General features: G+C 39.1%; 3 protein-coding genes across 5 annotated transcripts; 2 read left to right on the top strand and 1 right to left on the bottom strand.

The window, feature by feature from the left end:
- The first annotated feature begins 14,734 nt into the window (after positions 1 to 14,734).
- TMEM33 (transmembrane protein 33) lies at positions 14,735 to 25,824 on the top strand. Of its 2 annotated transcripts, none has more exons than XM_059844919.1 (8): positions 14,735 to 14,850; positions 14,936 to 15,000; positions 16,322 to 16,416; positions 16,861 to 17,048; positions 17,973 to 18,040; positions 18,760 to 18,893; positions 20,835 to 20,918; positions 22,282 to 25,824. In XM_059844919.1, the coding sequence occupies exons 2-8, from the start codon at positions 14,944 to 14,946 to the stop codon at positions 22,409 to 22,411; spliced, it is 756 nt and encodes a 251-aa protein (XP_059700902.1). In that variant the 5' UTR covers positions 14,735 to 14,850; positions 14,936 to 14,943; the 3' UTR covers positions 22,412 to 25,824. The 2 variants fall into 2 exon arrangements, with proteins under 2 accessions (XP_059700902.1, XP_059700903.1); XM_059844920.1 differs by having other exon boundaries at positions 14,801 to 14,836.
- A 7,522-nt stretch (positions 25,825 to 33,346) lies between these two features.
- On the top strand, positions 33,347 to 67,096 carry SLC30A9 (solute carrier family 30 member 9). Of its 2 annotated transcripts, none has more exons than XM_059844918.1 (18): positions 33,347 to 33,502; positions 35,287 to 35,463; positions 37,816 to 37,878; positions 40,619 to 40,718; positions 41,511 to 41,603; positions 41,835 to 41,917; positions 42,948 to 43,006; positions 43,690 to 43,757; positions 45,076 to 45,178; positions 46,966 to 47,021; positions 48,393 to 48,528; positions 48,929 to 48,968; positions 49,411 to 49,482; positions 49,909 to 50,016; positions 50,922 to 51,087; positions 56,411 to 56,540; positions 59,274 to 59,387; positions 60,854 to 67,096. In XM_059844918.1, the coding sequence occupies exons 1-18, from the start codon at positions 33,406 to 33,408 to the stop codon at positions 60,896 to 60,898; spliced, it is 1,710 nt and encodes a 569-aa protein (XP_059700901.1). In that variant the 5' UTR covers positions 33,347 to 33,405; the 3' UTR covers positions 60,899 to 67,096. The 2 variants fall into 2 exon arrangements, with proteins under 2 accessions (XP_059700901.1, XP_059700899.1); XM_059844916.1 differs by lacking the exon at positions 33,347 to 33,502 and adding an exon at positions 34,482 to 34,592.
- A 4,961-nt stretch (positions 67,097 to 72,057) lies between these two features.
- On the bottom strand, positions 72,058 to 103,580 carry BEND4 (BEN domain containing 4). Its single transcript, XM_059844915.1, has 5 exons — positions 103,140 to 103,580; positions 93,906 to 94,472; positions 82,577 to 82,668; positions 79,018 to 79,258; positions 72,058 to 75,798 (listed from the first exon to the last, which is right to left on the bottom strand). Exons 1-5 carry the CDS (start codon positions 103,501 to 103,503, stop codon positions 75,581 to 75,583), a joined length of 1,482 nt encoding a protein of 493 aa, XP_059700898.1. The 5' UTR covers positions 103,504 to 103,580; the 3' UTR covers positions 72,058 to 75,580.
- Positions 103,581 to 133,572: the final 29,992 nt, after the last annotated feature.

Raw genomic sequence — 133,572 nt, 5'->3', positions numbered from 1 at the left:
TGAAGGTGCAGTATTTAGAATAAACAAACCATTATTCAATTTAACATTTAAAACACGTTTTAAAGCATTCTATCATCATATTAAATATTCATTAGTTAAGCCTAGTCTAGAGGCACAAGAGTATCTGTTCATTTTTACGGGTTGATTTTCATCTATGAAGGCTTTACTGAGCTGTGTGTAACTTCCTGATGTCACCCTCCAGGCACTCCATTAGTCTGTAGTGTTCAGCGTCTCTGGAACCACGCTTTGTGCTCTTCCTACAGCCTAATTTCTTAGCAGGGAAGCCCCCCCAGTTCCGCTGTTCCGATGCTGCCGGCTGTGCTCAGTGACTCCCGGTTGCAGACACTGTAAGGAGACACCCAGGTTATCTGTGAATGATCACATTTCACTCCTGCTAATTTACTCTTCTCAGAGAGCTTTATAACTTCTCATTCAAATTACTTTTTTTAGAGGTGTCTTTAATGACACCGGACTGAGCTGTGTAGTCAGACACTCCCTTAGGCAGGAGGGCAATCCTCAAGACCCTTCCGTGATCCATGAGCACCATGTTTCAGAGGAAGAGAGAGAAACACTATCACCTTCCCCTCTGTGACCCAGAACATGTGTTGCCCTCCACAAAATCTGCCGAAGTACCTAAAGTATACAGATAACTGCATTTTCTCTGCTGGTAGATAAATCTGTTTACCAGCATTTCAGGACTTCCTCTCTGTTTATGTGCACCTCCCAGGTAACCACTGCTGACACTCACAAACTAACTATCTCCCCACCCTGATTTCCCAAGAAGCAGGGTCTGGTGGTGGAGCACAGAATATGCTGGATCTGCACCTCCACCACATTCCTCTAATTTCACCTCAGGCTCTTTTCAGGGGCTCCACCAGATGCAGTTAAAGTTGATAATCTAGTCATTGGTCTTCTGTAGCAGCTTTCTCTGCAGAGACGGATGGTACTTAATAAACTGCATATACTCCCTTATTTCCAGACTAATATTCACTTAAACATCCAGGAGACAAACAAACTCTTTTGTATTCAATCATTTTCAATATACCAAAAATAAATGGAAAAGGCGAACCATGCATATTTTTTATTAAAATATGTGTTTCTCCTACCTTCCCCGTCCACACATTTGTCTCAGCCACTTTCAGCAATATGTTATAGACAGATATTTTGGCTGTAACTATGCAAATATTTGGAATATACAACTGAAATAACCTAAATTTCTTTTCAAATTTGCCATATGACATTAAGTCTGCTGCTGCTGGAACAGACTACAAATCTATCAAGCTTAATAACATTCTCTTTGGACCCTAAATCTTGGTATACAATGCAGAAAGTTTTTTATTGAAAACAAGCAACTGAAATGGCCCATTAGAACAGTTAGCCCAGAACGCTGCCTTGCCAGGTTCATTGCTTACAGTCAGGAGCAGAGGTATAATGCAATTATGTGGCTGTGTATTCTGCAGCATCTCAGGAAAATATATCTGATCATAAGCCTGTTTTTCTCTGGTAAAAAGAGCTTGTGGACAGCTTGATGGCAGAATATGGCTGGTCTTTGTGTGTGGCGATAGCCAGACTGATTGCAAGAATTAAAGACAAAACACTGCAATTGCCTGTGATTTTATTTAGTTTTGAGTAACATTTGGAGTAATTTTTATATCTAAGGGGGGGCTGTATATTTATCCAGACCTATTCAATTTTTACAGTGCTCATTGGCAGCTTTTTGGCCCATTCCAAGGGATGGATGTTATTTTGGGGGAAAATATGTACCTGGGACTGCTCCTAATAAGTAGTCCTGGCAGAGTATATAGGCAGGGTTTGTATATTTTATCTGTATGCCCAGAAAAAAGACCCAGGCAATTTTATTTACGTATGTTGACAGCTATTTTCTCATAGTATCTTTTATAAATAGCTGAAAAATGAAGTAATTTCTTCTTGTCTGATTGTTTAATTTTGAGGGGATCTTTAGGTAAAGGTGTTGGACCAAATAATTTCCTGCCGTGCAGTTAAACATTCAGGAGGAACTAATTCCATTCGGACAGAATCAGAGTTTAGAGTATGATAAGTTTTCATTTATGTATAGCTTTTGTAAAAAAATCTTGCAGCAGAAATGCCCTTAATTAGTACAGCAATTATTAGCTTATTAAGAGCAATTTTGATATTGAACAACAATTTCCTTTGTGCTGGGAAATTTCTTTTGAAACTTTCAGGAACTGCATAGAATTGATAGCGCTGATTTTCCCAGTTAAAATGTTCCATCAATAAAGCCACTCTGAGCCTCATGCATGGTATGGACATGGAAAAAAAAAGGATCAGAATACAGCATCTCTGTTATCTCTACAGCTCCTTAGTGTTAGTAATGGGCAAGAGTCCTGTTTGCTCAGGGTAAGTCAGAAGGTGCCTGAGTACCAGCGTCTCTCAAAACTCTCACGGGATAGACAATCTGTACTGCTAAATTTAAAAGGACTAGGCAGTATGACTGACTCCAAATGACCAAACAACCTTTGTCCACATTGGTTTTTGTCTCCTTTACAGATTGTCTTTGAAGAAAATTTACGGAAGTAATCTAAAGCAGAGCAAGGACTGAAAGAGGAACTGGTAGTGTGGTCAGTCTATCACAACTTCTCAAATTCACTTTATGAATCTTTTTTATTAAACAGCTTAAATGCCCCCTGCATCATCCTGACTATCCTGGATTTCCTGGATGCAATGAGAAATGATGCTGTGGATTCAGCACATGAATCTTTTTTATACTTTCTATGCTGGTCCAATCCAACTTCATCTAGGGACTGCCAGATGGCTCCATGGGATGGATTGCAGAGAGAGGCCAGGAGTCCAAACTTCTGAAATAGATAGGAAAAGTATGTTTGGAGATAGGCCTTTGAATTAAGACTGCCATGACATTTTGTAAGGATATCTTTCAGCAGCCTCATAACTCTTAGTAGACTAAGGCACGGGGTTTCTGTCTTTCTCACCTAATTATTTACAACTGAACCTCCTCACTCATGGGTTCTTGTGGTAGTTTAAACCATCACCCAAATTCTATCTAATCTAGAAAAATATTTGTCTTTTCTAGTTGCTTTTACTTTTAGATTGATAAACACACTGAATTGTGTGGAGACTTGATACCTGGACAAAAATCTACAAGGAACAAGTAGGAAACCACTAAGTTGATTTTCACTCCTGGCTTCAAAACCAGTAGATAGTCTAATCAAAGATTAAACCCAAGTAAACTGTTTGGTATTAGCCTTAGGAATCTTATTCTTCATAAAATAAAGCTCTACTTTGATACCAGGTGTTAATTCCTTTACTAAAATTGATCTCAGCTGATAGCATTACTGAAAAAGCTTTCAGCAACTGATAGAAATTGAAACACTGTCTCTATTCATGTATAACTAATACATATGGTAGACATAATTTAAAGTATTTCTCAAACTAGTTGGCTTGATATTCAGTATTCAAATAGGAAAGAAAAACTATTCACACTGATCTCCAGAGCAGAGCAAAATCAGATGACTAGTGACTGAACAAGCTAGGTTCATGAAAACAATCTTTTAATATTATGGGCTGAATATAAAGAATGCACAGAACAGATCAAATCCAGAATGCAATACTGTATTTCTATTCACTGGATATCAATGTGCCCCTTTTATTGGTCTTGCAGAATCTGAGGAAGTCATGATTAGATGGCATGAGTGTTCCATTTTCAAAAGAATAGATAAATAGCATGAAAGTTCTCTTATGACTTTAAGAAGAAATTCCCCCCACACTATTTCTGGTTCCTAGTAAACTTTGCTGTTCTTTGAGAAATACCATTCCTACAAGATATCATGCAATTCGACATCTGCAGATGCCAGAAATACTGGGATGCCAACACCACTGAAAAAGTCCTTCAATATATAAAATTCGTCTCCTAACTATCCTTCTTGTAATAAATATTATTCACTATTCATTTCTAGTGACCTTTTTAGCAGTGTTAGATTGTTTTATACTTTAAACAAGAAGAATCTTAGTGTGAGGGTCTCCAGTGAAATTTTATGAGATAATTATACAATAAATGATGAACGTACTATTTGCAGTCATCACTGTTCTGTGTTTTATTGCTTTTGTAAGCACTACCTCTAAGGGCCTCAAATGAGGCTATTGAGACGTTGTTGAATGCTGGACTTGCTCAGAATAAAAGAAATCTTGGTGTTTTCTCTTTTATTCCTGGGCTTTTGCAGTCTGAGGCCCTGACTGAAGTAGGTGGGTTCATATCAGCCAAGGTAAGTGCACCTCTCAGTGCTTACTGGAAAAGTACAAATGTACTGGTCTACTTAGTTTTCAAAACCAATGAGTCGACATAATGCAGTTTCAGGATAATTAGACATCTGGATTATCATAAATGACTTTACTTAAAAGGTGTGGTAGTAGGAGTTTAATTTTTCAGTACACATAGAATACAAACTGTCAGATCATAATGCTTTAAGTCTCCATTAAACTGAACCCTGAGAAAACTGCAGAAACAAGAAATTCACCCATGTTCATCACCCATTTACTGTGTAAGAGTTCTTATTAACTCCAGAATAACAAAATGTATTTCAAAACCAAGGTCACCACTGATTTGCTGTGTTACTCAAGTTTAGTGAGAGGAAGACTTGAATTGTCTGATAAGATGTCGTTATCACAACAGAATCAACTGTGAGGTATTCCAGCACTGACAGGGACATAATGAAAACAGATCTGTCTTCTGGCCCTGCTATCTCTTGCTGAGCAAGATGTGGTATCTTCAGAGGAGTTGTGAAATCCCAGCTTATTCCTTTGGCATAAAATAATATATTTGACCACTAATCATGCCTTTCCCTTTATCTGCTATTTGGTCCTCCATTCTTATTTTTATTAGTTTTGCAGCGTCTCATCTCTTCTCTAGGCCATGCACTAGTACACAGGATAGCACCCTGACAGGAGGACATAAAAGACATTTGTGTCCTCATGATAGCCATGTATTTGACCAAGTAAAGAGGACAATTTTACTTTCTATTTATTTTCTTAGGCTGATTTTTTTCATGTATCACAAGGATATTTTAAATTATATTCTAATTAAAGGTAAAACCCCTTTAGGAATAGAAATGTACTAACCTGATTATTCACTCATAATTTTAACATTAATCAAAAGTCATAATTAGATCTCCAAACTCTTAATTATATTCTTTTTTGACTCATCGATGTTTTACCTTTGAATTATTTTTTTCCAGTTCTATTGCTATATGATAAACCCTCTGATAAGCATGTGTAAAGCCAAGACAAATAAATATTTGACACAAGTTTTATTTTGTTGCATGAGGTGATGCTCACAGCTGAAAAGAGTTAAATTTTATGGTTTATGCCTGAGGCACCTCTGGTCTAAAACTGTTCTAAAATACAGATCATGTTTAAGAGTTGGAAGTGTATACACTGCCGCTATTGCATAGTAAGGTCATTAGACTAGCAAATGTTATCAATATTCATATTTTTTTCTGGAACAACATCTTTAGTTGTTTCTTTTGAGCCAAGGTCTTCATAAAAACAGACACACTAGAAAACATTCTTGAGGAAGCAGGTTCTGTGAGCAGTCAAGACCTTTTATAGTTACCATGTTTTGAAATCTAGAATTCTGACAGCATCCTTATCTGAGTCATGGGCAACTCCACCATGTTAACTGAATGAATGTTTGCTGTCCTGGCCAAAAGTGTCACAGCTTTGTTGTGAATTTCAAGAGGACAAGCTCTGTGACCTGCTCTCAGTCCATATTTCAGGCTGCTAGCTCATCAGTGCCTTAGATCCAAAGCATCCATGTGCTACTGAGGAGAAGCTGATCTGGGGATTATAGCTGAGGAATGAGGGGCTGACTTTCTTGGTGCCCAAAAGAGATCCAAAAGGAAGCCAATGACTGGAAACTCAGTGAAGTTTGAGAGACTGATGTTTGGAAATTCAGACAAAAATCAAGATTTTACCTTGTGCTTGGAGACAGACTGTTCTCATGACTTGTGACTTGTTTTTTAGACACTTCTAAGAGGATTCTGTCCCCAGCTTGAAAGCAGGGAGCAATTTTTTAGGGATATTTTAATTGTTTGCCTACGGAATCCACTATGCCATCTCATTTTAGTCACAGAACCTCAGAGATTCTTTTTTACAGACATCTTGCAAAATTGTTTTCTCTCAGAAATTGAAGAACTGCAACATTTCTGAGATTATTAAAATAAAATCACAAAAGAACAAATATGCATTATGGAGAAACACTTTTGCTATAAATGTTAGTAATTATTTAGAGTTTGGTGTGGCAGCACTAGCAGCAGCAGTTCTCAAAGGATGCACTAACCACTGAAATCCTCTTCATTATGTCAGTTTGTTCACAGTGTCCTTTAAAACAAAAGAGTAAAATCAATCATGTCTGATGCTGCTTCAAGCCTCCCAATGAATGGGTGAAAATAATTCCAACCCTCTATGGATGATTCAGAGACTTTCTTCTTAGCATCCCAGAAGGAATCATCTGGGTTTTCAAGCTCTATAAATTTACTAAACTGCATTTTAAGAGTATTTAGGTGTTTAAATTCCACTGTTTTCACTGTAAGGATCTTACAGATTCTTCCTGTTTCTACTCTAAATACATGATTAGCAATTTATACTCCTCTATTTTTATATCAACTTCAACCTAATTAATTGCATGCCTGTCCTGCTGTTACCTAATACACAGCAATTCTCTTCTAATGTCCTCTCATAAAATCTGCTATGCCTCTGAAGAATACAAATCTTTATAAGCTGTTTCAGTTCCCTATTTTTTAAAGTATGTCACCAGCCTACACTCCCTAATATTGAGATTTTTTTTTCCCTCCTGGCCATTTTTAGAGACTGGGGAAGGGATTACAGACATTCTGCTGCAGCATATATAATTTTTTCTGATTTTACTTTTAATTGAATTTCTCTGAATGGATGACATCACTGGTAATTTACTTAATTTATTGATGGATATTCTTGTAAAATATAAAAAGCTTACAGAAATATCTTTTGTTTATTCAATTTATTTTGGACCATGTCAACTTGAAATTGTTTAGTCCAGTGTTATTTTCAACAAATAGTTATAATAGAAAATTTTTTATTTCCAAACCCAAGATTGGTGCAGCAGCTCAGCTTTTTGATGCAGTATTGATGAGGAAGTTTGTGAGCTGTAGCATTTCAGAATAGCTGCACTGTATGAATACAAATAACTGTATTCTTGTGCCTGTATTTTAGAAATCAACACTTCTCATAATGATGGAATTCATTAAAACACTTATTCCATTATCAACTTTCACTGTTACTCATCACTTTAATTCCCACGAATCCTTAAGACTCCTTATCCTTCAGTACTTCTTAATAACATGTCTGCTATTCCATGAGGTATTTGCTATCCTGACAATGGTGGGTGTCACACCCATCACTAGTTGTTCCAGTTTCTTCCTTTTGGCTGCTTAAGAATCTCACTTTGCACAAAACCAAACAAATATTGATTGGAAGGGATCCCAAGGACTAGGTGGTCCCACTCCCCCCTTGAAGCAGGACTATAGCTGAATCTTGAAAATCTTCAAGGATACAGATTCATACCCTGCTGCATGTAAATTATTCTCTCATTTCTTATTGTTCATCTCTCATTTGTCAAGCACATTCCTGTCACTAAGCTTGCTACAGCTTTCTTCTTACAACTCAACCTTCTCCAGACTGACATTTCTTTAGCTATTTTAATACCTCTATTTCTTTGGTTTTGGGGGATTTTTTTTTAAATTGTGCTAAAATTAGTATACAAATTAAACTTTTCCCTTTTCATCTTCTTCTCCCATCTTCTTTTTTTCCCACATTGTTGGTCTTAATCCTAGAATGCTGCCCAAAATCCTTACAATTAATAACTCCTATTGGCCAAACATCTTCCCCTTTTTCCTACCTCCCTCATGAATTTATCTGCTGAGGATATTTTCTCATATTTTCTGCCTCCTCAATGGGCTGACAGAGAATTATACTGAGAACTGTCTGGGTTTCTTCTCCTTTAAGGATCTTTCCTGGGATATTATACATGCAGTCATTGAATTTTGTCACATTGGGTGAACTTCCAGAACTTTTTTTCCAGCTTCTGTCAGAATTATTTTAAATGTTACATCTGCACATTGTTTCTTGCTGCAGATAAAAGACTCTTGATGGGATCATGTGATGAGCTTGCTGGAGTTTTTAGTATTTCAAGGTTTTTGATAAAGACCCTCTTCCTAATGTCATCCATGAAGATTAAAACAAAACAAAGTTGCCACGTGAGAACTATTTGTAGTCATCTTGGACCAACTGCAATGTAAATCAAACTTAAAGAACATTTTTATGAAATCTCTGTTTTCTCTTTCAAATAGGAGAATTTGCTTACTTTTCAGATCTGTGCAGCAGATTGAAATTCCTATCAGGAAGAATAAATAGCATAACTCACCAAAAGTCCCTCAGTGAAGAAGCCAAGAGTGAGTGCACTCAGTTTTCTACAGCCATGCCCTGAATTCCTTGTGTTTCTCTTTCCAAGTTACTGACTGATAATACATTAACTATTCAATTTCAGAAGCTGTCATGCATGTCAATAATCTTGCTCTGTGTTTAACTCTTCATTTGATTTGGGACCCTCTCCAGACTGCTTACAATTTTCCTTGTGTAAATGCCAAATATCTCCCTTGAACTCGAACCTCCCTGTGTTTTACCTTCCCAATGAAGTAATCACTACTGGCTCTATATAAACAAGCAAGGATTGCTAAAGAAGAAGTGTTAGACAGGACATTTCTGCAAAAATCACAGCATGGAACTCAAGAAAAAGTTATGAGCCTCAAAGATTATCCTTCCATTACCAGTCACTCTGGTCAATATATAAATCAGAAGCTTTGTGACTGAGCAAGAAACTTATCCTTGACTTATCAAGTAGACTATCTGACTAATCGGTATCCTTGAGGATTTTTATATCTCAGTAAGAACATTTTCTGGGCTATGGACAGCTTGATTTCACTCAATTTCATGCCACTTCAGCACATGATTAAATCAGATTTAAATGGATGGACTTTACCTATGAGTGTTTGGAAGGACAAATTGAATTAACCTGATCGTCTTTCCATGTATTCTTTATCTTTTCTAAGTTTTAAGCTGTTACTGATTATCAGTGGCTACAAAAACCAGTTGGATAAAATATGCATTTCCCTTTCTTTGGCAATGATAATAAACTTAAATTAATCTAACTAATTTATATAGAATAAAATTAAAAATACAGAGAATAATTTTATAAACTGGAACACTTGCCTGCTATGTCTGGAATTGGACATGATGTGAATGAATAAACACCGATGAATAAAAATATCCCCACCTCTAAAATAAGCAATAAAATATCTGTGGAACATGTCAGCGGACATGTCAGTCAACTGTGCTTTAAATTTAATATCCAATATCTAAGGTTAAAAATACTTCTATATATTCCTATTATGTAATCACCCATCCAGTTCCTGCAACTGAATTTCTGAATGGGATCTATCGAAGAATGCAGAAAGTTACTGATTTCTGAGTTTATCTGTATTGCTAAGTGCCTTTGAAAATTCAGCACTTGGAGTATGTATTAAAAGATCAAGAACAATTTATGCAATATAATAAATGAGATCACTTAAACCTACCCTGGTTAGGAAAACATACCAGATCATGTAAAAAACTGTCCAAAATCTAAAGCTTTTCTCTGAAGCCTCCTCTAATTTTAATAAGGTCTTCTATACATACCTGTATACCTTTATAACAATGGTAAGAGTACAGAGGATGCAGAAAGACATGATCAAAGGTCTGAAGATGCTTGTAAATGAAGCCAGAGGCAGCTTTGTGGGTGCAGACAACAAAAAAGTGCAGCCCATTTGTTATAGATGGGTGAGAAAACTTTTGTATGTGAATGGAACGAGATTCCCGACATACTGGCTGGTACACTTTTGTCAAAAGAAGTCTTTGGCTTTGTCACCTTCAGATAAAAGGAAAAATATTTTTCAGTGGTTCATTTTTACTCAGTTTATACAGCTTGCCACCCTAATCATTTATCAGCAAACTTCTGCTTGCACTGAAGTGCAAGTGGCAGAATGGAATTATAATATCTCTGCTGAAGAAAACAGGACCACAGATTATAGTGTTATTAGTTTTTAGTTATTAGTGCAGAACCATGTAAAGTGTTACATCAATCTTGATGGGGTTTTGCTCAGATCATGTAACAGCCAGTATTTTAAAAAGTTAATTACTTCATTTCACATTTCTCTGCATAAACAGAGCTAACATTCTCTGCATTGTAATGGAACTTCTTGCAAAAGCTCACAGGTTTGGGGTTTTGTCCTTTATCCTCTTTTGATTCCCTCACTGTAGCCTGTGACCAGTATGAGATAAGGAAGCCATTTACCAGCAACCCAGTACTGAGTTCAGCATCGATCAATACACTTTCAGATACCTCTCTGAGCTTGCAAGATGATGCTTATCAATCTCTCCTGCTGTGGTATTTATAATCAAACAGTACAGGTAGTCGAAAGTTTACATCTATAATTCACTATGTTTTCCTCCATTTGTTGATATGGTCTCTTGCTGCAGATTTCTAAAATCCTCCTAATCTTCCTTTAATTAATTCTTAAAAGACCACTTGCCCATCTTTCTTTCCATTCTTAAATTTTCAATATTTTTCATGTCCTTAATGGGCAGGACATTGCAAATAAAATACACTGGCAAGGCTGCTCTCTGATTCAATCACATGACAATTCTTGTGCCATGCCTTGAATCCTATAAAACACATATATAAAGTTATCATATTTCTTTGTACTGTCTCAAGCTTACACTTGAAGCTTCTGTGTCATTTATTTTAATAACATAGGGATATAACAAAATGCTGAGAGTTATGAAAATGCTGTCACAGAAAGCAACTGTAAGGAATTTTGCACATCTATTTCACACATCTTCAAAAACTGTGGTTTCTCTCTTTCACTGCTTTGGCACACACTCAGTAATTAAAAGGGTAATGCTTCCAGGAAGAGTGAGTAAATGGAAACTCCAGCTGCAAAGGAAAAGAAAAAAGAACATATTTGATATTGCTACAGACCATCCAGCAAAAATCACAATGCAATCTGGTAGAGACAGAAGACTTCTGTTTCTTTTTCTGAAAAATGTAACAGGCATTTACCCAATGTCCTTTATTGTTTCTTGAGATTTGGATAGCCAGTTTGAGATAACCTCAAACAAGAACCAAATTGTTCATTAGAACTTTGCATAAAAACTTATTTTATCTTTGTATTATCCACTACAGATACAAATAATGGAGCTAGTTTGGCTACGAGGAACTGTAATCCTATCAATCTTGGAGGAATGTTCTCTCTTTTATTTGAACTAAATGAAAATTGCATACAGATGTTAGCAACAGTACCTTCTTTCAAATCAAGGACAAAAGAGATAAATCAGTATTTGAACCTCAAGTGCCCCTTGCTGCAAGGTGATGAACACCACCTAAACAATGCTATGCCATCATGTGTTAAAATGATTGAGAACTGACGCCACTGGAGATTGCATGCTTGTGATGGTGATGCTATTAAAAAGACAATAAAAATTCAAATTTAAACAACCTTTAATGCAAAATATTGGTTCTCTAAAGTATTTATTATGGCTGTCAAAATGCATTGACAAAAAATTATTGTTTATAAAGTATTTCCATGGTGTCTGTAATGAGGTTCTCAGTAATTAATTTGAAACACCATCAGAGCCTTCTATGGATATTCAAACTGGCTTCAAATTGTCTATGGAGTTTTGCATATGATTTCATCTGAAAACACATAGTGACTAAGAAGAAAACTGGCAATGCTGGCTCTGGAGTTATAAATTCCATTTCTACCCATATGCTACTGCTTGTGTGCCCAGAAGTAAATTACTAACCTTTTTGACCTAAAGTCTTCATTGAACTTCATCTAATTAATGGTGATGTGAGCATTAGTAAACTTGCACTGCCTGTGGGGAGTCTCAGCCTTTCAGTCTCAGCCTTGCTAAACAAATGTAAAGCACTGCATTCATATTTTCTTCCATATAATTCTAAAATGTGTGACTTGTTTTGCAGGCATACTAAGGTGCTTTATTTTTTTCCCAGGAGATATCAAATGGATTAGTGGAAGTAGGTGTATTCATCTGGGCCTAAAAGGTCAAAATACACCCTCTGCATCCATAACTTTTTAAATTAAGAGCATCATTACTGTCAGTAATTCTCTGATAGGTGTATAAATTTTTTTTTGGGAAAATATGGAAGTGCTAGTTACAATTGCAGCTGCGTCTGTGCTGATTGTGTTGGACTGCCACAGTGGAGAAATGGGACTGTACTGCTAATGAGATAGATAAGTCCTCAGCAATTACAAGGATACTCTTCTAAATATCTGAACTATCAATTACCAATGCAAGCAAACAGGTGCCTTGATGGTATGGAAGAATCCTCTTACAACTTGGAAAGAAAATAATTCATAACACACAGATCAATTTCTCTCTTCCTCTCGGCTCAAGCAGTAATGTCATAGCAGAGGAGAACTGGGAAAAGGAGGAGCCAATAGCTGACACTTGATTTCTAAAAATATAACTTAATGTCTTCTTGCAAGTTACTCTAAACAGTAGCATGGTCTGAGGTGCTCAACAGAAGAGACTACATCAAACAAGAAGCAACGACAGGTGCAGAACAAAAGGGGAAAGTCAGAAGAACAAGGATTGGTGTGAAGGAAAAGGGGACTAGTTGCAAAAGGCAAAGAGGGTTTCGTTTCGCATTAAATCTTCCAAAGTATGACATTTTTTAATCCATGAACTTTCAGAAATAAGTAATGGCTTAACATTCTATTTAAATGAAATTAAGGCAAATTTATGAAAGAAAACTTTTGCTGTCATGATCAAGAGACCAAACCAGAATATAAAAATTAATGCTTTGCATAAAGGTGCATTAAGCACTTCCTAAATTAAAAGTGCTAAGAAATGAAAAAGCACTCTTGCTGAAGACATGGAGTTGTCATCCTAGGCTCACTTAAGAAATACAAGTAATCTTGAACACTGGCCAGGTTTTTTTCCCCTTGTGACATTTCAGTTAAACATTCAGAGGTTTTCATGTTTCAGTTGCATCTAAACAAATCTCCTGGATATATAAATATTTCATTTTGAAATACAGTAATCGGGTAATGGTTCAACTTCAATTTACTGGGCTATATTTGTACTCTGATTTTTGGTTTAGCATAAACGTTTGTCAGTCTTTTTATTACACACCTGAGAATGCCCAGCAGACACACTGAGAGTCGTAATTCTCTACTGCTGTTTAGTAGAGTCTCCTCCACCTGCCGAAAAATCATCTCAAAGTAGAAGATAGCTCTTGTGTCTACTTCTAAGTCACCTAAATAAGAGATTAATGGTTGGGAGAGGAGTGGGAAATCAGGTTCTGCATCTTCAATTAAAAAGCGTTAACTAGCCTAAGATTGCTTAGATTATTTGTAGTTGTTATCGTACTAGAATCCCTATCAGCTGACTCTTTTGCTCCTTTCTTCTCAACCTACTTCATTACACATTCTTCCTAAGCGTCTTCAATCAATTTTCAGGTTTAATCACCATAAGTCAGAAATGAGGCTGATTGCAGATGTTGATTCCCAACATCCTTGGTGACAGGAATGTGTCTTTCTTGCTGTGAATGAGTAATTGAACTGAAAGCCTCTGGGAACGATTAGAAGAACCTGGAGCAGACGCTTGCTGTCCTGTAACCCGTGCTGCCAGGAGGGGGAACCTGCTGCACATCCTTGAGAGAAAGCCAGAAGCACAAATACATGAAACCACAGCAGCCAAAAGTCAAAGGTGTCGGTCACCAGGCCTGCATTTTGTTTTCTTTTGTTTTGATGCCACTTCAGAGGAGTTACAGACTTCCAACTGAGAACAGAAACATGTTCACATAGCTATCCGGCAATAATTATAAAAACCACCAATGTTAAAGGCAAGGGGGAGATTAATGAAGGGAGGATTAAACCTTTCCAAGACCTTGCAAATTAGATAAGCTACATGTTGGAGAGCGAACAGTAGGCTGCATCTGCTCTGTGCCATCCTTCTGTCAGAGGTTGCTGATATACCTGTACCTGAGTAAAGCTCCCTAGCTTTATGATTTGGTGATTATTGACCAAAGATTTCAGAAATTTGTTTTAAAAATCCCACTTTTTAACATAATACCGCTGACAGTCTTTAGGGCCACGTGGCTTTGAAGAGGTGCTTTTTTGGGTTTTTTCTCCCGTCTTTTTACATTATAGGGAACCAACGACTAAAACAGAGGGGCACAACCTTGCACCGTTTTTGTCTGACACCACCGGGCCACCGCGGAGCGCTACGATTCCCATTTATACAGCTGATGCTCAGCACTGAGCCTCGCCAGGCTGCTATGGAAACCCAGAGCCCTGTAAATCCAGCTGGCCCTCAGCGAGCAAATACTCCCCAAACTGGGGCCGAAGCGAGCATTAATACTGTTGCTGTTGCTGTCACCACACACAAGTGCCCCTGAACAGACCCTACAGACGGAGCCGAGCACCTGATGTCCGGGCTGCTGTGGACAGCGGAGCAGGGACCAGCATCCCGCCCGCGGGCTCGCCCCGCAATCGCAGCCCCGCGCCCGCCGCGGTCCCGCCGGGCCATCCCCGCGCTGCCTCCCAGCGCCGGCCCGAGACGCCGCCAGGCGCCGTCGGGAGCATCCCAGTCACCGCCTACATTGCCCGGCAGCCCCGCGGCCCGCGGGAAGTGGCGTCCGGCCGCATCCGGGAGTGCGGATCTGCCGGAGCGTGTTCCCTGCCCGGTGCGGCGCTTGCGGTGGGTCGCGGTCGGGCCGGGAGCTCGGGAGGCGGTGGCTGCGGTCGCCCGTGTCCCACAAACTGAGGCGCTTCTCTCCCCGCAGGTGCGGCCATGGCGGACTCCACGCAGAACGGGCCCATGCCAGGCGGGGCCGGCGGCGGGGCCGTGGTAAGGAGCTCCCGGGCCTGGGGGGCCCGGGCCGGCCGCGGTGCTGCTCCGGCGGCGGGCGGGGGGGTCCTGCTGGGGCGGCAGCGGGACACTGCTCGCCCCGGTGCGGGCAGGGGTGGGTGAGCAGCTTTCGCTTTCCGATTGAAAGCGTGCTGTTGGTGTGCCGCCGCTCTTGAAAATGGCTGAATTGAAAGTAATTCGGTGTGTGCTAGCACATTCAAGTGTGGTAGCATCTGTATTTCACAGAATCATAGAATATGTTGAGTTGAAAGGGACCCGCGAGAATCATCGTGTCCAACTCGTTGGCCCTGCGCAGGACACTTCACACTCTGTGCCTGAGAGCATTGTCCAAAGACTTGTACTCTGTCAGGCTTGGTACAGTGACCGCTTCCCTGGGGAGCCAGTTCCAGTGCCCAAGCACCCTCTGGGTGAAAATCTTTTTCCTGATAATCTAACCTGGCCTTGACACAGCTTCATGCCATTTCTGTACTTACATTGTGCAAGTAACATATAAAATCATATTATGAAGATGCCTGTAGGTTTCTGGTCATTTCCACAGAGATGCACTAGAAATATACAGGAAAAGAGGAATCTTCAAAAGCTGGTCCAAATTTGGAAAAAAATATGAACTCTATCAGAAGGAAGGAAGCTGTTGTTTTGACTCTGATGCACATATAGCCAAAAGCATTCTGTGTTTCATTAGAGCCTTTCTGGCACTTTGGCTATATCAGGACTGAGGAGGGCAGTGGTTAGGGAAGAGAGGTGCAGGATTACTGTGAAAAGTTTTATGCTTTTTCAAGGCCAGGATTATGTAAGCCAAAACAATACCACTTTCTATGTAATGTGGTTATGCTAACTTTACCTGACCCTATATTTTTTCCCCCTCACTAAGAATTGTGGAGATTTAGCCCCAGTTTGTGCACTGAATTCTAAAAGAAACCTTGAAGCAAAAGTCAGTCAGGTCTAGAGACCCTACATGATAACATCTGTGAAGCTGACTGTTTAGTGAGGTGGGTTTGGATAGAAAAACTATTTTTCTAGAAGTTCTTACCACTGTGTTTGATTGTAATGTACAAAGGAACCTCTTGGTTTTGAGGAAGCTGAGCTATTTTTGATCTGGCTAGTAACATCATATGAGCCAAGTATTACAGAACAAAAAAAAAGCTTTCTGCTTCAAGGTATAATTTGCTTATATTTGAGGTTGGAGAAAGACTTGAAATTTAATATGGTTGGGAAGAATGTTCATTGTATGCAAGTATTAAGATTACCAACTTCTGGTGGGGCTGGTCTTTTTTTTTTTTTTTTTTCTTTTCCAATGTAGCAATTTCTGATGGCTAACAAGTTGGATACAGCAATGTGGATTTCCCGCTTGTTCACGGTTTACTGCTCAGCTTTATTTGTCCTGCCTCTTCTAGGGTATGTACTGTAATATAAATATAAATATTATATACTGAAATATAAACATTTACAAACAAACTAGATTATCTTTGCATAGAATTATTTTTTCATGTAAGGTAAATTGCTGTTATTCAGGTTACTTAGATGCTTCTTGTCAGAATAGCTTACAGATTTTAGATTGGTTTAAAACACTTGTAGATGTGTTTGGAAAATGTATTGAAAAAATGTAAAGTAGTGGTAAATGCATGTTTTTGTGTGTAAATGGAGTGTTATATTGAGTTGTCTTAGGCATCTGCAGTAAAGTCAGTGTTAAACAGCTTTTGAGTTATTTTCTGGGAGTAATGCTTATGTACAATAATATAAATAAATACTTAAGGTATCGTTCAGTTGTGATGCAATTCTCGAAGGTAGAAGACTTCTGAGCTTGGTTCACATGGTAACATCTCCTCTGATGATTTGCAGGTTGCATGAAGCAGCAAGCTTTTACCAGCGTGCCTTGCTGGCAAATGCTCTTACCAGTGCCCTCCGACTACACCAAAGGCTACCACACTTCCAGCTGAGCAGGGCATTTCTGGCTCAGGCTTTGCTGGAGGACAGCTGCCATTACCTGTTGTACTCCCTTATCTTTGTGAATTCCTACCCTGTTACAAGTATCCTTTTCTTATGTCATCCTGCTAGTGTTTTTAAATATATTAAAAACATGATTCTTTTCATCACCTTGGCCATGATTTGAAAAGCTAGTTGAACTAGTTTGATATGTTTGCTATTTCTAGAACATACTCTATGTAAAATATGAGAGGCTTATGTTGATTGATCCATATTCAGTTTAATCAGCTCTATAATTAGAGCACTGCATTCTCTGTCTACTTTTTTTGAGGCTTAAGTTTGGTGGATTTTATGACCAGCCTCCAGTGATATTTGGAGAAGATGGTATTTCATTTTTTGCCATTGCAGGGTTTATACATGTCTTCTCACTGTAGTAGACATTCATCATGTAGAGAGATAATTATTCAGTAGTAACTTTCTGCAAAATTTGCTCCTGTGGATTGTCAGAGGTGACATGTCAGAGCTGACCTTTCCTAATGCCACATGATATATGCTTGATGTCCTACTCTTAAAATCCTTCTGGCAGAGAGATGTCTACATTCTTGCTCTGTAAGATCAGAATGGCTGGCAACTACATGTTCTTTGGTAAAGAAATTAATTTTGTAGCATCTTTAAACAGAAGCTATGACTACGTGTATTTCAGAGGTTTTGAGTGGTAAGCTCAGGTGTGCCTTCTGTGCAGAGAGAATGCATTTCAGTAGAAGCACACTGGTGTCTAATGGTGCGTGTTATACTTTTGCGTACTTGCAGACACCCATATTTTGAAGTTAATAAAAGTGCATAGCAAAGAGGTGTAAGAAGCAGAAGGAAGAGCTATAAATATAGGTCATAGACTTAGACATATCTTCATCCAGTATAGGTCATTCCAGCCAAACTTTTGCAAAGATCCATCAAGCTGTCACTGATATAACATCGTGGAGAAATGAAGCACTTGCACAGCCTGTAATTTTCCTTATGGCTTGCTTCAGTGAGTATTTTTCCAGTTCTGCTGTTCTCTTTGCTTCATGCTGCCACATACACAAAGAAGGTTCTTGATGTAAGTATGATATGTATATGTTACAGTGAGTACAGTTAGTATTCTTGGGGTTTATAAACAGGTTTGAGTTGCAGCTCTGGTTTGGTTTTCTTTGGCTGCATTAGAGGAATTAGAGTAATTAGAGAAAACTGTAATATAGAATCTCAGCTAATTATTTTTCTCACTAATTAATTTTCTTCAAATTCATTTCTTTGAAGGAAACAAAATCTGTGGAACAATGAAGTTGAAACTTAAGACATATCTTTTTCAAGCTAAACCATAGCCTCTGAATTTTATAGTTCTATTTCAGTAATAAAGTAACAAACTACAGTGTGAGACTAGCAAGCAAAATACTTGCCATCTGGACTTGCTGCTCAATGCACTGCCTTGTGCATCTTAAAGTAACTGCAGGCTTTGGTGTTCCTAACTGGGCTGTCTTGCTACCATGGGCACTTTCTCCTAGTGGACTAACCAAGGCTAGTGGCTGTCTTTGTGCAGCTGAACCTAAAATTGGTGTGTTGAGGGAATTGCAACATCTGATGCTTTTAATTGAACTCTTTAAATTACGGAGTTCCAAGCCTGCAATAGTTTCCCTTAGGATATTAATCTCAAAACTGATGAAGTCTTAAAATGTTGAAATGGGTGGTAAATAGCAATTGTTTGCATTTTGTTTTCTCTCTACTAATGGAGATAGATGTAACTTTAATGTTTTCTGTAAATAATTTTTTTCTTCTTTAAAGGCACGAAGTTCAAATAGTTTGCCCTTTTTGAGAAATCTCTTAGAGAAACTGAATGCTAATCAACAGAATATTCTAAAATTCATTGCTTGCAATGAAATTTTCCTGATGCCAGCTACAGTTTTTATGCTCTTCAGGTAAGAATAATGATAAATACTTAAATAATTAGAAACTTGCTACATAAGACTGCTTTTTACAGATGAGTTCTCTGTGGCTTATAGTACTCCATTTGTATGGTTCTGGCTGACAAAGGCTTGAACTTCAAATAAAATTTAAGTGATTCTTAGGCTTCTTAGGTTGGTGCATCTTGACATCAAAAGGCATTCACTATGATGTAACTGAGCACCAAAAAAACTTCCCTTTCATAGTGTGGGTGATGAGTCACATGGGAGTTTTTCAGGCTTGACACTTGAATTCGCCTACATTTCTATCAGCACATTGTTCAGTAAGTTTAATTTTGGTTCGTTTAGTAGAATATTAAGATCTTCAGCTTCACTGAAAGTGAACTCTTATTTTTGACAGTTAGATTCCTGAAATTTAAATGGCAAAGTTTCATTATGCAAAAAGTGTGCAAGCAGGAGTAGTTTGCATTCTTTCCTATGCTGCTTCTGAGCAGTGACCCTTCTGGGGTTTTTTATTCCATTTGATTTTTCTTGCTGTGTTACCTCTTGGAGTCATTTTAGGGATCTTGAACATGTTGGAATCCTACTGAAGTTGTACAGGCATAATGACCTGCCAGTCACAGAAGTTTGGGTCATTGCCTTTTAATATTTTGAGAGGGAATGCAGCCTTTGTTCTATGCATGTTAGAGCATAGTAGGAACATTTGTCTTGAGTGGTCTCATAAACAGTAGAAGGGAGGCTTTAATTTCTTGGATAGGATGCATAATTTGTCTTTATTTTTTGATATATCAGCTGAACATTTCAATGCTTCAGCCCTCAAGGATTGCATTCCATCTGAGACCACTTACCAGCTGACAGATACACTCTATCCACTATATGAAACTTTCAAGTGCTTTGAACTTAGTACAGCTTTTTTTTTTTTCCTTCTCCATCTCTGTGGAGAATGTAGTATGTGAAATACTGCTGCTTGATATGTCATCTGGTAGATACTGAAGCTTGTAAAAGGTCATATGCCAAACTTAAAAATAATTGAATTGCTAAACGCAGCTATTGTGAGATTTTGTTCTTTAAATGTTGTAGCATAATAAGTTGTTTGTCAGTACTGTATAGGTTTCAAGATTTCCTCTTTCTTCCCTCCTGTAGCTCACTTTCACTTTATATTTTGCATTTGGGTAAAGATGCTGCTAATACTTGAAGGAGTTCTACTTACTGGAACTTACTTATCATCATTGTTAAATTCAAACAGAATTTTTCAACAATGTGTTATTTAAAGTGGCTTCAGTCACTAAAACTTAGGGCATTTCTGCGCTTCACTGTGTATGGTTTGTGTGCTACGTTTCCACTATTTCACAGCACAGCCATGTCAAACAGCAGTTTTGTGAAATACCAAAGCCTAATTTCACTGTAACTGAAATAACTGGATATTAGCTTGGCATTATAGTCTCATTATACATCTGTAATTGTCTGCAGTGTGTTCTGAGAAGTTTTGCAAAAGATGCTAGAAATATGGTCCAGATATTCAAAGTGCTGCAGTTAGATTGAACAGGGTCACTAACTGGACTGCTTAAGTCAGCCAGTTTCTGAGCTTACCAACAAGTGTTTTCTTGCTATGGAACACGTGTCCACCATCATTCCTGTAATTCTTTGCACACCACCAGAAATGAGGCGTATAAAACCACTTCATAAATATAAAATCAATACAAGAACAGCACTTCTTTAACTGCTTCATTGAGCAGTTTTATTCTCTGTTTCTGCATTTGTAAGTGTATAGTTATGTACTTTTGCTTGTCAGATCTAGATTTTCTGATCCAATGTGACCCAAATCTTAACTTGTTTTTGAGCCCAAGTAGTTTACTTGCTTTTCTTAAAATTTTTTCTTAAAAATTCCTGGATTTGGTATTCTGTTTTGGTTTTTTGTTTGTCACTAGTAAGCTCTACTGAACTATTCTCTTTCAGTGGACAAGGGAGTCTGCTGCAGCCATTCATTTACTATAGGTTTCTTACATTACGCTACTCTTCTCGGCGAAATCCCTACTGTCGGTAAGTGCTAAATTGATTTTGGAAGTTCGTGTTTAACTGCATAGTGCTTAGACATTCATTAGACATTCTAAAATGAATGCAGAACTCATAATACTCTGCCTGTAAATGGCAGTTGTAGAATGTGAAATACACCTGGATGCTAAATAAAACACTGGCTTGTTAAAGGTTAGATTTATTTCATGTAAGTGATCAGAAAAGTACCACCATTCTTGAATGGGATTTTTCAGAACATGCTTGTGTAATTAAAACTACACTTTGGGAATAGAAAGTCTTTCTTATCAGACAGATATCCTTATTTTTAGATTCTAGGTACATCTGAGGCTGAGCCCAAATATGAATAGGCAGTTAAAAGCTTCTGTAATAAGAAGAGATAAAAAATTCTGTGGATGATCTTAAACGTGTTCTTTAGTTAAATTCATAAATAAAGCTAATAGTATTTTAAATAGAACCTTACTGATTTTGGTTGGTCAAGCCAATATTATTGCTTTAGACTTTGAAATCATAAATATTCCTATGAGTGTTTTCTCAGCTGAGTGTTTTTTAGAAGTTTTCTTCTGAGCATTGTATAGCATAAGATTTTGTGAACAGACTTTCCAGTCTACTTGATCAGAAAATGGCTTGCTAGAGTGCCAAGAAAGTGCCTTTGACTGCCACAATATTCAAAGACAGGTGTGAGAATCATAAGCTTAATTGTCTTCTAGTCCCTATTTTTGTAAGAAATCTATTGTTCCATCCTACTACATATATTTATTTTTAACAACACCAACAACATCTGTGAAGTTGCTTTACTGCTTTGGTACCTAAAAATACTTTAAGCTGTACAATACTAAAATTGACATTCAGTAGAACTAGTTTATCCAAAATGTTCTGCTGGCATTTTTGGAGTTTTAAGGGAAATTGGTGATGAGAGTTTTATTTCTCATGTCTGACTTCTAATAGTTTCTTCTACAGTGCAGGGTTCTTGCATATTGCCAAGAAGTAGCACAAACACAATAGCCTCCCAGCTCCTTACCTTGTTTGTGATAAAGCATTATTCCTTTTTCTCTTTTTTATAGTGCTTATGTAGCCTTTATGTTCTTTCTTTTTTTTTTCTTTTGTTTTTTTTGCTTGAGGGTGGAGTTTTTCTGCTGTCTCTAGCTCAGTAACTTCCAGCTGAGGAATAGAGTTAGTTAAAATGTTAATGTTTAAAATAAAGAATTCTGAAGCTCTTGGAAGCACTACTGAGTTGGTGTAAAGAATTTGACTTAAAATGTGTATGTGAGTGTGATATTGAAAAAAGAAGTTAATGAAAAAGATATATGTGGATAATACTTCTGATAAATGCTGTAGGATTTTAAAACTGTCTTTAAATCTGATTTTTCAGGACTCTCTTCACTGAGCTCAGGATTGTTGTTGAACACTTAATAACGAAGCCCTCGTGCCCTGTTTTTGTGAGAAGACTATGCCTCAGTGGCATTTCCTTTATAAGCAGATTGGCACCAACTGTTGCATAGCCAAATTCAGGCACTCGTGTTTTGTGAACATTATGAGCAGCTGGCACTTCTGCTGATGATTGGAAATTCCTGGTTTTACACTGATTTCACTCCAGGCTGTATAAAAATACATAAATGCTTTTCTTGGAGATAGTATGAAATTTAGCATATCAAAAACAAATAATAGAAACTTAAATTAACCGTGCTGTATTGTTAATTGATGAAAAAAGTAGCTTCATCCTACCTAAAACATGCCCTGTCATACAAGTTTGTTGTTTTGTTTTGTTTTTTTAAATCAAGGATTGTTTGAGATTGATTGAAAGTTATTATAAGAGATCTCTGCTCACTAGGTTTATGTTAGTTGGAGCTATAGCTACTTTAGGGTGTCTCCAGTGGATAGCAGTTGATACATATACCTATGCAGTACACTTTGGACAGTATTCTTCTGCTTACTAAATGTATCTGTAGAACTGTTTTGTCCAAATTGCTATACTCAGTGTGGAAATACGGCTCACTCTGAAGTTAACACAAGGGATTAAAATCTATCAAGCTGACAGAGATAACACTCCTTTCTGAAGGAGAGGCTATTTTCATTAATAATACTTTAAAAGAACTCTCCCATGTTTCTACCTTGTGACATAATCTTACGTTCACTGTTGGAAGAAATACCAAGACTGATCACAGAAAACTGTGCGGTTTTCTTGTCATAGCAAGTTGTTTTACCAAGCCAAACTGCTGACCTGTAGGATTTTAAGACTAAGATGCAATGCTTAAACTTTTAACCATGTCTCAAATGAACTAATCAATGTTAATGAAGTAACTTTTGCAGTCATTGCAGATTTGATTTCGTGTCCACAAATGTGAGACTGCAGTAATTCAAGCATGTTAGCTTTTTAGAAAATTAATCTGTAGGTAGCTTTGTATAAATTGTTATTCCAGTTTCTGAGACCCTCATTGTTATGAAAAATTTGCATAAAGAATTATGCACCTGTTTAGGCAGCTTCTGAAACAAATGGGTGTAGGATTTCTTGGCATAAATCCATCTGATGACTGATCTGAAGCCAGTGTCATGACTACAGAAGTGAATATTAAATTAAGTGCATAAATTAATTACACTGGTTATGCATTCACCCAGCAGCTGAAGTGTAGGTCATGGAAAAATAATCCTGTGTGAACACAACTTCTTTCCAGAAATTCAAGGCAAAATATTTGCCGAATTTTCTGTAGTTAGTATTCTAATTGCATAAAGGCTTTCATTGGCCTTTTGTAAAATTCTGTGGCACTCAACTATTCTTCCATGGTCAGAGAAACCTTATGAGAAAACAGTTTCAAAAACAGTCTTGAAGCAAAGTATTTTCCTGTAACTATGGAGTTATCTTGTTTGTGATATGGATATCATTCCGACTTTCCAGTTGTATTAGTTTTTTAGATGAGAGCCATGTATTTAGAAACTTATTTCATTTTTTTTGCTCAACCTCTTGGTACTGATGAACCAGTTGGTAACTGAATATTATAGTCTTTGACTACTTGTCTTGCTCTCTGAACGTGATTAGCTATTTATAGAATACTTGCACACTGCAGAAGCAACTGCATGCAGTTAATGCTCTACAGCTGCTAAAGACTTGCAATGAGATTGATTATGTGTATATCCTGTAATTTGAGGATTTGATAAAAACTAAAATTTCTACTGCAATAAAAGGAGTGTTAAATGTAACTCGCTAAGCTCTTCAGGCTCATTTTCTCTTTTAACACAACTTACTGATGCTTGAACCTGGAAGTTGAGCAGAATGCTGTCCTGTGTGTATGTGTGCATGTTCTTACATTCCCACTGCTGCTTCTGAATTGGGATGTAATGTCTTGTGCATTTCTAAATTACTTCATAGGGAATTTTCGCCTTCTAAAGTGCAACAACTCATGACTTTTCTTTCAAATTCTAACCCAAGAATAAGCACTGCAACAATGGTATCTAATCAGAGAAGAATCCAGACCTACTTATTACTGTTTCAGTTTCTCAGCATGATTCTAGACCCTCTGTCATGTTGCATGATGTGTTTTTTGAATGGTGACATCAGATTCTCTTTAGCTGTTGGCACCACTGCAATGTAAAAATGAATTTGGTCGTCTAAGTTGATCTCCCATCTTGGGAGTGGAAGGCAAATAAATCTGTAATTACAGTAAGCAAAATAACATGTTACCTCTGAGCAGATTTTTGTGGTCTGACTGCTGTTATGGGTGCATTCTACTGTTCCCTAATTGTATGATGGTACTAAATTAGAGAGGAGTCTAAACTGGATCCATTGTAATGCAGCTGTAACTGAAGGATGCTAAGTAGAGATCCAACTCAGTGAATGCAGGAGAAGGATTAAAGGAGTAAGTGAATGACAATGCTGTGAGTAAAGAGTTGGAAGACAGTGCTGTGAAGTAGAACTTATATGTGAATACTTAATTAATCTCTTTCTGTTAAGTCTTGAAAATGGACCAAGATGAGGAAATTCCATAAAAGGGATTTGATTTGGTTTTGCTAGTAGCATGTTCTTAGCTTTGCTTGAAAAATGAGCAGCTTGTGGCCTGGTAAAACTTACCTCTCTGACGTGCCGAGAAAACATGGAAAAATGTTGTAAGAATAATGTTCAAACCAAATAAATAGGGCAACTGACCTGTTCTCTGCATCAACTTTGATTTTACTGTAGCCTTTCAGCTGCCTGAGTGATAACATCAACTTTCCTCAATGCTGGCAAAAATATTCTGTCCTTGAGGCTGCTTCCTCACCACAGTTTGTGACTGTTTCTATTCTAATGATTAAATTAAGTGTAAAATGCCGGTAGTATTCTGATAGCTTGAGGGGTTTTTTTTAGTGAAGAGAGCTGTATGTTCATGCTGCTATGCTATCAACAGCTAGCTGTGATGCAGAGGCTGTGATTGTAGAGAAATTTTGCAACTGACCATAAAGTGCCTGCCAATCCCAAAATGAAGCAGAATAATTTTTGTATTACTGAAAGGTTTCCTACCTAATGTGATAACTGTTTCTACTGGCGTAAATCATACTGCTCCTTGCTTTTTGTCGTCTTAGCTTAGCTTTCGTATGTTAAGTGCGTTGCCCAGATTCTGTGGGTACACCCTTGCTCTGTACAAGCTTTCTGTAGAAGTGATGCTCCAGCTTAACACTTGTCTGTTTACATCATACTGTAGGTAAAGTATCAGGAGCCATTGGGTAGCTCCATGGGAGTAGCTAATGCCAGTTAGGGTTTCTTACACACAAAGTAACTCATCAATACATCCATCCTCTCCTTTATTGCCTTTTGATTTTATGCATATATTGTCATTGCTGTGCTGTCAGTTTTATGTTTTGCTCCTTTCTTTGATGGGTGTTTAAGTGGAGCTATATCTGTGAATGTTGTAAGGGTTTAAATAAAAATGATTATAATTATGAGCCACTATTTCTTCCAACAGTTTTGGAGATGCTAACTATGTATGTGATTGTACTGTCCAGACAAATAACATAGCCAATTATTTTGTACCATCTGTTAGACCCTTTTACCGTTAGGTACCTGTATTGCAACATTTGCTGTGCAGATGCCATGTTTATTAAGGAAGTTCTTTCCTTAATAAAGAACTTTCCATTATAAAAACAGGAATGGAGACATGGAAGGAAAGAGTGCTTGCCTGATGTAAGAGTTCTGGCAGAGCAGGAAATAGAAAAGAGTTGGACAAGTGCCCAGATGAAACTGAGTTGTTTCTGCTCTACATATAACTTGTTAGTCCTGCTCCTAAAATTATTGTAACTATGGTCTTAAATACTTTAAAAAGTACTGTACTTTACCTTGCTCAGATAAAAAGTTCTGTACTTTACAGTGCTCAGATTAGGGTAAAGAAGATAGTGTGCTAGAACAACATGTTCTTCTAAAGTCAAAATTTATTTTCACGTGCAATGCTAGGTGTGGCCCTTGTATCTTTATCTCTGACAAAAAATAACGCAGCAGAGTAAGATCCCGAACCCTTAACGTGCTAGATGGTAGTAGGGTATGCTAATCTGTTTTAATGTCTATAATTTTTAATTGCTGTCATACACCTACTTGTGATTAAACTATATATACACTGAAATTGGTTAGTGTATCTTTGTATTGTATCTTCTGTAGTGCTATAATTTTCTTAAAGTCGCAGGAACAGTCAGGCCTTGCTGTTTTAAATCACCTTTTAAGGACAGAACCTTAGGCAATTCTTTATTCCAAAGATGGAAAGATATCAGTATGGATAGTGTAATAGAATTTAATCTTGAATGTGGATTCAAAATTCTTTTTCATAAAATCTCAGCATTACTTTTTAACTTCCCTGCAGAAGCTAGCTCTGTGATAATGGCAGATGTTGTGCAGGTAAGGGAGTTTCATTGCTTAGTTCTGTGCCATCCAGATGGTATAAACTTTTAAAATTAATTGAAAAATTCATCTTTTACTTGTATTCAAGGACTGAGGCACAAAATGCTAATGTAAGGGCTCAGAGGGGAAATATATTTCTCCTGCATATTCGAGAAAATGTGAAGCCCTTTCAAGAAAATCTAATAAACATAATAATCGCAGGCTGCTGACACTAAGGAAAAAGCACCTCATTCGCTCTTTCTTTTATGCAGCGATTTACTGGTCCCTACTGATTTTCAAATTGGATCACTGCAGTAATTTATCCATACCAGTACCTGTGAAAGAAAGCACTGGGATCCATATTTGTTCAGTGCTGTGCTTAAATCGGCAAGAATGATAAATTTGATGGTATGAAATTGGAAATACCAAGGGCTTCTCTCAGTGAATGAGCAAGTAGTTCCATTTGTAATTTATTGTGACCCTTTTTCACTGTATGTGCTTTGTATGTCAAATATTTATTTTGAAACAAATTAAATAGTTTTCTGTATTGACACCTATTGTTTTCTTGATGTTCTTGAAATCAAATTGTGTATTTCTTCTGGATTTTAACTATTACCAGTGTGTGTTGCAAAACAGCACTTACTTAAGTTCAAATCTCTGAGTGAATATGAGTTACTGACCAACAGCTTTGTGTTTAGTGTTCCAGGTGCTTGTTGGGTGTTGTTTTCTTGTGTGTGTTTAGAATAGTGCAGTATGCAGTCAGCTACTGCAGCACCTCATTTACTTTTTCTAGAGAAACAGGAAGATTAGGATGTATATCAAAACAAAAAAAAAAGAGCTGATCCCTGCCTTTAATTCATTGGAACTATTCTGCTTTATATCTGGCATAGATAATACCAGATCCTGTGGAAAAAAATCTACCTATGTGCTCAGTCAACTGCTATATTTTCAGCGCAGGTGTTAGCAAAGAAAGTTGTATACCTATGTTTTGGTGTGAGGAGACTGCTTTCCTGGAAAAACTGCTGTCATGATCATGCAGATCATGATATTTTCATTTGCTATATGCATCGCTATGAATATTCAGTCGTGTTACTTTGCCAGAGTTAAAAGCAGTGTTAAAAGTATGTTAGATGAAGATGATGCATCAGTTCAGGTATTTCACAGGAAAATGATGTTGAAATCAGAAATTGTAAAAGATGCAGGACTAGATTATCTGTAGGATTTAAAGCAGTATCAACTATAGTTTTCATGAAGGTAGAAATACAATAGAAAAAGAAGGTAGAAGAATGGGGAGAAAAATAACGAGAACAAAGAAAATCACAGAATCATAGAATGTACTGAATTGGAAGGAACCAGTCAGGATGAGCAAATCCAGCTCCTGGCCCTGCGCAGGACACTCCAAGAGTCACACCAGTTCTCTGATATAAAGAAGTCTGGAAATCCTGCTGGATGCTCTATTGCTTTCACAAACCCCATTTCACCATTCATGGTTTCATGCCATCAGTATCCTCTGGATAGTACTTAAGTTTTCAAGCTAAATTTTCAAGTAAATTATGTATAATTTATTCTCTATTAAAATACTGTTGAAATAGCCACACTGTACAGGAGCTGACAGTCTAATCTTGATTTACTTAAAATGGAAAACAGCTACAGAGGAATTATGTTTTCTTCTCTTATTATGTTTGAAAGTTCTGCAGTGAAAAAGTAAATAATCTGGGCTTCTTGGCCTTTTTTTTTTTTTTGGCTTTTCTCTTTCCATGTTGCTTTGCTATATTTTTCTTGGCAGTCTGGGGGAAGACCTTGTATGTGCAACTCATAAGGTTTTGTCCTGATGTATGTTTGCATAGAACACGATATAACTTATTATTAAGTTATAACATGATGTAACTTAGTATTTTAATATTTTTGGGTTTTTTCTTTAAATCTTGAAAATCTGGCCAAACAGATGTCTCTGTACAACGATCCCTTTCAACATACTTTCTGCTGTAACAACTTCAGTACTAAAGCACAACAAAAATAATTGTGAATACTTTCAGTGATAAAGTTTAAATCAAAGCCATTGATGAAAAGTTTTTTGTAATGGTAGATGGAAACCTGAGGTTGACTTTCTGAATTTTCAGATGTTTAGTGGCATTTTCAGTTGTGTAACTGTATAATACAGAGAAACATTGAAGCCTTAGAAAACTGCAGGTACAGCAACAAGCACCAAGTTCAGCATGCGTTTGAGCATCCAATGGCTCTATTCACATTTCTAATTATCTCAAATTTTTTAACATCACTCTGGGGCAGAGGTCAGATGTTCAGTTGCATTAATATGTATGTACTGTGAATGGATGATGTGTATATATACTTAGTGCAGTAAATAAATGACTAAATAAAATGTAATACTTTGGAGTTTTTTTCCCCTTTTTGGAAATGGTAATACATATCGCACTTCATGATGAAACAGCCTCTTCCTGTCCTCTGGCATCCTTCTCTCTCTGCAGAGTGTTACACATTTGTAAGGGAATTGTTGTTAAAGAAGATTGTTGCCCTGCACAGGTGTTTCTAATATACTGCCTTTATGCAATTCGAAACTACTAATTGAGTTTATTTCACATTCTTGTAATTTTCTTTTTTTGCCTTACAAGCAAAAGAATCAAGCTGCTATTAAACTGGTCCAAGGAGCAAGAGACTGGAGCTGATGCAAGAAGCTTCCTCCAGTCCTGTGTTCTTACGCATGTCTGTATATTACTGTAGAGAATGAGTAGTTGTTTCAGTACTTTATGTATTATGTACCTAGTATTGTTTTTAAGAATTTTAAGCTAGCTTTCTTGCTTTTGGATGAAGGTAAGTGCTGCTCATCTTAAGAGTTCTTTTTCCTTACTCAGAGGCTGGAAATTTTATTTTATTGTATGATTTGTCTATTTGAAAAGAAATTGAAGTCTTCCTCCCTGTGCTAATTTTATTCCAAACCACTGACCTCTAGTGGCTGGTTTGCAACTATGAATAAAAATTTTGGTAATGTAATGTGCTCCTCCTGAGTATTGGCTACAGGAAAGTAATTTTCAGTTTAAATTTCTCAGGAGAATAATGCCTCTTCACGATTTACTGTCCTTTGGCAGTTACTAGCTGCTGCTAGGGTTGAACCAGCTTGTTGAGGTCTGCTGCCCCCAGTTTAAGAAACTGCAGATGACTGCTGATGTTAAGGTGAATGAACTGCATGTGAATAACTGAAAACACTTATCCATGTGCTGGAAATGAAAATATTTACTTTTTGTTTATGTAGATCTTTGACCTAACGACCATGAAATAGCTTTACAGAGCTGCATGACTCAGAGCAGTGTTAGGCAAGCTTCTGAAGATGCACCATTCTTTGCTTCAGGAGAGTCATTCTCCTTGTGCACTTGCCTGTCACAAAATATTGTCTCATTTTCTGTGAATTTAAATGGTTTCCCTGAAAAACTTAAAGGCTATTTGGGATCACTGGACATTATGTATTCCCACTTTTTTTGTAGTATTGGTATGTAGCTGGGATCATAAAAGGTACAAAAATCAAAAGTCTTTCCCTTTTCCCTTTTTCCCCTTGCTATACTATATGAGAGACCCACAAGGCAGGATATGATGGGAATCCTGAAGAGTAATTTAAACTATATTAAGTCAATACCACCAGCTCTTCCAGTGGATCTGGGGACACTGCAAGTCTCTCCACTGTATGAACTTGAACTAGTTAATGAATTTCAGATTAAAAAATATTCAAATTTGCTTTATATTACTTCATTTTTCATGCAAGGAACACTAAAAATCCTTGATTTCTTATTAGCCTTTACAATCACATATTTCTTGCTAGATAGTAATACTGGAGAATTTCATCATGATGGACTGTTGTAGCTTGAGTAAAACAGGCAGTTACTGAGTTATTTTAAATAAACAGGGATGAGGAAAAAAGTTTTCTAAGACCTATATTTCAATCCAGTCACCTGTCTTTCCTGGTCTGCAACAAGTTCTATGTAAACTTTTCAAGTGTCTCCATACAACAGGTTCTAAATCTTAAAAGGTTGTTAACCATAGTCCCTGTTCTTCCTGAAGACCTGGTAAGGCAACTTAACCCTATAATTTTTTGTAGGCAAGGTAATATGCTGTATAAAAAAGGGTTCTAGAGTTTTTGCAAAAGGAGGCCTGAGGAAATGACTGATATGGTAGCAAGTATCCCCCCCCCTCTTATGAGCAACTTAACAAGATCTTCACACAATTGGTCCCCTAGACAGAGGCTCAGGTTGCACAAAAGCCCATCTACAAGCAATATAGAAATAATATTTTTAATCAGTTCGGCATTTTAGATACTTGGGTGTGAATGAGATTTTACCTTTTTTTTTCTTTTTTTTTTTTTTTTACTAACTTGATTTTATGAAATACAGGCTTAAAGTAGCCAGTTTGGATGTCCTGAAATACCATGCAATTTATGATGTTTCTCTGTTCATTGCTAGTGATTGATAACTCATGGTTGAGATGCTCATAAATAAGGTTGATATTTTTTTCTTAGGATGCTGCAGCTGCATGCCAGGAGTCTTGGTACTTCATTATCAATTGCTTTTTGCACTTGGCTGTCCCATGCAGAATAGGCTGTTATTGATGCTCTTTTATTTGCTGTTTGTCTCCATTAGTTTTCAGTGTTTGCCAATATAAAGGGTCAAGTAAATCAGCTGATTGTGTAAATCCTGGCTGGCCACCACACTTAGTATCTATTAATCTGTCTATGATATTCCAGTTTTATTCTTTTCTTTCCTGTTTCATATTTACAGTGCCAAAAACAGACAAAACAAGTTCAGTTATTCAGATGGATAAAAGAATATGAAATAGCTAGTGGTTTGGTTTCAGAGAGGAAACCATAAACCTAAACTTAGCATCTCTTCTAGAGTATAGAAGTGACTCTTCAAGTACAAATGTTTCAAGAATTTCTATATGCTTTCAAACATCTTTATGTAGGGGGAAAAAAATAGGGACTCTTAACCTCCTCTTTCTTTTTCAACTGTTAGGCTCTTGCCAAAATAACAAGCAGCCAGCAAATATATCATGTTAGACTCCAGCATTGACCTCACCTGTGCTACTTTACAACTTGCAGTCAATTTAGTATTTAACTCCAGTGCCGTACATCTGGTATTTAATGACACAGCATCTGTTGCAATTCTTCTGATTCATTTGGTATGTCTGCAATTGTACTACTGGGAAGATGAGTGTTAATTATTCTGTGGAAATATTCTACCTCAATCTGCCTCCCCTGGGCTTCTAGGAAAACTTGTTTTGGCAATGCTGCTCACTAGGCAGCCAGAAAAGATGTGCCAACAAACTTTGTTTTAAAATCTAATTGTGTATGTTAAAGACAGGCATGGTAATAACTTCTCCTCAGTGATCAAATGATTTGTGGATTATCAGGTACATTAATTATCCAAATTCCCTGTCAACCTAACTTCTGGTGAGCTCCCATGTTCTTCCCAGTGTGCAAATGAAGACAAGGAAGCCTGAGACATTTTCTCAGTCATGTAAACCAGTATCAAAGCTATACTGGATAAAAGCCCTTTTATAAAATAGAGTGTAATACAGTGCCAGTGGGACTGATTACAGGCATGGTCCTGAGCCAGGCTGTAGGTGAGCAGGGCAGGAGGTGTCACAGCTGGGCACAACAGCCCTTACAACCCTGGACTACAGGATCCGCCACATGGCACTCTTCCTGGAGGAAGACATCATTTTAAATCTCATTTTATCAGCACTGATCTGGGAAGTGCATTTTAGGGGATGGCTTAGGCAAGGGGACCACATTTTCATCTAGAAATCATGCAAACAGATTTAGTGTACATGATTTAATGTTGTCTATGTCCAGGGAAAGGCAATGGTGAAGGGTCTGGACCATGAGTCTTGTGGGGAGTTTCCGAGGGAGCTGGGGGTGGGTATTTATCCTGGAGAAAAGGAGGCTCAGGGGAAACCTTACCATTCTCTACAACTGCCTGAAAGGAGGTTGTACCCGGGTAGGAGTCGGGCTCTTCTTTCAGGTAGCAAATGACAGGACGAGAAGACAGTCTGAAGCTGGGCCAGGGAAAACTTAGATTGGACATCAGGAAGAATTTCTTCACGGAAGGAGTCATTAGACATTGGAATGGGCTGTCCAGGGAGGTGGTGCAGCCACCGTCCCTGGAGGTGTTCAAGAAAAGACTGGCTGTGGCTCTCAGCGACATGGTCTAGTCGACAAGGGGGTGTTCGGTCACAGACTGAACTCGATGATCACGGAGGTCCTTTCAACCTAATTATTTCTGTGACCCTATTAAAAAATTCTCTAATGTGTGTTTCACCTGTGCTAAGAAAAATCAACGCGCGTACGTTTGTTACACCTACCCGTATATATTACCCTCTACCAGGTACAGTAGCAGAGCAGGGGCCGCTGCCTGGCCCGGCCCGGCCTGGCGCGGTCCCGCTCCGCTCTCCGGGCCAGGCGCAGGCGCGGCGGGCGGGGCGGGTGAGTCAGCGGCGGCCCCGCGGTGCCCCCGCACATCCGGGTGCCGCGGCACCGCCCACCGCCGGCCTCCGGCCACCGCCGCCGCCCGGGGCCAGCGGGGCTCCGCCGCAGCCGCGCCGGCCTCCGCCGATGCGAATCGCCGCCCGCCTGCCGGCCGCTGCCGAGCGGCCGCCGCCATGATGCCGGCCCTGGCCGCCCAGCGGCGGGGCTGCCGCGGCCTCTACCGCCTGTACCTGCGGTGCCAGGCGGCGCCGCGGCCCCGCGCCTGCCACGGTGAGTCCTGCGGGGCCCGGGCCGCTGCGCCATGCCGGCCGGGCCTGGTACGGAGCTGTGACGGAGCTCCGCGTTCGCCTGGGGCACAGCGAGTGCCGGCGCTCGCAGGCGGTGGTGGCAGCCGGGGTCCCTCCCGAGGCGGTAGCACCGCTCCCGGCCGCGGGCACCCGCGGTCCGGGGAGCGCCGGCTGCTTTCTGAGAGTCAGCTGCAAAAAGAAGGAAAACGCGCCGGTGTTTTGCGAGGGCGGCGCGGGGCCGGCGTGTCCTCGGCCGGGCTGTGCCAGCCCGTCTGACGTAAAGCAGGCGCGTCATGCCCGTGCCGGGCCGAAGTTTGCAGGAATTACATAAAATATAGCACGGGCGTACAGGGCTTGTGTTGGTGCGAGGAGCGAGCCCTGGCTTGTCCTTTAGGCCACAGATCTCAGGGAATTTGAATTCCGAGCAGTTTTTCCCCTTTTTCTGTAGTCACGGTTAAATTGCAGCAAATGCTCTTTTTTTTTTTTTTTAAGTGGTTTCTTGTGTGTGCGTGAATTAGTAGGGAAAATGCCCTCTAAATGTGCTGATTAAGCATCCCCTTTTGAACTGCTCCAGCATCACCAAAGCTTAGGAAACAACACTGCTCATCTTGTGACCCGTATTTATTGTAGGGTTTTGTAAATTCGTAATCAGTAAGTTCAGTGAACTGCATTGAGTTCGGTATTAAAGGCTTTCGTCACATTGCGACAACTGCCAGTAAGAGCTGCCCTTTCTTGGGGAAATTTTTCCTTCAGTAAGGTTTAGGTCGGTGCACGTAGACATGCAGGTGTGCAGAAGACTGAAAAAAAAAAAGGAAAGCTGTTGAGGCTTTTACAAAATGGACAGTTCTGTAAAATAATATATTTTTTTGTGAGAGCTGTTATTCACGGTTAAATGGTCATGCTTTTTATGACTTTATTTACTGGCACCTCTTAATTATTTTAAAAATGTATTTATTTTTTAGTGATTGCTTTCCAAAGCAGACAGTTTCCCTGCTGCATTTCTGGTTGGAGGTGTTATTTACCCTCTCTACAGAAGTATTGTGCTCCCTAAAAGAAACTGATTACTAATACAGGTTGGTCTGTGCTGCAACTCTGCTTTTGGCTAGTCTTTTGAGATAGAAGATTGCCTACCCAGAGTGGTTTCTCAATGGAATTTTTGTACGTTTATCTTGTAATTTGTCTCTTGTGAATGCTGCAAAATTTAAGACACTTCCTTGTAAAATGTTTTGTACAATGTTTGCTTTTCTATGTGATTTCTGTAGCAATTGTATAATTTGCACACAGTTCAGTTTCTCTTCATTGGTGAGCTATGACTTGTACAGAGTGAAATGAAATGGCAACCCTGGCTAATGATTTTGTAGTGATCTGTATTTGTTCTTTTATCAATATATGGTTTTTAAAGACTTTGAGGCAGTATGACTAGAATGAGACAATGTATCACAAAACCAATCTTGTCAAAGAGCTTTGTTTTTTTTTTTTTTTAACCCTTAAGATCATCCAGAGGTCTCAGGGAAAAATGCATACTGGAGTGTGGGAAAAACCCCCTAGTGTTAGAATGAAATTTAAAAGTGGATGTTTGAAGGGAGGTAATGAAAGCATGCTATGTACTCTCATTTTGTAATTTTACCCGTAAACATGAGTAATATGAGTGCAGGTCGGTACTTACAAGCTCACTTTCCATAACTTTTGCTGCTAGAGCAGGACTGCTTTTCCTTCTTTTTCCTTCCAAAATGGCTGCCTGAAACAGTTTTTTCTTCCCTTTGTTAGGATGGAAAGTTTCAATGAAAAGTGGGAGCCTGTCTTATATTCTGCCATGCAATCGCCTGCCTGTGCAGTTGATGAGCCAAGTGAGAGTTTATACCTCCAATGGTCAGAAGAAAGATCTTGGGTCAGAAGATACAAATGGATCAGCCCGTGGAGAAACTCTGCATAAAGCTGAAACAGGTAGCTACAATAAAGAGTATTTATAAAAATGTAAAAGCTTAATATATTTGCTGATAACAGTTTTTTTAAATTTTAATTATGATATTACAATTGCAGAATTCTTAGTATTTTTGGTTGTGGGCATTTATATAGGAAATTCAAATGCATAAGCAGGGAAGAATGCTGAAATTTATTTCTTTGTCATTCTGAAATTTTAAGGGTTTAAGTTTAGAGTAATCAAATTTAAAGTGGTGATGGAAGAAATGTGGATGTTGAAAGGGCTTAAGTAATTTAAGGATAAGAAATGGAATGTATTACTAATCTTTCACAACTTTGCTTGTTTATTTGATTTTTTTTTTTTTTGGTAGTATTTCTGGTGTGTTGTGTCAAAGAAATTAATGATAAATATTGAATGAGTGTCACTATTGAGCATTGTGGCATCTCAAGGCTAGGCTATAAATGACTGGTAAAGAGGGTTGAGCTGTTTCATCTGCTGTAGCTTCCTAATCTGACAGTTGTTAGAACTGCAGCATTCACGTTAAACATTTGATACAGTGTGCATAACCTGACCTCCCTGCTGTTCGATTGTCGCTCTGGTGCTTGTTAGGTGCTTGTGAAATTCAGAAGTGTCTTGTCCTTGCTTCATTGTAACATCCTCTGTTTTTGATGCTTGTTAACTGTGGGACCGAACAGATACAGGCTGGGAAGACTGTGCTTAGGAGATAACAGATGCTTTTCAAAATGAATGCTCTCTTTCTTTGTGCTTTTGTCTACAGTGGAGTGGTCTTCTAAAGAAAATTTCCCTTTCCTTGTCAGGATAGCAGATATTTGTTCCTTCTTTAGTAACTTGTAAATTCCTGGGGCTTGCAACAGTCTTTAAAAGCTAGTAACTGTAGCCAGCTAAGATGATTACATTCTGATGTTTGTTAGTACAAAAGTGACTCTTAAACATTGTTCAGTCTTGAAAGTTCTACTATATAAACCTTTACTTGTTTGAAAAACAGTGATTGTGAATGGAAGTATTCTGTATCCTTTTTCCTCAATGATGCACTGTGATTTTGTTCTGCTGAGGTAGTGAACTTTGAAAGGGTACTTGATGTACGTAGATCTCTGTGCATGAATATGATCTTAGTATTTTTGTACCTTCCCAGGTAAGAAAATAAAGGAAAGGAACAACGAAGGAATTTTGTTTCTTTTGTTTTCAAGTGAAAGGGATGACTGTTTAAGGAATGCTAGTTAGTTATGGTGCAACCTTATTTGCAATGTACTAAGATCAACTTCATAAATTTATGAATTTTTTTTTCAAAAAAGTATCCTTGAATTATTAGCTGTAGTTCTCAGTTGCTTTTAGGGCATTAGCTAATTGCCTTATTGGAACATAGTTATGTAGTCCAAGCTTCAAGAGAATTTGATCTTTAAATAATTTAAATACTATGTTAGGCTAGGAGTACCTCATTATTTAACACACTAACCTGCTAAAAATAATCTTCATTTTTTAAAAAATATATCACTTTGAATAAGGTAATTTTTATTTTTGTGAATTATTATGAATATCTGGCAAACCTCCAATGTTACAGAGTGGTAGGGCACTAAAGAGTGGGTATATTGGTTTGATGTGTTAGAAACATAAGGTTTTTGTTCTGAAAGCTATGTTGAGATGTATGAAACAGGGATGCAATATTTGTTTGAATTTCCAAGTAGTACTTCTGATTTCTAATTAGAAATCTCACTAAAATTACTAAAATTTGTAGTTTTCCAAATATTAGGATTCATTTCACTATTGTAAATTATATTTTGTTGGGTTTTTTAATTGAATCATATTCTCAGGTTTCAAAACCAGCTAAAAGACTGTTTTTGTTCTAGCTCCAGCTTGTTACCTATGAGTTGCGGATTTTAGTTTAAATATTTTGTATTTTAAGGAGCTAACTTTTTGTAAATGAAGAAGCTTCCATCACTTAAAATTGAATCCCAGCTTGGAAGCTCTGAAACACTCTAATACATAGCAGCCATAAGCCATATAGAATTAATTATATTTACTAACCAAAAGTTTTTCAGAAAACTTGTCCCAAACCAGAAGTGCACTGTTAAAATATTTTTTTTTAAATTTGGTGTGCTTTTTGAAGTATGTTACAAATTGGTGCTCTTCTGCAAGCTGCTAGTAGAAGTTTTTTGATCAATGCTATATTAAATATTTACTTTTGTTATTTTTTTGTTTCTGTCTTTTGAGAGCTTTAATGTTGGAAATCTGGCATTTTCTAATTGTGTCAGGGTGCAGTGCAATATTGAGATATATTGTAATGTCAGTCAAACTCTTAACTAAAAAGAGAAGTAGGTACTTCCATATTTACAGTGAGCTTTAATTTTATTTTACAGGACAAGATACAACCAATGCAGGCCAAAAGCAGTCGTCACCTAAACAGCCAATCCAAGTAAAAGGTAAATAAATACTTAGTTTATTGGGATTTTACTGCTGTTTGCTAGTTGTCAAAAAAAAAAAAAAAAAAAAGTGTAAGTAAACTGTGACTCCTCTTCAATTTTGTAAGCAAGTTATGTGAATAGCATTTTAAAACACACTTGTGTGCCAGCTTTCTTTGGTGCAGTTTGTTTGAAAATGACTGAAAAAATCAAATGTAGCAGTATTCCTTCTAATTACTCACTCTTCTGTGTTTGTTTGTAGTTTTCACTTAAGCTGTAGAGTTCATCAGGAAAAGACTGATTTGTTTTTTCATGTGTTGTTGCAGTCTGTCCTCCTTGCGTGTTTTTAGGCCTGTCCATTCTCCATCTCAGACTTAATGTGGCTAAGCTGAATACTTGATCTTCCCTGTTCCTTGTTCTAAGTCTTCCTCTGTTCTTTCTTATTACTGAGTTAATCTAATCGGTGTTGCTTCTAAATATATTTTTACCACATGAACTGCCTAATCTGAGTTCTGTAAAATTCCCATTTGTGTGTAGTAATGTGGTGGGCTTGGCACTGGCAGGACACCAGGTGCCCACCCAAGCTGGTCTATCACTCCCCTCCTAAGTTGGATAGTGTAGAGAAGATGTAATGAAAGGCTTATGAGTTGAGATTAGGACAGGGAGAGATCACTCACCAATTACTGTCACGGGCAAAACAGATTGGACTTGGGGAAAATAAGTTATTTTATTGCCAATCAAATCAGACTACAGTACTAAGAAATAAAAACTAAATCTTAAAATATCTTCCTCTAAACCTTCACTTCTGCTTTTTTCTGCCTTCTCATCCCCAGTGGCACAGGGGGATGTCAGTTTTTTTAGATTTATTGTCTCTTAATGTATGCTTGCAGGGGGAAAATGCAAGGTAGATAGGAGAAATTTCTGTGAAATAATTGTGAAAATAGATATATGTTTCAGTAAGAGTTTTCCCTCTCCTAATTAAAGATGTGCAAGGAGAAATGTTTGTGTTAAGGATTTTGCTAGTGTCTTGAAAGTGGAATTCTAGTCTTAAAATGCTGCTCTGGCTTAGAAACTTCCCGCTCCAAGTATTACTAAGTATTAGAAAGACAGTAACGTTTTTAAAGGCTCACTAATCTTAAACGTGCCTTTTAAATTGTTTTATTTACATCATCTTTTGTTGAGCTTGTCTTTCTTTTGGAAACACCAAATAGGGTTTTTTTCCCCTCTACATTTACTACAGTTTTATACAGTTATTTGAACTAGGAGTAGGATTGTTGGTATACTATGCAATATACAATTACAGTACAATATATTATTTATTTCAGTGAAATTTACCTGTATTTCTGAAAGGTGAGTTAGTAAGGTTTTGATAAATCCATAAGTTGTTTTTTAGTAAGGTTAATATGATTTGGGTGTTTATTTATTTTAAATAAAAGATGGGAAGTGTTCTTGATTAAAAACGATCAGTTTGTTCTAACCTTAGTAAATCGTGTACTTAGGAAATATCTAAAGTTTTTTTCATCACCTTCACTCAGGAGCTTTGTGGGATGAATGTGATTATTCGGGGACTTAAAAAATTCTTCAAGTTCAAGTGGATGAGAGAAATCAGATTGTTATGATAAATATTGATACCTGTGCTGTTAGTGCGTCATGGAGAGTCAAGCAGTGTATTTTGCTGTTAAGCATCAAAACACAGAAATAAGGCAATGTAGAACTCTGGGAAAATTTTTCTCAAAGTGTTTAAAAGCATTATCTTTCTGTAAGTTAAGTATCCTGTGACTTAAGGAGTAGCTCTGGACCAGCTATAGAAATCATATCAATCCTGTCATTTGCAAGAAGTTCATGTGTTCTCTAAGGTCTTCTCACCTGTAGAATCTGAGCTTTTTGTTTGAAGTTGTATTCTGTAATGTTAGTTCCATTACAATGTTAGGTGTGTTATATTTTTCTGAATGCAACTAGTCTTCCAATAAACATGTTTTTAATGCATGTTAGTGTATAGTGATTTACATTTGAGAATAAGATGAAGTTATGTACATACAGAGAAGTAGAAAATAATAGCATAAGTTTAAAATTCCATTTATAATTTTTCTGAATATGTGTGGTATTCTTTTCCTTGTGCATGAAAATCTGATGTGATAAGAGTACATCTTCCAGACATAAAAAGCATTATAAATAAAGCATGTATGTTTTTAATTGTTATAAATGCCCAATGTTAAGAGTACTAAATTTGGACATAATAGTTGAGAAAAATTATGTATACAGTCTGTCTCATTTCTCTCCATGCTCTGCAAAGGTCAAAAGTCTTATCTGCAGAAAGTGGACTTGATTATTGGAGAAAATAGAAATGGAGCAGTCTGTTGCTATTTCAGTTGTTAGACCGAGGGTTTCTAAAAGGCAGTATTTGAATGAAACAGCTTTTTTTCAAAGGGTTTCCAAATGGCCATATTTGAATGCTATTTATGTAGCCAAGCACCATCTCTGACATCAGAGTTGGGGAAGTAGCTGACTGTGGCAGTTAGGCTTGAGAACCCTGAATTGCAGCTTAGAAAGGAGCAGTTTTGGAGGTAAATCATTCTACCTTACTCATTTCCACAATGAGGAAGATACCTTTCTCTTCACTGGCAATTTTCTGTGTCACTGACACTGTTTTTCAGATTTCCACTAAGAGATACCACAGTATGACACTAGATAGAATTAATTTTTGAAGTTTCTGCTGTACTTTCTATGAGTGACTTGTGTATCTATTTTTTTTTTTTTTAAGTGAAACCAGTCCTTAAAAAAAGAGAGTATGGACCAAAATACACACAGAATAACTTCATCACTGGAGTCAGAGCAATAAATGAGTTTTGTCTTAAATCCAGGTATGATGGGTTTGAGTTGAGATTTAAATTCCAAATATTTGTTCATATGTGCCTGAGAAGTAATTGTGATTGTAGAGTGATTTTGCACAAATTTTTCTAAATGTTTTTGTGGTGTACGTAATTGTAAGTGGCTGAAGCTAGTTCTTGCTTAGTTTTACAGTGGACTAGGAGCTTGCACTTAATATTTGTGTTCCAGTACTTGCTTCTTAAAGTAATTGATTTGTACTTATGAGACCATAAATCTACTTGGGGGGAGACTCCTCTGTTCCTCCTGTTTTTACATAATGGTGTAGATGCCCTAATGTGTAGCTCAGCACAGGAAATTTTATCTGTTTCCCCAAGTAACTTTGTTATCTTCTGCCTTTTGCAGCTTGTGCTGAGAGAGTAAATTTTGGGATTAAATTTTCTTGTCACATGACTGCTGATTTCCATTTAGGGAGGCTAATTCAGGAAGCCTCTTGTTTAGCATATGTGCACATTATCAGTAAAATACAGATCATTCACTGAATGTTTTATTATTTAGTGTTTTAATTCTTTGTCTTCAGTATGAAGTATTTCATAGTATGAAGACATGATTTGAACTTCTGGATGTGAAAAAGAGTAGTTTTCAATGGCCTGCTGGAGATCACTTGCTTCATGTTTTCTGTCTGTTCTATTTGAAGTAGACAACTTCACTTTTTTTGTACAACAAAAGAGTACTATCAAAATGGTGGATCATCCCCCAGACATAAAAGTCAAATTAGAACAATATGATCCTTTTCTTACGCTAAACTCTTTGTCCACTTTCCTTAGTGATTTAGACCAGCTGAGAAAAATTAAACGACGAAGTCCCCATGATGACACTGAGACTTTCACGGTGTACCTGAGATCGGACGTAGAGGCAAAGTAAGAACATTTACAAAGGATGATATGAGAGAGAGAGAGAAAAGAGTCTTAAAAGTCAGGTTTGCAATGTGAAAGGGCAATAATGTTTTCCATTTTCTATCTGAACATATGTTATATCCTGATTATTATAATTAGATTGTGTATAAAAAAATTCAACAGTATGGTTTTTGCTTGGAAAAAAAAAAAGTTGCATGAATAGAAACATTTTTAATATACTTTTACTTTATGCAGGTCTCTTGAAGTTTGGGGTAGTCCAGAGGCTCTTGCCAGAGAAAGAAAGCGACGTAAAGAGGCAGAGATCAAGTACAGAGAAAGTGAGTATAGAGTGTTCAAATACCTTGAAATGTCACAAGAAGTAGGATTGTTAGGAATCTACAAGATAGTGTTACTTTATTGAAAGCGTGTAAATTTGTAACTAGCAATTTCTGATTAGGTTTTGTGGCATAATCTTAGAGTAAAATGTCACTGTCTATGCAGATACAGTCTGTTACTATCTTGCAATTTATCACCTTTGTGATACAGGGAGAAGATACATTTGGTGGAGATCTGTAGACATGCTCTTGGGGCTTTCAATTTTTAGATGGTAATTTACATTTCAATGTTTTTGCATTTTATCTAATTGAGAATTTTGAAAAGAGTTAAAACTGATCCACATCTTTATACCATGCCACTACTCATTAATTCTTTTCTTCTGGAAAGATTTCAGCTTGCCTTTGTGTTTCAGAAGGGCAGAAGTACCCCCCAAATTTTTTTTTTTTTTGTGTGTAATATTGGTTTTGTTATCCTTGCCGGTATTATCAAGAACATGTACAGCCACATCAGTAGTTTGTTACCTATTTGGATCTGTCTAGTCGGTTAAAATCACTCAAGAGGCAATACTGCTTCAAGATACTTGGTCTAGTTGTGCACCTTAAAATGAGAGGTCAATTTTTTTTGGAACTATTGTGCCACTGGAACACCCTTGTGTCTAAAAAGGCTAGAACTGCAGACACCTGTAAGTGTGCTGAAAGTGCAGTCAGGAGCCTCAAAGTTTTTATTGACCTGAAGAATAATTTTTGGATATAAATAAAATGAACTTGCAGAAGCATATTTTGAATTTTTCTCTGTGCATTATCATTTGTTGGTAGAAATGGTAACAATGTACAGGATCATAACAGATTGTATTTGGCATTTTGCGTGAGTATATAACAACATCTGTTTCTGATTAACAACATCAAGGGAGGAATTCTCTCATAGATCATCTAGCTCTTATTAGAAGTTGGCTGCTGCATAAAAAAAGTAGACTTCAATTCCTGAAGCTACTGGTTGCTAGTACATATTCACAATACAAATTTTGTACTGCAGATCTGTTTAGAAACCAAAGGCTGTTGTGGGAATACAAGGAGTTCTTTGGAAATACTAAGGTAAGGTCATTTGTGTTTGGTTAGAAAAGTGTAGTGAAATGTGTTATGACACGTTTTGTAGGAAAATTTGTGTAACTAAATATTACTGGAATATTTTTTTGCACTGTAATATATGAGATCTATGTCTGATTGTTATGCAGTAGTAAATGTTGTGATGACAGCTTGAATGGGTTCCTACTGTGACAATGTAATCCGCCAGTAAGAGGGTCTTCTTATCAAAATTGCAGCTGTACTCATGATTTCAAGTATAACCTATTACTATGTGTAGTGAATATATTGTTAATTTAAAATAACCTAAGTAAGTTTCTTTTAGAAAAAAGTCCCTAGAAGATGATTGCTTTTGTCTATGCACTGCTGGCCCTTCCTTTTTGCTTAAGTAGACACACAGCCTAGATCCCGGTGGTTGGGTGAACAGAATGATTCCTTATTGGGCTCTGGGCCTTATGGCTGCAGTGGCCTCTGCTAGAGACTTCACTGGATGTTTATCTCTTTAATGGCCAGCCATTTGCAGGAATACATAAGACCCAACTGCAGTTTGTCTGGAGTTTAGTAGGAAATTAGTTGCCTTCAAGAACTTTTGCAATACAGGGCAGTGCAAAGTTTTTTTTTTTTTTAATTTGTGTGGTAGGTGTCTCATGAAATCAAGATTTAGTTATTAAATAAACTGTTGTTTCTTTATGTAGCCACGCTCCAGTACAGCAGCTATGTTTTTCAAGGGACCAGGGAAGGTGGTAATGGTAGCTATTTGCATGTAAGTAAAAAAAAAAGTTTTGTTTATGCAATAAAAAGTAATTTATTTATATTATCCTGGAAATAGTAACAGTGTGTGTATTTAACATAAAGATCCCTGTGTTTGTAACTAAAGTTAATAGATTTATTTGTTCATTGTTGATAGGAGAGAGTTTATGTGAATACATTGATCAATACATAGTGGTCAGGTATTGAATATATCTCTGGTGGGAGAGGAGCAATTTTTTTGAGTGTATCACCCTATATAGTTTCTTAAAGTAAAAACCAAAATTTTGAATGATCTGAAGTAGCAGGTATTTAGAGTTGTCCATTTTTCTTGCTCCTTCTTGAGAGGAAGCTTTTCATACATTTTAAAGAATCTTCCATATGACTAACAGAAAAGAATTCACTTTTCTCTGTATCCTGTTATTTCTTTTCTAATTGAAAGCTGCATTCTCAGAATCTGCTGGGTTTGTTTCTTCTAATTTGAATAAAATTTCTGGCATGTGTTAAAATACGCCACTAGAAGATGTTGTTAATAGTTTCTTATAACAATTTATTTAGATACTTTAAAAATTGGCAATAAATGAAACTCACGTTAAAAAATATAGAGGAGGATAGTATAATTCTCTAGTCTGATTTTCTGTGTGATAGGTTTGTGGCAATTAAACTACTGATTCTGATAATGTTTGAAGTGAGAATGTAGACTTGGACTTTGGTGTTAATAGTTACCTCTGTGCAACGTAAGACAATGTTTACTCCAGTAAACCTGTAGCTGTAAAGATGTCTTCAGAATTCACACTGAACATCTTAATGGAGAAGTTCCATAGATAATTTTTACAGTGTAATCTAGTGACAGCCTTGTCTTCCTGTTTGTTGTTTCACATTTCTATCCTACTGAGAATGGCTCAGACTGAGGATCAAGTAGGGAACCTTGCACTACAGTATTGGTGGAGGATGTGTAGGAGGCAAAGCATTGAAAAAATTGAAAAGGAAGTTGTAAAGACTTGTATTCTCCCACTGGTAGAAAATTAGTTGCTCTGAGTAGTGAGTGTGATGGTAGTTTTCAGGAAGTGTAACTTATTTGGAACTGCATAGAAGTTAATGATTTCTGAAAAATAAATTGTGTATCTTTATCAAGTTTAGCTGAAAGGAGTTTTTTTTCACAGTAACCATGCAGAAAATCTCTATGAATTATCTGTTTGCACAGCTCTCTAATTATTAAACTGATATTTGAGTTGACCCCTTTCTGGCAGATAACACATGATTGTACAGCACTTCTGGCTTTGCCGAAAACACTAAATATCAACTATTCTGTTATTTCTTCTCTTTGTTTTTAGAAATGGGTTGAATTTTTTCTTTAAGCTACTTGCTTGGGTTTACACGGGTTCTGCAAGTATGTTTTCAGAAGCCATACATTCTTTAGCAGACACATGTAACCAGGTGAGTATTTTTTTCCATTCTGCTAAAGTTAGTACTTGTAATAAAACTGTGAATACAGACAGATACTTACAGTAGTTGTAATGCACTTGAATAAAAAAAATAGGATGCTTCTAAATTTGTATTAATGTAAAAAGGAGAAGTCAGAATGTAGATTTTGAAGATTTTTAGAAATAAGTTGAAAGAGTGGAGTTGCAGTAAGAACTGTACTCAGCTGCTTCATGGATCATGAGTGGTACTTGAAACTAAAATGATTTTGGTTAGGGTTTTGGTTAAATGTTAACTAGAAATGCTTTTCCCATCAGTTATTGTAATACAATGACAGACTTTGTTATTTATTCATCTCTACGTAGAATAATTATGAGAATTTGAGCATCTTGTTTTCTTTTTCTATTCCTTGATTACCTATCAGCCTGTCACAGCACAAGTAGCCACGTACATGGCACGTTTACTTTGAGAAGTGGAGTGGTAGGCTCGGAATTTGACATGTAATATTAATGTGCAGGGATAAAATTAATGTTGTTTTTTCCAGTGTTTTTTAAAGTGTGCTTGATGCATATGTTATGAGACCTTGAAATGATATTGCAAGGCTTTGGGGGGAAAAAATCAACCCTTAAAGAAAGGGTTGAAGGAAAGGCCTCAGCAGCTCAAGCAAGAGGAGTCTTCGGGTAGCTTGTAACTCGTAAAATGCAACAGTCTTGTGCTGCTCCAAATTTGAGGAATCTATGGGACCTTAGAGCAGACTAAATATCTTGAAATGTCTATTAACATAGTTTTGGCAAACTTTTTGCTTGAGTTGGACCCAGTATGCTTCTCTGTCCAGAAAGACTAAGTTGACAACTCACATTTTGTTTGATGGTTTCACACAGCCTTTCAGCTGTTCCAGATGTAAACTGAAGACAGGGGTACTCTTAATTCAGCTGATAAGGCTGGCCTCCCCATAAATTTAAGTATTAAAGTGTGCAATTTTTCCCTTGGCCAAGTGTGTCAATGTTTGTCAAGTTTGATAGTGGTATTATATATTTTGAAGAGCTATTCTGTTTTTTAAATATCAAACTTGAATGTTCCACTGAGATGGGGAGGGTTTGTTTTCTTTTTTCAAATAATTGAGTGTGTGGTTTTGGGAAAAACACAGGAGAAACCTTGCTTCCTCAAAGCAGCTTGCTGCTGCTAAGACTAATTGTTACTATGTTTCATTATCCATAGTCTTAAACAAAACACATGCTTTGCAAAATTCAGGTCTGGATTTATAACTTCCTGCATCAACAACTTAATACATGCCTAAATAAATATAGCCCAGGTAGGCAATTTAGATAGCAAGAGGTTATTTCTTCCTTCAAAATATGCTGACAAGTTGCAGTGTAAAGTTACTGCTTTAAATGTTGTCCTCACCCTACTACACCACAGTCTCAGTATAGTTTCTTTTCAAGAGGGATTTATTTAAATAGCTTTGTTCCCTGAGCAACTTCATTCCTTCACACTGAAGCACAGCAACAACACTTGTGATTGCACGTAATGTTCATTTTCAGTTGCGATTCTAAAATTATAATTAGCAGTAATTATATATACACACCATATAATTGCATACATATTATATATGTAGGTATAACTAACAATTTTTTTGGGAGTGGTAAATTTAGATGACAAATTTTGAGGATTATATTCCAGCTCTAATAAGATATCAGTAGCAAAGCATATATGCAGTTCAACAAATTACATCTGCCTGTACCTTTCACGTTCAATTGTTACAGAAAGTTTCTAAATTTTTTTTAACCTCTTGTCCTAAATAGGCATTACTAGCTTTGGGCATCAGTCAGTCTGCGAGGACGCCTGACCCTAGTCATCCGTAAGCTTTTTGAGTAAATAAAGATTTTGGTAACTATATATAGCAGTAAGATCAGTTTTTGTTTGTGCGCCACCTTGTTGTTTTAATTTGCTGTTTTGTGCTATTTCTGAAACCTATTGTTTCTGATTTTACAACAGATAAAATAAGGAAAGGGTTTTCTTTCATGCTCCAGGAGTTGGAGCTTCAATGGCTTGGTGCATGTGTTGTGGTTTTTTTTTGGTTGGGTTTGTTGGTTTGTTTTTTTTTTTTTCTTTGGTTTTTTTTTTTTTTTGGTGGTACGCTTTTGCTCGGTTTTATTTTAATTGTCGTTATTTCTCTAAGTTGTTCTGGGCCCTTCTGCCTCTTCCAACTAACAGATCTACTTTTTAAACACTGTTCATGTGAATCACAGGATTTTTTTAAAAACAAAATTTACTTTTTGTAATTTTTGTCCTCTTCCTTTTTCAACAAAGTGCTTTTATGCAAGCTAGTTAGTTGTACCCTAAGGAGATGTGTTTGACATAAACTGCTCTTTGTTTGTATTTATTTATAGGGATATTGCTTGATAAGTTCTTACAAGTTCATGAAAGTTATAAGCTGTACTCTCCATGATATTTTCTTGGTGTTGAGCTGTTTTACTCCTCATATGTTTGGACAAGTCATTCATTCTTTAAGAACTAATTCAAAAATATGTCTGATTTATGGGATTAGTTACGCTTTTCTTCATTAAAAGCATCATTAAAATTTGAAAAATTTACATCTTAAATTTGTGCAAATATAAATCATATCTCATTTTTCCCACTTACTCCTTTCCCTTCTTCCTCAATATAGACAAAAGAAGTGCACTGTTTGTAGATAGAGTTAAAACCAAAAAAAGGAATAAACACAAACTTTTTAATATTGCTTTAATTCCTCCACTGCACTTAAAAACTGCAAGTGTTGGATGACTGTAGTTGTAGTTAGCTGAACTACTGAGAAATGTGTAAATTTTATTCCCATTAAAATAGCTTTATGAATTATGTAGACTGGCTGCTCACAAAACTGGAGTCAACATTTAAAAGTAGCATTTCACTAAAATCTTAAAGTGATACAAATGTTTTTTATTTTGGGTTTTTTTTCAGTTGTAAAATAAAATCCTCAGCCATTGTACAAGAGTTAATACAGCTGTTTAAAAACAAGTTAGAAAAACATTAATGCTTGATGTCCTTACATGTATTATTAGATATCCTTTTCTAAGTAGGTTTTTTTTCCTCCCTTGGATTAGATTGGATTTAGCAGATTTGTCTTAAATAAATGCCAAGTCATATGATAATAATTTAAGACATGTTTGAGATTTTTGTAGAGATTGTAGAATCTTATATTCCTAAAATAATTTTCTTTTCTTTCTTCTAGGTATGGTTTCACAAATATGCGCTATATTGCCTCCCTGATTAGTGGAGTAGGCATTTTCATGATGGGTGCAGGACTTTCTTGGTATCATGGGATCATAGGCTTACTCCACCCTCATCCTGTAGAATCTCTTCTCTGGGTAAGCTAATCTTGTTTGGTATTGTATTTAACACCAATGACTTGATGAAAAATAGTGGCATAGTCTGAAATTCACTTCCTGATTTGGTTTGAGTCCCAGCACAATTAACTCAAACCATTCTTTATGAAAAAAGAAGAATCATTAAATTGTAGTTGATCCTGCAGCAAAATGAGCTGTTCTCTAAACCCTGCGTCTTCCGTTTCATATTCCTTTCCTGTTTTGGAATATATTGCATGATCCAATTATTATTGGTTTCCTTCTGTTTAGGGACAATCACATCACACTGTGGGTAATGTAATTCTTGAATGCTACATTGGGATAGCCTGTGGTGAAGAGATTATATGCATAAAAATATTAATATAATATAATATCATATCTGATTCTTGCTTTTTCCATACAGGCATACTGCATTTTAGCAGGATCATTGGTATCAGAAGGAGGTATGCAGTTTCAAGTTTCTTTTTAAGTATTTGTAATCTCTTAAGATTATTATGTTAGAAATTAAAGTAAGAATTGATTCTTGCCTAGACAGTGAAGTTTTGAGCTCTCTTGCAAATACTTGTAAACAAACAAAAAGAAACGTGTGAAAAATTTTCTTTTTTATATATGTCTATATAATAAGAAGTTGAAGAACTCATAATTTGGAAAGTAGACCTGGATTGCCTTTTTGATATTAAACTATCAATGAATATTAACTGTTCTGATTTGTGTGGGAGACACACTTGTGGAAAAAGAAGTAACTATACTTTATTCAAAGTACCAACAATCAGAGCTTTCTTGATGATCTGTTGCCATGATATTATAACAAAAAGCTCCTCTTTTCGAAATGGAAACAAGTCCTTCTGCCTCTAGCAATTTTCAGCAACAGCTTTGTTGTTTCAGCCACCCTGCTTGTTGCTATAAATGAAATTCGGAGGAGTGCTCGAGCCAAGGGTCTTTCATTTTATCAATATGGTATGTATCATTGTGGCAGTAAGGTATGTGGTGTTATTTAAAACAATCTGTTCACTAGTATTTCCATAATGGTAGAAACAATTTTCTGTTTTCCCTTTTACTTTTCCCTTTATTGATCTGTTTTCTATTCTACTAACAAATAACATTTTGCAAATTAGGTGAGAACTGTTGATTTAGGAGTGCTATTAAACACTTGACTAAGTGCATGTATTTTTCAGGATAAATGCCCCTTTTAATTTTTCTAACATTTTAGAGAAGCTGCCAAAATTGGGCTTGTTCTGTGTATGTATAAATGCTTTCGGAAGTGTGAGCATATGCAAAAATTGCTCTTTTAAATTGCTGTTGTTAGTATAGCTTAAGTACTATGCATAACATAGTAAAGCTAAGTTTTCAGAGCAATGTAACTTTTTTCTGTTGTGTGTGCAGTTGTGCAGAGTCGTGATCCTAGTACCAATGTGGTGTTACTGGAGGATGCCGCAGCAGTCCTGAGCGTGGCTGTAGCTGCTACCTGTATGGGACTGACTTCTTTAACAGGTAAAATTCTGCACAGAGGCAGGCAGAATGTGGATTTCTTCCCATGCATGGTATGGACACAGAGCATTTAGTTTATATTGGTTGACTTAAATATGTCTCTGCTCTTTATTTCTGATACTCGTACTCTGTAAGCTGATTTTTGAGCTATTTTGTTATACAAACTAAGTTATTTTTTACTAAAGGTAAGATAATCTGTATGCCAAGTGGTTCAAAGTACATCTTTGCTGCATAGTTAAAGTTTTCTAAAGAGGGATGATTACTTATTCATCCCTTTTTAAGTATTGATTTTTTAAAGAGAATAAATATTGGAATGTTGTTTCTTGTGACTTCTAATGACTCAATTGCAAGTTTCACTTTTTATATAGAAGGAATTTTAAAATTTAATTTCTAGTTTCCATCAGCAACTTAAAAACACAGTACTATTTTATAGGTCTGAACATGCATAATAAGTGTTTGAAACTTAAGTACTATATTTCAGAAATGGTTAATACTTGCAAATTTTTGAGTTACTGATAAAAGAATACTGGATTTTGTGCTGCTACCTATGTTTCAGTGTATATAACTTTGTGTGTAAATTTATGTTTACTAATATAGAAACACATACAGACAAGAGTTTTACTCATTTATTAGTCCTGCAGGAGACAGGAGTGGTCAAGGGACAGGAGGGGCTTAAGGCTTTGTTTTGTTCAGCTTCATCTTGTTCTTCAGTAAGAAAAAATTTCCACTGAATTAAGAAAAAAGTAAAATAAATGATCGACTAAAAAAAACCACACCAACCAAAAGTATCTCTAAAAACAAAACCCAGAAAACCCCTCAAAACTATGAACTCTATTCAGTGTGAAATTAGAATTCTCTGCTATGTTTTAGAAATACTCTGTGAAACTAACTTGCTATATCTTGTTTAGGAAACCCCTATTATGACAGTGTGGGGTCTCTAGGTGTTGGAACTTTGTTAGGAACTGTGTCAGCATTTCTAATCTACACTAACACTGAAGCCCTGCTGGGACGATCCATCGAGCCTGAACAGCTGCAGCGGCTTACTGAGTTACTGGAGAGTGATCCTGTAGTAAGGTAAGAGCCTTTACAGCTCAGCCTCTACTATAAACAGCAACAAACAAGAAAACAACATTTCATGAGAGAAATCTGGTAAGATTGCTTTTAGTGTGGAATCTTCTGTATTGGGATTTTAGATTCTTTGTTGCTTACTTCAATTTCTGTGCTAAAACTTTTAGTAAAAAAATACTTATTCCTCTCAGTTGTTCACCAGCTAAAATAGCATTGCAGATACATTGCAACTGTCACATTAATTACAGCAATTGACAATGGCCTAATGAGAAAGCCATCACAAATTCATGAAATACAAGCACTTAAATGATACTATTATGTTGCTTGAATAGTTTATTAGCACCTAAGTATTTAAATTCTGTTACTGTTACTATTCAGTGTGTGGAATTCTGTAGCAGTTTGCAGGACGTGCTGCAGTTGTATATGATGCAATGGATTCTTCATGTTACATGCTTATAAATTAACTTATTGCTAATTTCTTCTTCTTAGCAAGTCTGCATTTTGTAGTAAACTTATAGCTCGTAATTCTAAATCTTGCTTAAATGCTTTTCAATGAGCTATTTTAGCTTTACCCTATTAACCTTTATTTAGAAGCAAACTTCTTGTTTTCTTTTAGATCTTAATTTAGGAATATATTTCTGTGTAAATCAGCTGAAGTATTGTAGTGTTTTTTTTATTTGTAGTAATTTTTGAGCTGTGGAGGGAAAAACTCCAAGCCCATTAGATAATAATAACAGAGTACTTGAAAGAAACTAAGTGCTGGCACCATCGCAGTTCCAATCAAGAAGTCTGGATGACATGCCCTTCATTCCAGAAACTGAACAAGAATCCTATTTGGAATAGAATTCTGTTAAAATTTTCACATGTCAGTAAATTGAGTATTTGTGGTGGCCCTGGATTAGTCTGAATGGTGAAGGATATGTCAGCAGTGCTGTGTTAGAGTAGGTGAGTTCACCTGACTTCTGTAGTTTTTTTTTCCCAAAGTGCACAGGTGGCTTTTGCTTGTCTTAGGCTGAAATAATAAAATTTCTCCTAGGCCAAGTACCATTTTATATTGCATTCCATTTTGTAGGTGGCTCTAACTTCCCAACAGAGATCATGTTCTTATTGCTGTAAACATTTTTTTAAAAACAAGAAGTACCTTAATTAAAAAAAAAAAAAAGCATGAATAATAAAAGAAATAAAGACTTGTGAGAAGCTGTATGTTTTTATTTTTTTGAGGTTAGAAGCTGAAACATTTTTAGTTGCTTATCATAGTCTCTGCATGCATTTGTCTTCAGTTATCTCTTTCTTAGATCCATAATGTTACCAGCTTTGATTCCTTTCAGTGCCCAGTTTAACTGAGTTTTTACAAAAAGCTTGGGTAATGTACATCTTCTAAGATGACACCTGGTCTTAATCTCAGTTCTCTGCAATGTAAACTTATATTACCCTTGCTTGTTACTACGTATAGGTAGGTATGATTTGGAGAAAAAGCTGAAAAAAACCAAACCAATTGCTGAAATAAGGAAAAAAAAATGTAGCAGCTGAAATGAGGAAGCCTTTTAACATTAAGTATTTCTTCAAAGGCCTTCCTGTATATTTTATTCAACACAAGCTCTAGGTGTGTGAGCATTTTCTTAAACATTCAAACTGTCGCATTTTCTCAAGTGGAGTTGTGTAGTAGTGTGTTGTACTCTTACATATCCTTCTGACACCAAATGTAAAAGAAAAAGCTCCTGATTACTAGCCTGCCTCTAATAGTGACTAATATTTGCTTTTTTATTTCAGCCTTTCAGGCTTTTCAGTTCTCAATGCAATGTTTTTTGCAGTTGCTGCTCCCAGAATATTCCTCCCTTATTCTTTTAGGCGGGGTTTGCAGTATTTATTTTCAGATGTGTTTTGCCAAATCAGGAGGAGATCTAATAGGGAATCATTCAGTATTCATCAGAAAGTATTTTAGATCCAAACTGACAAAAGGATCCAGGGGCTCTGATATCTACTCCCTCAGCTCCTGTTAGCACCACACTTAAGGTGCTATTCCAGCAGTAGCTTGCCTGAACCTTGTGATCCACTGCAAATTATAAAGTATTTGATTGTCAGACAATATTAACTGCTGTCCTATTAAAATAAGTCTCTCTGGTGCTGATATTTTTTCCACTAAATCTTGATACTTTAATTTGTTTTTTATAACAGGATTGTTTGACAAGACCTACATTCCCTAAAATCTTAATTACTGGAATTAGTGTTCTCAATCTAGAATTCTTCCTTCTACATTTCTAACTATTTTTCCTTCAGTTGTCAGGTGAAGCCATCCTCACTTAAATGGATGGACTTATTTACTCTTCTTAAATTTTGGCACAGTGTTGTTAATTGGCACAGTGGTTTTTGTTTTAATTCTCAGCAGTATTGCAAGATGAAAAATTTGCCTTCAGTTTTATTCTTAGTTTTAACTCTTGAAGATAAGTTGTGGAACCTGTTGGATTAGAAGCATTTTCTTTCATTTAAATATCCAATAAGCTTCTCTGCTCTAAGTAGGGAAATGCTTTATTGTACTAATATAATCTTGCTTTTTTAGATCAAGAAGACAATTACTGCATGTTTTTTTCTATTCTGTCTCTGCAGTAACAATTTTTCATTTCTGTCTAGTAGCAAGCTTCTTTCCATGTTATCCTTTGGTTTTGATATACTTCAAAAAAGTTGGTTTGTATCACACTCTGTGACTTTTTCTTCTAAAAACCAAGCTTCTCCTTTCAGCTTGTTGGACTTTATAATTTCTCTTTTAGGCTCATGGCTCTTTATTTCCTCTTTCTTTTCATTTTTCTTAGTAATTTCTAATTGTGGCCCATATTTAACTCATGATCCTGAATAAGCTTTCAGAGTTGTTTTCAGCTGGAAAATGATTTGATTTTATTTTTGCTATACAAACATTCATTTCCTAACTCTCATTGACACCTTTGGTGCATAAATCATTCTTGCGTTCAGCTTAGCTGAACTGTGAGAGATTAGCCCTTCATAACTGTGAAATAGAATATGTGATGTGGTACAGACTCTGTCCTGATTCTGTTCTTATGGAATTTAATCACAGATTCATAGGCATAAACTATTTTTAGTGACAGTTTCATCTTTAATTTTACTTCATTGTAACAGCTGTTGTGCTTCTGTTGTGCTGGAAAATCTGTCATTCTGATTTGAACAAAACCCAAAAATATTGCAACCAATTGCTCAAAATGAGTAACTTGATGTTAACTTACTAATTTTTCATTAATTTGGAACTTGCTCTTTTCCCTAGTTAGAGTTGATAGTGTCTACTAACCATCCAGAAGCTTCCATAAGCAAGCTTTGTAGCTTAAGATTTAGCATACACATTTGTATTTTTGAATGATTCGTGATTTTTCTCCTTCTCACTCACTGTCTTATCTTTCCTGGGCAGATTGTATGCACTAAGGTAGACTGTTTTCCTTCATATTTATAGAATATGCATAATTTCACTGAATTTTATCAGACTACTGCTTAATGAGAATCTCAAATACCACTTGTTATCTTCTGGCTTAGTTCTGATAGGCACTTGATATGTCTTCAACATTTTTGAATCACATGGCTCCAATTTCTCTTTATTAACCACATCTGTTATCTTAAATACCCTCTTTGGGAAGAGGTAGTTTGATGCCATCTAGTTTGCTCCCATTAATACTGTTTTGATTTGATAACTTCCCACAGAATAGTTGTGTGAATTGGAATGGAGAGTCTTTTTTGCTACCAGTAAGCTGATGGTTCTTTCAACCTGCTTAAATTTTAACTCAGATGAATTTTTTTGGTGTCTCTATATTTAGTTCATGTTCTGTTTCTTTTTTAATATGCTTACCTCTCCTCCACCCTGAGTATTACAAGAAGTATTCTGTAAAAACTTCCTGTGATTATTCATCTTAAAGTTTCTGTCTCCTGTTCTATTTTGGCTGTTCATTCTAACAGGCTCCTTCCAACATACATGCCTTCTGCTTTCCTCCTGCACTGCCTGTGAAATGATTTCTGATTTATGAACATTCAGATACAAAGAAACATTTCTAGTTGGGAAGAGTAAATTTACTGATGACAAAGGGCACGCTAAATTTACAGATTCTGTGGCATTGCACAATTTAGCAAAATAAATGGAGGTAAAGTTTGGTACTTTCCATCAAGTGGGCTGCATTGCTGAATCTAAATCTTGTGTTAGAATTTACCAAATAGTCAAGAATGCATTTTTCTGTTAATAAAAGTCTTTGAAATCTTTTATACTTGTCAGAAGCAAGAATTTAAAAAATGAGAACCTTTTGTGATTTGTGTCCTGTGTTTTAGTCTCAACTTATTTTTTCTGACCTCGATGGGAAAATGTGGAAACTTGCTCTGCAGTGGCAATTTAAAATTTTCTTGGCTTTGAAGATAAACTGAGTTTTGTTAATATAATTAGGAGAAAAAAATCAAGTATTTTATTTTGCGTTTATTTCACTCTTGAAATTTATCACAGTATGTCTTGGTCCTGAGTTTGCTTCTTAACCCAGAAAAATTAAGAGCTTTTGTTTGCTACCTATATTCACATATTAGAATTTGTCCAACAAGCTGGAACATAACTCTGCTACAGAAACCAGAACTTTTTAAAGGACCAAAGTATAAAGATTAGAGCTTTAATGTTCTACTGTTTATTGGGAGTCTTTAAATAAATATAGATTTTTCAGCATTTACAAACAAGTGTATCTTGATAAGTTGTGATAATTAGTTCTGAAGGAACAAAAATGAGTTCCAAACACAATATCCATAATTTTTTCTTAAGTCAAATGTATTTTTGAAAACTCCCCAAAAGATCATGCCTTTACTAACTTTAGGTAAGGACACTTCTATAATTGCAATGTGTTCTTTCATTAATTAACAACAGGTTCCTTTCCTGAGAATTGAGGGTACTTAAAGGCTGTTAAATAGTGTCATGTACATGCATGAAAAATTCTCTGCAGTGGAAAATAAGTTGGACTTAAATTTTAACACAGAATGGGAAAATTCTCACATTTTTAATTGTGGATTTTTTTTTATTATATTGTCAGTCTAGTTCTAAAGATGTGATGCTTCTGGTTGTCTGCCTTCTATTGCAGTGATTTATAGATGTGTTGGTATTGTAAAAACCTGTGGAAGTGATATATCCAGTTAAATATAAATCAGTATTTAATGGAAGTGTGGGTGGGCAAAATGAGCTTATTTTGTCAAAGACTGACCTTTTAAAATTACAGGATCATTTTGTGGTGACAGTATTGTTAGCATGAGAAGTCAAACTAGCTAGTGGTTTGTTGTGTGTTGTTTTACATTGTCTTTAAAAATGTTTCAGAGCAATTCATGATGTTAAAGCCACAGACATGGGAATGAGCAAAGTGAGATTCAAGGCAGAAGTAGACTTTGATGGACGTGTTGTTACTCGGTCTTACCTGGAAAAACAAGATATTGAACAGCTGCTACAAGTATGTAGAAAAAATTGCTTTTATAACCCCTAGTATTTGATTCTTTCCAATTTCAAGTACCTCTAAATCCAAGACTTGCAAGTAGCTGAAATACATTTCACTTCTTCTTTTGAAGGGTTGCTGATGTTCTTACTTTGTATTAGTGTTTTAAATGTACTTAGAGAGATCTGTATTAGGTGCTGCTGAAGAAGACGTACTTTTGGCCTGAGAAGGAGGAATGCAGATTTTTTTTTAACTCATTACCCTTGAGATTGGTTCAGGTGGTCAGAGCCAGGTGCTAGTGATGCCAAGGTTGAGCATTTGCTCCCTGCATGTAAGTGCTGGAGTCAATAACCCTTGTGTGTCACTTCCACTCTCAATATTCTATGATTCTGTGATTGTTTTGTTAGAAAATACAGATTGGTAAAAAAAACTATTGATGAGAACATAATTATTCCAATACATTTATTGAATTAAAAGATCTGTGGTTAAAACTAGAAGCTTGTCACCTGCAAATAGGCATTTGTTTTGGCCATTTGCCCTGGGTGATGGTGATGCAGTGCTGGGGTTTACAGGTCCAGCCATTCAGACTCTGTGAATATGAATTACCTGCTTCATGTGATTTAGCATTTCAATGATGTTTTAGAATTAACCATCTTTAGTAAGTGTCAGTCTCTGATTTCACTATAGTTCAGAGTAGCTTTTCTTAAGCCCTCTTTTCAAGACGGAACTATTCTCTGCTGTATTCTTTATGGCAGAATTATGAAATATGAAGAAAATAATTATTTATCTAAATGAAAAGGAGAGTTTTAAGTGAGCAAAATGTTTTGACAAGACAATGTTTTTGTTTTCACTGGTACCTTTCTTATGTTCATTTGTTTGTTTACAAAATTTCTTTTCTACCCTTTCAAAATGAAATACAGATATCTGCATTTTGTCTGTCCATTAAGCATGACTTAGAAGTTATGTTTACTTTTAAATTTTACATTGCAATTTTTAAAATCATTAAGTCAGTATCCCAGTTTTAAAAACATGTTAATGTCAAGATAAGAATTAGGTGTATGTATAGTGCAATATCTGATCTGTTCATCTAGAGGACTTCAATTTAATGCATTTTTGAGAGGAAGAATGCTGTCAGTTTTGTACCACTGAGACACTGCAAGTTTGCCTGGTTTTATATTGCCAGTTGCTTTGCTGTTGCAGTTTTTAGTACACAAGTCTTCTTTTCATGGCTTTGTTAGCTTTTTTTCTTTACCTGCTATTCCCTTTGGCAATTGCATACAACCTCCACTAGTTCTTACAATACTTCAAGTATTGTTGGGAAAGACCTTCCTGATTGATTCTAGGTTGGCAACTGTTTCTTACACAGGTCATTGTTGTTTCATGTAGTAACCACATGTCAGCTGTAAATACATCATTGAAGGATAGCTCCTTTCAGTAGGCTTCAGCCATCTGAAGTCAAAAGCAGACAGTGTGCTTGCCTTTTGACCTATACTTTTTCAAATAAGCAGATCATTCCACTAGCACTGCTGTCAACGTTATTCTTTCCCCAGTTGTGAAATATTTGTTGAAATGCTGTCATTGGTGTTTTTCTTGTTAGACTTGCTGTGATTGTACTCATGGATTATTGTGGTTGAGATATGTTTTAAGCTTGCTCAGTTAGATGATTCTTTTTCAGTTAGAGTAGTGAGAAGGGAAAAGAAGTTGCTGTCATGCACTTGTATGCACAAGAAGTTGTTTCATAGTTTGTCTTTTTGCAAAAACCTATTTATCCTAAATCTACTTCAGCTGAGATAAACTACAGGACAAACAGCTTCCAGACAGGTTGGTGTGAGACCTCTAAGGAAAGCTCATGACTTTAAACTGAAAGGTGATAGACATAAAGTAGATAGATACAAGAAAAAACTCTTTACCAGGGTGGTGAGACAGTGGAACAGGTTTCCTAGAGAAGTTGGGGATGCCCCATCCCTTGAGGTGTTTAGGGCCAAGTTGGTTAGGTCCCTGTGTAGCAGAGCCTGATGTAGCAGAAAGTGTCCCTGCCCATGGCAGTGGGGGAACAACTAGGTGTTCTTTAAGGACCTTTCTGACCCAAACCATTGTATGATTCTATTGCAATACTGTAGTACCTGCTTTGGTGCTGCTGGTGTCTGTGGTTTTTTTGGAGGGTGGAGTTTAACATCCTGTCTTCCTTAATTTCATTCCTTCTGTTTTTTATGCTGTTGGTCTCTTAGTCTGACTTCTTGTCAACTGTCTTCAAGTTTCTGATATTATGGAGGAGTCATATTTACAGCAGTATTTGTCCTAATCCTTGTGGACTTTCAGATGGGCTGGTAATGTAATGCCCAGAGAAGACAATGTAATGGAATAGCAAGAATGTAGAAAATGGAGAAAGAATACCCGGGGGTACCCTGCTCTGCCTTGCTGTGAGGAATACCTCAGAAACTTCTAGAAAATGAATGAAATTCTCTAAACTTATTTGGAAACTTAAGGAGGAAATCAATTGAAGATAGAAGAAGGTTTTTTAATAAATGCAGGTGTAATGACAGAGCCAGCTGTTTTCATCAAATAGATGCTGCTCTTCTGTGTCTTTGAGACACAAGAACAGATGATGTTTTGAGAGTAAATGGCAAAAGCTGAAGTGTTTTGTTTAGGGATTTTTTTCCCTCCCTCTTGAAATATGTCAAGATCCTCTGGAGTGTTATTCCTTTATTTTCTTTTCCTCATCTCAATCTCTTAAATTTAATTTCTTCCTAGGAAATTCAGCAAGTGAAAACCCTTGAAGAATTAGAAGCCTTTATGCTTAAGCATGGTGAGAATATTGTTGACACGCTGGGAGCTGAAGTAGACAGACTTGAGAAGGACCTGAAGGTAAATTTAACTGCCTATTAGTGAGTGCTTATTCTGTGATATATTTTAAACAAAATCTCTGCATCTACTTTCTGGGATTTAATTTGTAAATATGAGAGAGGGAAGGAAGTTGATACTACAAATGCAGATTTTCTTAGTCTAGTATTATGTAAGTTCTGGCCACCAGCAAATCCTTACTTTGCCACCGCTCTATTTATTAAATTTTTTGTTCAATTTTTTACCAACATAGAAAAAATTTTCATTCAAGATGCCTAAATGTGTCTTTTTTACTGTATTCTCAGAATGCCAGACTATTTATAGGCTGTTGAATTCTGTTTGGGCTGTAAAAAAGAAATTGTTTTTTAACTGGTTCTTAGAATTGTATCAAATACTTCTGGATGATGGGACTGCTACTCAACATCTTTCACTCTTGTTGAAGCTGTGCAGTGTTTATGTACTTTACGAAAGCCTCTCAGCTGTCTTATCTTTTTTTTCCATTCTGCAATTTAAATATCCTCTGGCTGATACAAGGAAGGGTTTGTTCCCATTTTTGATTTTGTAGGTATATTGAGGCTGTCAGTCTTACCTTCCTGGTATGAATTCAGAACTACAAGTATACTGACCCCCAGATAAATGCAGTCCTGCCATGACTGTTCCTTCTGCCCATGAGACACTACTCACGAGCATGTCTGTCCTTGCTTGTTATATTTCATAAATATTCTAGTTTAAATTTCTATCCCTAGGGTTGTCCTGTTTAAGAATCAAAATATTATTTTTGATTTTAATTGCACTATCTGAATCAGTTCTTCATGCATGGTTTTAGAGGAGCAGGATCATGCCTAAATTTTTTATTAACATAGATACTGCTTTTTGGTATAGGCACATATATGATTGTGTTGGTATTGAATATACTTTACTGAATATACTAGTCAGGGTCACATGCTGGATGTCTTTGACGTCATGACTTTCTCATGGATTGTACAATTCATGTAATGGTGATAACCTATTTCTATAATAGCATAAAATGCATATTTCTTAATAGAAGCAGTGTTCTGAATCTTTTATAAATAGCTTCAGTGGCAGAGAAATTATTTCAGCAATCTTACCCATTATTCAGGAAAGTATCTGTTAAAACTTTAAGAAAGTGAGATATGTATATATATGTGTATCTGAACAGTTTTATATAAAACTCTACTGACTTGTTAAAATTGAGAGCTCCTCCATACTTTATAAAGCATAAGAACTAATTTATCTATGATGTTGAAAAGTATTTTTCAAATAAAAAGATTACTTAGCCTTCCAAAAATGCCTTATAATATGGACAATATTTGTTGAAACTCTTCCTCATTTTAAAATAGTCCCTATGTTACCCAAAAAGGGGATTTGTTATCCAGTTGACAACGTGATACCAGAAACACATTACTTGTAACCATGTGCAAAAATGTATTTGGAAATTTTCAATACATTTTTTTTAAATTTTATTTCAGCAACGAAATCCTGACGTTCGTCATGTGGATTTGGAGATACTGTAGACTTGAACAGGAGAACTCTTCAGGTTGCTGCCCTTGTGGGAAGAAGTGACATAAAGGGCTGCAAAGTTTCTGGGATTGCAGAACCTCAGCACCATACCTCGCTTCCTTTGCTGTAGGCTTCCTGGACTCTTAGCACTGCTTCTGTTTCTGGAAGAGCGCTAGACTTGCAGACAAAAATTCCCATGGAAAAATCAGTTTCAAAAAACTACTTGAGTTAAATTCCACAGGAGAGTCTGTCCAAGAATATTTGCTGTGATTCAAAACTTACAACTTGAGGTTTAGTTAGGCAAATACAGCTGCCTGAAACTATTCAACACATGTAGTTTTTCCATTCGAGTCCCTTTGCAGTCTGTTTGCACTTCTTTAGTTTCTTTCAAGATATCATTAAAGGTTCTTGGGAGATATTAAGATTAGACAGGAAGAGTTTGTTCCAGTGGAACCTGCCAACCTTAAATTGTAATATTTCAACTGTGTGATTGTTTCACAGTTTTTCTTTTCTATGAGATAAATTGTTTCATATGGGCACTGGCCTTATCTCAATGACCATGACCTGGAAACCTGCTTTTTGCCACCATTACTACTGCACTTGAGGAAAACAAGGCTTTTCACCTGAGAGGAGCCAGCTGTATGGGTTTAGCCAGAGTAAATTGAGTTACTGTGAAAAATTGCTGCATACAAATTTTGGTGCACTTCCTCTCTTTAAGTTTTGTTTTTTTTTCCCCTACTTTAACACTTGTTTTCTTATTTGTAAGTATCTTCAGATGTGATCTGGGCGATATTTATGGTAGTGCTTATTAAAAATTACCTGGCATTTTTGGCTTTTTATATTTTAATATACTCTATTGCCAGATATGGTCTTTGCTAGAAGATATGAGAGATGTAGCCGGAATATATAATAGTAAAAAATGATCTATTTATAATTAAACAAATGAATACATTGTATTTTTAATTTATTTGCCTTTAGATATTACCTGAATTCAGAACCACTTCCTCTCAATTTTTGTATAACTTGACCTTGCTTGTTTGGGAAAGTAGAGTAATTCTATCAGTGGTCCTCAACAATCCAGATATAAGTGATTAGTTTATAACTTGGAAATGTGAAATTCTAGAACTGTGTACAATTGTCTCAAGGCTTTCTGCAGTAGGTACTCAAGTTGTACCAAATTCTTTGAGACCCAGTCTTTATTAATAAGGACATGAGTATTGAACATGCAAGTTGAAATATAAGTGAAATAACCGTATCTAAGTAGCACTGAGGAAAAGTCTTTATGCACTTTAATGTAAAATAAGATTTGTTCATGGGTGACAGGTGGTAATAAAACCATCCTAGTAACTCAGTAGCTGAGTAATGGCTGAATTGCTGAAAGATGAAATGTTGATATGAAACAAAAGTCTTCAAAAATCAATTTAAGATTATATTATTCGCATTGCAGCAAATAATTGTGGAGACCAATATGTACAGATTTGACTGAAAGCATTTTAGAATATTTTTTTTCATGCTAGGTGTCACTTTACCAGTGAACAATGAGAGTTTAAAATAACATGCCTTTTTGACAACTGCAAAGCACTTTGCATGCTGGTCATTTTAAGTAGAAAAACATTCCAGAGTTAAGTTACAGATGGGGCTTCACATACAGTAATTGTGGATGAAAGGATCTTCTTGGTACCCTTTTCCATAATCCCTATTCACTGGTGGCTTCTTTATAGCATATTACATAATTATGGCTAATTCAAAAGAAGGCTTACTTTTTCTGGTTTTCTTCTATTGCAAAACTAGTTATCATATTTAAGCCTGATGATTTAAAATGCAGTTTAAAGGTAATTTGGAAGTCTCCCATATCAAATAAATAAGGCATATTTTTTGCACATTATAAATAATTTACGTTTCTCCTTGCCACTTCTATGTAAAATTCATCTCATCTCAGTGTGCACTCTCCTGGTATTAGTCTTATTCACGAAGAGCGCTGGAATCTGGTAACGCGTAACTGTTTTCTTCTCCCTGGAATATTTATTTGCATTTTGAATTTGAATAAACACATTAATAAACCAGATATTTCAGAAATCAAAAACCTGAAGAGAAGTAAAACTGGGAAAATGTTCTTCCTGCAGAGGCTAGTGAAGACAGCCAATGTGATCCAAGTGGTTTGCATGTTGGAGTTACTGATGAATGAGCAGTGTCAGTGTGCACTTCGCAGGGCAGAACTTTCCCTGCAAGGTTTCCCTCATTAGCAAAGTGTTCCTGTATCATTTTCGAGAGGAGGTATGAGCTTATATTCTGACATCTGCTCCAAAAGCCTATCAAAATGGTTTTTTTATTCATTGGAGATGTAATTCATCTGAATCCTGATCTTAGTTTCCTTATTTGAGTCAGAAGTATACCCATTTATACCTTTTCTTTATATTCTGAGAGAATTGAGTTGCTTGTCTCCTAGTTACTTTACTGATTATAGCATCACAATACATTAAATTCAAGATGCCAAGACTTGAGTGGTTTTGGGTACATTACTGTTGACCAGTCTGAAGACCCAGTTCATTTTTTAAAGTGATGGTGATGTACTACAAAAAGGCAGGCAGACTGGTTTTGGCAGTACTTTGGAAGTTTACATGTCATGCAGTTGGATAGAAGTACTGATTCACTGAGCCTGCCAGGTTTGAAAAGAATAGTAATTCCAAGTTGTTACATTTTAATTTATATGTTAAAATTCACAAATTTTTTTTTAACAGATATGGTATTTTACTGCTTTTTTCCTTTAACTGTCTTTACAGTCAAAACTTTGAGGTAATGTGGGTCCACTACTTAGCTTACTTTTATTTTAATGTTTTTGAGGAAAATAATTAGCTAATAAATTTACATTTACATGATAGAGTCCTTGGATTAAAGAACTGTACATGTGTGGAGGAGTGAATTTTTCTTTATCAAATGCAATTTCAAATGGGTTTTTTTACAGATATTAAGGAAAATAAGTGAGGATTTACCTAAAAATAAAGTTATATTCTAGGATTTTTTCAATTAAGGTGTGGTGTTTTAAAATAATTTATTTCTGTAGACTGGCCTTGCAGGTTCTATTTTTTTCAAATTTTGTTTAAAGTATGGCTGCCCTCTCTGCTTTGTGGAAGATTTCTTACATGCTGTGCAGTGACTCATAATTCTGTAAAACTTGCAATGTTTTAAAAACTTGTCTTAGTGTTCCAATATACTGAATGATCTTAATGTATTTGAAGTCCAAGTTGGCTGGATACTAATAATACATTTTTCTATAGATTTTTTTTGTCTGTAAAGGATAAAATTTTGAAGTGATTGTCTTTCCCCCAGCAATGAACTTCAAGTCTAAATTGTCTCCATTACACACTGGAATAAAGCATTTGATGTGGTGTCCCTTTCCCCCTCCCCTTTTAAAGCATTTATGAAGGATGCAGTGCTAGTAGCAAACACCCCAGTGGATTACTGTATTACAGGGGATGTCTGCTGGCTTGTGTTCTGGTCCAGAAGTAGTGGAGGACAAGTTTGCATTCTTTATTCCCTGTGACTCATCCATGAACTGAAGGCTCTTTAGACTATTTTTTTCCTTCCTTGAATTCCCACACAGATTTTATTGGTTTTTTTAAGTGACTCTTACTTTTCGAGGAAGAAGCTATTATAAATATCTTATGTTTTTAAAAGCAGGGCTGAATTCTACTCTTGGTCTGTGCATTTTGTACTGTACTTCTTGTTCATTAATAGTTAAGAATAGTGATTACTGCTTTGAAAGCTACAAACCACATTAGCCAAAACCAAGTTTTCTGATCCTGTCAGATTCTTTTTCATCTGTGTCTGGAGACTCATTTTTTGAGAGATTTCTACTGCCCCCTCTTTGATAAAAGGAGAGTTTAGGAATGTTTTTAGGTATGTTTTGTCTAGGTTATACATCGATTGCAGTCCTGTGTCCTCTTTATTTGTAATAATTTTAGCTGGGGTTTTTTTCTGTAACAAAGAAAAAAATATGCGTTATAGAAGCATCTCTAATAGTGATGAGTACATCAAATACAGTTTTCATGCAAAGAGTTTTCATGCACTTGTCTATTCAAAGTGGCAATTTTGGAAAATTGTCAATGAAGCAATCCTTTTTCTAAACTTGACTTAGATGTTTTCCTTAGAGAGGAGACCAGAGCACCATATTGTTTGATTTGAAAAAAAAGTGTTTCATTTTATGGTCATATGTTCTTGAGGCATTTTGGCATGGTAGAACAATTGATGAATATTGACTCCTGTACAAAACCTGCCCTTCTGTGCATACCTAAAGGCTTACAGAAATGAATATAAAATGACAGTGTGATTTTTTTCCTTCTAGCTTAAGAATTGTGCTGCTTCTATTCCTATAGTTGTCTCTGAATAGAAAGTACCACTAACATTTCTCTTGCAGTTTACCTGCATAATGTAAATGAGAAGTTGAGATATATCAAAATTATTTTTTTTAATAGAGGGTTTGCATAGCTTAAGTAATTTTTCCTTTCTTATTAGTGAGACACAAATCAAGATCAAAAGTAGACTGTATTACTTAAAAAAAGAAATAGGAATCCCGGCTCTAAAGCACACTAGTTCAATTTTTGAAATGTATGTCCTTTGAGGACATACATACTTACAGAAGCTGTAAGTGGATGTATGGTCTATAGAAGCTGCAGTCAGTCAGGCTTTGCTGAAGCAAAAGAAATTAAACTAAAAGTATATGATTAAATGAAAAGAATCCAAGGAAGGAAAAGATCCAAGACATTGAGCACCTGGAAATAGGAAAGGATGAAAATCATCTAAAAAACTTGTCCAGAAATAAGAAACAATGATTGGAGAAGAAAAGAACAGTAAGAAATTATATTTTATTAGAATGTACAAAACTAGGTAGGAAGATGTTTTCTTTCTTTTACCGATATTCTGATAGTTGAGTAATTCCCCCAGCAAAAACTTTTTTTTTCTTTTTTGTTTAAACCTATACAGAAAATCAGAGCCTCTGTCTAACTATGTCCTGATATGGTGTTCAGCCTTGCAGGTACAAACCTATTTGTCCACTGAAAGCTGCTAAGGGTGATGTTGTAATCTCAGTTTTTGTTGGTGAGGTATGTGTTTGGTAAGTGGAGGATGAATAATGTTATTTGTGGAAGTGGGAGCTGGAGTGAATTAAAGAGAATTAATTGATTCTTTTAGACAGAAGATGACTGAAGCACCATACTGAATGTGCTGTGGGAAAAGAAGTGCTCTGTTCTAAGGTCTACAGAATTCTTGCAGTAAACTCTAGTCATTGATGAATACATTAGTCTTTATTTTTCAGTTTGCTGAAATGTCTGTGGATAAGCAAGATTTCTAATTAAATCACATTCTGAAAAGGAGATAAAACATTCAAAATGTAATGTGAAAAGGATGTATGTTTTTAAATACCACAGACACTATAGCACATTATAATAAATAGGCAGAAAATATTCTGTATTACGTAGGGCGCTTGTGGACATTTTTTCCTGTGTAAATCTAAGCCACCAATTAAAATAAGAGGTGGTGGCTACTTTTTATAAATGTTACACTAACAGCAAGCCCAGTCAAATTTTTGTATAGCCAGCATTCAAAGTTCTGTTCTGGGGAAGAGGTGCTTGTTAAAATAGTGGAATACAGGTCCCTAATCTAGCATAAATGTGTTTTGTAATCTAAATTTAGACTGTTTAAAACTTTTGAGGTTGTGATCTTCTGACTTCAAATCTGAAGTCAGAAGAAAAAAATAGCAATGATGTATAAATGATGTAATATAAAAGGGATTTTGTAAGTTTCTGTTCAAATTAAAGATCTGTGTGAAAAGTGTTCAAAAAATGCCTAAAGCGTTTGGAAAGCATCTTGGCTATTGCCAAGATGGTATTAAATTTGAAAGTCAACAGTGAGGATTTTTCACTTGTGGTAGAACTTTCAAAGGGCGATATCAAAGTCAAAATCCATTTTTCCATGCAGTCTTTTAATCAGATTCACCAGCCCCCACCCCACGCCTTGCATTTTGATGTATTGGCTTTTTCATTCTGTGTCTTGGTTACTCCATATTAGTATGGGGAAATCATTTTGATTTGTGAGGTGTAGACATTGGAATACTTACCTGCATATGTTCTTTGTTTTGTAATTATACTTGAATTCAGTACATTCTGTATCGTGGCTGGAAGTTGTAATTACTCAGTAAAATGTTACATAGCCAGTAAGGGTCGTGTTCTGTTAATTTAAGCAATTTTATATGTATTGGAAAAATAAGCAATAACACAGGCTTTAGGCTTTGCTGTGTTTCTGAATTCCAATTGCATATAACTATTTTATGGATGCAAAACAAAACAAAGGTTCTGTCCATCTATTTGTGCTAGTTATTCACTCTGCCTTCGTGATGCTGGCACATACTGTTCAATAGCATGTGCCCGGTGAGGGAGCAACATGCCCAGGCTGGCCAAGCTCTGGATTTGTTCTCTGAACCTCACTGTCAGCTCTGCCTTTCATCCTATTCACTCCCTGCCCTCCAAGAGGGTGGTTCCTTCCCCAGTGCTGGGAAAGCTCTTTCTGCCTGGCTCAGAGGCCCCAGTGGCACTGTCTCCGGTTTGGACTGCCTGTCCTGATCCAGGTGTAAGGATGACATGAAGAAAGGTAGTACTACAGATGGGGTGCATGTCTCTGTATAGCCAAGGGTATGAAGAATTCCTTGAAGAGGTTGGATTTATGTGTTAGGCTTGGATAGTAACCATAGTTTCACAATCCCAGCAAAGCTGTCCAAGCCTCTTAAGAAAAAGCTTGAAATTAGTCAGCTTAGAAAGGATTTAATGTACTGTCTGGTACACTTAAGTGCCACTTTTTATCACTAATACCAATAAAACTGCTTATTTATCCAGTTATGGGAAGAACTGCTTCTAATTGGGCTAAAAAAAAATTGTGATTGGAAAGGAGTCAAAATGTCAAAATCTGGCTGATGAAGTGGAGAAACTTGAAAATTTGTTTTTTGTCTGTATGGTATCAGATATCAGAAATAAAGTGGTCAAGCAACATATTGCAGGAAAGGTTTTGGCTATGCACTGTACGTCCTTATTGCTAAAGATGTTTCATTTCTTAGTTTGGAGACACCCTTTCTCAAGGGAAGTTTTGTTGGTTTCCTATGGTTTTGTTGTGTTAGCTTTTTTTCTCTAATGAACCAAATGGCACAAGATCCACCTGAGCAGAGAAGTGACAGACTTGAGGGCCTCATCTCTTGTCTATTTGAGGTCAAGTTCAAATACTGGGCTGTCTTTGGGATGTTGGAATAACCAAGCAAGTGGTCTCAGCCACTTTGAAAGAGGGAGAGAGCTCTGTCATTTCATGTAATGTAACCTGGAATCTTCAAAATCCTTTCTTTATTTGCTGTCTGTGGCATTTATTGAAAGGCCATCCCAAAATAATTGTGTTAAATCGGGGGTAATGGGTTGAAGTGGGACCGTGCAGCCAGCTGGTTGAAGGTGATCTAAAAAGTCCTGTTCAAGAATGAGTTTTGTCTGTCTTTGCAAATATTTTATGAGGGACTTATTAAAAGATCATGAAAAGTAAACCTTCCTTTAGTGTGTGAATTAAACTTTTGAAAACCCTAGGAAAAGGGACATAGTTTCTGCTTTCACAGTTGTTGACAGCTCAGCTCCCAGTAAATTATGTGTATTGATTTAACCAAGATCTTCGTCATTTTATTTTTTTTTTTTTTAAATTTAGACTTCAGTTGTGATGCTGAATTGGGGCTTAGTAAGATCTTTTCTAGGTTCTCTTTCTGACACCTGAGGCGACTGAAATGTTATTCGCTGCTCTAGTGTAAACTGATAGTGTTTTAAAGAAGTTCCTTTTTTACCCCAAATACTGATTCAACAGCAGTTTACCATTAAATCAGGCTACTCTGGAGACACAAAGCATTAAGTTTAAGGGTTTAAATGTGGGGGTTTTATTTTTCTCCAAGGCAGTCATAAAGAAAATATATCTTGAATTTGATGCACATAAAAATACATTCAAATGTGAACCGCTGTCTCTGCATGTTGTAACTGTACGTAGGTGTCTTTGGCTGCAGATTTGTACTCACTGATGTTTCTCATGAAAGACAACTTTCTCAGCATCTCAGCAAAAATAAAAATTAAATACTCTGAAAGAAGATGCTAATGAATTTGGACAACTTGGAAACCTTGAGGCAAGAAGGACTTTCCGGTAAGGCCATGGTTTGAACCCATTCTGCTCCTTTCCCTTTATGCTTTGCACTGATTTAATTGGTTCTGACCTTTACTGTAGAATCTCAGTTTCCAGGTGGTTCAAAACAAGGGCTTTAGGTGTAGAAGACTAATTCCAAAATCTATGTTCTGGGTGCTCCATCTGATGAGTAGGTAATTGGACACTTCTGGATCCTTGAGGGAGATGTGCAGTGGTACTCTGGCTATCATTTGGTGGGTTTACAAATGTGCCAAGGTCAACTTTTTCCATGGAAATGTCTCAGCCTGGAACAGTCTTCCTGATACTGTAGGGGGGAAAGATACCCCAGGTGTTTCCTTGACATTCTGTTTGTCAAGAGACTGTGTTGGAACTTGCTGCTCTGCTTCTTTAGATTATCCTTTAGCAAATAACAATTCCCTCTTTCCATCAATAAGTAGTTCAGGTTTTGGCTCTTTGAGGTTCTCACATAATTTTGGAAGAAGAATTGCAGCTTTTCAACCACATTGCTACCAAGCATTTTTGAAAGGTTTAATTAGACTTTTTCTGCTCTACTATTGACCCTGTTCCTAAATGGGAACTAAATTTAATATTAACTTTTCTAATGTAAAATTACTTGGAGTCATTAGCAAAGCTGTTTCTTTCAATTTTCCTACAAAGACAACCTAGGTTGAGGCAATTACATCTGTCAGATGAGTGGGAAAGTTTAAAGCGTTTCTAAGGACAAAAGTGTTTTTTAGCTTTTTCCCAACATTGTTGGATAAGTTCATGTCAGATTTTTTTCTCTCAACTTAGCTAATTATTCTGCTGGTGTGGCCTTTTTTTTTTTTTTTACCTTAGTGTGATACATTTGCAGTAGAAGCTGCTTTTATGCTTCAGATGTTGAAGGGTCTGTGGAGGGGGTTTTTGCATTCACAGGGCAAGGTCATATACTGAGATCTGCCAAGTATTGCAAGGGGCTCCCTGGTGCAGCAGGGAAGGTTTATCCCTGGAGAGCTGCTTCTGTATGGACTCGCTAGGAAATAACGAAGACAGAGCCTTAAGGAGTGGTCAGGTCACATCAGTGGTGTTGGCTTGCTCTGCCAATAATGAAGGTTTATGTGATGATTTCCTGGAGCTGTATTCACACTCACCTTGCGCTGAAGCCCTGGGGTACTGTTTGTACTGATGAGCATAAGTAAGTCAGGTATGGGAAGATGAGTTCTTTTTGAGATATGGTGTTCTTTTTGGGATTAGGTGCATGTTTCCAAACAGAAGCTCACTGTGCAAGTCAGTATTGTATATTTGTCCATGCTGCCTGAGCTAGTGGCAGTCCACTGGCTTCAGTCAGTGCCTCAGCAGAGGGAAGGAGGCAGAGTAAACCCTGCCTAGCTGAACTCTTGAGGACAAGATTTTGCAATGTGAGTAATCTTATTAAAGTAACATCACAAACACTTTAATAATATGAGCTTGCACCTGAGCTTGTTCAAAGCAAATGAGGTAAAAACTAAATACCTTCATATGCATGAGGTTCAATGTCTGACTTGGACCTTTAAGTTGTCTTCAGGGACATCTCGTGCCTCAGGAGAGATAGAACTGCCAGCATGGGCAGGCTTCTGAGGGCACCAGCTCTGCTGCACAGCAGGAGCACAGTTTAGCCATTGCCTTACCAGTATGTTTAACAGGTATTTAGTGGAAGAGTGATAAAACGCAAAGTTATTGAATTACACTCCCCATCTGTGCTGCTTGTTCCACTGCAGTTACTTCCCAGGCCTGCTTCTTCCCCACCCCAGGTACCTCTTCTGCACCCCTTCTCTCTGCCTGCCTGGCCCCAGGCACTACCTCTCGTGCTTATCCCCTTCCATGCACCCTGCTGTCAGACCTAATCTCTCTTTTCAAGCTTCATAAACCCAATTGCTGCCTTTGGTCCCCTACTTAGGTGCTCTTCTTCCCTGCCAGCCTTCCCTGCTGGGTTCCTGCCAGTACTGCTCCTTCACCCTGTTTGGTTTGCACACAGCCCATCCCTGTTCCCTCCTGCCTCCAGATCTACCCTCAGATGTTTCCAGCCATGGTCCAAAAGTCTGGGAAGTCAAAGTTTTTTAGAGAGAAGCTAATTATAATTGTTTGCAGATGGATTAATACAGGTTTTTTACCTACATTTCTCAGAGTTACCTGAAATTATTTTGGTGGGGAGATGAGTAAATGGTTCTCACTAATTGTGATCTTCACAAAAAAAAAAAAAAAACAAAAAAAACACAACAACAAAACAAAAACAAAAACAAAAAAAAACACCAAAAAAACCCCAGTAGGCTGAGGCCCCTGACCTAGAAAATACTTGCCCAACGCCAGTTAATTTTGCAGCATTACAGGGACCCAGAAGCACTGTTTGATAATGGTACTATTTGGTACCATTATAAAATGTGTCTCATTCATACACATGGTATATATGTGTATATACCATATAGATGCATGTGAATGGAAATAACCATTTCAAGTGGCTGACACCAGCCTGTGGGCTGGCCCTGGCTTCACAGCCCAGCAGCAGAGGTTTGACATGGTGAATGTTTGTCACTGTAATTCCTCTACAAATTATCTGGAGCCAGGATTTTCTAAAGCTTTTAAGAGAACAAGATACATTCAGCCATCACTGGATTCTGAATTAAAATGGGATTTAAACGTCACTGCTTGAAAATCCAGGTTTTAGGATTGCAGATGGGTACTTTCTTTTAATAGTCTTTCTATTTAACCAGCACATAAATCTGTGTGGCTGTACATTGAGTTGAAAATGACTTATGTTATATTCATACTTGAATTCTTCATAATCTTTTCCTGTGCCTTCTGGTGCTTCATACCAAACAAGCATTTCATGCAAAAGAAAATGCTCTAGCCCTTTATATAAATCTAAAACTTTCAATATATATTTATAGTGAGACCCAGGTATCATGGCTGTCACACTGATACAAGATTGCCTCTAGAGAAAGGAAGAGACAGATTAACCAGAGACTAACTTTTATTGTGCATTTTTTTATGCAACAGAACAAATGGAACTGGAGGTATGTAGTAATAAAACCAATATTCAAATTAGAATTAACACCTGAAATAGTAAACTGTAGGTAACAAATGTCTTTATAATTAAAAATATTGACTGTTTAAAAAATTCTCTAAGATTTTATATTCTTTAAAAGAAATGTGTGTTGCCACATAGAAAACAATTCACACATCCTATAGAAATCATCACAAAAACCTTACTAGTCTATATTACACTATGCACTTTTCTTTTGTACAATATCTGATAAAGGTCTATCCCTAGCCTGTACTTACTCTACACAGTACAATCATCATAAGAAAGTATTCATAGAATTAACTACACCATAACAATAAAAATATCAGGATTAATGTTTTTTTTTAATCACAGTTTCTCCACAAATATTTGTCATAGAAAATATAGCGAAGGCATGTTGGCACAGATGGGCGTGCGGTGCTGCTACACAAAGTTTGAGAGAAGGCAGATACATAAATGACAGTAAGATTAAAGCCCATGGAAGGATAAGACAAGAATCTCTGTCCTCCTGGGACTTCCTGGAGTGACATGATAGATAGCAGTTTCCTTCTGTTGCTGGGAAGGGATGTGCTGGCTTATAAAGCACACTGCCTAAATATGGATATCTCCCTCTGCAAGGGCTTGTGTGCTATCTATTATTTCAGGTCCCATATCTAACATATTGCAGATATTTAGATGCTCCAATGTGTATGAATTTGTGACACCTAATGAACAAATTAACTGGAATAAGTTGTTGTGCAAAGTTTGGGATTTTAAAAATGAAATGTGTGGGTCAAGTGGCCACGATGGCAATTGAAAACAGATAACTGACAAAAGTTTTTATACTCCGTTATTTTAAAACAAAACATGAACAAAAACATGAGCTGGTGTCTGTTAATGCCTGTCTGTGACCATGATTCATGTCACTGGCCAGTGCACATAAGCAATTGAGGCCAAGATTTAGTTCATAAAGAAAGGTCCAAACCTGCAAAGCCATTTCTACAGCCAAAGTGGCTTTCAGGATGAAATTATACTTTTGGTTATTTTGCACAATGAGAGTAGAGGATTGTGAGTGGCTCCAGGATGCTGGCTATGCTTTTCACACTAAAAATAAAGCTAGGCTTACTAGTTATTTCAGCAAATCTTTCAGTTATCAAGTGAGAGGTCTGTCCAGTCCAGTAATTCTGTTCTGCGACTGTTAAAAAGTGTTTATATCTTAAACATCATACAATTAAGCATCTGAAAGGAAACCATCACAATGTTTACAAAAATACAGCATGATACATATCGCTGTGGACAAATTTACAGTATAATGTTGACTCACACATTCTGACATGTTTTACCAAATAGTTTTGGCATGTGTCACCACATTAAACATAGACCAGCAAGACTTACACCATCTGAGCAATGTAACATCTTCTATTATAGTTCTTTTTAAAAAAGTGTAAGTTCAACACCGAAAAGCTACTATTATAGGATATCTGTACTGTGACATTTCTATACACTGAATTTCTCCTCCAGAGGCCACCACGTGGTGTGACCGCTCCAAGAAAGTCACCTCCTGCCTGTAATGAAGGAATGCTGTACTAAACCCCTTGGTCTACTGAGGTCCTGTGTGGCTAAACTTCTAGTTGACTATAAGAAAATAAATTAATTATTTTGGGGCCAGTGAGTACCTTTCAACCCCCTTTCAAAAAAATCACCAAAATTAAAGTGAACCGAGAGGTATTGGACATTTGAGGGCCTAAAGCACACAGGGACTGAGCAAGGTCCTCTCGATGGCAGTGCATGGTGAGCCCGTGTCCCGTGATGCCCCATGGGCCAGGAGAGACCTGTCACAGCCATGGGCAGAGGGGGCAGAGGGCAGGAAGGGGCTCCTGTGTGGGTGAGCTGAACTTGGAGAGATCGCCCCCAGCCCTGCAGCCAGGCTGGGTCTCCAGGAGCACTGCACCCCAGAGAGCCCTTCCTGGTCTCTGAGGAAGGGACCAGGCCTCCTGCCTTGCCTGGTGCACGGGGAGAAGGTGGGGAAGGGGAGGAGAAGGGCAAAGGGAGCCATCAGTAGCTATGCTCGTGGCTTGCCCAAGGCGGTGAGGAAAGCTGGGGGTGTATGAGAGACGCGTTCAGGAGAGCCAACGCTGATGAGGTAGCACTAAGGATGGCCAAAAGTGAAGTGAGCTTTCTTCCCAAAAAACAGCTCCCTGTACCTGCCAGTGGGGAAATGTTGCCTCAGGAAGTGCTGGTCCAGGCTGTGGAGGATGCCAACACTGGCCTGAGTGAGCACACAAAGGTAAGGAGATGGAAACACCCTGCCAGGGTGGAAAGGAAAGGGCATCATTTCTTTGGCATTGCATGTTTCTGGTGTGGATCAATTTAGAAGGACAATGGACTCCTAAACATTTAAAATTAAACTTTTTTTGTGGATTGACTTTTGTTTTTAAAGCTAGTACCTGCTTCCAATGTTGTGCACCATCGCGAATTCTGCTCCAACAGCTCTTTTCTTACAGCTCTCAGACTGGATCTCATGTCTACCTACTACAGAACACTAAACCAGATTCTTCTAGCCCAACCCCTCCCTGAATGCAACATTGAGCAAAACCAGCACATCGCCTCACCTCTTTCAAGGAACGGATATAAAGCACAAATTAAAGTGAAAACAAGAAAAGGCAAGTTAAAGCCTCTAAAGCTACATAATATGGCTGCAGAATAGGAACAGACAGAGGAAAATCTGTCTTCTGAAATGGCAATTTGTTTTTACCAATCTTGTTTTAATGAAAACTGTCACGATCAACTCTAATCCTCTAGAAATCTAGATAAATATACTGTCTATCTGATATACAACGCAATTTTTATCTGTTAGAAATGCCTGTTATTGTTCTGGGTCTTTGAAGGATTCTGCTGTTGATGAGTGCTGCTGTTTTACTCAGGAAGCTTAATTTCCTGACAGAGTTGGCTAAGAAAGTCCCTGGATTTTCTGTCTTGTGTGGTACTTTAAGGTAGCATTCATAGTTATGTTCTTTTCTGTTAGCAAGTGGGAAACCACTCTGTTTTTTTTTGTTTTAAGTGCGCAGACTCGTAAAAATCTTCTAGTCAGGGAAAGCAAATAGCACTCAGCTGTTCTGAGTCTGGGCCTGGGATTGTTATCAACTGGCTGAAGAGACAGTAGCTGCTGTTTCTTTTGACACTTCTATAGTTTTTAAATGACCTTTCCTCTACAACTGGATGAAATGGACTGCACGTTCCCTTTGAGTGAGCTATGAAGGAAATAATAGGCACTGAGAAGTCCCATAAAGCAGGTCTTGAAACGGATTTCTTTCTGTTAACTGGGCTATGGTAGGATGGAGAAGCTGAAACGTATGCGGTATGTGTTCAAACATGCTTTGGACTCCTAACTGACAGCAGGGTTCAGTATGTTTAACAAACAGTCTCTCCTAAATTAGGTGGTTGCTACTGTAGTGCGGTGCGGTTCTCAGTGCCATCAATCTCCGGATCCATCCTGCATACCTCTGTTGAAGACTTCATCCTGCGAGCCTGGGTGCTCAGTCCCCTCGTAGTAGGAGGTGCCGTTGTGCAGGAAAGTCCCCACGGCGCGGCCCTGGCGCGCGTGTCCCACGGCGTCGCTGAACACCTTGTTAATCTGCTCCTCAGAGGGCATCCACCAGTCCGGGTTGGAGGTACAGTGCATCCTAATGAACTCTGCAGGAAAACAGGCAGGCATTAAAAGCAACTTGTCTTTGCAGCAACTGGTACTGCTCAGGTGTCAAAAGCTCATGGGAAATAAGAAAGGAGGTATTGCTGCTCTGCTGAAGCAGAAGTAAAGCCTTATGGGGGATGCCATGATAATGCCACTTGGACCTATTTTATTTCTGCATAAGTGTGCTTCTCCACATGCAGTGTATGTTGTTACACCTGAGCTACCTAGGTGACTCGTGGGACCTGGATATAAAATCCTTTCTTGTGGAAATATAAAGAACTAATTCGAAGTGAAGGCTGTGATTCAGCATGTGCAATATGTGTGGAAGATAACACAAGCCAGGACATATTTCATTAGAAACCTGTTGGCATCTATACCTCAAGGTGATTGCTGTTGGATCTTTCTGACCTCCCTCTGCTGGCTCCTTCAGCACCTGCAACCTGCAAGAGCCCCCAGCCTGCTGGAAAATGTCACTGTCATTATTTCAGTTTGGTGCTCTGTCTGTTTGGGAGATCTTTCTTCTAAGTTCGGCTGTTCTCATCTCCCTGTATTTTACACCTGTTTTTTCAGAGACTAATTTGGCCTTAGAAATAGCTAAATGAGATCAGAGAGCTGATTTGGGGAGCCTTGCAATAGTTTTCAATGCAGGAGAAAATGAATTGTACTGCATGCATTTTAGCTATTTAAATAGCTGCTGCTGCCACATACAGCTATTTGTATGTGATGATTACATTTTTTATAATTTATTTTTCAGATTCTTTGACGTGCTATATGCTAGACTTGCAGAAGGTGCCCTGCCAAGTCTGGATTTGTAACTGCTAGACATAGCTCAAATAGGTGTATTTGGACTTTGAAACATCCAAATATGATTTTAAATGTGCGGGCATCTTATTAGAGATACTGGATACACCTGGATACACTGTACCTCAGAGAAATGGAGCTGCTTATTTATTCTGTAACATTAGTTATTCCCTCATGCAGCATTGTGTGTCCCAGGATATTTTTAAATTCTATTTTCTACTGTTGACAAGCCAAGAGCACAATAAGTGGTGTAAGGTAACTTCATTACTGTCACCACATCTCCAGACAGGGAATGCTGTGCTTTTACATGAGTTCCCGTGCCTGCAAGGTATCTCATCTGTTGGACAATTAGGATGTGATTTTTGCATAGCTCCTCCAGCAGTGTGTCTGCAAAAGTGATAGCAATCTCTGTTTTAAATTCATTTCCCTGGAAATCCACACAGGCAACAGTAATTCCAACCTAGTTATGTTCACATGTGCCCCCACACTCATCTTTTTCTCAGAGAAATGGTTACCATGTAAAGTAATGCTATAATTTAAGCATGCCAGGATGTTTTAAAACTGGTTCCAGACACCAGTCAGTTGTAGGAATATATTAAAAATGTTTATATATATTTAAACTCTGAGTGCAGACAGAGAACCAATTTGCAATCTCTGCTATGGTGGAAAGGCATAATTAGCTGGGTTGAGAATTAGTCAGACACTTGTTACCTTGGCTTGTAAATGAGTAGGAGCTAGTGGCCAACTCTCAGCACTGGAGAAAGTTGTCATGTTCCCACCTACACACATAGGCCCAAGGGGAGAGCTGTCTACTCTGCTTTCTTAGCTGGTCATTACATACTGCTTGTTTTGGCTTCCTCTTCAAGCTTCTGATAATTAAAGAAATTACCCTTTCTCTTTCTCCCAAGGAGTGCTCCCCATGTTCTGTGTGTCCAGGACCTCAAAAGGAGAGTGGCCACAAGCAAAATTCCATGTACAGGTGCATTTACTATTAGTCCTGGGAGGCAGGTGAGGGAAAGGGGAAGAAAAGGGTATCAGCACTGTGCTTGTGCATAAATTATTAGATGATACTTAAAGCAACCTAGTAAATGCTAAAGTACTTGTTTCCAGCCTGCATTTTCCAGAAGAACTTCTGGGCCCCTGCTCTCTCTAGACCTCTGCAGCATGGTGTATATGATGGATTTGCCCTCCAATTTAGCTCTGGTAGAGTTCTGGTAGAGACTCATACAGCAGCTTAAAAGATTACTGTGCAGTACAAAAAGTGCTTGTTTGCCTAATTTGTCTGCATGTTAAATCTGAGTTCATTACCTGGTTACATCAATATTGTACCCTAACCTCAAGCCTTATCTACTTAGCCTTGTTGGGTTCTTCTACCCTACATGGGAAGAGTCCCATATATGTGATGTGTATAACCATTTTGGACTCCAGCTGAATGAGTGAAGATATTTTTATCACTGACTGACCACAATATAGCTTTTTACATTGCATTGATTAGTAAAACATTCTTGAGGTTAGTTCAACCAAAATTCCATGTATATGCTCAAAAAATGCTATAAAGCTTACTATGAGTTAAAGAAATAATAAGCATATGCATTTACACAATGCAGGTGTCAAAACTAAAAATGTATTTTTACTTTGGCTTTAAAAATTCCCATTTTGTATGTTTTATTATAAAGCTTGCTACCAGCCTTTTCAAACAGTTTTGGGAAACCAAAATACACAACATTCTTTTCAATCTGTATGGTTTCTGTGCAATGTCCTCACTCTCTAACATTGTGAAATGCTTGCAAAACTCCCCTCCCTTTTCAGGCTAAACATGGGGGAAAGTTGTTCCCTAACATTTTCAGGTGATGTTGCATCAGTATGTCAAGAAATAATTTAAATTCTGGAAAAAATGCTTATGTATACTTTGTAATTAACCTGAAGATATTCTTGACCCTAGAAGATATTTTCAAACCTACTCTGAAACTCAGCTTCTAACCCCAATGATGCACTGTGTTCTTGTGCATCATATCATTATTAGAAATTAGACTGTAACTATTCCTTTGGTTAGTTTCGCTGTGTATTGCTGTTAACAGATTATCTGAGCTTATTAAAAAATAGTGTAATCAGGAATGTCTGGTTTTGCTTCATTGCTTTTTAAAGTGCATTAGTGTCATGTGCCCTTGCATTTGGGTCCTCTCTTAAATAACAGGCCTCGTTCTTTCCCATCAAAAACACCCAAAACACATATATCATACATACATACACACCTGTATGTATGTATGAAAAGAAAGTGGAGGGTTTCTGGGTGCTTGTCACCTGCCTGTGAAACCCCTGCTAGTTCTGCAACTGTCAGCCAAAAATGCTTCTACTGAGCCAGAGCCAATGTGGTGAAATGAGATCACATATGGTGGACACTGAGCGAAAGGATGCAGTACCTCTGAGACATGTTACTTTAACTGGATCCAGAGGACGTCTTTCAGGACCTGTCTCTCCTGACTGCACTGACCTTTTCCTTTTCCCAAGGCCGCATGAGTACTTAAGCTCATCGGTTGTGAAAACAAATCTGATGAGATAGCGGAGGAGCCGTCGTCCGTCTTTCTTGGAAGAATTTACAGCCTCATCCCACTGTTTACTAGTGATGTAGACAGGGTAGTTGGTCAGCAACTGCTTACTCCCCTGAAAAAGTGAAATATTTCCGTTGCTTATTTTACAAGGCAAATAAGTTGCAATAAAAGATACGTTTTTAACTATCCACGATACTGACAGTGAATCACAACCCAAAGTGAACACTTAATTACTCTTACAAAGAATGAGTACTTCTAAAATTACATTTCCCTTTTCTAGAACTCAGATTGCGTGAGGTACAACGAACACATTTTGAGAGGTGTAGCTATTGATAATTTCCACTTTCACAAGCAGGTTAAAAAAAGTTAAGAACCAGCAACTGGGCATAGTATTTAAGTGCAATGTTTCTTCTTAATATGGTAAAATGCATAAAAAAGGTCTTTGAAGAGCCTGATCAAATGGATCACTTCATCACAGCTGATAGTTTCCTTCAGAGGCGACTCTTTTGGTCTATTTTTATAATAAATTTATTACTTCTGTAGAACACACCTGAAACTTGACAGCAATTATGTTACTGTGAAAAATGTAAAGAAAATAAGTAAAGCAACTATGAAAACTAAAAGCTTCATTATTATTAATGAATGCTGTATTAACTCAAATTATAGCTTTAAAGAAATGCCACTGTGTCAGCTGGAAAGAAATTTTGCTTTTAACCCTCATAATTTGTGTGCTTCGATATTCCAACATTAAATGAATGCTGTGGGACTAATTATGGGGATTCCTGTAATCCACACGCATTTATAAGCCCTCTTAAGTCAATTGTACCTAAATTGTATTTAATTCTTGTTGCCCATAAAACACTATAGTTCAGGATTACCCAATTAATGTAAGATGGTACTGTTAATATACTTGAAATAATTGAAGTACACAATAAAAGCCCAAACCACACCCTCCTAGAGACTCATTCACTTTTACAGCTGCACCTCTTTATCTAAACACATAAATCTGGTAGCCCAATTAGTGAACTCTTTGTGTTGCCCTCAGGTTTGACAGGAGCTTGCAGTGAGCTAGAGAAACCCAGGTCTGATGCTCAGTGAGGTGCTCAGCCACATGCCACACTTGTGGGCAAGTGCTGCAGAGTTCTCACTTCCAGGCCTTTGATATCTGAAAACTATTTTAAGGACTAGCCTTGCCTTTTTTCACATATTTAGTATAGCATCCCGGGAGACAGCTTGAGAGCATCTTTGAAGGTTTTCCTTAGGTATTTGTTTTTAATTTTTTTGCGAGTTTGATAAATATATGGAAGATTGAATTTAGTGAAGACTGTGCTGAGATTATCATTAGATAATCCCTATGATCTAGAGTTACACCACATCCCAGTGGGGTTAGCATCACTGGGGGCTCAGTCTGTGTGGCTGTCTGCTACTTGTTTGCCTTGCTATAAGCTGCTGGCAAAGACAGCTACAGACAAACCCAAATGCTGCAAAGGAAGCCAAAATGTAAGGGAAGAGTTGGGCTTTGTCTGTCTGAAGGGCCACTCCTCCCCAAACACCTCAACACTTCATCACTCCCCTGCAGCTGAAAATTCAAGCTCTCACCCCTAAGAGAAAAACCCTTCCCCTATAGTCTAGCCTGTTAAATTTGGGGCTTTCTCTTTGCACTTCATTTTCTCCTCACGTCACTGCAAACAGGTCAGAGTCAATTCCTGCCCCTCCATTCATGACACAGGCAGCTGCTTTAGTTTTTGCCCAGTACATGATCCCCTGGGAAGCCAGTAAAATGTCTGAAGAGCTCTGCCATGGAAGAACATTACAATCCGTCCAGTCCAGCTCCTTGTCCTCTTCCAACACAGTGAAGGGGCTGGGGAAGGAAGAAGAGCAGAGGAGCAGCATGGAAAGCTCTTTGGAGGTAATATACTCTTGTGCTGAAGTAATTGTGACCACTCTGTCCCAGGGGGAGCTGGCACGAGTACTCCCTTGGCTTGTTCCACTACATCAACACAAAGGACCGTGTGATCCTCACACTGGTACTTGTTTTTTTTTTTTTTTTTTTTTTTTTCAGCAGCTAGCTTCACATCCCTTAAGTGATTTTCCTACCTTTGATTTCTGAAACCTATTTTTTTCCTATTAAAAAAACCCTTTAGTGAAGCAATGACCATTCTTACTGATACCACTGCAAAGTATAAGCTGCAGGTGACTGCAGGTACTGCCTTGCTTTTAAGCCCTGCCATGCCTGGCTTATGCAATGCAAGCCCATAATGGCACAGGGCTGGGCTCCAGGCTTGCTCATGTGCATTAAGGACAGATGCTCATGTTGGCTTTGCAAAGCAGTGAGCTATCCTAGAAGCAATTCTGTGTTTATATATATATAGCACTGATGGAAATAGGGTGCAGAAAGGCCCAACATCGAGATTTCAGGAGAGCTCAGGTTGCTATTAACTGAGTGAGGAGAGGGTGATAAATTGTGCGTAACTCCTCAGCCTCAATTTTATAACACTTCTCTCTTGTTCCCCCTGAAATGTTGGATATTTTTCCTCATTCTTCTCCAAGGCATGATGTAGTGTTATGCTACTCTGTTAAACAATTACTGGATTCCTGCTACAGATACACTTTCAGAGAGTAAAGCACTTCTGGGCAAAACATTATTGGTAAATATATGATGTGGTTTGGTGTGTCCAGCAGTCATTAAACTAAAACAAACATAAAACCTCCCAGAAATGAAATAAGCAGACTCTGAAGGAAGAACCAAAAATACAAATGCATCTCTACTTATATTTGTACATGATAAAATTTATGAATAAAAGATTAATATCTGTGTGTTTAATTGAATAAAAAATTCTGACACACTGTGACAAGCTATTCCTTGTGAGACATTACAAAACAGCCTCAGTTTTTACAGTACTTGAAAATTTTAGTTAAGCAAAAGAGCATGAAAAAAAGGAAAATCAATCCTTGGAATATACTTGAATGATAACAGCTAGTGATAAATAGAAATATATATATATATATATATATATATATCAATTTGCACAGGATAAAACTGAATGGAGGAACAGAAAAAAAGTGATAGACACCCTGAACTGCTGCATGCCACATGCAGCCACTCTCAGTCACGTAGCTACAGCTGTCGCCAGGTAGCCCTAGCCCAAATTCTACCCACAAATATGGTGTTTCTGAAGAAAGAGGAGAGAAAAACTACCCAAAGCAAGGCAAGCACACCTGGTGCTGATGGATGGAGTTAGGTGCAGCTCAGTAAAATAATTCTAGATTATACTAATGATGTGTTTCCTCCATTTAGGGGATTACTGTACTTAAGAATGACAGTTTTTAACCTGTTTTTGCTACTAAAGGCCCACTGATTTATTTGCCTACATGTTTGTAATGAATTATCCAGCATAAAGAGATGTAGCTTGTTTTCACTGTACACTACCTCAGTTGGGTGGTCTGTTGGCTGTGGTACCATGAGCTGGTTGTGATGCTGAAGTACAGTCTTCAAATAATCTAAAACCGTCTGGCAGGGCACTGCATGAAGCAAATTGCAATTACTGTACATTAGTTATAAAGCACACAATAGAACAACAACATTAAATCAAGCAGTGTTCCTTAGTATCTCTGTCTGTAAGATTTATTTCAAATAGGAAATGCTTCTCATTTTGATTTGTGAAGATATTTCATTTAATAGATGTACAGGTATTGTATTGCCTATACTGAGATCTCTGAAATTACTTTTATTTTTCTGTCCACTAGTTTTCAAAGGGTTTTTTTCCCGAGTTTGAAATTCTAATTACTCCAAATACAAATTAGGCCAGCAGTAATGATAGTAAGAAAAAAAATATTTGTAAATACTGTAAAAATCCCAAACCACACAAAGGAGGAAACATTTATTGGACCTAAATAATGCATTGATTAACACATAAATATGCTTAAATGTTTTTGAAGCTACAGTCTGATACTAAAGAGATTCAATGACTCGTACACTCCAATTTCTACTGACTCCCTCCTCCCAAATTTATTATAAAACTAGGTGTTAGGCAAATTGCTTTATTTCTCTTTGCCCTCATCCTCCCCCCTTTCCATTCCCATCACTCTTATCCATTTCAGTAGTGGTACCAACAACCTATTCCCTTCTGTTGAGGTGATAGGTTAATTAGGGATGATTCAATTATGGGTCTCTCTTAAGCAGATGCTGCCACATCCCTGATTAACTCTGGAGTATTTTTGAAATACAGCTCTTTTCTCCTGAGCCTGAAACACCATAGGAGAATTAAACAGATATTAATCCAACATTACAACTGACTTGTGCAAGACTAAATAAGCAGAGTTTTTAAGGTACCTTATGACTTTCACATTTTGAATGGCTTGTTTTTGTAAAGTATTCAGACTTAATCATAGCTTCAGCTCAAAACCCAGAAGAAATATTTACATTCTTTTTTTTATTATTATTCTTACTATTTCTTGGCATTTTATTATTTCTTTTCTGAAAAAAAATGCGGTGTTTTGGGCTTTATCTTAAGCTGGCAATCTGGAAGCAAGCGCTGAAATATCTGAGAATGTCTGAAGGTAGGATTTATGGGTATTTTGCCCTCTTTCCTTGGCATTCACACCACACAGCTCACTCTGCCCCTGTCTAGGTAGACAGAGTGCAGAACAAAATTACTCTGTGCAAAACAGACCCTTTACTGTGGGATAAGAGGAGTCTGTATACAGAAGTCATGCAAAGTGCCTGATATGATGAATAAATTTCTGTGTTATTGCACCCTGCGTTGACTTCTCTGTAAAGACAACCCATCAGTGTATTTACTCCTGCTTCTGTTTTTTCACACAGTAAGTAATCTCACTGCAGGCTATCCAAGGATGTGTTTACCTATGTTCTTCTAAGGGGATGGGGGTCAATTGAGAAGACAACAGGAAATTACTTAGCCTGTTGTGTCCCCAGCAGATGAAGTGCAGCTCTACTTGAACTCTATGCTGCTGATAAAATGCCTTCTCATTACCACTGAGAAACACTAAAGTACTAAAAGCTGGCTGAAGCTTATAAAAACTATCCTCATAAAAGCAGCAGCAGCAATGTTTTGAGCACAATATTGTTTGATTTTTTTAATCACTGTAGTGACTGGAGGATGCTGATCACTTCTGACTTTAGAGCCATGACACAGCACAGTTTGCTGTTGGTACAAACAACCTCAGCCTTTCAAACACCAAGTGCTACTTGCAAATCCAGACTTCTTGGGCTGCAATATTAAGTGAAGCCTAGAAGAAACCACAAAGAGGGCAGCACGAAGTGAAGAGTCAAAGCTTTGGTTTTGCTGCTGTGTCCCTCTTATGGCTCTGCAAATATTCTCTTTGCTGAGAACTTTCTCCTCCAAACCCTGCAAGAAATGTAACTTTGTAAGAGCCTGGGGGTCCCAGCTGGGAAGATGAATAATCATTTAACTCTGCTAGTTTATTTATTCTGTTTATCTTTGATGGGGTCTCTAAGGGTTAACAAGATCACAGTCCCATGGACTGAGACTCTGCATGATTATGCAGGTATCCACGATCAGGACATCACCAACAAGGATTTTTCTTCCTGTAAGTAGTGGGAGAGATACCAACATTGACATAACATTTGTTATGATTTAGTAGAAAGCCTGTGGGGAGGCAGTAATTTTCCTGCCCATCGGGGAAGAAGTTTCCACAGCCTTAACTTTCTGAAAGTGCCAGCATCTCAGAATGGACCCTGGAGATGGCAAAGTAGCCTGGCCTGCAGAGAATGAAAGGGCAAGGTCTTTGCAGGAGCTAAAGGGCAAGGAGGAACGGAGCTTACAGGGAACCTGGTGTGCCAGGGAAGGCTGGTCTGGTGAAGATGTTAACCAGGACACGTGCAGGAGGTGGCAGGTGTTTGCTGCCATTGATCCAAGTTAAAGATGTTGTTGTTATTCTAGGTATCTGTACGTTGTAACAAGTGCTTATTCAGCACAGCTTGCCACAGCTTTCTCTGCAGAGAATCCTAATTTCTAATGAACAGTTGAACAGTGACTGTGATGGTCATGCACTGTGCCAATGACAAAATCCAGGCTATGATCCCTCAGCCAGAGCTGCCACACAGCACAGCGACTCCCTGGACTAAATCCTCCTTGCAACAGACAGCATCAGTGGGCAAAACACCATAGAACTCAAGGAGTCATCTCCTAGTGATGCAGTTTCTACCCACAGGAACATAAACCTTATTTCAAGTCTGCATTTCGTTTTCCTTCAAACTAGGGTTTACAAAATTTTTTTGAAAAGAAATGGAAAATGCCTGTTACTTGTTACATACTTAGTGGTAAAGTAATTTCTCCATTTTTTCTTTGCTAAGCCCAACACTGACCTCCCAGAGGTGCTGGGCTCCTGCTAAAGCAGAGTCCTTACACCTCCTTACATGTTTGTACAGCTGATGGCTGTGGGTCTTTTGGCCAAGCTGTGCATCAATATCCAGGCAGAAAGTCACCATGACTTCCCAAAGCCCTTCTCAGTGCACTGAAGGCACTCAGTGCCTTTCTCAGTGCATTTCCCAGGGGGTGAAACCAAGCAGTGCCCCAGTACACAGAGACTGGCCAGGTCTGTCACCTCGCATCTTCCTCTCTCACAGCTACCTCTGCACCTCTTCCAAGCTATAAGCAATGTGTGCTCATGGATTAAAGTAATAAAAACATGGGCTGTGAACAGTTTCACAAGAAACATCCCTCCAGAAATTCAGCTGCATCATGGCAGTTTTCCCGAATTTCCCGAATACAAATACATTTGTATTTTTAAATCATGTTTTGTAATTTAATGTTATGTAATACCCTGAATATCTGCAATACTCATCAACCAAACTTTTCATCTCATCAAAACCATAATTTGGCAAGATGTAGCCTGGTGCTAATGCCATTATTCTGGTTTAGCACTCGATTAATTGAAGCTGGCATCAGCTGTGCAATTAGTTTGTCTGGGCTCCATATCGGGCCAACGAAATCACCATCATCCAGGACATCTCACGTCCTTTAAAAAAAAAAATCAGATACTATTTCCATCTTTCAGTCTTCTGAAGCATCCAAAATATTACAAAGCATAAAGAAAAATGATGGTCAGAATTGCCTTTTTCATGTTGGGTTTAGCTCCTGAAGTGAGTTGTCCAAACCTCATGGTTTTGAAAACATCTCACTTTGGTAGCAGCTGCCTTGTGCCTTTGGTAATAAGTTGATGTGCACTTAGGGATGAAAAGCTGGGGTGTGCAAGCAGCTACTGCTCTTCAGAGTCCCATGACTGGGAGGCAGCTGGGACAGGCAGCTGAGGCTGCTTACCATCATCATTATATTGGTGTGGCTGCATCACGCTACCCTTCACAAGTACCAGAACAGAAATATTCAATGAACACTTCCATATTATTGATAAATCTATTTCTGTCTGATAATGGTCCAACACTGTTGTTAGCATGTCATATTTTTCCTTTATTTTGCCAGTGAAAAGAAGTCTTCTCTAGACAATGCTCCACATTTAATTTTAATCATTCATTTCCCACTGACCCAACTGCTTTTTATGTATCACCATTAACTTCTCCTCAAATCTATTTGTTATGTTTCTAACTCTTCCTTTACTTTCCCTCTGAACTGGTTGGTTTTGTAACCAACATTATACCTTTCCTCCTAGATAGTCTTTTGGGGCCTTCAGTGACATGTTTTTAATGTTTCCCAGTTATCACCCACTCTAGTTTTTTTCTTTTTAAACCTCTGCCTCTGATATTTGTTTCCAAATTTCTATGAAGGGCCAAGAACATCCCTATTATTGGTCTGAGCTGGGGTTTTGCTCATTATAAATGTTACCGGGACACAACCACTTACACTGGTACCTGTCAAAATGAGAACTCTCATTTATCCTCCCAAAAATGCAGCCTCCAGTGTAAAACATTCCAGGGCTGTTTATATTGCCAAAGCACAGCACTGTGAAGAGATGCTTGCTGTAAATACAGCACATCTCCAAGGTAAATACAGTGTATCTCCAACCTCTTTTGCAGCATCAGACAGTCCCAGTGAGAAGGGATGGCTCACTCCCAGTTTGGCTGCGTGTGACTCTGCAGTGGCCTCAGCCCCATAATCAGACAGTAAGAAATCTGGTTATCCTGTAATTAATAAGATTTTGTGCTCTGTAGCTGACACTGGCTAGTATTCCCCTTGGTGCCCTGCAGAAGATGAATCCCTTAGCACTCCAGACCATTTACCCCAGACTCACCAGAGGGGAGGAGAATTGGGAAGGGTGTACATCTACACGCACCCTGCTCAGGCCAGCAGCTGTTAGCTAAGACTGGCTCAGCACTGCACTGTGTCCTCCTTCACTTGACCTTGAGCAATGCTTCTCTCTGAGTTCATTGCAGGGCATTTCTAAATTGATGCTCGACTGTCAAAAAGATGTAACAAATGATAGGGAACATGCTGACGAGCCACAGGGCTGTGTGAATTTCTTATAACATTAATGGAGATGCCTTTGCTGCCTGAGATTTGGACAAGTGTGCATGGCTTGGATTATTTTAGCTCATACGGTCATTTATTTCAATAGTCAGCTGAAAGCCAGCAAAAGCTGCATGGATGGTCCATGAAGACGAGTTTGTTTGGAGTGTGATGGGCTGGAAAAACAGCAAGGGGCAAGGAGAGATAGGGGAGGAACTGATCTCAGCGCTCAAGAGCCTGCAAATTTGAGTATTTGTGTCTGGATGGTAAAATAAACCAGCACCCATTTGTAGTGAAAGCATACAGCAGAAATCAAAAGAATTGACACAATGTGTAGGAGGGTGTTAAAGATCTCCTAAACTGACCTACATGCCAGCCGAAAACAGGGAAGGGAGAAAAATTCAAGCAAATATCCCATTACTTTAAAAATCCCTCCCAGCTGTGTTTTCCAGGCAAATAATTTAATTTCTATAAATCTGCATCTGAAAAGCCATTGTGCTTTTAATTTTCTTTTGCAATAGATTTCTTCCAGAAAAAAGAAAGTTCCCCTCCCATTTGCCCCTGAGGTATACACCTCTGCATAAACAACAGATTAAAAGAGATAAAACAAGGCAGCTGTGCATCTCATTTAAGTGATGCTGCCACATGCTCCTGTGGCTTTTATTTTTGTCTGTGCTCTCTCACTTTCCATCTACTCATTAGAAGGAGCCTCTACTTGTGATCCTGTTCAGCAGTGAAGTCTTCCCTTTGGAAGGGACATCCTCTGCAAACCCCTCTACTACACATTTCTACTGCTGGTAACTAATAGGGAAACCAGGAAGTCCCCTGTGAGAAGGGACAGCAGTCAGTGTCACTAAAAACCAAATGTTTACTTGCAAAGGCCAAACCAAAGTTGAGACCTGGGAGCTCATCCTTGACAAACTGAAATGCAGCTCCTCACAAAACTCTCACCAGCTCCAGTTTCCCAAGCTGGCTGAGAAACTGATCTCCCAAATTCTTGTGGGTTTGTACCCAGAAACACAGAGAAAAGAGATAAAGCAAGCCCAGGTCTGCTGCAATTACATGTTTCAGTAAGTTTTTGTAGGCAGCTTGCTTTAGCAAAGTAAGCTGTTACCCCCAGCAGCAAACAAAGCCGTGCTACAAATTCAAAGGGGTTCTTGTGCCAAGCACTGGGTGACCGTGCTCGAGGCTCTCTCTTCTCACAGTAACTTCACACTTTGAAGCTGAAGAGCAGAACGAGGCCACAGATCAGACCAAAATATCCAGAGCATCAAGGGAAACCAAAGAAGTGGTTAAATGTGAACATCAAGAAAAAGGACAAAAAAAAAAGGACATGAAAAAGTGTTCATCATAACCCTTGATGGCTGCTTTATCTATACTGTGGCTGTGGTAGGCTCTTTGGAAACATGAGGCTCTGAAAGTATAAAGGAGACAGGATTTGTAGGGAAAAGTAATATCTTTTATTATATCATCCAATTGTCAGGAAGAAGAGTCAAGCCTTGGGCATACAAAACCTCCTGGAAAACTTGTCTGACTTTTCAATTACATTGGTATTACCTTTACCCGCAAATCCCACTTTGCTTTGGCCACTTCCAGCCACCATGAATGCAGCCTCTATAGGTGACCAAGACTCAACATTTGAGGGGGCTTCCCTTCCCCATCCCTCTGCTATTTGCTGGAGTATTTTTTATTGCTGGGCTAACAAAGTAAGAATAATCATTGTATTTGTCACACACTGCTTCATATACTTACTAAATCATACCTTTTCACTACTTTCAGACTGGTTTATCCAAAACCACGCGGCAATGCCGGGAACACCAGGAGACAAAGCCTAACTCATGATTATAGACACTTGCTTTAATCACCTGGAAATATTTTCTCTCTTTCAGATAAAAAAGTGTGAGAAAATCATGCTGATAAATAATGAAGAACTGTTTAATATCCTCATGGTTAACATCCATGTCTTGTATGCAGCTCCACAAATATGTCTTTAGATTCACTCCTGAGAAAGTATCACAGCCACAGTAACTTCTATACAGAGGAAAGAAATTAGGAGACACTTTTCTTCTCATGTGGATGGATTACCTTGTTTTGTTTTTAATGATCTCAAAACTTTAAAGAGTCAATGATGAGTTTGCCAAACTCCTTCCAAGAACTACCTAAATTTCAATTGTTTTTCACAAGAAAACACACTGAATGAAAATGCTTCTCTTCTGTTCAGTTGAATTGAAAACTAAAAATGCTTGGTTAATATTTTGCCCTAAAAAAAATAAATATTGGGAAAACTGGACAAGTTGAAAGAGGTTGCACTGCTTTAAACCCCAAGCACTGAAATACAAATTTTTCTTCATTTATTCTACAGCTGGAACAATTCAGTTTTCACACAAGTTTAAGAATTGTTTCAGTCAAATCAAATGGGGGTTTTTTGAGAAAAAAAAAAATCTACCAATCCTGCAACCAAAATATATGGGACATTTTATCCATGTAATCTTTTCTCTCCAGTGGTGATCTGCCAAGGAGTGATGCTAGGCTACAGGCAAAAAGATCCTACAGAACTGAAGGGCTCTACAGCAACAGGGCAGAGCCCTGAAAATTGAAAAATCTTATTTTCTGTGTCCAAAAGCTACAGGAGGACATGTCTTCTGTAGTATTTGTTAAAAAGGGAAGAAAAAGTGTCATTGCCTTTACATCTGCAGAGAAAACACTCTTTTTCGTGGTAGCCTCTTTGTGAGCCTTGCCTTGCAAAGCTTGAGGCAGAGATGTATAGCGGCAACTATTTTTAGATTGCAAACTCTCATGGATTTTAAAAGGGCTTTTGCATATGGAAAGTAAAAAAAAGGAATGCAAAGTATTTCAGGAGAAGGATAAAATGATTCATATTATACAGCAGAAGGGAGGGGTTGGTGCTTTTATATTCTGCTGGCAGAGTTGCTAGTGGGAGCCTCAGTGACTGTGGGGAGGGCATGGTGCACACTGCCATCGCCCCACAGGGTCCCCTGCCAGCCTCAGCCAGCAGCTCCGGACTAGCTCCCCCAAGGATGGGAAGAGAAACCACTCTGTAAAAAAAATCCAGCCCTTTCAGTGGCTCAGCGGAGACAGTATGGCAACCTTCACACTCATCGAGCTGCCCCCTTGGCTGCCTCTCCACCACGCTCAGTGCCTTCCCCAGTCCATCGGATGGCCTGCACGAGGTGGATGAACGCACGGGGAAGAAAGTTTGTGCTCTGAGATTACTTTGATGTATAGATGGTGGCAGACAACACAAACACTCTGCAGAGGGCTTTCTGTCTCCCTCCTAAAGCATGCAACATCTTGATGGGCCAAAAAAAAAAAAAAAAAGGCACAGAGAGCAACTCCTGTTTACATACAGAGCTGGGCATCACAGAAAAACTTCTGCCAGCTTTTTTGGTAGTAGAAGCTCACAAGAGCCAAATGAACACTAGAGACAAATAATTAGACATTTCCTTTAGTTGATTTTTGAGTAACTTTGCTCAGTGGTGGCTGTGTGACTGCCTGAGGATTTCTGTTCTAGCATGTAGCAAAATCTGAGGGACCTTCTGTGGTTCTTAACACTTCTGCAAACACATGGGTCACTTCAGATCTATTTGGATACGTCACCAGAAAGCAGCAGATGTATCTGATGATGACTTTATGCTGGCAGATGAAGTCCTACCTCCTTGCACATCTTTTATGTTTGTCTGCTTCCTTTGATACACTGTAAACAAGGAGTTTCATGACTCCTGGGGGGTGTAAAATGACTATGATTATGCATGTTTATCACTTTTAAAGGGAGATGAAGGGTAAGTGTGATGACCCAGGTAAATACTTGCTGCTTAACCCAGCATTAATCCTACCAAAATACAGGCAATCACAACGGGACTCAAATAACAAAGAACTAAAGAATATGAATATAATTAATTCCAGTCAATATGGTCTTATGGAAAGTAGATCTTGCCAGACTAACCTGATTGTCATTCTTTGATGAGCGTAAAGATTCGCCTGAAAAAGCTGGGCTGAACAATGTAAGATACCCAGACTCCTGAAGGGCATGTCACTTCCTACCATGGGTTAGCTGATTGCAAAAGTAGCAACACTCAACACCAGCAGACCAATCCATACATATATTAGGAACCTGCTATTGACATCTCAAATATTTGACATTGCAGGAATCATCATTAATAGACATGTTTCTAGAAAGGCCCAACAAGGACTAACAATACCTTCAAAACTATTCAACATTCCCAACCAGTATCACAAAGTTAATTTAAAAACAATTTGAAAAATTCTGGATGATACAGAAACTGACAAATCAGCAAACAGTGGGCAAGTGGGACAGTCAGAGCAATCTGGAACACTTAGTACATGAACACAGACAAATACAAAGTGTGCACTTCTAGGAAGAAATATGCAGAGAATGAGAAGCTCAGCTGCACAACCCGCTAGGGAAACCATGGGTACAAGTGAAGAGTCTATTCACCTTTGATCAGGCTCATAGGAACATATTGCATGCATTTCCAGTGCCCAGATTTTAAAGAAATTAGCAGAAGGGGAGGAAAACAACTGCAAAGAAGGATTCAAGTAATTTGAGGAGTTTCAAACAGTACTGTTTGCTTTGTTTATTTAAAATGGAAATTAAGTCAGCTTTCAGTCTGTAAGTACCTTCAATCAGAAGAAGTACCAAGACCTATAGAGCACTTCATTTAGTGGAGCAAAGCATAAAAGTCAATGGCTAAAAGCTGATTTCAGGTAGTCACAGGCAGGGAACAAGGCACATATTTTCACCAGTGTAATTAAGCACTGGAACCAAATGTCAGGTAAGGGATACAGCCACTGCTCACCAGGGACTGGAGGCCTTCTGAGATACTATTTGAGTCAAATACAAGTTATGCATTAGTGAAAGTCAAAAAAATTTACTGTGTTCAGTACAGGTGACTGAATGAAAGCTGTCATTGGGTTACAGACCCTAAAGGATCATCTCTGGTCTTACACCTGAAGGTAGGACTCCACAGGAGCTGAAGTCCACACAATTGCCTTTGTCATGCAGTAAGAGGTGATGTACTAACCCCTGCTGAAACCAGTGAGAGTACATGAGTTATGGAAACTCTGTATTTTTGGGAGAGGAAACTCTATATTTTGGGTTTGCCAGTATCCCTATGGACCAATGCACAAAAGGAAAACATGGTGTGATATAAATAATGCATAGTACATCACTGATACCTGGGGAGAAGAATTATGAAGACTAATGCTTGCATTTTGCTCAGATTTTGCAACTTGCAACTTGCAACTGCCTCTACATGTTGGGGCAGTAGTTGGCTACTGCCTTCCTCCTTTCTGCAGTTAGCACCTCTGAAGTACTTTCTCTCTTGCAGCTCATGCTGTACTAGACATGCTTTTCTGCCATTCAGAGATCAGTTCAATTAACTTTTCATGGATCTACCCTAAGTGCCTCAAATTCAGGTAAAAAAGGTGCAGATCCCTAGTGTTTATACATGTCAAAAGCATGTTGCATGCTCTTTCTTTGCTAAATTCCAATTTGCTTTTAGCATTACTATTTGAGGTGTATTTTTGCCTGTGCTGAAAGTTTAGAAAATACAGGTCCAAGAAACTTTGCTCTTATCCCATACCACTCTTCAAGTATCTTGGCTCACCTGAACAGTGAGAGGTCCTAGGTTTAAAGAGCAAGAGGAGCTTTTCACAGAGGGGGTTTCTATTTGATTTCTTTCTCATTCCCAGTAGCTTCTAGGTATTGCTGAACTGGAAAAGTTGGTTTCAGGTTTTTGTTGGATTTTTTTTTTTCCCCCCAATATTTATTTGAAGATGAATGGGAGGAGACACAGTAATGCTTCTCACTAAGCTAGCAGCAAGTTAAGAGAAACTGTTCAAAGTAAAGCCAAAATTATTTCAGGTAAAACCATGGATGTAACTTTGAACAGTTTCCTTAAGTAACCAAAAAATGAAGACCCAAAAGGGAATTAGGTTTATAAGCTGCAATGTCAATTAAAGAACAAGACAGATAAAGAGTTACGAAAGCATATGTTTGAAATTATGACAAACCACCTGATATTTGGAATTTGGGATTACATGTACATCCCCACCTGAACACACCTTACTAGTGTAGGACTCAATATTCATAGAGATGAGTATCAGCAGGTAATTTTTTACTGGGCACAGCTATAGGAATTTTGGCTGGAGACAAATTCCAGTGTTTGATTGTTATGACTGCAACCTTTAAAAAACACTGGAACTTGAAATAAACCATTACCCACATTATTTTTATCACTCAATGGCAACATCTCATGGCAGGAGATTATTTACCTGGAATGCTCTCCAACTTTCTACGAAGCTCTTCATTTTCTTGTTGCAATGAAATTACCTCCTGCTCTAGCTCTTGACACCGAGGGCAGTAACCTTCTTCCTCTTCCTCCTCTTCCTCCTCTGGAAGTGTAGAAGATGATGGGTGACCATGAGATTCCGATGTTGCTGGAGATGTCCATCCACCTAAAGTGTGTACTGGAGAGGCTGAAAGTGGATCCACATCTGCCAAATGGCTAAAATCATTTATTGATGAGGTGTTCTGAGAAGGGAAGCTCCCAGAAAGCAAATAGTTCTGAAGGGAATCAGTAAAAACTCTCAGAAAGGCTGAGGTTTGTTGTTTCTTTTGCATATACTGCATCTCTATGTCTAAAATGTCTGACGTCTGACTATGGACCATTTTCCCGAGCTGACATTGCTCTTGTCTTTCACTATAATTTGGGTTTTCCTGCTTTATACAAGAAATCATGGACTGAGAGTGATTGTTGTCCAGCAGTTTTCCACCACAATTTAAGAGACTTAGAACCCGGCTGCATTGTTGAGCAAAGGCATCCAGAATCATTCGACTCTCTGCAACAAAAGAAAAGATGAATCACAGAAACCTAATGCAAGAGGTTATTCCAGGCAGTAGCAGCTAGATGAATGTACACAACTGTTTCCAGTAGCATGCATTTTATTTCTGAACATATTAAAATTATGGCTTCTGCTTTAATACTTGTGCAACACTGTGGTTTAAAACAATCCTGACTCTGTTTCTATTTTGAGAGTGCCCTTGTGACCTTGCTGTTAATCAGAAATGCATTGTGATGATAGACACTGCTTACTGACATCTTCTTTCAGAGGGATTAAGTCAGGAAAATGGGGAGGAAAATACAAATTACATCCAATTTGCAACAACTTCAACTAAGTACTGCCCTGAAAGCCTATTTCAAGCTGTTGGAGGGCATTAACTGTACATATTTGTAGGAATTTGCACCATACCTTTGTCCTATGCCTAACTCCTCTCCAACAAGGCTTCCAAGTTTTGTTATTTCTGCTTTTTGTCTTTGATGCACTTAACTAACATTGGGCACAGTACACTCCACACAAGTGACCCTCACTTCAATGGACTTTGCTTCTGTTCCTTTTGCTCTAGGTTCCAGATATGTCCAGGAACTACTCAGAGTGATAAACACAAACCCCTCTCCTTAAATCAAGCAAAGGCATCCTGCAGGTTTGCAGGCAGGCCAGTATGGCACAGTGGAGAGTGGAGTTCGTCAAGATGCTCAGCCTACAATCAGGAGACTCTACATAGGATTGTGCAGCAATTTCTGGAGACAGCAGCTCAGCTCTGGAATTAGGATAGGGATGCCGTGCTGCACCTAGTCAGCTTTCCTCTCATGACAGGAGGTGTCATGTCTCAAGGAGCAATAGCAGCTACAAGCTAAACCTACAGAGCAGGATGGCTCATTTCTGCAATGTCTACATGTATAGCTCAAGCTGCTATAATACTTCCTGGACACAGATATTTATGACACAACCTCTTAGGCTCCCCAGAAAAAATAGTGCCTTTTAAATATTTTTTACCTTATTCAAAGTTAAGTACCTCTAGGTATCTAAACAGATGTAACTAACATTTTGCAAAAGAAAAAAAAAGACTGGTAGGTTAAAGCACTGCCAATTTTGGAGAGCACTTCTCAGGCAGGCTTGACTTTTAGAAAGTGACAAACGCATTTACTTTTGAAAAGGCAACCTGCTACAGATCCATGAGACTAAGCACCCCAGACCTTCATTTACCATAGCTTCATCAGTAGCCTCATCACACTCATAACACATAAAGAACAGAAATGTTCAGAATTCAGGTCTTTAAGGGGTGGCACTTTGTCACTGTCATTTTTTCTGAAAAATCCCTTCACAAGGATTTCTTCTCCTGGGAAGCTGAGAAGCTTCAGAGGAAAAGGAAAAGAGTAATTATCTGATTCGCTTCTCCTGTGTTTTGCAGCTTTGGAATGTGGTTTGGACATTGCTTACCAACTGGTCAATGTTTCATTGGTTTCATATGAATTGTTTTAACTTAATGACCAATCGCTGTCAAGCTGTGTCAGACTCTGAGGAGAGAGTCATGAGTTTTTCATTACTCTTCTTTCAGCCTTCTGTCTGTATCCTTTCTCTATTCTTTAGTATAGTTTTAGTATAGTATTCTTTAATATAATATTAGATCATAAAATAATAAATTAGCCTTCTAAGAACATGGAGTCAGATTCATCATTTCCTCCCTACGACAGGGGACCCCAAAAATAACACAGCACTTCTTCAAGATCTACCACTGTCTGGCGGAAAATCAACTTTACACTGAGGTCAGTACAGCTGACCTGAAGAATATTTGAAACAACACTAATTTGCATTTGCACCATCCTCCAGATCTCTGCAAAGAGGGCAGGGCTGAAGCAGCATACAAATACTTTCAGTCTCGAATGCAGCCAGAGGAGACCTCCCTGGCACAAAACCTGAGGATGTGATCTCCTGAGGACTGAAAAAACAGGAACCTGAGGTGGGCAGAGCAAGCCCAAGCCCGGTGCTGGGTCATGAGGCTGCCTGGGGCCATGCAGGGATTGCCCGGGGGCTCCATGGGAAGGACTGGAGTGGCCTTAAGACCACTGCAAGCATCCTCACCATCAGCCTCCCATGTTTATGAGCCATATGGCAATCCTGGAGATGGGTTCAGACTCATGAGGGCAGATTTCTACAACACCTCTTAGATCCAAAGCATTATGCAATGCCCTTTGTCCACACTACAGCTGCAAAGGGCAGAAATGCACAGGCACTGCTGTCCCCTCTGCAAGTGGGTGCTGATGAGGTGCCAGGTCCATCACCCACTGCCTCTCCTTCTCCTTTTCTACACTAACCTAAGGCCAGCTGTCTTTAACCCTTACAATAAATGCAACTGCAAAACAACACAACAGATGTAATATGAATTAAAAGAACAGAATCCTGCCTGGACATGGCAGCTTTCCAGCTGAGACCTGATAAACCAAAAGGAAATCGGGAAATTCAAGCATCACCAACAACCCCAAGATCTGCTTTCTTTGTTTTACTTCTTTTCACATTTCCCCTTTAAAATTATTACAGGATGATATTGAGTGTAACTTTGCAATCCTACGACAGAATTGTTTTTTCATTCATTTTAATCCTATAATCTGATTCCAGACCTGAAGTCATCTATACTGTTTGTATTTTAATCATTATTGTCTCTGTTCACAAAACAGTTACGTATTCTTTGCAGACCCTTGTTGCACGGGGACAAGATGTGAATGAAACAACTGAAAAGGGATTAGACTCTTATAAGAGATGTTACTCCAATATTATGGTTTATTCTAAAAACAGCAAAAAGTAACCTGACATTCAAATTACTAGTTTTGAAGAATACCAAAATACACATTAACATCAGTAAAGATTAAATTAATTATTAGTTTTGTTTTAAAATTTAATGCATTAGGCATATTCACTGTGATAATGGCTTAAAATGTAACTGAAATTTTATACAGAAATGACATTATTGATTTAATCTTCAGTATCAGATCTATTACAAAGACACAATAACAGCAATTACTGTTTTTTTTCTTAACTTCAACCCGTACTCAAAGACATAAAAATGAGCCATGACAAAGCAGGGCTCATTTGAAAGGCTAACCCAGAGATGCACAAATGCTTTTTTTCTGGGTACTGCTGGACAGCAATAGTGAGGGATGCCCTCTGCACATACTCTGGAAATACCTGTCTCTGTGCTGAAGTAGGTTCTACTTTGAAGAGACTTTTACACCAGTAATGGTGCACACACCCACAGTCTGAACAAGCCTAAATGAGAATGATAACTGCAGTGATTTCTTATGGTGGAGGAAAAAAAATGTTGCCCATTTAGCATATATTGTAGAAATTGGGATTTCAGCTTTTACAGACTGTCTATAATTAGAAATGCAAGCACTGTGCAATGTCTAATCACTTAAGAAATGACAAAAAGTTGTTTTTATGTGATTACTACTGAATAAACACCAATCTATGATTCTTAATTGATTTAAGATAATGTATGCATTTTCTAGGAAAGTAGGATTCCAGTGAAATCACTGCACTGGACTAAAACAGGGTAAGCAGTTTATTAAAGTCTTATTGTGATATTCCTTTTCCTTATTACCTTGCTCACCAGCCATGTAATTCTAATGTCTCAGGCCCCAGAGTCTTTAGTCTTATAGAACTTCTATCGACTTTAACTAGACATTTGCCTGGAGGTGGACTTGCTGCCTAAGACCCATAAAGTGCTAAGAGAACAGGATCAAACTGCTAAAAGCCTAAGTATTCCTAACTAGATTGTTTGAGACTGCAAGCAACCAGAAGATACATCATATGGCAGATCAGGTACCAACTCCCAGATACAGCATTCATCTTTGCATCATTTTCTCACTGACTCTGGGACTAGGGGAGGTTCTTAGCTATTCAACTGCCAGACTGAAAACAGGGTTTAGTAAGAGGGAATGTCTGAAACTCAGTCTGATAACTTACACTAACTAACGCATCAGAAAAGATGTCTGGAAAATTTGGTAGGTGTAACTTCAGCTTTTCCCACACCTATGGATCTTCTCAATACTTAGATCAGACAGCTTTATTAATAAGCATTGTGTTGGGTCTCAGTGGCTCTGGATTCAGGTTGTGGCTTTTCCAAAGTTTCCTTTGTATTCTTGGGCAGCTGGTTTAAAAAGCCATCTTTATAAGTATCGAGTGGGTCTGAATACCACACATTCTCCCCTGCAGGGAATGTATTCATTGGTATTTAATTTTCAGCAAGATTGTGACGTTCAGGTTCCTTAGCAATTCCAATCATCTCACTCTTCACCTTGCAGTGACTCAACCCTCTCACCTGATTATTTGTATTTCTTGATTTGTTTATTACAATATTTTCATTAATTGAGATCCAGGGGCAGCAGCCTTGTACCCCTCAAACTGGCCTTTATCCAAGCATAGAGACTTGGTCAATGACATTTTCAGATATAACCACTGCTGTAAATATCGTGCTTAGGTCACAAAATTGAGAGCATGCAACACCTCCTATGACTACACAATGTCTTCTTGGGCATTTTGCCTAGAGATCATTGAGACAGTCCAGTGGATTAAGACTACAAGTGTCTGGCCATTTCAGCACTTATCTCAGAGATCTGCTTCCAGATGAGGGCTCACAATTTCTAAGGTAAGGTCAAAACACTGATCTTCATCGTCACCGTTCACTGAACAGTTACTCTGTCTGGGCATCACAGAGCTTTATTAACTGGTCATTTTAAATATGCCATGGTTTTGGCACAGGTGTTACCAGCTCTGCTCTTCTTCCTCTGCTTTCCATGAAAGCCCACCCTAAATTTTAAACTGCGCTGTGAGGTCTACATCATGCTTTCCTAAGGAAAAGGACTTTCTTTGGTGGCTTATGATACTGTTCAATGCACAGACTACCAAAGACAGATAGTTTTCATGCCAGGAAAATAATCTGGATCGATTGATAAAGAATTTATATTTTACAGAGGAAAACGGGTATCTGCTGGTGCTTTGAATGAATCCATCCATGTGGCTCACAGCAGTCAGAGTAACCTCTAGAGGAGAGAGAATGATCATGTTGCAGTGCAGCTTCACATTTCTCATTGTAAGATGACATTTCTCATGCAGGATCTTTCCCTGCATGGGGGGATTTCAAGCTAAATTTTTTATTCACCATGGCACTGGGTGGAGAATTCCTGTTTTTCTTCCTTTCCCTAGCCTGTCTTCCTGCAATTATGCTGGAGTCTGGAGGTAAGAGTGGTCTCTTAGAGAGCAACTGAGGCAAAATCTGGTTACCCTTGGGAAGAGTTCAAACCATTAGAAAAAGCTGCAAAAATATGGAAGCATCTTTAGTCATCATTGTGTTTGAGGTGCCCACTTTCAAAAGCAAACTTGGAGCTGTGAATTCCAAGGGGCCAGAAATGTCATGCCTGAAGTTTAAGAATCAACTGCATTAAGTGTTTAAGTTGCTGGCACAGAGTTAGGCATCCCCGGAGTGGTGTTTTACTAGCTATTTGCTCACTGTTGCCTGCACAAGTGAAAAGGCAGCGGCAAAAAGAGGGATATCTCTGAACTCAGGAGGTAGGTATCTCTACAAAACTGCCCTACAGCACTCCACCCCTTTATTCAAGTAAGCACCTGCCAAGTGCTGAGGATAAACCAAGTGGGAAAACTGTGCACATCATGGATGGTGACTGCCTTGTGGAGAGTGCACATGCAGCTGGACACCTACTAAGGGGATGATCTGTCCCTTCCTACAACACCCACCAGCTGAGATGAACCTCTGGCTAAGAGGTGTTCTGAGCCTGTTCCCCTTGCTGCTGTGGGGAGCACAGAGACCCTACAGGTGCTGGCCAAAGTACAGGTCTATGCATGGAGAACATGTAAATGCTCTCACTTTCCAGGGGCAAAACCCCAACTCTGCTTCCCCAGAGGTGGCCTGTGCTATTAAACTGGCTCTTAAATTAGTTAAGAGGACTTCAAGCCTCTGGACAATGGGACTTCTTCACATACATACAGCACTGGGGTCCCAGCTAGCTTCCTGCTCATCTTAGCAGTGCTACAGCTCCCAAGAACAAGCTGCATGGTGTTACTCCATCACCAAGCAGGAAGGATGGGCACATAGCTCAGCAAAGCATCCCTACCTATGGGATTAAAATACCCAGGAGATCTAAGCCTTGCCTATTGCTTTATAGAATCACAGAATCTTTTGGCTTGGAAGGGACCTTAAAGTTCATCTAGTTCTGCACCCCTTGCTGTGGGCAGAGATACCTTCCACTAGACCAGGTTACTCAAAGACCCATCCAACCTGGCCTTAAGCACCGCCAGGGATGGGGCATCCACAGCTTCTCTGGGCAAGCTGTTCCAGTGCCTCATCAGCCTCACAGTAAATTTTTTTTCCACATATCTAACCTAAATTTCCCATCTTTCAATTTGAACCCATTACTCCTTGTCCCGACTCAGTTCCTCTTGAAGAGTTTTTCTACAGCTTCCTTGTGGGCCCTCCTAAGATACTGGAAGGTTGCTATGAGGTCTCCAAGCAGCCTTCTCTTATCCAGGCTGAACAGCTGAACAGTCCCCACTTCCTCAGCCTGTCTTCACAGGGACCTGCTCCAGTCCCCTTTCCAGCTTTGTGGGCCACCTCTGGTAACAACCTGTGCACAATACTACTTGTACACACTGTAGCAAGTTTCTGGTTTGTTTTCTCCTGTTCTGTTTCTCTTGTCACTTACCCAAGCAAAGGGTGAGTTGGGACCCATATAGGAACCTAAAATAAAGCCTGAATGTGCAATTGAAGGGACAGGGACTTCAAAGAACTTTGGTGCATGAATGGCAGCTCCTTCACTCTCTTTAGCATAGAACTAAATCAAAGACAAACTCTGAAGCCTGCTCTAGTGCCTGGTTGGCACAATGTAGTCAGGAAAAAGAAAGTCCAAACTTCTCATTGAAGCCCAGAGGGCTTTGCTGTGAATATGGCCTCATATATCATCTACCAGACAGCTGAATGTTTTCCATGGCATAATCTGCTTCTGTAAAGAAATGTAGGTGTCACATTTATCATCAGTGTTTTGATTGTGGGCCACAAAGAATACTTAAATACTACCATTTGGGCATTTCATATAAGAAGCAATTTCATGAAGAAAGATGACCTTCTGCCACGGATCACAGAACTATGCCCCAGAGATGAGAATTCTCTGGCTAATCTATTCAAGTGTTAAACTTTTTGGGTAAAGTACTTGAATTATTTGCAACAAGACATGCTAAATTCATCCCCTACAAGGCTACTTCTAAGCAAAAACAGGCATCAGAACACAGCCATATATCCTATTAACTAGAGTATCTCCCTGTTTAGTAAGGAAATGTCATCACATTTGTTACAAAGGCAAACAGCAACATACCAAAACAGGATCCAATTTTTCTAAATAAATAAATCAATGATGTGTCAAAAATTAACAGATGAGTTAATATACCCGATGTTATCAAAACCAGATGGTGCTTCATAATATTCATCCTGTTCAGTCAAACCCTGAATATATTCTGGACCATCAGTATATAAAATAGGATGCTGCTATTTGTGATGGCAAACAAAAGCAATCATGCCTGCCAAGCACATACTATAACAGGCAGCATTTCAGCTCTGCTAGACAGAAAGTAATTAGAATGCTTTTAATGTCCAAAAGAATGATGCTGATAGGCTGCCACAGATGTGTAGATTTATGAATATTTATATGGTGGTTTATAGCTGACACTTTTATCAGTTGAAGAAGATAAAATATCTGCCTGACTCAAAAGCTTGACAGTCAGGTTAATAAAATCTCATTAAAGAGAATGACCTATGCAATTATATAGGATTTATTGTAATTCATTTTTGATTGTACTCTGCTTAAAGATGCAATTTCCCATTTCCTGATGCCAAATTTAGGTTGCATATCAAGATCTACGTGGTTTTTTAACTCCAAGCCATCACTAGAAGAAAGATATGCGTTCAGCATCTCGGTATCTTACACCTTTAAAGAAAAAAAAAATAATAATTTGATCTCCTGTTTGTCACTGCATCTTATGAAAACGGTGCAGGCAAGCAGCCGATCTATTTTCTTTCTGTTAAAATCACCACCTCTCAATAAGCAGCCTCTCCATTACCAGCAGCTCCTGTGGTAGCCGGCCCCAGCCTGCCGCCCTCCCCGGCGGAGCGGAGCGGGGCTGAGTGGAGCGGAGCGGCCGGCCCGGGGCTCCCCCCGCCCGCCCCCGCCCCGCCGGCGGCGGCGGCGGCAGCACCAGCAGCAGCAGCAGCCGCTCGCACCCTCCCGCAGGTGCGCACCGGCCGGCGGCGCCTGCCCCGCCAAGTCCTGCGCGGCTGCCGGCACAGCCCCCGCCGCCGCGACCCCTGCCCACCGCCCCGGGGCGACGCCGGCCGGGCAGCGGCCCCGCCCGCCGCGGGAACTTCAGCGGTGCCCGACCACCGGACAGACCCAGCCGCCCGCCCCGTCCCCGCCCGCCTGCAGCCCCGGGGCGCGGGGCGCCGCCAGCCCCGAGCGGGGGCACCCCGCGGGCGTCGCGCCCTTCGCCAGCGCCCGGGAGAGGGGTGCGCGCCTCGGCGGCAGAGCCCGCGGCCCCCATCCCGCTCCCGCCTGCTGCAAAGTGCCCCGCGAAGTTGCGCGGAGGAGAGAGAGGAGTTGCGGGTACCTGCGCTCAGCTCCGCGCCGCCGCCCCCCGCCACCGCCGGGCAGGGGCCGTAGCGGCCCGAGGAGCTCGGGGCCGGCGGCGGCGGGCGGGGGTGGCCCTGGGCAGCGCCGGGGGCAGCGCCGGGGCGGACGGGCCCGTTGGGGAAGGGGCCGTGCGGCGCGTAGGGCAGCGGCTCAGCGGCGTGCGGGAAGGGCTGCCCCGCTCCGCGCCCGCGGGGCACCTCCACCATGGTGGGTCTCTCATAGCGCTTGGCCAGCGCCGCCCGCTTCCCGGGGAAGGTCTTCAGGACGCTGTAGGGACCCCGCTGCTTGTAGATTTTGGGGGTGCTGGGCCCCTCCTCCGCCGGCTGCATCTCCTCCTCCATCCTCCGCCGCCTCCCCCGGCGCGGCGCGGCGCGGCGCGGCCCCGCTCCGGGGCTGTGTCTGCCGCCGCCGCGGCTCGTCTCTGTGGCACGGCGGAGCCCCGGCGCGGCGGGGCGCCGGCCTGATTGACAGGCGGCCGCGCCAATGCCTGGAGGGAGACGGGCGGCGACCGGCAAGTGTTTAGGGTAATCTCTGCTAATGGCAGCGGGGCGCGGAGGCGGGCGCTGGCGGGGCCGCCGCCGCCCCCGGCACCCCCCGCGGGAGCAGGTGAGCTGCCGCGGGGGACGAGCGGCTCCGGGCCCCCCCGCCTCTGCCCGGCCCCGCCCGGCCCGAGGGGGCCGCGGGCTGCCAGACCGGCCCGCCCCGCCGAGCGGCGGCCGCCGCGAAAACTTTGTGTCCCCTCGGCCGGGCGCGGAGCCCCGCCGCCCGCCGGGCATCTCTCCCTCCCTCCCTCTCTCCCTCCCCTCCTCTCCCCGCACGGAGCGAGCCGCGGGCCCGCCTCCCCGGTTATTAGGGGTGAAATAAATAATGCCATAAATAAAAGTATTTGGGAGTCCGGGACCTGTCAGAGTTGATTAGGGCACAGAGGACATTTTCTTTCTCATTATGCAAAAGCATTTCATAGCGAAATAAAAGAGGTTTCGCTGTAACTCATGCATGTCAGATTTCCAGGAATCCGGGAGATTAATCACATTTAACATTATTTGGAACGCCCCCCTCCCGCTTTTTGCGAACTGCTTAAATGCGGCGGACGCGTGGGGCGCGGGCTAGTCCCGCGTCCCCCGCTCACTTTCCCCCTGTCGCCTGCTCGGGCCCTTTCAGGGACAGTTAAGAAATAATGAAACGATGGTGAAAGACAGGAGGAGAATGAGATGCCATCGAAAGACGTTTCTGAGAAATGGTGGAGATCTGGGTGAGATGGGAGACAGCTGAAACCGAATGATATGTTGAAGAAAAATAAATGATAACAAACTGCTCTCTTGCTCTCTCCATTCTTTTCTGCATTACCCTTATATTGTGCATTACCATTTCCCTTCTTCTGCCCCACTTCTCGCCTGCTTCTGTTACTATAATTTATCAGGATTACAATAAACCCTCTGGCTTGTGGAAGTAAAATTGCAGAATACCTTACCTGTATTTAAGTGTTGGCAGTGGGAAATCATTCCTCTCATCACGTGGAATTTTGGCCACTTATTGTGGTCTCTATCGCTCTCCCATTCCAGTTTTTTTTATTTAGTTGGAGTCGGGCTCACTGGTAATGAAATGCAACCCTTTGCTGATGGTAATTAACTCCTGCCCATCTACTGCAGAAAACTGGAGTTTAGTTCTGCAAGCCAGGCATTCTTTTCATGCAGGGTGTACCAGGAGCTGGGCTGGTTTTGGTTTTGATTTTTATGACAAGTAGAGTAAATCGATTCCTTGTAGCAGCCAAAAGCATCAAGTATAGGCTAGTGCGATAGAAATCGCTGTTTTACCTAAGCAAAATCAATCGTAAGTCTCTTTGTTTCCTGCCTGAGTCTGATCACTTGTGCTTAAAAAAAAAAAAAAAAAAAAACAAAAAAGAAAATTGTACTCGAATGCAAAATAAAGACTGGAAATATGTGTGAGAGAAACTGTTCCTACTCAAAAATTAAATATGTCCTCTATCTTGTCTCATCTGACTGGCCTCTGCCACAGCAGCTATTGGAGGTCAGTACTAAAATTGTATAAGGTTAGTATTAGGCTCCTAAAAGTTAGATTCAAATAAACAGCCCAAAATTACTTTCTCAGGTGTCAACTACATTCATAGAGTTCACTGCTCTTTGGTGTAGATGCCTACCCCTGAGCTCCTCGTGGAAGAAACAATCCTTGCCTAACAGGAACCTTGTACAGACAGAGAAAAGCAGGGTGACAGGTCATGTCCTCCAAGCTGCCCTCTCTACCAGGGGCCAGGCAGATCCATGGGCAGATGCTGGCTCTCCATGGACAGGAAGAGAGAAGCAGGTTTGAAGTTAATGGGGCTCAAAGCCAATGAAATGAAGTGGGGACCTCATCTGTGAAGAAAATGGAATATGCACTGAATTTCTTTCTGGTGAGGTTTTTGACAGTGCCCATCACCACCAAAATATCGCTTCAGTTGCTTTTAGGAAAGCTTGGCTTTTTTCCCCTAGTTTGCTGTCAGTGATTCTTTTGGGTACGTATACCTAAAAAAACCTGTGGATGTCTCCCCACCTTTCCTTTTGTGTTTTTCCCCGAGTTTCAGATGGGGGACTCTGGTGTTGTGGCCAAAAGACTGTGTTTTGTGCCTAATCTGATGGCTTCCTGCGGGTCAGTCCTGTGATATAAAAGTGTTTAGCCTTGGTGGTCCCATCTTTTCCTTTGTGGAATGCCCTTTTATAAGGAAACCCCATTTTGCTCCTGAGCTCTGAGCAGGTGTGCAGCCGCTCTTGCAGGAGGACTACGCGCCTTTGGAGGGGAGGAGCGTGGCCCTAGACTGGCAAAGAGGCAGGCTGGGTGAAGTGATGGTCTCCAGGAATGGGAAGATGCTGCTGGATCTGCTGTGAGCAGTTTTGGGCTGCCCTTTTCTATGGCTGTTCCCTGTGGCACGTGCTCCCCTGTGGTCTCAGCACGTAGTCATGAAATTATTATTAACCAAACATGTAACTCTGAATTACAGAGACCCAGATTGGCTGCAAGCTGGATAAAAACAGTTAACACATAGTTTTTACCTCGATAAACTGAAAAAAAGCAAAAACCAACCCTTAGCTGAAACCAGCAGCTCCTTTCCAGAAAGCCAAACACCTTCATTTCCATTACGCTGTGCCATGACTTGGGAGCTGACCCTGAAGAGAAGGTTGTGTCTTTCCCTACCTGTTTACTGATGCAAGTTCTCACTGTTTTACGGACACTAAGGGCTGGAGATCTGTAACAGGATTATTGCAGAGCACTCTAAGTGGAAAAATGATGGGGAGTAACTGACCCTCGGTAAAAAACCTAATCAAAACAAAGACAACGGGCACAATGAAAAATAAGAAACCCAACCTTGCTGCAGCATACACTCCTCTGCTCCTAGAAATCATGACAAAGAGAATATTTGTCAGTATATAGAAAAATACCCAATCTAGACACAGGCCATCAATCACTGAACATGTCTGTGTTGAAGGTACTGTGAGGTACTCAAAGAATAAAAGTGTGATTCATCCCTATCTTCCGAGCAGGGGCTAAATCTTGCTCCACTTATTCATGGGAGCAGTGCTCCTGTGATAGCTAAAGCATGCAGGATTTGGCCATGAACTGCCAATATTGCTCTGCACATTTGGAGTGTATGATGAGAGCTGAGATTGGCAACTCTCCTCTGTAATCTAAACCACTCTGCAGGCAGGCTAGCCATAATTTGCTGCCCTAAACATTTAACCCTGGCTAGTTAATTTAAGCTTAGCTCAGTTGCTCATGTTTATGGATAAAGAAACAAAAGGGAAAGCATCAAAAGGAAAAGATGACTGTGGAATTCAATATTTCGGCAGCTGTTGATAGGTAAATCTTATTGAAGTGTAGCATTCAAAACCAAAGGCCCGCATTTATGATAATGAGCCTAACAAGGAAATGAGATTGACATAGCAATTCTCTGTTTTTGTTGTCCCCTGAGGTTAGAGATTATGCAGTGCACGGTGCTGTTTTTAGCCTCTTTGGTGATTCCAACTGTGAGAGACAACGCTGTGCATATTTGTCAAGGTTGCACTTTAATCAGGTGACTCAGGGGCTTTTTGAGGGGGAATGTGAACTGCTGGTCTCACTTAAACCTTAATCCACATCCTATGTCAGAGATTCATCAGCCAAGCAGCGCAGCTTTCAGCCCCTTCTTTTCCCTTATGCTTTCTCAGTGCTCTGCCAACATGCTTTGAAATAATTGAAATGTATCTATCATGGTTACATTGTATTTTGAGAATTACTGGAATGTTTCTCAGTGACATTAATTGGTTTTAAAATATTTTTGTCTTTCTAATTAGTAAAAGATTGATGAGCAGTGGAAAGGGCAGACACATATTTCCATGCTACATTTGTGTCTTAATAAAATGGTTGCTAATGGCTTCTTATACCTAGTAAACACTGGAAAGATAGAAAATATCCAATAACTTTAGGAAGAGGGAATAACCTCTGTTTTAAATGGGATCACATGGTGTAAAAGAAACCCCAAGTCTCCCTGAGGGCTGGAAAATGGATAAATGAATTATTTAAATATAGTTAAAGGATACACAGGAAAAAGTAATGGCTCTGATACCCAATGTAGGGAAAAATATTAATATTTTAAGGAATCAATTGTGGACACATGAAAAAGCTTGTTTTAATTAAAGACAGCTTACATAAAGCAGTTTCAAGCAGGGAGAAACAGTATAGGATACTTGTTGCTGAGCATTTTTTAGAAATACATGATGAATAAAAGGAATGACATAACACAGTCCAAACTTCCATCTGCTCTAAAAAATCTTCAGAGTCTGTGTTGCAGCATTTTAGAGTAGCTTTACCTCTCTGGAGCATGAGCTCTTTCCCTAGCCCTTGCCCAAGCTTGCTGGTGCTTTCTCTAGGTCTTGGCCGTCACCGTATAACGTAGAGTTGCTCTATATTGCATAGCTGCTCTTTGCAATGCTTAGATTTGCACTGCTTCTCATTTTGCACACTTGGCATTTTGAGACCAGCACCTTGAGAGGTCTGCTGGCTGTGCACCTAAAGGCAGAGCTGCTGTTCCACGGGCTGAGACCCAGCTTCTTGACTAAACCTGAGCCTCTCTCACTGGTCCTGCTGGTCCCTGCCCTTTGTGTACTTTCCAATCTCTGTTGTCCAGGCTTGCAAAAAGGCGATCCTTGCAGGTCAGAAGTCACCCTGAGCTAGAACTCAATTAGAGGAGAAAATGCTGATTTCCCCAAGCAGAGACTTCATTGATATTTTGCTCTGAAGTGTTGCACTTGGGCCCAGCACTCACACAGCTTGGTGGCTGTTCAAAAATATGGTCAAATTTTGTCAAGCAAGCTGTGAACATCAGTTACAGTGAAATCACAGATGGGATGGACAGAGGAAAACAGCTGGAAGCAGAATCTTCCTCAAACTGCTCAAGATGGGGAACCTGACTGTGGTTTAAGCGTAACAGGATACACATGATCAGCCTTGTGGTGTCTACTGAGCAGAGAGTCAACTCAGCTTAATCTGACAAAAACCATGGGCCTGAAGATACCATCAGTGATGGAGGCATGGGAATGACACATGATTCTTTGGTGAAATAAGGCTTCAGCCATATTAGATGTCTTTTCCAGCTTTAAAGAGAGCCTAGGAACAGAAGGGTACAAATTCTTCCCTGCATTTCCCTTCATCACTGCCCCATTCTGAGGCAGCCCCTAAAACTTGCATGAAATAATGACAATAGCTTCTCTGCATCCTTAAAGGCAGAGCTCAACCACTTCATGGAACTGAAATGAAGCTCTTCCTCTACATTAGTAATCATGTAGAAGCAGCACTAGTAATCTTGTGGGAGGTCCTAAAAAGCTGGGGGCAAAATAATTTCTTAGAAGTCCAGAAAAGAAGAAAAGTGATGGGCAACCCCTGGAGTTTCCTGAGACCTCAATTGCACACTGACTGGTGCACCACAAAATGGCTCAGTTGTGAGAGATTCCAAAAACTCTGAAACATAAACTGAATTGAATTCCACGTTAATAGAAATGGGGGGAAAAAAAGGCAACAACAGACACAGGCAAAATTTTCTGGAAGTAGAGCCAGGAGACTGCTGCAGTTTCAGGTGAGAAGGAATTCCATCACCGTGAAAGTTTTTTTGCGTGGGAATGTGTCCACAACAAGCTACATTTGCTTAGGAAAAAAAAAAATAGGTGAAACAACATTTGCTGGAGGGTAAATGCACAGATGCTGTATTTGCAGAGGCTGGAGTTCTTCTGAGGCATCACCGCCTCTGGCTCTCCAGACACAGATCAGTTGCTACCAAAAGTCAACCAGAGGTGATCTCAGAACAGCACTTCAAATAAGTAATGCTCTATGAAAATGTATGCTTTTACTTGTTTTACTTGTTTAAATGTAAAGGGCCTGGGGAAAAAAAAATTGATGAGATGTGTGAGGTTGTCTCAGTAAATTATATGAGAATATCCTGAGTGTCCATCAACTTTACTTTTGTGATTACTCTGTCATGAGAATCTCTTTATATCCTGAGCATCCTCATCATTATATTCTTGTTTCTTTGCTGTGTGGCCGTGAGTTTGTGGCCTACAACAGAAGACCTTGCCCATTGACACCAACAGAGAGGTGAGAGTTAACTTTAGCTAATGCTCTTTCTCTGAATCCTAATTTAAAACTGAGGGAGCCTTCTATCGGCCTCTCTCCTTGAAAGTATCTGCTGGGTTTGATGCTGGTTCTGCCATCCTTAGGTAGACTAGATGAGATCAGAATTTAGATAATTTACATTATTTTGATTTGGAATAATGTTTAAATATTTTTTTAAATCTTCCAAGCTGGAAGAAGAGTGTCTCTTCAAGGAAGCATTTCTTGCTGTCCCTCTACAAACAACCATTTCACTTACGTAGAATTTAGCTTGTTAAGAAAAAAAAAAGCTGGTGGGTTTTTGCTTTTTTTTTTTTTTGTCTCTGTACTTCTTCAATCACTTTTATTTTTTAATACTATGGTTATTGCAATTTTCTTTTGCTGGTAAAAAATCCTCTCTGGTCAGCTCTATTAATGATGGAGTAGATCATGATTTCCAAAGAAATTGTTGTTTTCTAGCCATATATATGTATGAAAGCAAGATACTGTGGCTCCTGGAAAACCCAAGTATCAAAAAAGGCAGCTGTATTGCCCCAGTACATCTAACCAAAGCATGAGCACAGACATAGCCTTTCTTTCTTTACAATTGCAGACTTGCAGACGTATACACTTGCCTCCAGAAAACTGGGAAGCTAAATATTAAAACCTGACACACATTTAAGATTTCACATGTTCACTTACATAGATTAAAAATGCAAATGAAGCTGGCTTCAATGAGATGCTGACCTGAGATCAAGCTTTCTGAAGACAGGCTCTTTCCACTTTCTTCAGAAGAAAGAAAAAAAGAGCTGAGAGTTTTTATTCACCTGGATGAAACAAACAAAAAAAAAAGTGTAAGAACAATTTATAAATATGTATGAATAAATATTTAATTATATATGTGCTGAATGGTTTAGCTGTTGTTCAGCAAATACATAATTTGTTAATTTTGCCTTCTTCCACTGAATAATTTATTCATCAGATCAGCTCCTTTAATATTCACTAGATGATCGGCTGATCAAATCCTGTTAGCTGAATATGTTATTTGATTTTTTTTTTTGCCCTTTTCAAAAATCACTTAGTCTATTGGAAGAACATTGCTGTGATTTATTAGTGGTATATTCCATCCAGTCCATGGTGACATTCTTCAAGAGTAACCTCCAAAGACAGAAGATATCTTGCTCTTGTCATATGATATTAAACTTTTGTAATCCTGACATGTATTAGGTGTCATTGACCAGGGAAATAACACCCTGTTTCCAATTGTACACTTTCATGTCACAAATTCATGACAATACATGTATGGTATGTTTTATTTTTTTATTTGATGATGGAATATTGAATTATTTAGATGAGCTACATCAATCATTCCTATATTCTGGTTTATCCAAGTGTCTACCCTGCAGTTTTTTCAGTACTCTGTCTTTGCAAAGGATTTCTTGTAACCTCTAAAATTGCCATATAGCTTCAGAGATACCCTGACATTACAGTGTGCAACAAGATGGAGAAAGGACAGCATCTAATCCTTTACAAGTCAGCCTTGAAGTCAGTCATCTTATAGCCCTTTGTAGCTAGAAAAGGACTTCTTACACTTACCACTTGAAAGGGGAAATTCTTAGCCTTCGATTGTACTGTCTTCATACCCAGGGAGGTCTGCAGAGATCAGGAAGTAAAGCCATGGTGTCATTCTGTTTGGAAAATTATTTTATGTTTTTATACTATTCTCTGACATTTTCATAATTATTAAAGCTTCTGAGGACATACTTTTTCTCTTAAGCTGCTGAAACCTAAATATTCAAATAAGGCTAGCTTTGTAAAAAGTAGGTTGTTAAAAGTATCATCAATCCATTAAAAAAAATGCTTCTCAAGCTAATTCTCTGTAACACTCCTGTGTAAGAATTACAGAAATACCAAATAAACAACAGGGCAGTGACACTCAAAAACACTGAGACCACCACTCTGAAATGACCTGTGTAATTTTGAGCTGGTGCCAGTCAAGACTAGTGCTGACATCTAGTACACAGATGTGTGTGCCACAGTCTGTGTGCCACAGCCTAATGTATTCCAGATTTCAAGATGCATGCATATGTAATAGCCTATATAATATTCCATACAAAAATTGCATTAAGAAAATGTTAAAGTTGCCTGGTTCGGCATTTAAAAGTCAGGAAATAAAATTAAGGTTGTACATGCAACATTAACTCTGTTCCCTAGAGCATTTGCCTATGATACAGTCTAATTACATGATCAAATATTATTTCTCAGATTATACAGTATAATATCTACATTTTTTTTCATTTTTCAAAGTGTGAGGTGCATTAGGGAGTCTTCAGCTTCACCTTCATTCAAAAAGGCTTCAAATAAACATGGACTTATCAGTCTGGAGAAGGGATACCTGGAAAGAGTTATAACAAGGGGTTATAAAAGAATGAGTGGTTTAGGGAAGGTGGGTGAAGAATGATGATTCAGTACTCCTTCAAATGTGAAAGCTGGGGAAATTCATTCAACTAGCAAGTTTAAAACACATTTATTTTACATGCCATACCCATGGACTCAGCACCGTGGACTCCGAGAAGATCCAAACTACAATGCATCCAAAAGGGAAATGTATAGACCATAGGGCTGTTGCTGACTGTTACATGTGAGCTAGAGGCACACTGCCCATGCCAAGGAGTCATTAATTGCTGGTGACCAGAGTCTGGGAGGATCTACCTCATTTAATAAAGGGCTCATTTAATTTTTCTCCTGCTCTTTCTCCAAACAAGCACTGCTAGCCACGATTTCAAAGCACTGCAGTGTTTGCCCACAAACTAACGAGGACAATGATGACAGTAATACCCAACATTTGGGATCCCTGCCACAAGGAAAGGAGAGGTGAGTGTGACTCCTTGGTCTGTTTACCAGCTGCAAACCACATCCTCAGAACTGCTCCTTACTGGAGATGCTTCTGTGCACAACAAAAACCCAGCCTATAAGTTTTGCAGGACTGTCCCTGTAAGATTCCATTCCTGTTCACTGCTCCACACTCAAGCAGGACTTACCTTAGAACTGTAGAACTGGGTGTTTGAAGCACCGAGCAGAGGACAGCTGAATCCTCCATGATGTTTTTCAGCTGTTTGAGGCACCCATATCTGCACCTCAGAGTCTTCTCTCCCAGACTCTAGTGACAGGTACTGATTGTGAGATTGTAACAGTCCACTGCTGGCTGCCCTTGGGCCAGGCAGTGGGAGTCAGCAGCCCTGGGAGCTCTGGAGCAGAGATGCCCAAAGGGACATAGGAGTTGACTCACTCTCCTGGTACAGGCTGTGCTCCCACATGAAGCACTAAACTGAAATGGGGCCATTTTCCTATGACATGGAAGTGTATGTCAGACAGAAATCAGGTGGAGATGACAGCCATGTGATCGACTACATTCACAATCTATTCCATTTACCTTGCATATATTATCTGCTTCCTTCACCTGCACTGTGACTGCTAATTCATTTTTACCAAGAGCCTTTTTCTTATGCTAATGAGGTTCTTTAAACAATTGTTGCTAAAAACTCACTGGGTTACAAAAGAAATAGTCCTTTCTTTTTCCCAAAGTGCAGAGCAGTCCTTCCTTTACTCCCTGACAGGCCTGAAATGAGAGTGTTACTCCAGTAAAGATTTAAGGTCTGTTATTTCACTCTTCGTTGGGTCTAGAAGTCAGTATTTTACATAATTGAAGATCATGAAATATTAGTTCTGGGAATTAGATTCTGATGAAATCTTGACAGATAGCAAGGTATTATGTATAATTAACACCAAACAATCTACAATTAGAAGATTTAGCATATACAAATGTTATTTTTAGGAAACTAATGATACTTTACCAAACATGTGAATGATGATTTTTACACCCTCTGAAGTCTAAGGCTCTCCATGCCTTTACAGATAAAGCGACATAAAAACAGTGCCAATTTCACTTTGAAAGACCTGAATTCTTCATTTTGTATTTTGTAAAATGCCTGTAACTTTCTGTAATGCAGATCTATATATAACACCTCCAGATTATATCTGGGTGAGGCAAAATAAAAAAAAGCTGTTGAGTTTTTATTGGGGGAGGAGCTTTGTGTATGTGGGGAAAACCAAGCTTGATGTTTACATCTGCCATGTGACATGACTCATACAATAGGATTTCAAGCAGAGAGGGGAAAAGCAAGTGGGAGAGGAATTACAGTCTCATTGTAAGGTCATAAACTAAAGTGCTGACCATATACAGCTGTTCCCTTACCTTATTCTGAAAAAAGGCCATTACTTATTTGGGGAGGGGGTTGTTTTGCCATTTACGTGTGGGGATATAAAATACAAGCATTGTATAAACACTCTGCACCCCAACAAATCACTGCACAATGCCCTCAGCACTGGGGAAGGGATCTCTCCATCCCATTGCACATCTTTAAGGCAGAGATTGTAAACAACCCTTGTCTCTCTGTTTAATTTTCTATGATATTGCTCTTTTTTTCTTCCAAACTGGGGATGTCCATTCCACTAATGGATAGAGAAGAAGCCATCAATCTTTCATCTCTGTGAGAGACCCAGCTACCAGCAGCTACTGTCTCTGGAGAGCGTGGCAGCCTTGCTCTGCTCACAGTCCATCCATAGGGACCTGTATGGGTTCTCTGTGGACTCTTCTCATCTTGTAAAGAGAATTTCTCTCCAAAATAATCCTGGAGGTATTAAAAACTCATCTCTGCTGGCTGATATTCCATCCAGGGCCAGATTTGTGGAGGACAGCTGTCCTGAAGGGCTGACATGGTGGCAAGCAGCTCTGTTTTCCAAGATGTGTCTCCGGTGCCTGTCCCCATTACACTTGTGCCTTGCCACGTGCAGGATTGTGCACCTGCCTTGCAGATGAAAAAAATCACAGGAATACAGCACAAAGACATTTGGGCTAGAAGAGTTGTTGTGATGGCAAATCCACGGGTGGAGCAAGCTTAAAGGCATCTGCAGAGGGAATCTTTCACAGCTGTGTGACTTCCCAGCTCTCTGAAAAGTCTACACACCTGAGCCAGCAGTCTGATGGGGCAAGGCAGCTTCTTTTCAGAGTAACTGGTGGAAGATGTGGTACAGGCAATATGATGAAACCTTGGCCATGCTTGGGAACAGATAGAAGAACACTGGAGATATGTTTTGAACCTTCTTATTGAAGGGTCAGGGTGTTTTTGGATGGTAAATCCACTTTTAGGTCAGCAAGTCTGCAAAAAACCTGTCCAAAAAAACCCTGAAAAAGAAGACATTCAAATGCCTGAGACCTCACAATCTCCCAGCTGCAGGAAAAAGCAACCAGACACGGCTTCTTTTGAATATCTGTGGGGAAAAAAATAAGATATTTAAAGAGGCACAAGCTTACGGATCCACTTTTTCAGATTCATAGAAGCCATTAAATATTGGCAAAGCAGTTTTTTTCTGTAACATTAGATTTAATGGGAATAAATCAGCTGAAAGGCATGATTGCAAGAATGGTAACAGCAGGATTCTGTATGAACTTTGAGTTTAGGGAGTATTTTTTCTACTTTTCCATGAAGGAAAAAGCTCCTAATATATAACTTCTAAGGCATTGTAAGCAAATAAAAGGTGACATAATTCTTTGCCATTAAAACTGACACAAGTTGGATGATGCACAGATACAGATGAGATAACTCTGAACTATAACATTCTTCAGGGTTGACAAAATTCTTGTAAACTAAGACTTTTTAAATCAACAGAATGAAACTGGTTGTAACAAGTTAGCAGAGGTTACATGACCTGAATTCTGATTTAAATTGATCAAATGTTGGTAATGGATTAGAGAATATATAAATATTCTATGGAGAGAATGTTAATAAGACATTCACAGGAAGAACCAGGTAAAACTGTATCCAAGCTCTAAAGGGAACATTAGGGTTGTGGGATAGTTGTCAAAACTGATACTCAGTAAGGCATTGTGACTTCATGTGAGAGGGCAAACATCTCAGACCCTAAGTGCTAAAGATCCCCATCAGAACATACACTGACATGCAGCTCCATGCTGTAATGCAAATGGAATTGCTCTGATGCTTAGTCCTTCAATGTTGCATTTCTAAATTTGCTGTGTTAAATAGACTCCTGCTATTCCTAACAACAGATCTCAATCCTACTACAGCAAAGAAACATCAGAAGAGACATGATTTCAAAACCCCTATCTGATCTTGTGTAGTCAATAAATGTTGTGGGCTCATACAGTGCTCAGCTCTTCCAAAAAGTGAGGCTTAGAGGTTTGCCCCAGACCACATAATAAAGCTGGCAGAGCAGAATAGGATTTAGGATCAACCACCTGCCATATGGCACTTACTTCTCCATCCTATGCTGCTTCTTGATCGTGCTAACTTAGTCACAGCTCCAGCAGCAGAAATAGGAGGAGTTGTTTATTATCCTCAGCCCTGTAATGATACCTCAGGCCACAGTGATAAGTAATTGAAACAACAGGGGTCTTAGAGAGACTTAAAAACAGAGATCTTAAAATACACAGAAACTGGTGAATTAAATGGAATGTGTAACTAATAAATTGCCAGCTACTTGCAGCATAATGCAGCATCCCAAATTCAGGCATTCTAGAGACTTCGACTTCCTCAATGCCACTTGATACTCTTCAGAATGTAAAACCCCATCAAGATGAGGCTAAAATAATAGCAATAATAATAATCATAATAACAACAAAACCAACAATAACAATGTTATTCACACTTGCTTTTCTTCAAAGGGATTTCCACTTTTATATGCAGGTAGACAATAAGTAATTTTAACACCCAGGTGTGACAACAATCATGTGCAATTAAGGACCCAGTGTTATGCAGTGCTGAATATCTATGATCTAAAGCTGATAAGGATTTAATGGAGTAAATAACGATATTTATAAATATTGTTGGCTTATTGTAGCATGTTCTTCTGGCCTGAAAATATGTTATGTCATGATGGCTACAGATTTTGGTATCAAAAACAAAACAAAGTGATTTCTCTTCAATTATACTTGCCCTAAACAGATATCATGGAGCCCTCCTCTGAGGATGGAAGGATACAACCTTCAAAGCAAGTCTTATGCCATCAGACCTACTGATATGTATTTCTCTGTGTTCTTTATTAAATGAAATTGCATTTGATATTTTTCATTTGTCTTTATGATCTATTAATACCAGTTTACCCACCCATCACTCTCTATTTTCTGCATCATTTTATCCAGTTCTTCTGCTTTTAAGATGGTCCTAGAATTTTTAGTGTTATTCCACGTACTGTATGAATTTTGAGCATATACTTTATGCAGCTGAGATATATCATACTTAACAGAAAGTTTTCCAAAACCATTGTCTCACATTGTAATGAGATACAGAGAGATTAAGGACAGTTTAGTACTTTGGCTACTGGATGGCACATGAAGGGCAATATGATTAAATGCAAGATAAAACTGTGAGCTGAGTGATAAAACCAGACAAGTACATGAAAGATTCTTCTGTCAGAGGTTTTTCTTATTTGTCATGTAAATATTGCCTGAATGTACTATTACTGAATCTAAAGTTTGTAATTTTGCAGCTAGTAATTTTCCATTAGGGGTACTGTTTCATTTATCACTGCTGGGGTGTCTTTGGAAGACTAGGAAATAAGACAGTCATACAACAGTAATCTCCCTTAACCTGTACAGCCAACCTGGCTGTACTGTTTATTTCTAGTAGAGTGCACCGTTTGCCAGGGGTGGCATCCACCAAGGTACTGCAAGTGTGGCTCTGCAATGTATAAAATCAGCAGCTGGCTCCTGCAAGATGCTCCCAAGAAAAGGAAGAAAAGAAAGAAAATCATACTACCAGGCTCTCTAGATCTTCAGGGCAGAGATATGTATATCTGCTGTGTGGGTAATGTGCAGAGCAGGCAAGCACCAAGGCTTGGGATATGCTGGGCAGCAGGAAGTGCTCAGGCATCGTTGTGAGGGGTTTCTGCCATTGAAGTAGGGACAAGTGGAGGAGAAATGAGTGTGACACTCCAGCAATCTCAGCTGACCTCTCTCAGGAACCAAGGGAGTATCTGCTTTGGAAAGGTGCCATCTGTCTCAGCCCAGCTTTGGGGGTCCTGGGCAATGCAGTGCTTAGGTTTCACCAGCTTCAGCCCACTGCCCCAGAGCTGCTGGGGAAATGACCCTGATTTGGAGGTGTCAGTGTGTAAGGAATGGGGATGTTAAGAGTTCAAGTTGTCTCTTGGTAACAGCATTCACACCAGGAAACAGAGGAGAATACTTGTCCAGCCATAATCCTGTTCCATTTTTATATCATGGAGAAGTTCAGTCCAATCCAGGCTTTTGGGATGTGGCTGGAGCACCGAAGCATCACACCCCCACTGCACCCTGGTTCTAGCAAGGGCCAGGTTGTGCAATGGTTTGGAGAGGTTGCTGGTGCCTGTCACTGAAAGCTTGTGGAGCCTGCTGCCTGCTGATGCAGCTTTGAAGGAAGACAGGGCTCACCATAAGCTACTTCAGAAAATCGTAGGCTCGGTGTAAGTTGCACAAATTACTGGTCAAAGATTTCAAACAATGAACATATTTGTTCTCAAACTATTTATGAGCAGGAAGAAAACAAACCTCACAGTAAGACAGTGATGTGTTGAATATGCTTTGTTTGCCTGGCATTAATGGATATCTGAAGGAGCTGGGTTGTATGACTCATTCAGTCAAGCTGTAGAGATAATCAAAGGGGTGAGAAATGCTTCCAAAGGATCCCCTTTTGCATTCTTCAGACATTCTCTCAAACTCCCAATGAATTCAGTACAGAGAAATTAAGATGAGGCTTACATCCTTGCAGGTCTCCTGTCACCCTGTGCAGCTGAACTGAGACCAAACTATCTCCCAGAGCTCGTATGGGAGCAGCACAGTTGTCCCTTTCTGTATGCCATTAGTCACATGTACTTTCAGTCCCTGGGGTGGATCTCTGCAGGCTGCATGTGACCTGCTCCCTGTCCCCTGCCACACTCTTTCCACAAGGCCCTCCCTGTCACCTGGGGATGGAGATGTGCTGTGCAGTCCCGAGTGTCTTGGTAATAAGATATCTGGCCGCTCTTGGTGAAGTTCTGGGGTCCCTTGTGGATATGTGACACCCAGGAGTAAAAGAGAATTATCACTATAAAAAAAAATCAGATCTTTTCATGTCTATAATTTGTTCCTGTGTTTGTGTTTTACTGCATTGCATTAAGCTCTCTCTAAAAACAAAAACTGCAATTCATAACCAGAGAGGGGGGAGAGACAGAGAAAAAGAGAGACAGAGAGAGACAGAGAGAAAGACTAATGCTGGGAATCCCAGATTGCTGAAAAAGAGAGGAAAAAACCAACACAAAATTGCTGCCTGAGATTATTAAAGACACTTCAACATTTTATAGGGAACAGCCTGCAAAACTGCTACAGAAAATGGTGGGAGATAAGGCAGCAAAGGAGATCGTTATCAGAGCAAGAAGTTGGCGATCTTTTTTGAAAAATAGTCACTACATAAAGAAATCCTCTCTTGTCTCAAAAAAAAAAAAAAAAAAAGCCAAGAGCAGATATAACCAAGGAACCTATAGATGATCAGTGTCCCATGCTTCATTCAATCAGGCAATCAAGATAATTAGAAAGTATGGGGAAGATTGATTAATGGCCAAGACAGACATTGAGTTGACCTTTTCTTTATTACTACAGCAGTACATTTAAACAGTCTCCACTTAGTAGGGTTTAAAATGGAAAAGTGAGCTGTTACAGATATAGTAAATGTGTAACTAAGAATGCAAGATCTAATACCCCTATTCTGTATCTTGCTTTCCACCTTTAGTCTCCACACTGAACTCATCTGAACATGAATTAATTTAATTTCTTGAATCCATGCTCTAGCAGTTACACTAGTTAGTATCTTAAGATAAAACAATGTATTTAATGGTAGTAAAATAGATACAGTTTAAATGTTTTTAAATTGAAAATTTGAAAATATAGAGGTCAGTGCTACTTTGTGAATTAGCATCAGTTTTGTTATGCACAGGAGCAGGACAAGGGATGCTGAACCAGACTCCTTGTGGTGGATCCCCAGATTCAGTGGTGAGGGAGGGAACATATCCAGGACCTCTTTGTGGTACCTTCTGCTTGGGAGAGCCTGGCATGTCCACAGCAGGCCTCTCCCTCATTATGTCTGAGATTTTGGCTCAGTGACCCAAGCTGGGGCCAGTGGAGCTGCCAGAGCACCAGTGCCAGCAGAAGTGTCAGAGCACAGAGAGCAGACAGGAGCCTCAGAGGGAGAGGAACTTTGTGAAGGCATCTCTACAGCTATACACTCTCCCTCTACAGCTATACACTCTCCTTGATGTGAGGGGAGGGCTACCAAGCAGGCTACAAGGCAGGCACAGCACAAAGAGCACATCATGCAGGAGAGGCTTGCAAGGATCTCTGGTACCCACAAAAAGGGATTATGAGCCAAAATGTGCAGCCTGCAATGCTCACCTGAGAGGGGTTGAAAACATAAACACAGGTCCCAAGTTTCAGGAGCTGGCTGACTTGTGCCTCTGGGCTAATGGTGTGGAGCAGACTTCAGGGCACAGGAGTGCTGCCTGGGTCATGCAAGAAATATGGGTGTGTCCAGGGACTATCCCTTTGAGGAGAAGGGTTTAATTTCCCATTTTATATAAAATATTCTTCTCTCTGGTGAGAAATACAGTGAGGGTGCTCTGTAAGGTGACCCTAATAGCAAATGTAAATGAGAAGCAGAGGTAGGTACAGACACTTCTCAGCAGCAGAGTGTGGGAGAAAATGATGCAGGATTTTGCCTGGAGGCAACTCAGGGCAGAAACGTTGTCAGATCTCAAACATAGACAATGCGCTGTGTATCCTGCCATCAACAAGGGCTGGACCACAAGCAATGTGGGCCTGAGCACAGCTGAGCCTGCTGTGGAGGGGCCAGCTTCCCACCGAGGTTCAGTGAGAGCTGCTAAGCAGTCACAGCATTGCTCAGCTGCTGAGCTGAAGAGTGGCATGTACTGCTCAAGGCTGTTTGCTGAACAGTGCTTTTCCTCACAGGCAAATCTGCAGGGGAAAGGGAGAGAAGTTAATTAGTAAAACTGGAAGGCATTTAGAAAACTAAGTATGTATTTGGAAGAAAATTCACACCAACCTATTTGGTATAATGCAGGTGAAATCAATGGATTTCTACAAAGAGTGGCTTTGCAGAAGTTTACAAAATCTACAGGGAAATTATGACATTAAGCAATGTTTACAACTACAGAGTAGTGTTTCAGGCAAAAAATGTTATATGCTGTTCATTTGCAGTAGTCAACTCTCCTCCAACTACAGAGTTAGCCTTTTAATTTTGTAGAGTTGAAAACAATTGACATATTGTATGAAAAGTTTTCTTCTGTGAGTTATCTACTAAGCAGAAATAATCTTGATTGCCAGCACTGGGTCAGGCATTCAGCTCATGTAACCTAGCAGAACTCCTCTGGTGTCGATAAAACCACCTTGATTTACAGTAACAGAAGATCTGAGCAGTGCATAGCTTTGAAAAATTGAGGTGCAGGTTTATTCATTATTTCAAAGGTAGAGGCTTGATCTGCTCTGCTGAGACATAACCTTGCTGTGCCAGACAGCTATGCTGAGGTCTCCACAGGCTCAGGAGGACCAGGGTTTGCTCCCAGACTGTACTTTGCAGGAACAGCTCCTCATTGAGTAGGAGCAAGTCCAGCACTCCCTGAGGAATGCCTCTTTACCCTAGCTCATCAAAAACACACTGGCAATGGCAATTAATTGGTTCTGGGATACCCTCCAATGCAAATGGCCACATCCAAAGCCCTCTATTTTTCTGCCTTCAAAGGGCACCAGCTCAGTCTCAAGGGTGTCAGTTTTGAGAGTGGTACTTTATATGCATCTAGGTCAGATTTCATCTGTGACCAAACTCGTGAACAGTGGTCCTGTGCTGATCTTGAAATGGCTTTAGGGCCACGTGGGGGCTTTTGTAAGGCCACTGCTCCACTTGCTGCAGTGTGGGTGTGAGAGTGGTGAGGGTCCCTGGGAGCACATGGAGGTGCTGGTGCCTGTCTGCCTTTGCTGGGCTGGGCTGAGCCTGCATGGCTCTGCTCCCAGAGCACTCGCAGGGAGGTGAGGCTCCAGAGCTGGTCTTACTGACAGCGTTGCTCCAATTTAAATAAAAATATTTTTAAAAATACTAATAAGGAAACTTCAAAATATTATAATGCAGCTGCATTTGAAACAAGAGGGCAACAAACAACTGCTGTGAAAAGTGCAGAAGGTGCCAATGGGTTAGAGGCAGGTTTGGTTTAGTGTTTATACTGCCTTAAATGCCACAGAGCTGGGAATTCAGTGTAGTGAGATGCAGAATACTTCTATCTAGTGCTGAGCATTTTCCACTCTCATTTGACTTCACTGGAGGAAACTCAGGGAGCTCTATACCTCAGAAGGTGACTGCAAGCTCTGACATTTGAATCACACTAATAAAGTAGTTTCCCTTGGTGGGATGTGCATTCCCCCTCCCAGTAAGTTTCAAATAATACTACTCCTTAAAGTAGGAACAAACATTTTACTTATGGCTAGAATGCATTTATTGGTAATTTTCACATAAATCAACTTATATGAAAATGTATTCATAATCCAAGCCTTCTCTATAGTGATAAAATGTTTCTGCTTCTGTGGTAGAAAATAGCTTATTATGCAAACAGCATTGCTAGTGTTACATTATGCATGGGAGTCACCTGGAGAACATCACAAAAGCTTCAACCAAAAGGAAAAAAAAGAGGGGAGAAAATCGGGTGTTCCATTTACTGCACCACTTGCCTATTATAATTAGCTGTAAATGAGCTGATATCTGTACTTTGAAATGTATTTCATATATGCCTCGGTAACATTATACAAATAAGAAAAGCTGAAGAGAATGAAAGGATATGAAACTCACCCAGAAATGGCCTTGCAAAATGTCACCTCAATTAGAAAAGCAAAAGCCAGTTGCCATTTTTAAACTGGTTAGTTGTATTTACTTTGAGAATACCTTGGTTATATTTATATTCCACTTGATTTAATTCAGGATGCTGCAAGTTCCCTCTGGACTGTCATCCTTGTGAATGACATTGTTGAGAAGACTGATTAAATAAGATCTGCTCAGGCTAAAACCCATACTAAAACCCATATTACCTCAGATATGTTTAAAATAGTCATGGGAAAAAAAAAAAAAAAAAAAAAAAAAAAAAAAAAAAAAAAAAAGCAAGACTTAGTCCCAGCACAATCATTCAAGGCCTATTGTCTTATGTGGCCTTTCTTATTGAGGAATAAAATAATGGTTTCAAAAAACAGTGGAAGAATGAGAGCAGCCCTGTGGGGAAGTGTTTGGGGGTGATGGTTGATGAAAAACTCAACATGAGCAGGCAGTGTCAGAAAGCCTATGGATCCTGGGCTGCACCAAAAGCAGCATGGCCAGCAGGTTAAAGGAGGGAATTCTACCCCTCTACTCTGCTCTGTGAGACCCCACCTGGAGTCCTGGGTACAGTTCTGGTGTCCCCCACAAAAGAAGGACATGGAACAGTTGGAGCAAGTCCAGAGGAGGCCACAAAGTTGGTAAGAGGACTGGAGACATGACTGGGAAAAGGTGAAAAATATCACAGAAGAAAAATTTGTTGCTAACATTGCATGATGTATTATACATGAACATATGTGGTATATGTATGTTCATATATGTATGGAAATGCAAGCATATGTGTATGTATACCTATCTATATCTATAAATCCTAGACTCAAAAGAGGAACATGGTCCGTGACTCACTTAAGGCCAACAATCCTGAGGTCCAAAGTCTTTAATAAGGGACAAGATCATGACAAGAATCTGGGGCAAAATACTCACAGGAGTGTTTGAGAAGTTAGAATTAAGCTGTGACAAAAAGTAATATTTCTGGAAGTGGCAACTGAAGGTGCATTTTTTTCTCATGAGGCTACATGAGATGACATTATGGCTGCTAAGGGAAGTACAGAATGTTAGAGGAAAAGAGAGTGGTTAAGAAAGTCCTGGTTAACAAAAATAATGTATAGATATGCTGTGAAAACCAATGTAAGCAATAATACTACCTGATATTTGGGAAGAAATGCAAAGTCGAAATGGATTGTGTCACTTTGCAAGAGTGCACATGCCAGCAGAGTGTGCAGAGACAAAGCAGGGACAAAGAAGATGACACCAACATCACCAACTCAGAAAATTTCCCTCTGACTAACAGACACTGCTACAGAAGATGAATGGAATATTAGATTGAAATCAAATGGAACTCGTATGAATTTTAAGTTGGACACAGGTAGACAAGCTGGTGTGAAGACACAGGTATTCTCATGGACATAACAGCTGCAAACAGTGGGGAACTGGAAGTGTTGGGGCTTACAGTGGGAAAGCTATCTCTGCTAAGAGGGTGTGTGAACTAAATGTATAAGCAAATGCTAAATTAATAAAAAAAGGACCTGCAGATTTGCCAAAGATGAGGGGATCTATTTTTGACTTTAAACTCCAATGTAATAAAGAAACTATGGTTATTACAATGAAAAAAAAAAAACTAAATATATTTGATAAGCACTTGAGAGGATTTTTCAGAGGACAGGCAAGGAGGAAAAAATGTCCAGACTAAATCTGAATAAACTCTTTATCCTCCATCTAACACTTCCAAATCAGGTTTTTATCTCATCCTAGACCAGAAGGCAAAAGCTCAACTAGTGAAGTCATTGCTACTGAATCACAGGGTAAATGAAGTGTCCCTCTAGAGTTTACCCTCTAGAGTTTCTGGTCATTGCAGGGGAAAAGAGAACCTGTGGTTATTTATTGGTGTATTAAATAAGGATGTGGGAGCTGAAGTCAGCTACTCAGAGAGAGAGGGCTCTGGAAACACAGACCTTGCTAAAGATACTGTGATGTGCCAGTGCTGTCAAGCCTTTGTGAAGAAGTGTTTGCTCACCCCACATAGCGCCTTTCTGAGGAGCTGCTGGCTGTACTAGATCATTACAAATGCCCACAACAAATGCCCACAGGTTCAAGTTATGTTCCTGGGGATAGTTTAGCAAAACCCTCACCATCCTGCACCCTTGTCTTTCTCAACCAAGACAAGGTTTTCCCTTGTCTTGGTTGAGAAATTTGTCTCCATTTTCTCAAGCATTTCATCCTCTCTCTACCTGGTTTATGATACTACCTCTCTTACAGTACTGATGAGTTGATTTTTTTTCTCTTTCTTTCTGCTATTCAATAAATTACCTAATGAAAAGGTAATTGATGCAAGAATACTTCGAGGCTGTGCTACTCTTCAAGCTTTGGGAGGCTGTGAGTGCTGCTGGTTCATGCTGCAGTCTGGGTTACAGACCTCTCCCAACTCCTTGGTGCTCTTGGCTTGTCTCAGGACAGAGATCTGTGTGGTTCTCCAAAGATTATGGAGAAATCTTGTCTCAGCAGGAATAAGTTTTTCCATTCATGTGTTCACCCCTTCAGGATTGGTGATGGGCTGCACTAGCTCTTAGTGATAAATCTGCAGAAAATGATTGAGTAATATTAACTGAAAACTCACCCTGCCCCTAAATCAGCATCACAAGTGCTCTCCCTGGCTTTATGAATGAAATGACAGACTGGTGTGAAAAACAGCAGCAAGTATCAGGCAGTAGGCAGATGGCAATAACAAACAGTTACAGGATGCTGAAGATCCTCCTGCTTTCTGAGTCCAGCATAAGGAAGATGATTTTTTTCCTGAAACACAAATGGTGATGAGCATCTATTGGAGAGGGCATTTGACTACATGACTTTTAAAGGTTCTTTCCAACCCAAACTTTTCTATAATTCTCTGATCTGTGTGATGCCCAGCTGACTTTGCTTTAGCATGAAAATTTGTCATGTGTTCATATTCCATCAGTCTCACAAATTTTGTCTAGACTTTCTCAGAAGGTTTTATCTCATAACCTATAAAAGTGAAAAGTCCTTTAACATTCAATATACTCAGCTTAGTTTAATTAAAAAAATAGAAAAAAATGGGTTTGAGGCAAACTAGAGAGGCAGAGACAATTCAGTGGAATGACTCTAAAGTTGTGACATCTTTGGTAATTGATTACTTCTGGAGAGAGACAGTAGCTGAACTGAAAAGGCAGAGTCACTGCATCCTTGAACCACCCTTCAGAGAGATGCTACAGTGTAAGCCCCACTGCAGGCCAGACATGGAGGCCAGAGGGATCACAGTTTTTATGATTCAAGCTCATTTTCCTGCTTTTTGTTAGCATTCAAATGCCAAGCACTAATGCACTTAAAAATTCACAATATTTTTCTGTTTTTCTAAGGAAAAGGATGGGTGTGAAAAGAAATGGTCTGGTACTGACATGAGTTATGGTGAGGTAAAAGACAGCCAGACAGCAAGAAGTGGCTTCAGGGACTGGAGACTTCCCAGGGAGCTAACTGAGATTTTATGATGCTGACTGAGAGTCAGAGACCAGCAGGAGTTACCGTGCAGGGATGGAGGAAGGTGGAAAGAAGCCTGTAGAACCATGATATATGGTGTCCTTTCAGGCTGTTAGATGAGAGAGAACAGTGCTGTTTCAGACACAAGGCTGGGCTCATAGGGTAATAGCTTGCTATAGTCAGACTGCAGCATGGCATTATTATGGCTTTGGAGAAGAGCTATTAACTATTGTTAAGGTGATTGATCACTTTTATCATTTTGGTTATGGAAGGAGTTTCACAATCAGAGCTAATCATGGGGCATTGCAGTGCCCCTGACTGCCTAAATGCTGAAATCCAGAGATAGATGGTGAGATGATTACAAAAATTGCAAGACTGTCATTTCCATATTGAACGTGGACTGGGCAAAAATCATCACACGTGTATTGCTGAGACACCACACACAGGGGGAAACACTTAGGAAGCTTGCTTGCAGCTGCCTCCAGAGAGGGAAACAAACAAGCTTGCTAACTGTTCTGTTTAACTTCTCCAACACACAAAGTTTCTGCAGTTTTAAGGTTGAGCTTCTATGCAACTCCCATGGTGTCTAGATGTTTGGGTTCTTTGGCCCAGACTTCTGCTACTGCCTGTAAGATTCACTGAGCTTTGACCAGGGAAAGCTCAGAGAAAGATTTCCCTATGCCTGTTTTTGAAGTAAGGGGCAATAAAAACGCACCTCACATGCAGAGGAATTGAATCATGTTGCAGGGGCAAAGAGATGCTTTCAGTTGTCTCCAGAGCAGCAAGATGCTTTCCAAGAGTAAAGATTTCCATCTTACTTTCTTGCATTGGTGTTTTATGGCCTTTTAAGAAGGTTTCATCTGAGAATACTATCTGATGAAAAAAGAAAAATCCATGTTAGTTAAAAATCAAACAGGTTTTCAGAAAGCTAGTTGGATCAGACATTTAAGTTCTAGGCATGGAAATCTGATCAGAAACAAAAGAACTAATCCATGACAGAAAACACATGGCTGATCCTACATTAAGATTTGAGATGCCCAGAACATATCAAATTAATTCACATCTATACCTTGATGTTCTCACTAGTGAGAGTGGCTAAGAGTAAAAAGTGTAACTGTTGCCCATACAGGAGGGGGCATCAGGAGGGTGGCATGAAGGAAGCAGCTCTTTCTGTGTTTTTTCAAGGCTCACTTTCTCTTCTTGGGAACACCATGAAGATCTGCCAACAAAAATAATGGCTCTCCACCATAAGCAATGTAATCATCAGTTCCTAGTAGGAAGTGCATGTTCAATTTAACCTTGCATAATTTTCATTTTGAATAGTAAACACAATAGAAATAAGAGGCAAGATACTGGATCAGAACTGGACAGAATGGGAAAATACCAATGACACAGGCAGGGCAAGTCAGGCTTTGATTGCTTAGTACAAATAATAAATGGTGCAATTAGAATTCTGCGACTAAGCAATGTATTATGGTGTGCAATATTAATAACATGCCAAAATAGCAGTGCATGTATTCACCAGGGTGGTCTCCTGAAATGCTGTTTTCTACGATGACTGACTGCTACAGGAAGAAAGACATCTCCCAGTTCAGCTAGTCTGCATCACAGACCTCATGCAAAGAAACCTTTACCTGTCACTGCTGTGCTTGTTTAGACTCTATTAAATAGAGACCTCTGACAGATCCTACCTCACGTCTTTCCTAGTATTTTTCCATTTTCTTGCTAGGAACACAGTCTCTTCTGTCCCTATACTCCAGTGTTTGCAGGATGTGTTTTTCTGCACAGCAGACCTAGTTCTGCCTTGAAAATACCACCACCACAATCCATAAATGGGAACATGAGTAAAAATGTAAGCACTGCATGGTCTTCTTGGAGCAGTGGGTTCCAGCTCAAGTCCATGCACATGAAGTGTCCCAAAGACATTTATGTGGGTTCTCTTTGTGCTCCTTTGACATGGATGACCACCAACAAGAATTTAACCCATCAATTCATGGGTCATAACATAATCATCTTTCACTGATGCAAAAAAAGTCCTGTTCATAAACGTTATACCAGTGGATAGAGAGATATGTACATAAGATGAATTTGGGGTTATTTTCTATGACTAAACATATCTGCCTTGGGAGAAGATAATTTTACAGAGAATGGAGAGTCAGTGTCAGCTGGTGTGCCCAGATTACAGCCTGCTTCCTGAGCAGAGAGGAGAACCAGCTCTAAAGTCTGTGAATGTGCATGCTAGCTAGATTAGATTTGTACTGATAGCTTTTGTTTCCGTTCCCTTCTCTCTTGCCTGGTTTAATATGCAAGGCTATATATGGAGAAAATGTGTCTCTGTGCTGGCATAGCAAAGATAACCTTGAAGAGTATAAATGAATGTACGTATTGATGGAGCAATTTGTGTTTTTATTGATTTCTTGCTGTGTCTCGCTGAATTTCTAGTATGTAGCATAGGCTGTAACTATTTTGTTATGAAGAATGCTACAGAATGTATTTTCCCACACCAATTCTTAAGGGATATGGGCAATTTATACATGAAAATATGAAAGAAAGCATACAGTATATATTGATTATTATTATTCATTACTATAAGTAGGGTTTAGAGCTGCAGCTAGAGATACTTGAGATCAAAATAGGGTGACATACTTTCTATATAGGAAGGCTGAGCTTATAACATACCAAGATTTTAAGCCTAAAATACATAGTTTTTGCCAATGTAGAAAAAGTTGAAGGTGAAATGGTCACACAGTGACCTATTGAGGAGATAGGATATTTTTGTAGATTGATGATGCCAAGATGATTAATGATGCCAAAGTGCAAATAGGTTGCTATTAAAAAAAAGCCTGGGCTGGCTCTCCTCTGTGCTGGGGGCTGGGTTGCACTGTAGGACTGGGGCAAAGTGTCACCAAGATGAGGATCTTGGTCCTGAGGCACGAACCCCTCTCGGCCCTGCATGTTTCTGCATCTGTGTTCCTTTCTTGAAACCAGTTATCTTCAGTTATCTACACAGGGGTCTGTAAATCAGGGATCTAGTCTGCATTGGTCATACAGTGATTAGCAGCTGAAGACTGCGGATATCTGTATGTGCATCTTGGTTGGATTTTCTTCCATTGATCCATGTTTTGCAATTCCTGCTCCTGCCACACACTCTTCCTTCCCCAAGTAGAGAAGCAAAGCAGAGAAATGTGTTGAGTACTAGTTCTGTGCAGCCTTGTGGGCTTTGAGAGTGGGCACTGCCAAGGAAACTCTATTCCAAATTTGAACCATGTCTCCCTTCAGCTCAAGGAGTAGGAATTCTTGTCTGGTGGCTCAAGAACAAGTGTGTCCATCCTGCTCTGGAAATGAATGATATCAGAGACCCCAGGCTGGTAAGCGAGCACCTGCGCTTGCTCCACTATTTGCTCTCGGAATGTACCAGAAGTGGAAGCCCAAGGAACACAAATAACAGTGCACATGCAGCACGAGCCTTCCTCTTAGATCCTGAAGGACTTTCTAAGCCAGAGGTTGCCTCTGAACCCATGTTTAGTAGGCAGCAGTAGCACCACTGTCCATGAATGTATCTGATCTCTTCTGAGCTCATTTTTGCTCGGCCTTTGTAACATCCTCTGGCATTAAATAGCCCAATTTAATTAGACTTTCTTTTGTAGATCTGGGCCTCTTGGTTGTAAACGAGCTTAGATGGCAATTAAGAAGGCTTTTAACATGGAGAAGGGAAGTCATGAAGCTGCTCAGACAGATTGGATGTGTGAGGGTGAACACTGAAATGTTGTGCAATGCCAAAGGCCTGAGCAACTGAAGGTTATGACTGCCAAAATGGGATAGCAGTAATTTCCCAGTTCTTTCAGGATTTGCACTTACAAGAAATAGAGAGATTAATTATGTGACAATATGAGAATGTCAGAACAACGATTTATTGCATGATGTACATTGTCAATGAAGTTTTGGGTCATCATGCAGGTAACTGTTATGATGATTGCCTGTAAATGAAGATGGTTTACCATATTACCTTTCCATTCATCTCCTTACTAAGGCTTGAAATGAGCAGTCTTCCAAATTTGTGTATATCATGGGTTTGTACCACTGTACTGTGGTAGGATATGTTTGTATTTATTCTCAGCCCTTTGTCATTGTTTCTTTCCACATATTACATTCCTAAGACAACTACAGAGCCTTATTTTTGAAGAGTGACAATCTAAACCCAGGGCAGTTTTAAATTAATGTATTAATAGAGAAATACACAGATGTAACCACAATGATTTAGGGTGGTTTTTAGGCATAGGTGAGCTGTGGAGCTGTAGGCATGTCAAGACAGCTCATCAAGGGGATCACCAGTGGACAGAACTGGTGATCCTTATGGTAACCTGGTGAGCAAAACATGCTGGCACATCCTTGCAGGAGAGCAGCAATGCTGCTAACCTCCCCTGAGCAAGTGCCAAGGGGGGCTCCTGCTTAGGCCTGGCACCTCTCTTGTCAGCTTGCTTGATTCTTAACATTGTTTTGTTAAAACAACCTGTTAGGGTCTAAAAACTGTTCATTTCCTTGGCTCCCTTTCTCCTGGCTTAGTGTCCTGCAGGGGTGACATTGGTTTCACCAAGGGAGGGTCTCCACTTGGTGGCAGAGGCTGGGGAGGACCCAGGGGCTGGGATCCCTTGCTCTGCCTCTGGCTGTGCCACAGATCCCAGCTCTCTGAGCACTTGGATCACTTTAGAAAGGCAGATTCTGCTTCACAGCACTCGTGGAGAGAAACTGGAGAGAGGTGAATGGGCCCACAGCAAATCTGATTATGTGGAAAAGCCTTATTTTCAGTATTCTGTTTTGGGAAAGAGCTCATGGATCTCAATCCAAAGGAGAGGCAGGGCACCCTTCTGACAGGCTTCTGGGCTGGTCTAAGTGCTTCCTCCTCTCCATCCTCACTGACTCAGCTGGAATGGACTCCAGAGCCCTCCTGCACTTGCTCATGGGCTCTGCCAGGCTGAGCTGATGGGCTCAGCTGGGCTGGCATCCAAAGATAATCTTCTTTCAGGTGTCTCTGTGTGGGGGGCTGGAGCCAACCTTGGAGCCAACCCTGTCCTGAAACTCTGAAACCTGGAAACTTTCTGATAAACTGCTGCCCTAAGTTCAAATCTATCCATCTTGGAGACATCACATCTTCATTAACACTGCTACTGAAGGGAGCAGAGAGGGGATGCTAAGGAGCTTGGGACAGCAAATTCCTACAAAGCTGACAGTAGGACTGCTGTTTTAATGAGAGCTGTGCACAGAGTCCTGTTTCTGTGGGAAATTCTAGTAGCAGTTCCATTCTGTGGAAGACACAGAAAAAAAAAATCCTGTGGAGAAAGATAGCTGAATGTTCTGATTGGTAAGAATTACATTTACAATTTTATTTTTCATTTAAAATTTCTGAACTAAATAACTTGAGTATGAAACCAAGTTAATCTAGATCAAATATGTTGCAACAGATGTTATAATTTTTGAAAATGTTTTACTGACTGAAGCAAAATGTTATAGAAAATCTTCCTGCAAGACATTTCAGTATTGAGTGGGGGAATTTTTCTAGTTGAAACATATTCTGACAGAATGCTTTAAGCACACTCTGTATTTGTTCTGAATGCTCTCTTTAAGGGGTTTTAATGCACTTTTATAACTTCAAAGAAAATGAGAAAAAAAAAAAAGATAAAACTAACTCTTTCTGGGATTGGGAGTATTTAGCAAAAATGGGCAACACAAACCCAGAAAGCATTTAAGCATTTTTAAAATGGCCTGTATGCTCTTACTGTTTCACTCTGAAAAGTAACTGCTTTTGAAAACTACCACCCTTCTTTTATATAATGCTCAGATGTTACAGTGCTTTCAATAATTAATGCTGGCAACAGTATAAGACACCCCTCCAAAAGTACACAGGAGGGGAAATTTCCTGGGAATGTTTCACATCTCATGGACCACTGGTACCATTTGCTTGCAACCATAGAAGAGAGTTTCCTGTTTTCATAGATTTGTCTTTAGGAGTAGAGTGGGTTGGTGACAAAAAAAGGCTCTCAAAATACATCAGTGTTGCCAAGGCAGAAACATAAAGCAGCAATTTGAGGATCTTGAGGGCACTATGCAGACTATTAAACTAATGGAACAGCTGTTGCTGACAGAGGGGCAAGGTTTTCAGGGCTTTGGTAAACTCTTGTTAGGTTTGGTAGATTTGTTGCAGATGTTGGAAATTCAGACACTAACTGTTCAGCAACTAAAGTAAATATAAAAAAAAAAAAACAACCTGAATATTCAGGGGGGATGTATTGACCAACAGGATGATTCCAAATGCCATTAAATGGTCACTCAAAAAGTGATGCTCCCTCCTGCCAGATCACCAGCTCATCCATTCAGGGCTGTTGGTTGTTACTTCTGTATCAGTCTTTCCTTTTGCTAAGAATTTGCACCAGGTCCTTGAAAAGGTAGAGCAGAGACCATTGTTTCTCATTGTGAGTTTCATGTCCCCCAGAGCATGAAATGCTATTGTGTTTGTAGGGAATGCCCCAACAAAGGCAAGAATGATGCATCTGACTCCATGTTCTTAGAAGGCTAATTTATTACTTTATGATACTATATTATATTAAAGTATATATAAATATATATATATATATATATATACTTTACTATACGATACTATACTAAAGAAAACAGAAAAGATACTTACTGAATGCTACAAAGATCGTAATAAAAACTCTTGACTCTTTCCAGAGTCCCAACACAGCTTGGCCCCAGTTGGCCAATGAGTTAAAACAACTCACACTGGAGTCTAATGAGGCAATCACCTTTGGGTAAACAATCTCCAAACACATTCCACACATGAGCACAACACAGGAGAAACAAATGAGATAAGAATTGTTTTCCTTTTTCTCTGAGGCCTCTCAGCTTCCCAGGAGAAAAATCCTGGGCAAAGGAATTTTTTCAGAGAATATGAATGCCACAAAATGCAGTCAGAGGGCTTGTTATTGAGCAAACCTCTGTGGCTGGGGAGAGCAACAGGAGAAGTGGGGGGTCTGGGCCAAGAGCCCATCCAGCTGAAACCAGCCCAGCAAGAGTGTCCAGTGAGGCCACTGGGTATGAGCTGCTCTGCTTCTGACCATGGTACAGAACACCCACTACTGGCTGAACGGAGCTGCTGGTTCTGGTGGTGTGGTTTAGGCAGGTTCAGAGACCAGTGGGCAGGAGATCTTTGGGTTGTAGGGAAAAGAGAGACCAGTTTTTGGTGGTTCATTGTTCTTACAGAGAGGGCCAGTGTGTGCCAAGCTAGAGGTTCTTCAGAGCTCCCCCAAGAGCGACGTTGCTCCAGGCTAGCTGGATACTGGGTCGGTGTCTTTGGATTTTAGG

This window comes from Haemorhous mexicanus, chromosome 4, assembly GCF_027477595.1.
Source record: "Haemorhous mexicanus isolate bHaeMex1 chromosome 4, bHaeMex1.pri, whole genome shotgun sequence".
Taxonomy (NCBI): domain Eukaryota; kingdom Metazoa; phylum Chordata; class Aves; order Passeriformes; family Fringillidae; genus Haemorhous; species Haemorhous mexicanus.
This window is presented reverse-complemented; position numbering and strand designations above follow the sequence as displayed.

Coding starts and splice junctions, on each gene's coding strand:
- TMEM33 (XM_059844919.1), top strand. CDS start 14,944: ATGGCGGACTCCACGCAGAACGGGCCCATGCCAGGCGGGGCCGGCGGC. Junction 16,417..16,860: donor TTTGTCCTGCCTCTTCTAGG/GTATGTACTGTA, acceptor GATGATTTGCAG/GTTGCATGAAGCAGCAAGCT. Junction 17,049..17,972: donor GAATTCCTACCCTGTTACAA/GTATCCTTTTCT, acceptor GGCTTGCTTCAG/TGAGTATTTTTCCAGTTCTG.
- BEND4 (XM_059844915.1), bottom strand. CDS start 103,503: ATGGAGGAGGAGATGCAGCCGGCGGAGGAGGGGCCCAGCACCCCCAAA. Junction 94,473..103,139: donor CGGCGCGGAGCTGAGCGCAG/GTACCCGCAACT, acceptor CTTTTGTTGCAG/AGAGTCGAATGATTCTGGAT. Junction 82,669..93,905: donor AAAGTTGGAGAGCATTCCAG/GTAAATAATCTC, acceptor TGCTTCATGCAG/TGCCCTGCCAGACGGTTTTA.
- SLC30A9 (XM_059844918.1), top strand. CDS start 33,406: ATGATGCCGGCCCTGGCCGCCCAGCGGCGGGGCTGCCGCGGCCTCTAC. Junction 41,604..41,834: donor AGATCGGACGTAGAGGCAAA/GTAAGAACATTT, acceptor TACTTTATGCAG/GTCTCTTGAAGTTTGGGGTA. Junction 45,179..46,965: donor TAGCAGACACATGTAACCAG/GTGAGTATTTTT, acceptor TGTCCTAAATAG/GCATTACTAGCTTTGGGCAT.